Source organism: Nelumbo nucifera, chromosome 3 (assembly GCF_055504915.1).
Source record: "Nelumbo nucifera cultivar China Antique chromosome 3, China Antique-T2T, whole genome shotgun sequence".
In the NCBI taxonomy this organism is placed as follows: domain Eukaryota; kingdom Viridiplantae; phylum Streptophyta; class Magnoliopsida; order Proteales; family Nelumbonaceae; genus Nelumbo; species Nelumbo nucifera.
The window spans coordinates 14354341-14483666 of record NC_142651.1 but is presented as its reverse complement, the minus strand read 5'-3'; the positions used below and the strand labels follow the sequence as shown (position 1 = coordinate 14483666).

At 39.3% G+C, this 129326-nt stretch overlaps 5 protein-coding genes across 13 annotated transcripts; 4 read left to right on the top strand and 1 right to left on the bottom strand.

Moving 5' to 3' along the window:
- The first annotated feature begins 5093 nt into the window (after positions 1-5093).
- On the top strand, positions 5094-13768 carry LOC104597305 (uncharacterized). Of its 2 annotated transcripts, none has more exons than XM_010258774.3 (10): positions 5094-5816; positions 5989-6152; positions 6289-6353; positions 7303-7343; positions 7556-7644; positions 7728-7841; positions 9553-9630; positions 10628-10693; positions 12237-12317; positions 13361-13768. In XM_010258774.3, exons 1-10 carry the CDS (start codon positions 5678-5680, stop codon positions 13457-13459), a joined length of 936 nt encoding a protein of 311 aa, XP_010257076.1. In that variant the 5' UTR covers positions 5094-5677; the 3' UTR covers positions 13460-13768. The 2 variants fall into 2 exon arrangements, with proteins under 2 accessions (XP_010257076.1, XP_088758184.1); XM_088902058.1 differs by having other exon boundaries at positions 5682-5822.
- A 7105-nt stretch (positions 13769-20873) lies between these two features.
- Positions 20874-27986, top strand: LOC104597283 (transcription factor bHLH47-like). 3 transcript variants are annotated; one of them, XM_010258755.3, is made up of 6 exons: positions 20875-21096; positions 21246-21290; positions 21957-22083; positions 23685-23803; positions 24025-24152; positions 27450-27986. In XM_010258755.3, the coding sequence occupies exons 3-6, from the start codon at positions 22010-22012 to the stop codon at positions 27897-27899; spliced, it is 771 nt and encodes a 256-aa protein (XP_010257057.1). In that variant the 5' UTR covers positions 20875-21096; positions 21246-21290; positions 21957-22009; the 3' UTR covers positions 27900-27986. The 3 variants fall into 3 exon arrangements, with proteins under 3 accessions (XP_010257065.1, XP_010257057.1, XP_088755763.1); XM_010258763.3 differs by lacking the exon at positions 21246-21290 and having other exon boundaries at positions 20874-21096; XM_088899637.1 differs by lacking the exon at positions 20875-21096 and having other exon boundaries at positions 21103-21290.
- Positions 27987-28294: 308 nt separating this feature from the next.
- Positions 28295-30800, bottom strand: LOC104602909 (putative pentatricopeptide repeat-containing protein At5g52630). Its single transcript, XM_088899636.1, has one exon. The coding sequence runs from the start codon at positions 30588-30590 to the stop codon at positions 29706-29708; it is 885 nt and encodes a 294-aa protein (XP_088755762.1). The 5' UTR covers positions 30591-30800; the 3' UTR covers positions 28295-29705.
- A 2879-nt stretch (positions 30801-33679) lies between these two features.
- LOC104597272 (HVA22-like protein a) lies at positions 33680-37025 on the top strand. The gene is made up of 5 exons (XM_010258736.3): positions 33680-33925; positions 34135-34161; positions 34260-34382; positions 35054-35276; positions 36761-37025. The coding sequence occupies exons 1-5, from the start codon at positions 33870-33872 to the stop codon at positions 36821-36823; spliced, it is 492 nt and encodes a 163-aa protein (XP_010257038.1). The 5' UTR covers positions 33680-33869; the 3' UTR covers positions 36824-37025.
- Positions 37026-46813: 9788 nt separating this feature from the next.
- On the top strand, positions 46814-127887 carry LOC104602902 (PH, RCC1 and FYVE domains-containing protein 1-like). 6 transcript variants are annotated; one of them, XR_016084365.1, is made up of 10 exons: positions 46822-47928; positions 93638-93724; positions 100431-100520; positions 120316-120396; positions 120562-120720; positions 120845-122959; positions 123393-123539; positions 125403-125695; positions 127230-127539; positions 127679-127887. XR_016084365.1 is itself a non-coding variant. In XM_088901820.1 (10 exons), the coding sequence occupies exons 2-10, from the start codon at positions 47881-47883 to the stop codon at positions 127333-127335; spliced, it is 3126 nt and encodes a 1041-aa protein (XP_088757946.1). In that variant the 5' UTR covers positions 46822-47262; positions 47358-47880; the 3' UTR covers positions 127336-127555. The 6 variants fall into 6 exon arrangements, 5 of the variants coding, with proteins under 5 accessions (XP_088757949.1, XP_088757947.1, XP_088757948.1 ...); XM_088901820.1 differs by lacking the exon at positions 127679-127887 and having other exon boundaries at positions 46822-47262; positions 47358-47928; positions 127230-127555; XM_088901819.1 differs by lacking the exon at positions 127679-127887 and having other exon boundaries at positions 127230-127555.
- Positions 127888-129326: the final 1439 nt, after the last annotated feature.

Below are 129326 nucleotides of genomic sequence, written 5' to 3'. Positions count from 1 at the left end.
TTATTATAATTATTAATTTTACTTTGTTGTTTTAAATTTTTTATTCAATCAAATCATGTTTCCTAGTTTAACAAACTAGTTTTGGGTTATTTAATCAAATTGATACAATTAAAGTTGATCGGTTTTCATTAATGATTGATCAGTTTTAAGTAGTCAATTTCTCAACACAGATCGATTTGATTGGACAAATAACATGAAATCGAACTGAACCAACCTGTAAACACCCCTAGATCAAATTATGTTTACAACGAGGTTTGGGGATGGGCTGCCTGTTGTATAAATTGAACCAATTGATTCGATTAACTAGATCTTTGTTCGGTTTTTTTATTATTTATGAGCACCCCTGTCAATATTGATTTAACTAGTCCTAAAATCAATTAAATGAATGGGCCATAAAACAAGTTATTTTTCTAAGTTTCATTTGGTTTAATCTGGTAACATTGCACATTGTTCGTGGACCTGTGGATTTGCGTCTAAAATTGGTGGGCTTTATAGGACTTTTCTAGTGGGCCTCTTGCTTGGATCTGATCGTGTAAAAAGTTGAGGTATGGGCCTAAGAGTTGGTTCGGGAAATTGGATGCATATGATGGTCTGGGGGCCCAAGCAACATGCACATGCCGTGCATGTATTTCGATTTCAGAGGAACTGAACCTAGTTCTGTTCAGCGGGGCCAATGCCTAATAATTATTCTTTTGCTAATTCATCGCATCAAATCATCTATAAAAAAAGTACAGAGTTGAGAAAATCAGGAATTAAAGATCATGTGATTGTTGTTTAAACATCACAGAAAATTTAGCAAATATTGTGAGTTGCCATGTTGCCTGCACAAGAACCTTAACACCGATCTCACAGACATCCTATCGTATATTACAATTACATGTAAATCCAGGAAATGCTCCCGATATACGATTAGAACATGCTGTGAAACTGCTGTGAGGAGTGCTCTGCGAGAGCAGATCCAGACTCTACGCACAAAGGATGTGGGGAGATTAAGGCTTGCTGAAAAGCGAAAACCATGCAAAGGGTCTTGCAATCTGAGATGATAGAGTTTTAAATCACCATACCTCATATAGAGATCGAAAAACCTATGATGTGGAAAGATATGGCACCGGAAAGGTTTTGACCAATCAAAACCCTTATAAAATTTGATGAAAATTTACATGACTGGTTAACACTTTTATGATACGAATTGATTGGTTATAATTTTTTTTTTTATCATGTCTTTCCATCATAGATTCATAATAGTAGAACTCAAAACAGAATCCAGAGAAGGTTAATTAAGGGCTGGAAATGTTTTGACCAATCAAAGCCCTTGTAAAATTTGATGAAAATAGGTTAATTGATTGGTTATAATTTTTTTTATCATGTCTTTCCATCATCAAAGTAGAATTCAAAAGAGAATCCAGAGAAGGTTAATTGGGGGCTGTTTGATAACTCTTTCTAGGTAGATCTTTTAACAATCCAATAGATAAGAAAATGGATTGAGATTTTGGACTCTTATCTTTAAAGACCAAGACTGTTTGGTTAGATGGTGAATTCAGTTCTCACAAAATTGTGTTTACACCGTTCGCGTAGCCTTTTTCACCATGCACTGAGAACATCTCCATATTTATATTTTTTATTGGAGATATTCCTAATACATGGTTGAAAAGGGCTGTGAGAATGGTATAAGCACAATTTTGTAAGTACCAAATCTGCTTTCATTTGATTCACATCATGGTCTAATTGGCTGTTAAAAACAGATGAAAAGGCTATTTTCACCACGGAAAGACCAAAACCTTCATTTGAAGCTTCCCGTTTTTTGATATTTTCAGTTTCTCCAGCACTCATCTTCGGGTCTTTTGGCCTACATGATACCAAGCGGAAAAAAACCATTTTTTGGTCTTTTAAACTTTCTGTAGACCAAAAGACGCACTGAAAAGACACGCCAAATATCACCTTAACTTTGATCCATCTTTTTCAACATATCTTGTTAGCGCTATAATTGGATTGGATTTAGCTACACCTGAATCTATTCCGATTATTGAAAGTTCAAATTGGTCCCATTCTACTTTACATCCATTAAAATAAATAAAAATAAAAATTACTTATTCTTCAACTTATACATATATAGAAAAAGGTATATAAATATAAAATGTTATATATAAAATATATATTAATGCATTATTATATATATTACATATCATGGGACCCATTTATTTTGGATCGGATGAGGTCAAATCCGCATATGATCTGATTATTAAATTGATGTGATTTTAACATTAATCCTGAGATAATCGGATCCAAATCAGCCTTATTCATGTTCTAATTCCTTTAAACTAGGGGTGATCATTTCAGCCCGACCTGTACAAGTTAGGCCTGAAAATTATAGATTTGGGCATGGGTTTTGTGTTCAGGCTTGAGCTGAACACACACACACACATATATATATATATATATAAGGTTCAAAATATCGACACGTATCATTTCGGGAGCTCCTCGATACGCCCCTAAAGAGGGTGTCGAGTTTTTGACCAGTTTAGGGGGTGGAGGAGCCTTAAACTAGCCCCCGTTGAACCGGTTTTGAAAAAATAAAAAAGTAAAAAAAAAGTATTGATATAGCCTGATACGCCCCTACCGACATATATATATATAGAGAGAGAGAGTGAGAGAAAGAGAGAGAGTACACATGTTATATTATATTACATTATATATATTTTATATATTAATATTATAATATGATACGCATAATTTATATTATGGTTAATATTTTATATTAGATAATGTATAAAATAAATTTATATGCATGCTATTTGTCTTTTATATGTATAATGTTTTATATATGAAATACATAATTCGAGAGTCATGACCACTCCGGCCCAGGCCTGTATAGACCTGGGCTCGGGCTTATATTTCAAACTCATAACCCCAGTACAGGTCGGGCGTGCAAAGCTTGGCCCGCCCCATGATCACCGCTACTTTAAACTATAAAGCAAAGCCCATACAACAATGCAAAGGAAAACGCGAACGAAAGAAGCTACACTAATACACCACTCTCGTCTCAAACAAGTAACAAATTGCAACTTCTCCATTTAAAGTCGTCCCCCAGAAGCCCATATCTTTAAACCAGGTGGCGTTTGGTGGTGTGTAAATATCGTGGATGGGACCATTTTGATCCTGTCCATGGTAAGATATGGTGTTCTGCTATGTGTGGGCGGTCCCCGTCTACAAAATAGTGTGGACAGGGATGGGGCTACACCCCAATTTATTGTTCACGTATTTTCTTGTGGATGGTCCATACTATGGTGTGGACAGTTTGTGGGAAGGTTTCAGTGTAACACACCTGTGTTACATTACATTGGTCCAATTACTCCGATGATTATCCTTTTCCACTATTTTTTTCATTATTTAAATATTATTTTTTAATATTTAAAATAATACTTTTTAATTATTTAAAAATTGCAATTTGATGTAGCGCGACCTGACTGCTTCCTGCTGGAGGATGATCTGGATTCCAGTCGGTTGGCGAGATAGGTGGATCTGCAAGATAAGACCAGAGAACCCGGGGTGGCTAGCCCGGCGAGGTTGATTCGATGCTTAAATTAGTAAGTTTGTTGCGAGCTGAAGTAGCTTTTTGGAAATATAGAGAGCTAGAGAGCAGAGAAATCACGCGTACCTTATGCCCTCGGGGTTGGAGCCTTTATATAGCTGAGTCCTCGCAGGTTTTGCGGATCGGTTTCGAGATCTTCGTCACGATGGGATCCGTTTCCACTTTAAATAGAGGATAATGCTACCAACTGATAAGGCTTATCAATTCCTCCCGAACCGGACGGGGAGGAGATAAGGCTTGCCGTTATGCGGCATGATCCCGCGAGGTTCGGGGTCTGTTAGAGAGATTTCCTAGGTTGCCACATAGTGGTCTGGATCGGTATCCCTGAGCTGATACTTTTTAGTTCCAAACTGACTAAATGTCAAGGTGCCTTAGGACCGAGGTGACTTAATGCCGAACTGGTTGGGGGTCCGAGCTCAACTGTGTTGCCACGTAGTGGTCTGGATCGGTATCCCCAAGCTGATACTTTTTAGTTTCGAACTGACTAAATGCCGAAGTGCCTTGGGACCGAGGTGGCCTTGTCCCGAGGTGACTTAATGCCAAACTGGTTGGGGGTCCGTGCTCAATTGTTGCGAACTAGGCATGTCGGGCTGAGTTGTCATCTCTTGGTCAGGTCGTGTCCACGTGTCCCCTTTATACTAAGTCGGGCCAAATCACCCTTAATCACAATACTTGCCAAAATATTATTTTATTGATGCCTTTTTTTTCAATTTATTTACTATATAAAATGTAAACATTAAATAACATGATTGAATATATAGATCTCCTATAAAATATATAGGAGATATGTAGAATCAAAAAGTGTGATATGAACTGATCCACACCATACCATTTTAATGCCACTATAAATATGAACTCATCCCGTCCACACAATCTATTCACAATTAGACCTGTTCATGGGCTGGGTAGCCCAATGGCCCGGCCTGCACCCCGGTTGGGCTTGGTCATGTAATTAGGCCCACGGGCCTGACCTCAGGCCTAACATAGTAAGCCCGACTGTGTTACAGGCCGGGCTCGGGATTTGTCAAAAAAGCCCGGCTCGACTCAACATTATATATTTTATAAAATACATAATATGTATTTTATATATTATATAAATATATAAATAATATAATATTTATTGAAATATATATATATATATAATTTAATATATACATTTTTTAATTTTTTCTTTATAATTTCTCTCTCTATTCAGCCACTTCAGTAATAGTAACAACATGGACTAAATTTCGGGCTCGGGCCCAGGCCCGGACTTCGGGCTTTTTATGAGGGCCGGGCTTGGGCCCAAATTGTAGGCCCGATGGTCGGGCCGGGCTCGGGCTTGGACCTTAGAAAAATCTATTAATAGAGTGAAAGCCCAGCCTGAGTCTGGCCCGACCCGGCCCATGAAAACTGTGGATTGTAGTGTGTACCTGTCACATGGTGTAGGTGTGATGCGGACAAGTACACCCCCCTCAATCTATGTTTAAGATCAAACTGTCTAGAATGTATCATTGAGTGAGAGCAGCCACATGGATTTTCTTTCCGGCCTCTCTCCGGAGGTTCCGTTGTTTACCATCTGCGTGAATTTCCTACCGTCGATTAAGGATTATCATTTCGTGTTATTTCTAATTCCACGCAATGCACATCGGATGATCGGAATCATTGGCCGGAAATGATCAAGCCCTAATATACCTCCCCTCCAATTTGCAAAATTGCAGGAGAATTCATCCTTTTCTTTGCCACGTGTCCCTAACAGTCTGTATCATTTGTAATTTTGGAAAACAGAAATTCTTTGGATGATGTATCAACCGAATCCAGAATTCCAGATCTGAGTTCTCAAAAAATTAATGTGAATAATAAATGCAGCTTGTTCAAGTGTTACTGTTATGGATAGATTTCAACAAGCCTATGATGTGCGGAGTTTGATACTAACAGATCCGCTCCCATATCAACCTCCAATCCTATCGGCCAAGAGGATGAGATTCAAAATGAGCGGTTCTGATCTGCTGCGCGGTCATGAATGGCCTACAATGGGTCCGGCGCGTAACCCAACCACTGTTTAAGTTTTAGAACAGAAGACTTCCGAGCCCCCCTTGACGCATAAAAATGGCGAGGACGATTAGAATTTGTAAGAGTCATGTTAGAAGAGCAGCTCTGGTTTGGTTTCTCTCTGCTCTTCTGTTCTTTCTGCTGTTTCGAATGGCCGTCCAATCCTCATCCCAAAATGATCGATTTACTGATTCAGGTACTTGTAAGTTTCCCTTTTCAGATTTTCTGATTGGTCTGTGAAGTTTAGAGCTTTGCACTTGAAATAGTATTTTAATAGGAACTAGTCTATGTGCTGTAAATGATAGCTCCATCCTAACAGCTTCTCTTAAGGTTGTTGCTTAACAAGTTTCACGTTTTAAACTCATCAGAATCCCCCAGTTTGAATTCCGAAAGGTCGAAACTGTACGATAAAATGGCACGAGATTTGGATGAACATGGAGCGGTTTTCCTTCGAGGCGGAGAAACTTCTCAGTCGTTATCCATTTCTGATATTTTTTCTCTCAAGGATGGGGCTGTCACTCCTATACTTAAGGTTGTAAACTTGAAATAAGAGGAAAAAGAAAAGGGAATTAGTTAACCTCATTAGATTGCGTAAGTAACCTTAATTATTTCACCAATATCGTAATTATACTATTTCTTTATCTTCTGTTTTTTCTAAACTTGTTTAGGCTGCAAATCCTCCTGTTCGAGCTAATGTTCTATACATGAGTCCAGAATTCTCGGTTCCTATCTCGTAAGTTTATCTTATTCTTCCCCTTATTGGATTAGTCAATTACCGTGTTCATATGCCAAAATTTAAACTTGTGCTTGCATTGCTTGACATTCATCAATATGTCAATCAGTAGCAGCCCAACTTTTACATTTCACATGTCTCACTCACCAAAATCAACCATTCGCTAAACTAGCAAAGACATGAATAGGGAATGCATTGTCTGATTACCCATAACACAAACATGTTCATGTATGTAGGTATGTGGCAAGAACACAAGGATGAATACCTCAATCTTTTAATGGATCCAACTTAAGATGTCAACAGGAACAGAAATTAATAAACTTGATGATGCAACAATTTAATTCTACACTAGTTCTTAGGTTGGAGGGAGAAGCTCTGTTGAAAGGTTCTAGAAAATCTTTAGTTGGATTGTCATAGTATTTATGTTCTCTTTTTTATCTTGGAAATCTCCCAGCTAGGGCCCACTGTGTGGCAGGTTTTCACCTTGCAAGTAAATACCTGGGCTAGATCGTATGATTTTAGATGCTAGATTTGTGATATCAGACAAGAAGTGGTGACAATTATGCAATAATAGATGACTAGGAGAAGCCATGACCATGGCGGTGAATTCAGATTAAATAGTAATTAAAAGGACCAAAGATGCTTGAAAAATGATTATTCAGATAAAAAACAAAAAGATAATGATGAGGAGATTGATACCATGGCTCTATCCCAATCCTACAGGATTTTGTCCTTCCATCTTGATATCCTTAGGTTGATTGGCAGTATGTCTAAAAATGTACCAGCAAAAAATCCGGTGTAATGTTTTGCTGATTTTCATTTCTTGGATTTATAATAATAGAACTGATTTAATGTGCTTTTTAGTTTCTTCTGTTTTCTTCCTTTTGTTCTTTAATCTACTGATATTGAATGTTGCATGGGTCATACTTGCATCCTTGGCTTGCTGCAGGCAGGCTGTAAGGGATGTATTTCTTCCCTACTTTGATAAAGGTGATGTGTCTTTCCATTTGGACGATCTTTTCACTTGAGTGTTGTAGTTTGAGACTGAAGGTATATAAGATTCAATTGTTACTGCTTAAATAAAAGATTGGTTTAGGTTCAGTCACAAGTGAGTATTCTATTACCCGCTCCTGAACTTTTGCCATTCTTTCTTTTATCTTTCTCTTTTCATTCATTGACATTCTTCCTCTTTTCTTGGCCAGCAATCTGGTTCCAGAACTCTAGTTTATATCACTTCAGTATGTTTCATGCCTCACATCATATAGAACCTGTTCCTGCTACAAATGATGAGGTATTTGGGTATTCTGAGGCAACATTTGCTTAGTCATGAATAATCATCTTCACTACATTGAAATCTCTGCCATATTTTGCAAGATTGAGGCTGAAGCAAATGCAGTTAAAGCTGTTGCAGAGACCCTTTGCCCGCTGAAAATTATCCTAGATAGAGTGGTTTTAACTTCAACTGGTGTGCTTGTGGGGTGCTGGCAGGTACCTCCTAGTAACATGAATTCCCTTTCTTTTCTGTAAGCTGTACCAACTTTCTTCCATGTTTTGTTATGGCGAATGATACTGAGTTTTGAGGCTGTATATAACAAAGGTTTCATTTCTGAAAACTTTGAGCCACCAAACCCTGAGGGGACACCACTAATCATCAAAAGCTTTAGATATACATTGCCTTAGCAATTTTTATTTAAGTTCCTGTCTATTGTTTAACTTCTGATCAAAATTCAAATGAAATTAAGAAAACAGAGTATGCTTTTCATTCACTGAGAAGGAGAATAAAAGGGGCAGAGCCCTGAGCCCATGCTTTTTTCACAGAGGAGAATAAGAATAAAGGATGGAGCCAAGAAGAAGAAAGAAAGAAAGAATAGGGTGATTCCCCAACACCCCCTTGTTCTGTTCTCACGAAGAAGTGAAGTTTTTCAACATAAAGGGAGAAAACCTAAAGAAAGGCAACCTTGTTGAAAGTTTATTAAGACGAAGAGTGAAGAGTGGCCACCACTCTCTGCAAAATCTTCTCTTTGGATGCCACCTTGTTTTCAAAAATCCTGAGGTTCATTTCCTTATGATCCTCAATATTATTAGTGGTGTGGTACTCCAAAGGATCTTCCTTTGTCTGTTTACCAGTTAGTAGCTCCCCAATGGTTCTTGGATGGACCACTTGTAAATGTTTCCTTTTTGGCTATTACAGGTCTACTATAAGGTGTTTTCCTCTTAGTTGTTGGGAAAAAAAGTGAAATATATGATTCTTTGTATTTTGAACATCAAAACCTTGCCTCAACTTTTTTTTTTTTTCTTTTTGGGCTACAAAAAACCTGCCATACCTTGAGATATATGTTGAAAAGCCTTGCCTTATCACCTTTCAAAACAATGAGGCCAACCTAATTAGTGGGTTTGTTGTCCTTCTTCCTGAAGTGACAACTTGGTTCCTTCTGTAATGAGACCTCCTATCTGAACTTATGGGCCATTTTTTTTTGATGAATGAAAATAATTTATTAAATCAGAATATAAGGCAATACAGGAAACCCATGAAGAGGCACGAGCTGTTACCTCTTCTAACAAAGTATTACATCAATTAAGAACCGGATAAGCAGAAATAAACAGAAATAAAATTACATAGCAGCCCAAAACAAATGATCCCTTGAAACCCCTTGCTTAGCTAGTCCATCCGCTAAGGAATTTGCTGATCTTTCTACCCAAAGAGAGGTAACTGTCATATTTCTTGTGAGCCAATTGACTTTCCTCAATTGATAACAGCTAAAGATGCTGAACTGAAAAGCTTATTGCTTTGTTTAGTGAATAAGTTTTAAGGAGGTTGTGAACTCCTTAATGGCCGAAACTGAAGTTGGGTAGATAACTATACCCTTGAAAATTTTATTATTTAATTACTTTTAAAATTAAAAGACATTATCAAACAGCCCCTTTGATCTGTTACACTGATGTTTCCTCTTGGCCCTGATTATCAGATATGTTAATCTGCTTCAGTGTCCCTAGATCACATGGTTGCAGGCATCTATCAGATTGCTTCTTAGATTCAAGATACTTTGACTTATCGATGTGACATTTATCATCTATAGTTAACACCTAGAATTGGGCTAAGATCCACTTGAATAATCTTGGCCAATCAAATTCAAAAAAATAATAGATATATTTCTGGTCCTTGGTTTATCATGATAATTATACTTGTTTGCTTCTGTAGGTGATCTCTGGGACAGATCCCATGGTTATACGTTTAAAACTGAGAGATAGTCTTCCACGTGCACCTCAAAAGCAACTTGTAAGAGTTTGAACTATCTAATTTCATTGTATGGTTGCATTGTTTCAATAGCAGTTCTATGTGGTCAACAGATGGACCACAAGCAGCATTACAAGGATCTAGAAGTAGAGATAGTGCTTTTGTGGGCACTGGTTCCACTGTTTGGTGGATCTCACCTAACAAATATGTACCAAAAACTAATCCAAAATTCCAAAGATAAGTATATGACTATAGATGCTATTTTTTGACCATTTATTGAGAATTATTGTTGTTTTTTTTTACCGTCCAAGATTGCTAGTGCACTAAGCTTTGAATCATCCTAATGGGTTAATTTTTGGCACACCTCTGTAATTGGAGCCTTCCAATGGGAAGTTCTCTGCTAATTACTAATTGTATTCATGTGACCTGGACTGGATGAGTGCTATTCTGATTTACCCAATTGGTACTTTAGGCTTTTCTCATTATCCTTTCTGGCTATTTGTATATGAAGTCTCTTTCCCGCTGCTAACATCTCTCCCCCTCACTTCTCCCCCCCACCCCCCCACCACACACACACACACACATGTATGCGCACATAGGGGACAGGTCTGCTAGTTAGGATGTTTGGTGAGAATGTATAAATCCTATTCTTGTCACCCTCTTTTCATAGGGAAGTAATGAGCTTAAACTCTTCCATGTGGCCCAAACAAGTCCTTGGGTGGTGTTTTTCTCTTAATTAAAATTGAAAATTTGAATGGCTTGTCTTACTCAAGGAAACATCCAAGACAAAGTGGGGGTAGATCTTTTATGTGGCCAATCTAGATTTCTCCTTATCCAAGGGATGGCTTGAATTAACCACAAGATTTGCCCATGTCGCAGAAATAGGTAGGTTGTTAGGATGTTTCCCTGATTGACCTGATTAAGAAACTATTATTCCATTTACATATACGTATAAATAAAAATGTGTATTGCTTTCCATGCCTACAAAAGAAAGTTGCTGTGATCACTAAGCATTACTAATGTTCTTTTTGTGCTGTAGTATGACCCTGCTTTACTTCATACCTCATTTGCTCGTCTTCTGGGTCACCCTAAATTTTCTCCTGAGGTAACTATGGGAAAACTATTGGAAATTCTGCTTGATATGAATATAGAAACACAAATATCTACTGAAACAGGCATCTTTGTGCTTTATCATTAGTAAAACTCAGATTTGGCTATGAAGAGCATGAAGGAGTGTGTTTTATTATAGCTTGTACTAACATCTATGTATTAAGCTTTATTCCAAGTGCATGAGGTCAGAAACATGAATCCTGTTTCACCACTCCATTCCATCCAGGGGCATTCCACTTTATTAAGGGTTCTATATGATATATAGATATGCTTAAGGATGACAAGTGTTAGTCAACAAAATCATGCAGGCAGGAATTATAAAGGTAGTACAAATATGTTTTATTTCATGGCGGACTCTCTCTCTCTCTCTCTGAAATATAGAGAGATATGCAGAAAGTGCGACATCTGTGTGAAGTCTTGGTTTTTAACCCCTTTTAACTTAAGTACATACTTTAATTATTTGTTATAGAAACATGATATTATATAAAAATCTACATATCAAGCCTCTTGATATACATGTCTAAAATTTGTCCAAGATACAAATGGGTATCCATCTCCTAGCCAAGGTTTAAAGTATTAGTGTCAGTGGAAAATACTGTTCTTCCAAATATAGGGAAAATGTTGGAAATGTTGAAAGTATTGTATGGAAATATTGTGAAAATTATAGACATAGTGGAACACTGTGAAATATGCAAAAATATAGAATGATGTTTTTTGAAATGATAAAATAAACATAGGTACACCCTTTTAAATTATTATCTTGTTCCAAAGCATAAAAAAAAGCCAAGAAACCAAACTTAATAGACAACTGAATTATTTTATCTTACCTATGAAAAAAAAAATAATACACTATGAAGTTGTCCTGTAAACTTTAAGACTGTGTTTGGTTTGAAGGAAAAGGTAGGGAAACCCATACAAAACTGTGTAGGTTTCCGTACCTTTCCCTTCCTTTTCCTTCAAACCAAACACAACCTAAGAGTCAAAACGACATGATAGAGTTCAAGCAAATTTTAAACCTATAAAAGTGCAGATATTTTTAATAGATCAACCAAATAATCTATTATATGGAAAAACTAAGATTTAACTTCATGTCTGAATAGCTGATGAAAAAAACTTCATGTCTGAATAGAATTTTGAGTTGGCTCAAAGTGGTAATCATGTCAATTACATGGCCAATAATACTGCTACTCCACATATCTACAATATTTTTGCCAACTTACATTAGAATACCAACTCTTGTGGATTTGTACTCATATAGCACCAATTGTTTTCACTGGGGAATATGCCAATTTTGGTAATCTTTTGTGTTTTGTACCCATGGAAATGGAAATGCCATAGAAAAAATAGGAAATAAATGGATATTTTATACCATGCATTGAACATAACAGAATGGCGAAACAGGATTCATGCAACCCATATATTTGGAACAAGGCTTAGATGATGATGATGGACATTTTAAACCATGCCCAATTTGCATTTTGTCTATAAAAATTATCTTGTTATTTTTCTTGTTTATCATGTGCTCTTTTGGTATGTAGGAGCTACAAAAGCATCCTGATGAACTCCAATTCTTCCATGAACTGGTTACCTGCTTAAATAATAAAGTTCGTGGATTCGAGGTAATATTTAGTTTTACAGTTATAAAATATACTTGGAACTGTTGTATGTAGAGGAGTACTTGAATCAAGATAGGAGGGTGGAAGAGGCTGTGCTCTTTGGTGCTGTAATGAGGAGGGTGCATAGAGGTGGTTTGGGAGCTTACAACTTGGAGAAGATAAGGGAGTTTTGAGTAGTCATTACCTTTGGTTCTAATAAAGGAGCTCCTGAGGTGAAGAATATGATGGAATTAAGTAGGGTGTTTGAGAAGGAAGTTCAAGTTGGTTTCAATCTGGGACAGTTCTTTCTGGGTGGAGAAGAATTTTCTAGAATAGCTTGGAACTAAAAACTAGAGAGAGCACTGAAAAGTCTGTTTCTTCAGGGTAGGATGGCTACAGCTATCTTTCTTTTGGTCAGTCATACTTGTAGTGTGTTGGGTCTGCCAGTTGTGAGTGGATAGGTAGTTGGATCTGTCTGATTTTTGGGGTTGATAAATCTTTGTGTTTTTATGTTTGTGTTTGAGGAGGCCCTTGTTACAGTCCATTTTGTTTTGTGGGTGCATATGTATTAGAGTTAGTTGGGTGGTGAGTTCTCTGGTATTTGCAATTGGTTGAATGGTTATTCTGCATGATGTGTTTTATCCTATATGTTAGAGGTGTCTATGTGGGGTGCTTGGACTGCAAAGCCTGAATACTCCTTTAAATACTCTTCCTTTTCTTTCATTAATTAATTGTCTTTTATATTATCAAAAAATTATAATAATTTGACTGAATCAGCTAATGGGCCTTCCTATCCATTGCATCTTTTCTAGTGATTAGAAAACTATCCTGAATGCGTTTTTTTTTTCCAAAAAAGGTTCAGCTTTAGACATGTTATTGGTTCAAAGGAAATGGTCCTTGCAGATGTCTGCATTTATGACATTTCTATGAATTAATTGTAGTTGAGGCCTCTTCCCAATTTGATGCAAAGGCTGATTAGTTTTGGATGTTTATGCTTATACAAACATTGCTTTCTTGGGTTTACATTTGGCTTACAAGCTGGCAGCACTTTTGTGTGAATCATGCAGGCCATTGTTTCCGAGCTCTGGTATGTGGAGGAATTTGATGTGCTAGCACTTGCCTTAAATGGTAGAATTATGGCACGCCGTTTCCATATGGGCTGCTAAAAAATTTGACAATTTGAGAAATACAAGATGAGGCCTCCCCGTAAAATACAAATACTTGCGCAATATACAAGGTTGGATTGAGACTTGGTAGGATGTATCAACCATCAATGTAGCCACAGTTTTTCCCCCCTCCAAGATTGTATTGCCTCTGCCTATGTGATGGCTGATAAAGTGAGAATAGTTGGGGGTTGTTAATATCTTTGTTTTTATTAAAAGAGACTATTGTAAGAGCACGGGTGCTACTCACGTGTGCATTTAAAGTATTAATCATATATATGATATATGGCATTTGGATTTAACTTTTTTGATTTATAGCATTGGCTTTATATAGTAGATAGATGAATTGGAAGCCATTAAAATTTGGTGATGGTATTGAAGATGCCACTGGTAGAGTTGATATCTAAATTAGCAAATGACCCATGCTCAACATTGAGAAATTATTTTGATTAATATCTAACAATTTTAGAAAAATAATTTCCATTGTATATTATGTATATTTAAAATATCATCGGCCTTTGTTTGGTAACTTATAATTTGATTTGAGTTCTTTATATTTATAATAAACCATTTGGGCGTTGTTTAAACTTTAAACAGTTCCTAATGTTGCAGAATTATTTTATTTAGTTTCTATTTTGTTTGGTAACTTCTTGATGTTTTGATCATTTACGCAACAAAAATGATATCTTATTTTCCATTTTTTTTATTTTAGTATTTAATCAAAATAAGGAAGCCTTATTTGGGGCTAAAAGAATTTTGAATCTCCCTTTTTCTATTTATTTTAGGATAAATTACAGACAACCACCCTATTCAAGGGGTGCTAACACTTAGCCGGTTAGCCCTTGAACATTGTTTTGTAACACCAAACTTCTATATTCCAGCATCTTGCTTCTAATCCACTAATGGGGCTGATGCCTTGATGGTTGTACGCACACCATTTTTACACTTAAATCCAGTCCTCCACCAATCAACTTTGGTGTTTTAGCTATTTCACCTTTTAAGGGCATTTTAATCATTATTTTTTTTTCAAGCTTTATGGCTTCGGGCTTCCCCACCTCTTTGAGGAAAACCCAGTCATTTCAGACCCCTGAACTGGATCCCAGTTCAGTGACCTGACCCAGAAAAAACCTCCCTATTGGATGAAAAAAGCCCATCCATCCCTTTGAAAGGGAAGTCAAGTCGGAAAAACCCTAAGTTGGTGTTTGGCATCGATGCCATTTTCTGAGAAAATGGTGGGTGTCACATCAGAAAAAGTGGTATTTCAAACAGCGTCCTCTTGTTTGGTATCATTTTTCTAGAAAAAAAAACATTGCTCCAAATCACGCCTTGAAAATCGGAAAAGTGGTCCGGAGCAAATGCCAAATTCAGTATATGTTTGACATCAATGCTAGAAAGCTAAACTAAAGCAAATTCCAACCACTTCAAAACTAAGGGGGTGTTTGGTACGGTGGTGTCTTGTTGCCATTGCGTTTTTGGTTAATCAATACAAATTTGTGAGAAAAATGTATTGCCACATTGTATATGAATGCCATTTCAATTAGAAAAATGCATGTAAGAAACATCAAATTTGATATTTTAGGTAAAAATAGCAATTTGTATTGATCAACTTAAAACACTTTCAAAACACTTGAGGTAGAAAAATCTTTCTCATACAAATTTGTATTGGTCAACCCAAAACACAATGACAACACAACACCATTGTTCCAAACACCCCTTAAAGGCAATGAATAGGTAACACATAGGCAAAGATTCTAACTTCTATAATAACTTTGAATACCCATTATTAATCTTTCTATCTAAGACTAATGTAAAGAAACCAGGAAGCAAATTTAAAAACTCAAAAATCCAAAAGGACCAAAACATCCAAAGTTTATGAAGTTGCCATTGAATGAGGTTAGGAGAAAAGAGGAAAGAGAAGATCAACTATTATCCACGAGTAATTCAATATGAACCTATTGAGATCTACTGGTTTATTTTGTAAGTTTTTTTATGTTGCTATTTTCAGGGGCATTTATGTCCTTTCCATCACTATTGTGTTACACTCGACAATCACAAAAACACAGGTTTGAGTTTAAAAGTAACCATTTTATGAACCAAAGGTTAGGTCTGTATCCAGTCCATCCCTCCCAAAACCCCCAGATAGTTGGAACTAACATTAGTTAATGGCCATCACTTGATAGTTGTTATTCGTATAAATGGAAAAAGGAGTTCCCTCAAGGCCTCAACTAGGAAGCTAACTCAAAACAAATTCTAACTACTTAAAACCAAGGCAACCCAATGGGTAACACATAGGGACACTCAAATTAAGGACTCTAACTCCTATTAATAAATTCAAAGTTATTAAATACTAATTTTGATTTTACTAATAGAAATACATTTCTATAAGATTTAAAAACCTTATTCATAAGACGCCCAAATGAGAAAATAAATTTAAAAACTCAAAAAATCCAAAACATCCGAAAATTATGAAATTGCGATTGGACGAGGAATTGCCAAAAATAAAAACTGTTTGCTTTCTCCATGGATTGTTTCCTTGCTTCCATGCCTCCATCATGAATATTTTAGATAAGTTGCCCACTGCCACCAAGTTTAGGCCAACTGGTTTCTTGCTCATGGGCATCTAGTAACATGCCACCATGTTTTTACTTTATATATACCAACATCATGCAGAAGGAGCTGGGAGTGATTGTGGCTTCAAACTGCAATTCTGTAGTAAGGTACACGATTCCATATTTGATGCACTTCATTAAGATTCATAAGACTCAAAGTAAGAGAACTTCCTTTGCCTAATGAAGTTGGATAATATACATATATTAGAGTTTTAGTGGGTGGATATTATTTTTCCATTCAATACGCCACATACACTATATATATAAAAGCTTACTTTACCTATATATATATATATATATTGAAAGGTAAAGTAAGATTTTATTAAATCAGATAGTACAAGTTACAACAGAAAAGCTAGCGACATAAGGACCAAACAGAGCATTAAGCCAAGTTACAAACTCCAAATGGACTTGGATCTAAACAAATCGGGTACATTCAGGTTCTTAAAGTGAGGAGTAACAGACATACAAGAAATCAGCTTGCTGACTGCCTGCTGCACTACCTCATCAGTGCGCTTAGTCTTGTTACAAAAAACTCTCATGTTTCTCTCTAACCAAATTACCCAAAGAATAGCCATAGGAATTGTCTTCCATATTAATTTTCCTCTTTTCTTCAGGCCTGTAATTTCTTGGCATCTTTCCCCCTTGGTATTGACCCCAATTGTACAATTGTATTATGAATTATGAGGTGAAGTGAACGATAAAAACCCCTAAAAACTTTTAAGGAAGAATCAACTGTAAATTTTCAAAATTTTGTATAGATTCGCTATGACCAATTTGGGTTGGCACGCATTATATTTTCATGTATCTGGGTCCGGGCTAACTGGTATTGGAACCGGGTTGGATTGGGAAAACGAGAAGAGAGATGGAGGGAAAGTGTGTCTGGCACGCGACTAGCCGACCACCAATCTCCAATCCATTTTTGGTGAGGTGACATGTCATCTCTTTCCTGCATTCTTGTGGTCATGGTTTTCAAAACCGGACCGGAAAAACCGGGAACCGGTTAAGTGATTAATTTTGTTTTACCTCAAAACCGTTATTTTGCTCAAAATCATTGATTTGATAAACAAACTGTTGATTCAAGTGGTCAAACCGTTTGAACCGTCCAACGGTTTTGATCGTTTTATTTTTAAATTTTTGTATTTTTTTTGTCAAAATGGGTCGTCCGTTCGGTTTAAACGGTTGGACCGTTCGACCTAGGAACTAGACCCCTGATTGGTTCGTTGTTCGGTTCGGTTTTAAAAACCTTGCCTATGGTAGAGTTCGAATCTGTGCCCCATTGGATGGGGCCAAAAAACGTCCCACACAATTAGAAGCGGCCACGTGTCCTTCCACACACATGCTATTTTCTGAGAAAACAACACCACATAGGCGCACCACATCAGAGAAAGTAGTGCTTCAAACAATGCCTTTTTGTTTGGTGCCGTTTTTTCCATAAAAAAAAATGTTGCTCCAGGCCATGTCTTAGAAATCGGGAAAGTGTGATTTGGAGCAATACCAAATTCAATGTTTTCTAAGAAAATGGTGCATTACTGCCAATGGTGCAATGATGTGACATCATCTTGGAAATTGGATAATATAGGTCAATGTTGAAAACGTTGCTGCCAGCACTAATATCAAACAAAACCAGTGCAATTGTTTCAGAAAATACCTATGTGGCAACACCGATTCCAAACAAAAAACCACATGTCCAACACCATTTTTATGAGAAAACGGTGTGATGTTCCCAGCACTGATGCTAAACACTTACATGGTTGTTAGTTTGTCTCATTAGCTCCAATTTCACCCAAAACTTGATTACCCTAACTAGTGGTTTGGTTTGTCAGTTTTTCGATTTTTTGTTTTTATAATATATTATAATAATATATATATAATATAATTAAAACTAAATATATATAATACTATATTTTAAGTAATAAATAATATATTATATATTATAAATATCTATATATATTTATATATGCATTATATAATGCATGTTTATGAATTTATAATATATAAAAATATAATATACATAAATACATATAAAATATATAAAAATATATGTACATCTGTCAGTTCAATTAACCGCCAGTTTTCTATATTGGTTAACCAAAACTGAATTGGTACCTTCGATTTTTTAAAATATCAAATCAAAACTGAACCAAATTTTCAGTTCGATTTCGATTGTGTTTTTTTTTTTGGTTTTTCTTGCTCACCCCCGTTTGAAATTCACACCCCTTCATCTCCTCCCCCATCCGATGAGGAAGTTGAAGACACGATCGTTCCAACAAATGCATTGGAGGTACTCCCCGTCTGGCAACATAGAACAGGGGGGAGTACAAATAGAAAAAATCAATTCAAAACAGAGAAGGGAAGTTTCACCCACCACCGGCCATCTCCGGCGACCAGCAGCAGCAACAGTAAACAGAGAAGGGGAGGGTGAAACCTCAAGATTGAGGTTCCTAACTGGTTCTTGCGGCAAGCTCGTGGTTGCCTGGTTTGGGCCTCGACGTCTTCTACTTCTAACAAATATCTCAAAGAACCATTCAACCTAAAAGCTTAAGCTATTAGGTGAGGTCCTATTGAATATGTTGATATTCTCTAACAAGCCTCCTCACACACAAGCATAGGCCCACCCATACCTTGTGCTGAAATTTAATTAGTTATAATGGGGTAACGAGGATAAAAAACTAGACCACTTGATCAAAGTGGCTCTGATACCATTTCAAAGAACCATTCAACCTAAAAACTTAACCTATTAGGTGAGGTCTTTTAATAGATTGATATTTTCTAAGAAAATTGATATTAATGACAACTCAGGCGACAATGGGGTTGATCCTTTGGGATTCGCAGAGGACTCCAACAACCTGAAATAGTTCATCCAGGTGGAGCTTCAGAATGGGAGGTGGGCCATGTTGGGTGTCGCAGGGATGATGTTGCCCGAAATCCTCACCAAGATCGGCATTTATCAATGTACCAGCATTGTGGTACGATACTAGGAAAGGTGAATACTTTGTGTCGTCTTCTACCCTCTTTGTGATTGAGTTCATCTTGCCCTGTAACCATGGGTTGGTGGTATTTAAGTGAAACAATCTTTACCATAGAAAAATGAAACCTTCAATGCACAGGGGAGTTAAGAAGACGTTATTGCTGTAGTTGAATCTACATTTGCCTCTATTCTATTATTACTCACAAAATTGGCTTCGCAAACAGAAGAGAAAGGAAGAAATTTCCCATATTTTTTTTACTGCTAAAATAACATTTCCAAAGAAAAAACATCCAGAAAATATGAAAATGTTAACCTGAATTTCTATTACTACTATATGAGTTTTAATTTACATTGGTCGCCAGTGATCCATTTTTCTGTGTTTTGTATTGAAAAAAGAAAATAAATAAAGGATGTGTGAGAGAGAGAAATGAGATGAGAGGGACAGTTCGTATCTCCAATGTATTTGCCTTAACGGTTGTCGGTGCCGGAAATGATTGGATCGGAGGAGTGCAGGGTTGCATAGGGTCCAGATTTAGAGTGGATAAAGTGGGAAGAGGGCGCTTTATAAGGCCGGGAGGGGGGGGGCGATTTTGGTTTTGAGCACAGATTTGAAGCTAACGGTCGTCCCATTAGCTACACGCACGCTGAGGGAAGAGTGTATAGGACAATTGACAGCAAGATGCATTGTGATAGATAACAAGAATTCATATCTGCCCCTTATAAAGCGCCCAAAAAATGTCTTACAACATATCCCAACCGTGGATTAAGAATATCTTCCAGATATTTTCAATGCACAGTAAGACGTGCGCGTTTTTGGGGCACGTTCTGTGAAATCAGATAACAATAACTTTCCATCCATGAAACTAATGTGTCTCAACTCTCGTCAAATCCGCAACTCAAGTGTGTCTTCTCATGGACATGTAACTAATGGAATCAGTCATTTGAGCTTCTAGAAAAAATGTTTTTCTCGGACACGTGCCTTACTCTCTCTTGTTCTTTTTTATTTCTCTTTTCTTTAGTTAGTAACAATTATAAATATTTGAATCTGTATTTGCACTGTATTGATACTTTAACGCTCAGTTTTAAAGGAATTATTCAAAAAAAAATGCTCAGTTTTAAAGGAGTATAAATACAATTAGTCGAGTGCAAAACCTTGTATATGTATTTGTATAGTATATATGTGTATTTGTATTCTTTCCAAACTGAAGTAATTGGAATCCCTCCACCAACTTTCAATAAAAAGATAAACTGCTGAAACCTCCTCTGAAGTTTCTGGTTATTGCTGAAGTCTCAATTGGAGTTCAGTGGTTGCAATCACTTCCCCTTAACTTTCTGACATAGTTGCAATTAAATCTCCTTTGTTATAATCCTCAAGAAAAAGGTATGAAAATGTTCAAAATATTCATACAATTATTTTTGATTAAAATGTTTATTTTTCAAAATTTTTCTTCATACCAATTATTTCCCTGAACCTTTCTTATTTATTTCCTAAAATTAATTTATTTCTCAAATTTGTGCTTCATATCAATTGCTTGAAAGTAAACCTGCAAGTTTAAATTCCTATTGTTGTTGTTTGTTATTCATAAATTTAATATTTTTTTTATAATAATTGTAACAAAGGGGTTTACTTGCAACTGTATTACAAAGTTCAAGAGAGATGATTTTAATTATCAAACTTCAGGCTCAGTTTGGAAAGAGTACAAATACAAACATGCACTCTACAAATTTGTATTTATACTCTAGAGATTTCAGCAATTTACAAGAAAAAAAAAAAAAACATCGGCCACGTCGACCTCCACCTTACACGGTTACACCGAGAGGGAGAGATAGGGTGGCTGTCTGACCGTGGAGCACAAGACAAGAGGTGGGCGATCTAAATATACGAACAATTTTTATCGAAAGGTGGAATCCACGTTATATGCTCGTGCCCCTTGATTCAATGCGTGTAAAGGGAGGGTGCTCACCACACGCATCGCGTGGAATAGCTCACAGTCACAGCCATAGTTTCCTGTTTCCTGTTTCCCTCCAACCCCGGTGCCCGCCCAAAACACTCCCACTAAGTATAGATTTTTTCTTTTCTTAATTTGTTTGCTATCGTTCATATTTTATTGTTCTTCTCCTCCTTCCTCCTTTTTGTTTTCTTCAATTTTCTCCCTTTGTTTACTCAATAATTTATCTCCTTTTACGTTTATTCTTGTTATTGGATTAGCTCTAGTTCTCTGTTCTGGTCCAGATCGATTCGAAAGCGTTGGAGGTATGTCTGCCCTAGGTCCCCTTGTTTCTTCTCTCTTCAGCTAACTAGATTACTTTTTTTTTTTCTTTTTATTTCTTTCCAATTTCATAAGTTGATTTTTTTTATGCTCAGAATCATGATTTCCTGATCATAATGATCGATAAATTGAGAGATAGGTCTTGGCAGTCTCATTTAATTGTGGTTCTTGTTTGGTTGGTAGTATTGCTGCTGCCAGGAATCCATCTATTGATTCTACGAATTTTAGATTTTTTTTTTTCTACATTTACCTTCTTTTTCGACTATTTCTAGTTATCTTTTTCTCGGTTTTTAATCAATTTTAGGATTTTCCTCTTCTATTTTCTGTTAATCTTGACTAAACTAGAGCTTCTTGGTTTTGAAAGAGAGCTATATAGGAAAAGATCTATGCCTAGAGTCAATACGTTGCTTGGAATTTATGACAAGTGTACAACGGAATGGCATCTAGGTTATGTATGCCGAGTAAATAGAGAATCAATTTTGCTGCTATGGTTATCAGTAAGGGGTGCTAGATAGTGACATAGTCGAATAGCATTGGTTGAATGGGATTATTCTTTTCTACCTTTTGTTTGCAGGGTGGATGATCATTTCTGATTCGATCTGTTTATTGAGCATTCCAAAGCCTTGATTTCATTAAGTTGTTTTTTACAGGCGTTCGAATATTCCTTTCGACATCTATTTTGAAGCTGGTGACCTGACATAAAATGGTTTCAGAGGCTCCTGCTTCAACGGCTAAGGCTAAGGAGGTCAGTCAGGTGTCAGAGAAACCAGCTTGCAGGTCAGTGATTGAAGTTCTGAAAGTTTTGGACTATGAAACGTCATTTAATTGTTTGTCATATTTACTTGTTTTTTGATGGATTCCCAGGATGGTATTGTGATAAAGAAGATAAATAAAATGGAAAATGCTTGTTTTCTTGGTTCTTTATGTGTATATTTGGTTTTGTGTATGACCTTCCTTTCCCTCCATAAGTAGTCTCGGAAGACAGGAAAAGCACAAAATATTAGAGGTAGGCGTTTTACTGTTAGTGGTAGTGACTGGTAGTCCTTATACCTGTAACAGGAAGCAGCTGAGGTGGCAGAATGCTAAAAGTACCCATCTAACTGGATTGAAACAACCTACTAACTTTTTTTATAGGAAAAAAAGGATAATTAAAAGAAGAAGCATGCAATCAATGGTGATGAGATTCACCAAAACAGAGTAGCTCCAAAGCAAATACATTGTCAATTTATCTTCATTAACAATCCAATTCATGATTCAAAAGTAGCCCAAAAATTGACCCCAAATTCTTCTTTACTTAATTAATCACAAATTTAGTTTTATTCTTGATTGAAAATTCTCATCGAAGATACACCTATTCCTTCCTCTCCAAATACCCAACATGCAGTAATGGGATAATACTATAGCTATTGCGGTAGTGCCACCTTCTCCCCTTCACCCCCCAATATTGTCCATGTTGAAAAAGTCTCCACTGGCCTTGTGGGCAATTTTTTCTGAAATTAAAAATAGCAAAGAAAATTTCTAAATTAATTCTGCCCAGCAGCATTGGATAAAAAAATCACATATTCTTACCTCCTCCTCATCAACTAAACTTTGTCCCAACTATATGGATTCGGCTACATTAATCCCATTTCACTATTCTATTCAGTTTAGTGCCATATTCATGATTCTGTTTCTTCTTGTTTCCTACATAGGACAAAGCATATTTGGCGACTAAAAATTTCTCTAATTCAGATAATCAACTGTTAGTCCAGTGCAAGCAGCCAAACAAAATCTTCAACTGTGGAGGAACAGGACGTCATCACAGTCTTCCAATAGAAGACCTTTCAATATAATTCTTGGATAAAGCTTCATAAAAAGACGTAACTGAAAACTTCCCATTGGTGCACTCCTGGCTTCCACTATCTTGCACTTGCATAGTTAAGAGTCCATCCTCATCACCTCTAGCTTCGAAAATAGTGAAATGCATTCTTCTACTTCCCTATCAAGCAGAAGACATCTAAATTTTGCACACCATGCAACTTGATCTCCCCTCTTTTTAAAGTACTAGCTTACTGTAATGTCTCAGGTGCTTAACTTATATAAAGCCTTGGGCATAAATCACTAATGGATGCTTAATTTATAACCCCTAATGGATGCTCAATTTCCATAGATTAAAACAAGTTACAAAAACAAAAAAGCCCTCGCTAGGAAAACCAAAACAAATAACTCATCTTTGGATAAGCCGCAAAATAGACCATACAGTGGGATTATTAAATAAATGGAGAAAATATCCGGTTGGCATCTGGATTTTTTAGTTTGTAGTAAATCCACAAATGGCTAAATAACAACAATGGCGACAATGGGAATTTGTCTAAATATCCTTTGTTGCTCTTATGCAGCTCTTTGCCTAACAAAAGGAACCATGGGAAAATTCCAAAGAAAATTCACAAAGCTGAGAGAGAGAAACAGAAGCGTGATCATTTGAATGAGCTCTTTCATGAGCTAGGAATTTCTCTTGGTATATTTTCCTCCCTTTTGTTATTGTTTCTTTTGTTTCTCTGGATGACCTCTTTCTTTAAAGGCTACTTGAAGCTTAGTCTCAACATATTTATTTATCTTAAAGGATCATTGTAGTCTATTTAGCTCTCGTTCTCTTTCTTATGATTGCCCAGCTTGATTAGCTCTATTTTGAAGTCGCGAGATTTATATATTTGTTGAAGAGTGTCACCTATTTTACAGAACCAGCTCGACAGAACAATGGAAAGGCCTCTATATTGGGAGATTCCACCCGATTACTGCGGGATCTGCTAGCTCAGGTTGAATCTCTCAAAAGAGAGCATGCAGCTCTGTTATCTGAATCCCATTATGTAAGCATTTGAAACCTATGTTGCTTTCTTTTCAAATTATGTTGTTCTCTAATACCAAACTCTTTTCCACCTAATTCCTTTTCCTCAGCTCTCTTGTCAGGCTCACCTTAATGGTTTTCTAACACATGTACTGATCCTATTGGAGATTCTTTTTGGTTGTTCCTTTAGATTATTGGTGTTTGGGATTTTTGACAGTGCCTTGTCTAGGTTAATCCTACATTAATGTTCACAGCCATTTCAAGAACCAAGCTATATTTTACAATTTTGCACTGGTTTCAATTCAAATCATGTTACCAATCCTTAAATCATAAGATTAAAACGGATTTAAAAAATCATAAGAATATTAATAAAAAGGATATGAAGAACGGTAGGTATGGCTAATTTAACATTAATGAGTTGAAGTAAGAAATTGGTTTCATAAGTGCATTTAGAAATCATCATCGTCATCATCCAAGCCTTATCCCAACTATATAGGATCAGCAACATGTGCGATTCAGTTCCTGTTTAATGCCATATCCATTGTTAAATTATGGGCACTTAAATCATTTCTAACTTCTTTGTTCCATGTCCTTTTTGGTCTAACCCTAGCCCGTCTAGCCCCTTCAACTTGCAACTGACCAGTTCTTCTCATGGGTGCTGTTATTGGTCTTCTATGCATGTGACGAAACCATCTTAGTTTACTTTCTTTCATTTTATCACCTGTCAGAGCTACTCCTATATTCTTTGAATGACTTCTTTTCTGCCCCTATCCTTTCTAGTTTTTCCACTCATCCATTTCCGCATATACCTTTTTCCTACACATTTTTTGAACATGTTTCTTGACTACCCAACATTCTGTTCCATGCAACATAACTGGCCTAACAACTGTTCTATAAAATTTTCCTTTCAATCTAAGTAGTATATGTTTATCACTAAAGACTCTGGATGCACTCCTCCATTTTGCCCATCCCATTCTAATTCTATTGGTTGCAATTCTTTCTTTACCTGATCCTGCAACTTGTCAGTTTATGTGCACGTGTATCTTGTGTCCAATTCCAACTAGATTAAAGTTTAAATCCAGTTTGGTCGTGATTGTGCATTTTCCGACATTTATTTTCAGAAAAGAATTCAGTTAAAGCATTTGGTTTCTCCTGGTTTGGATTGGTTAATGTTTGATTGTGATCCCAAATTTTTCAACTGGTTGACTGACTATTTAGTTTAAGGCCCCACTGATTCCATTACTAAAATAGTTGGTTGATATCCATGATATGGTTGCCTGGGATGACTAGATTGACTAATGATTTAATATGGTTATCCTAATCAACCACAATTTGATTTTTTATTTTTCTTTGTTTGTATCAGTGTTTTAAAAGGCGTGGGAGCCTGGGAGGCGTATGCGTGGAGGCATGCCTCCAGGCAAGGTGCCCCCCAAAACGCCCCGAGGTGTATGCCAGAGGCACCTCTGGCATACGCCTCAGGTGCAAGAGGCGTACACCTCATACTCCTTTTTCATGAAGTGTGCTAGAGGCATACACCTCATGCGTCTCACACGCACACCTCGTATAAAAAGACAAAAAAAAGAAAGGGAGGCTTACACCTCTTACGATCTGAATTACGCCTCACACCTCTAGGTAGTGGAACGTCTCGCGTCACGCCTCCACGTTTTAAAATATTGGCTTGTATTGATCTCAGATCATTTAGAACAATATCATATATATTATTTGTTCCTTTATTTTGCAAAAATCAAGGTAGTTGCTTTAAACATTTACAAGTGACATGTGGTCAGATAATGGTATATAAAATAAAAATAAGGCATAAAGAAAAGTGGAGTACTTTCAGATATTCTCCAATCAGTGGAATGCTGGTTTGGAGTTTCACAAACACAGAGACAACATCATAAGTGGCTGACCATCATTACCAAGGGTTCCTCCAGAATCTTACCTACTACAATTCCCTCTCTTGTACTGGTTACCTCTGACGAAGTGTAGCATTTCCTAATTTCTCTTTTATTTATTACCAAAAAAATATTTCTTAGGCTCACCCAGATCCCAGCCCTTTTCCTCATGCCAAACTTGAGCATGACACTCTATAAGCTCTTTGATTACTCATTAAATCTCCAAAACCATTTTCCAAGCAAGGCCAAGTTTACCACTCTCAAGTTTCTTTCTCCTAGTGAGTCCTAACCCTCCAGACTCTTTCAGGCTGCAGACCTTGTTCCATTTTATGGATTGTTTGCTCTTCTTTCCATCCTTTCAGCAAGAAATCTCTAATCTTTATTTCTAGATGATTTGTCACTGTTGTTGGCAAGGGGAAGAGATAAAGTATGCATGGGCAATTATGGAAGGACACTTTTAAATAATCTGGATGATTATTTATGGGGTTGTAAACTTGTAATACAGTCACTTGTGGGCTAAATTGAAAGTTATGATATGGGACCAGGAGTGCAACCAAAATAGCTGGTTCCCTTTTTCCTTTTGGCCCCGTTCGCTTTTCGGTAAGTTACTTACCCGGGTAAATGCACTTACCTAGGTAAGTGTTTCCCAGGTAAGACTTATCCAGGTAAATGCATTTAGCCATGCTCTTTTATTTCCCATGTAAAATAAGGCAATGACCATTTTAGTCATAAAAATCCATTATTATGAGGGGCATTTTTGACCCATTCAAGTGTTGGCAACTTTCCCCCAAGGTGGGAAAGTTATTTACCCACCCAAGAGATGGGTACCGGGAAAATAAACTTTCCCGTGTCCTCACATAAATCTGAAAAAAGAACATGGGATTCTTGGTCAATGGGAACCAAAATCCCATCGACCAACTTTCCCTCCTCTCAAAATCCAGAAAAAGAGCGCCCCCTTTGTGTTTTCCTTTTTCTTTTCCACTCATTTTCTCTTCTATCATCTTCATCTGTAATAGAAATTGTCATGTCTCAACTTTTGAGGAATCTGCAATTCTTCCTCTATGGCTCTGACAGCCATGAAGCTGCAAAGAGATGACATGGACAAAAAAGAGTTGGCAAGAGCTTATTTCTAAATTCTTTTTTTTTTCCAAACAGATAGGGGGTTCATTGCTTTTTACTGGTCACCTTTTCTAAATGGTGTTAACTTTGGTAGGCGAATGAGGATTTCATCCTCACCTAGCCACCAAAAAACACATGATGCTATAAGCATCCATCTTTCTGAAAAACATCTCTTCTAAACTGAAAATTGTATCCTCTCACAGATGCAAATGATCATGGAAATCAATCTGTTTATGTCTTCATCCTAGATTTTTTTTTCCTACCTTGATTTTAACCATCTATCCTTTTGAATGGTTGATTGGCAGGTAACCATTGAGAAGAATGAGCTGAAAGAAGAGAATTCTGTCCTAGAAGCTGAAATTGAGAAGTTACAGACTGAACTACAGGAAAGGGTTCAATGTAAACCTACATGGGATGCAGCTACTGCCCAAATGCAGCATAAGAACTCGGGATCACATTTACCTGAAGATCATCTTAGGTTGCCTGTTGTAGATGCCAAATTGCAGTCGGCCCCTGTTGGTTCAGTGTTTGTTATTCCCTTCCATCATGAGCTTAAAGCTTATCCAGAGCCCATGAGTACACATGCTCCATCAAATCCTCCCTCGCAGGTGAGCAGACCTCATGCTCGATATCCTACTCCATCAGACTCTTGGCCAGCACAACTTCTTTCTGACCAGTTAAATACAACAAAAGATATACTTAGTAAAAACACCACAGGCATCAGCAGGGGCGGACAAGTCGCTGGCAGTGTATAAACTTGTCAAGATCTAGTTTGGTCAGATGGTTTAAACGTATTCACCATGCACCTAAAATTATTTAAATGTTTGTCCTCAATTACCCCCTATCTTTCTTGGATATATTTGGGTTAGTTACTTGGTTATAGGTTTCAGTATAGGCATGTGTTTAGTGCCACATACAATGACTATGCCACTGGCGATGACAACGGTTGGATCCGGGTAATGGTGCTTTGGGGGATTAATAATTTAAAAAAATTTTAGCGTTCCATGGATGTAAAGGGTCAGTTTGGAAGGAGTACAAATACAAATTTGTAAAGTGCAAAACCTTACATTTTGTATGTATTTGTACTGTACATATTTGTATTTATATTCCTAGCCAAATGAGCATTTGTCACCAATAAATGGTTTTTCTTAGCGTATTCTGAAAATCAGGATGTACGTTTGTGAATTGTGAATTACAATTTTGGTTCGAATTCGATTGCTATGCATGGACCAATGTTAGCTGTTAAATGATATTATTGTCGTGATCAGTTTTTGTCCTCATTCAGAAGGATTAAGGGCAAGGTGCCAACCAGCTGGTAAGGGCTCCTCCTGCTTGCTGGTCGTAGCAGCAGAGACGTGGGATCGAACCCGCCTGCATCTAGGTTGGGGGATAGGCTACCCCGTTGTGGCCCTTCGCAATATATTAAAAAAAAAAGAAAATTTTATGATAGGTACCTTGTACTTTAAGATGAGTGTCAATTTAGTGTTTGAATTTTAAAATGTGACAATCTATTATCAAAATTTTTAAATTGCGACAATTTAGTACCTACCTTTAATGGGCTGTCAGTTATGTATATTACATGACCTCATGTGCCATTTAATGTTTTTAAAATGTCAAAATTATCCTTAAAATAAAATACATTGTTCATTATCTTCTTTTTCACGAAAATAAAACAGATCTCAAGCTCTCAACAGTCTAGACGAAAACCGAAGAGTTTGCTTGTGCTTGTTGCTCACTGTCTTCCGCCCAAACTGTAAACCGCTAGTACGGAATGAAGAAACGATGGCCATTAGAGATAGACGTTAAGGTTTTGAATTGGAAGCATGTTGAGGAATTGGTCGACAGAGATCTCGATGTGAGAGAAGGTGGTGTCTTTTTGCACAGATGATGAAGGCTTGAAGAACAAAAGGTGACCTTTGGTGCGGTGGCCATTGTCTATCAAACTCCCACCTTTGTATCGCAACACAACAAATTCTTTCCTTCCCTGTTATAGATTTTGGATGAATATCTTATTTGTTGGCATCGACTCCATTATCAACACAATAAATGTTGACTTCTGAGTCAGTAGAGGGAAATAGTTCTAGTGGGTCATCTGGATTTTGCTTGGGGTTGAATGAGCTAAAACATAGATTGTATGATGATACGATACGTCATCAGTATGATTTCTGGGCTGTGATTGACTTTACAGATTGATAAGTATACTTGCAGCAAAATAATGTGAACATACCGGGAGTAAGTGGTTGCACATGATGTCAAGAGTAACCATGATTGATTGACTCAATAAAGTTGTAACATGTCCCCTTTCTCATTTCACTCGTTTCCTTGTATTCTCTAATTTTCATGAACATCTTTGTATCACCAATTTCAGAATAGAAGCTTGATGCCTGCAATAGCATCGTAGGATTGTCTGGGTTGAGTTCCAGCAAAGCTATTGCAGCTCTTCTTCCTACCTTCTCATTTTGATGTACTATACAACTATGCAACAGGGAGCTCCACATTACTGAATCACCCTTAATTGGTGAGCATTTTAGCAACACTTCTGCTTCTTCTAACAAGCATGCTCACCCCAGAAGATCAACCATGCATGAATAGTGCCTCTTGTCTAGGTAGACGGCATGGATGGTTTCCGTTGATTCAAATATTAATTGCTCTTCTCTCACCAAACATGAGTGTCTGCAACCCATTAACATAGACAAGAATGTTACAACATCTGGCTTCAGATCCTCCTGGATCATGGTCTCAAGCATCTTGAGGCCCTCTCTACCCATTCTATGTCGAGCACAGACATATATCAAATAGCAGAAAGTAACACCATTTGGATCAACCCCAACATCTGATTTCATCTTCAAGTAGAATCCTAGCATCTCATATGATCGACCCAATTGATAGAACCCACGAAGAACCAAATTCCACGTTGCTAAACTTCTACCAGGCAATTCATCGAACAATTGCATAGCAGGGTTAAGATATGAAGCTTGCGGGTACAGATCAATCAGTGTGGACCCAACAAACAAGTTTGCGTTGAACCCAAGCAAAACCACTCTGCAATGAACTTGAAGGCCTTCTTGGTAGAACCCAACATCACTGCAAATACCCAAAACTAAAGAACATGTGGATGGGCTTTCTCTAAGGCTTCGAAAAACCATTTCTTTGAAGAGATCAAGGGCCAGCTCTTGAAACCCATGGCGAGCATGACCAGCTATTACCAAGTTACAGGAGACGACGTCACGGATAGGCATTGCTTCAAACATCTCAACGGCTGAATCAAGACGGCCACATTTGATCAAGTTATCGATCTTTCGGTTGCTGGAGAACACATCCACGTGATAACTTCCATCCAGCTTCAATAAAGCAAAAGAGAAAGAAGCTCGGGTTGTTGTTTTTGGTATAACAACAACGACAATCGATCGTGCAAAGCTTAATAAACTTCTTGTTTGCAATCGCATTGCTTGCAATTGCAAGCGCCTTTGGTTTTGATTTTAGCATATAGGTTGATAAAGAAAATTAGATTATATTTTAAGGGTATTTTTGTCTTTTCATGTGCCATTTAACGATTGGCGGATACTAGATTGTCGCATTTTGAAAGTTCAAGTACTAGATTGTCATTCAGGTATTAAATTAGTACTTGGCCTAAAAGTACAGGATACCTATCAGAAATTTTCCCAAAAAGAAAGTCCGGCAATGCTTGAGAGGGTTGTGGGTCGTTAACACGTTATTTAGTTGTGGCGATAACCTGTGCAATTGGCTACCAGGTTCACTAAATACCATTATAGTGGAAAACATAGTAATGTAAAAATAAAAGAAAAAGATGAACGTATTCCGGATTTACTTTTTACTTTCATGTACGTCTGTCAAAAAAGTGTTTAGAGTAGGCACAATCATATATAAAGGTCACCAAAAGAATTAAACGGTTCGAGCCCCCTCTAATATGTTATAAGTAATGCAAAAGAAGAAGAAAGGAGGTACCCTTGTGCATTTTTAAGACTTATTTCTTTATTTAGGGTCCTTTTAGTTTGTAGTTGAAATCGGAATTAGAATGATTTATTTCCCTAGTCTGTTTGGTTCAGACAGAAATGAGAATGAGAATTGGAATCAGTAAAAATGAAATTTTATTCTTGAAGGAGAAGTAAAGAATGGCTATTCCCTCAAATGGGGAAATGTTATTTCAATAGAAATGAAAATGAGATTCTGATTCCTTCCAACCAAACAATTAAAATTGGAGTAGCCCATTCCAATTCCAATTCTGGACTCCTATTCTTACGAGCCAAATGGAGCCTTACTTTTGAAAAATAGGACTAATGGAGGGGCTTAACATCCTTCTTCCAATGGTCTTTTACAAGCTGTTGCTTTACAGGCATTTTGATGGCATGGGCAATTCTAGCTTTGTAAGGATGTGACATGGGCCAGGTTTGCCCAAAAGTCAGGTAGGATTATGGTTGATACCTTGAGCAACTCAACCTACTTGAACTCCACATGTTTATTTATATATATTTACATATAAATATGCATGCATATATATATGCATATATATCAACTGGCTTAAAAATGTATATGCATCAACAATTTTAAGTTTAAAATCAAAGATTTTGTAATGATGCCAAAGCTAATTAATCATAATATACTGTTCAAAGCTAGTTTTTTTTCAGAAATCAATATATCATATCTTTCTGCATCATAAATATTGACTTCTTAGAAAAAAAAAAGCAAACAAACAAAACAAAATAAAACTTAAAATGAACAAATCAGGCCTATCCAAAATCAATTAGTGTTGAAGGTTCAATAACTTGGGTTAGCTTGACCTGACTTACACCCCATTTGGTTCTAATTGATGTAACAGAATATTTTATGCTTTTTTTCTGCATCTGAACTCATATAAGGGGCAGCTTGAAAATATTTATATAAAAAATATAATATATAATATATTATAAGGAAAAAGTACTGTTTACGCCAACTTTTCAACTACAAAATGTGATGTGCTTCTCAAATTTTAGGTTAAACCCAATAAATGTACTAACGGATTGTACAAAAAGCACATAATATAAAAATATTAGATAACACAAAATATTTAACATAAATGCAACAAGGAAAAAGTTTTATGCATAGTTTGGTTTGAAGAATAAAAAATGGTAAATAATTCAGTTACACAGACGTGTATTGAAAATAGAATGAAAATGGTGTATTTTATATTATATATGCATAGAATATATTAAAATACGCATTTCAATAATTTAAATAAATATTTAATACTATAAAAAAACACATCTTAAAATAAAGCATCCATATGACATTGTATTTTTTAATCATTTTTTAAATCCTTATACCATCTCGTCTCTCTTATATAAAGTTGAGTGCCCTAAAATGAAATTAGGGGTAAAAGTTTGGTTCAAATGGCATTTTTCCCTACACTATATATCATATAATATAATATGCATTTTATAAAAAAGGTTTTATTTTTTTTCCAATCATCTTTCCTAGTTATATGCAGCATTCTGTGATTCCGTCGATTACTTTGGAACTCGGTTGCGCACGCCTGATGATTTAAGATTAGTCCTATTTTATTTTATTAAAAAAGTGTCATCTATTAAAAACCCTTATAATTTCATAGATTTACTAAAACCTACCCTTAAATTTGTGTTTTATTAAATCACCTTTTATGATTTGCAACCAATTGATTTAATAAAATCAGTCTTTCGTTAAATGGTTTGTATTGCTGTCTGGAATTGGTCCACTTAAACTGAGTGGAAAATATTTGAAGTCATAGCCCATAGTCATTTATTTCAAAGTATCCTTTAGCATTTTAAATCAAGCTTTTAGAAAGAAACAATGTGTGATTACTTGGTACGAGCAATGTTTGGAAGTGGTTGCCCATATTTTACTATTAGGGGGCATTAGTTTTTTGGATTTTGAGAGGGGAAAATTTGTTATGGGATTCACAATCCCATTGACTAAGAAACTCATGTTATTTTTTTTCATATTTATGTGAGGATTAGGAAAAATTTTCTGGGTAAGTGATGACCGTCTCTCAAGTGGATAAATAACTTTCTTACTTGGGGGAAAGTTGACAACACTTGAATATAACAAAAATATCCTTTTAATAATAGATTTTTATGACTAAAATGGTCATTGACTTATTTATTTAAGAAATAAAATAACATAAGTAAATGCATTTACCTAAATAAATAACTTGTCAAAGAGTGAAGGAAGCCCTAAAGGCAACAACACCATTTCCATTCTTATTTTATGTAGATTAATTTTGCTCCAATGGATGTTAAGGTCCGAACCATTATTTTCATTAAGGGTGTGTTTGATTTAAAGGAAAAGGTGGTAAGAAAACAGTGAAAACTTATTGTTCTCCCTTTTCTTACCTTTTCCTCCAAACCAAATACATAAATCAGTTGCAAACTATAGGAATGTTTTAATGAAATACAAAATATATGATAAGTTTTAGCAAATTCATGAAACTTGGGGGTGATTTTAGCAAATGACAAAAAAATCAGGCCTTTAAGCAGTGGTTGGTAACTGGTTCGGTTGCCTCACGAACAAGTCTTTTGTAACGTTTAAAGATTTAACGCTCCCTTTCTCTCACTCTTGCTTTTGCTTTGGTTTTTACGGTCTCTTGGACCAAAACCTCTCAGCAAAGGAGGAACTCCTGCTCTTTCCTTGTTGTAAACTAGTCAGTAGTCACACCAGAAAACAGATAAAAGGAAAACCAAGAAATTAAGGAGATGGGATCTGGGAGCTTTCTCAAAGTGGTGGCGAAGAACTTCGACGTTCTTGCTGGGTATGTTTTCAGAATTTCAGAGGAAAGGAGAAAACAAAGATTTTCATGTTAAATGACGCTTTTTAACAAGTCTGTTTATTTTGCTTTACTAATTTTTCTTTGCCGAGATCATAATAGTATTTTCTCCCCAATTATAGTGGTACATTGGTTGTTTTGTAGTTATTTTCCCTCTTTTTTTTTGTAATTCGGTTGTTGTGTTTGTTTTGCAGGCCTTTGGTTACTCTGGTTTATCCTCTGTAAGTGCAATTTCTTTTAGTTAGATTCTCTGAAAATTGAAGTGGCTAATTTTGACATTGAGATCAAGCCTTTTTTTTTTTCTTCTTGGGGGTGACAGATACGCCTCCATTAGGGCAATAGAGTCCAAGTCCCATGAAGATGATAAGCAGTGGCTCACTTACTGGGTTCTATATTCTATGCTTACCCTCTTCGAGCTTACCTTCGCAAAAGTTATTGAGTGGTAACTTTACCCGCACTTAACTATTTCCTGTAATATGCTCTTAATTATGTTTTCCATCAATCTAATATTATTGTTTTGCTTTAGTATCCTTAGAAATTAAATGATGAAAAACTCAAACATAGGTGGAGGTTTAGCAATAGGATGGGAGTGCATTTTTTGGTACTTTTTTCATGGATTATTTCCTTAAAGTGTCCCTTTTTGTTGGCAATTATGTTACCTTTTTCTTGGGGTTGCTTGTAATTTTAACTTTCAACAACCCCCTTCTTCTGAAAATAATAAGGGCACTGCATTGCAGGATATATTAGCTGATAAGGGGACGGAAAATAATGCCAACTCTGAAAAATTTCAGTTGTAGTTCTCTTATATTTGAAAACCTTTTTTATCTGCCTGTTTTATATTGAACTAAACACATTAGAAAAGATGCTGGTAGCTGCTAGCTGTCCCTTCTTTCTTTACTCTGCTCCTCTCTTTTGCCATAAGACATGTTAGAAAGAGGCATCTTCATCATCAACAGGGATGTTAATGCATATGGACCCCTGGCACGATCACAATTCTGTTCACTAGTGTTTTATCTATCATTTTATTTCATCATCTATTCTTTAGAAAAGGTATGCTGTTTTGGTTGATAACTTTCATAAACTACAGTCCTAACTTGAAAATTTTTATGGCAGGCTCCCCTTTTGGCCGTATGCAAAACTGATTGCCACCTGCTGGTTGGTATTGCCATACTTCAGTGGGGCTGCATATGTTTATGAGCATTTTGTTAGACCTTTCTTTGTAAACCAGCAGACAGTTAACGTCTGGTATATCCCAAGGAAGGAGGACATTTTCAGTAAGCCAGAGGACATTCTTACAGCTGCAGAGAAATACATTGCAGAGAATGGAATTCACAGGGTATGCCTGATAACTTTAAGGATTATTTTGGAAATTTTTTATGTTTCTATCTATGTCTTATTAGAGGCAAAATGGTTTTCAAGAACAGGGAATCGACTTTTGTTTTGGTGGTAATTACAGTGAGCCAAATGACCAATTGTTACCTTTTGTAAATTGAAAAGATTACTGGGAATCTATTTTTGTTGAAAATAAAGTCATGAACATGTAAGATAAATTTTGGATCCATGGTTTGGAGTTCTGTAAAGTCTGATAAGATCTTCTCTGTTATTAACTTCTGAAATGGGAATCTTTTTCTTTTGGTGAAGAATGGAATTCTTCTACTACTAAATCAAGCTATGCTGATATATTCATTCTTGGAATACCTTTTAAGCATGGAGGAAATGTATGTGGGTAGTGTGCATTCATGAAATAATAGTCTTTTCTTGTCCACATATATATTCATCACCTTTGGTTATCCAATTCGAGAAGCCTTAGGTTGGCATGGGAACATATTACATGGAGGAAATGTTAGTAGGTAGTGTGCCTCATGAAATAATAGTGGAGAAGCCTTAGATTTTCACGAGAACATATTATGGTCTGACAGGAACATCCAGGTCTGCCATCTGCCCAAATTTTGTATCCTTTTAGGCAGTCAATCTATATGCATAAGCTGATGCATAAGAGTGTTCAATCAATGTTAAGGGCTATGACTATCAAAGCAATTGTCTATAGATAGTTAACTCTAGTTGTACCGATTGGTGTATGAGAGTGTAAACTGACTAGTGTGTTGAGAACTGAGACCCCATTTTCCATACTGGATGCTGCAGCAAAAAAATAGTGCTTGAATCACTGAATTTGAAGCTTGACCTGATTAAAAGGGCATTGCAAGGGTATGTAAATCTGGAATTAGCAGTTGTATACTTATAAGCATGTGCATAGTTGAGGTTTACTATCCATTCTGGATCGCTATGCCATGTTTCCTTTTCTTTTAGCTTGAAGGACACTAGCCAGCTTTCCTTTTGACTTGTGTCGTAGATGTCATTTGGTAAATTTAATTCACCTTTCTTTGCAAGAGTCTTCAGCCTTTACTACTGAGTTTGGCTACACGATTCTTTCTTCCCCCCTCTTTATGTATTTACTAGAATACTTAAAAACTCATTTTCATTTATCCTTGAATATGTAAGAAACTTTTGCTTGTTATTATAATAATCCCTAAAACTCTCTCTGGTCAAATGCAAAGTTACTGTTGGTATCCAAGCATTGGTGCAGGGGTCCATGCTGGTACCACTGCACCATTGATCATTGTTTTGTTTTCTTCTTCTTTTGTGTTTTTGTTTGGGGTGGGGATGGAGACAAAGGTTGTTTGTATTGATTTTCTGACGTCCATAAAAGGTAAACTGTACATGGAATATCATGGTTTCATAGATGTTACTATCTTTATTAATTTTGATTTATTCAAGCGCACATGTATTGACAAGCCAACTTCATATGTGTTTGCTATGCAGGTTGACACAGAAACAACATCAAGAAAAAATGACAAATACATGATCTTTGATCATGACTATTAGGCATTAGAAGTTTTTATTTTCTCTTTGGCAAAGTAACTAATGGTAAGGCAAATGCATCTGCATTCTAGTAGAACTGCCTCCATATATAGTTGTTGGTTTTCACGTGTCTTTTTGTTAGATATTGCCTATGTTGTTCAAAGATACTCGTTTGTTTTATACACATGTAATTAATTAATTATGTGGTTTGCTCTTTTGCCTTGTAGATGCAGATTTTTTTTTTTTTGCCTTTCACTTTGATGGGCATACTGTTTAGTTGTCATTTGCTAAAAGCTAAAGAAAGCAAAACTCCAGAGGTTAAGTAGGTAGAGAGGTTGATCTCTCACTTGTCCCCTATATCTCCCTTGTTTCTCATCAGCCACCTGTGAGTTCTCATTGGTCAGAATTCAGAAATCAACCTGATAGATTGACGGTCTGTATGCAGTATATTCTCAACCTATTAATTATACTGTTACACCAATCTACGGAAGGTCATTACTCTTACTCGTTATATATATATATACCACTGGACTACAATGCCCATCACAGATATACTTATACTGCCTACCTGTCTAGCTCCAGACAGAGAGTCTAACGCCTCACAACCATACATATTTGATCCATTTCCATGCCTCTTAAACTAGTCAATTGGTCATAACTCATAAGGTCGCCAATTTGCTAGTTATGTCTGAATTCCGAAGTCTGAAGTAGATTTCTGATTTAGTACTTACGACTGCTCGTTGAGTGCTTGGGTGGTGTTTGGCGGCGGAAGATTTTTGCGATTTTTGAAGGAACTCAGCTTCAGTCCTCACAAGACTGTTCATACTGTTCTCGTAGCCACATGTAGCTGTGTGAATAAGGTGTGAGCACCTTCTTGCGAGGATCGAATCCGATCTCTTTTTTAAGATGCCATGGTGATAAAAAAAAAAAAAAACGGTTTGTTATATCTCAACTCAAAAATCATAACCACGACTGCCTAAAAAAGATCATAAAATAGAAATCAATATGTCGAAGTTAAAATCAGGTCTTGGCAAAGGCATTTTTGCAAGTCATCTTATAAATGCTACTATATCATAAACGCCCTTTTTTTGAGTTGAAAAATTAAAACATCTGATTAGAATCGATGGTGCCACAAGCTTAAAAATCATGCTAAATGCTACCTTGATTGGATATGATGTTTGTCTGATTTGGCGTTTGTGAGAGAATAAACCACCTATTGCAGCTTATTCCAACGGTGACATAATTTGCGTGCGTTATCCTTGGAATCATTCTACTTTCTACCGACCAAAGTTGCTGTCTGCACATGTCCTCGGGATTGAAAGTTGGATGTTTTATTCTCATCACTTTATAGCTGGTTCCTCGAAGGCTTAGATGGTGGTGGATGCTTTGTTCTCCATTACACCTGCGCCTCAAAGATCCATCATTCACATGGAATCCGACAATATTCGGGACCTATGATGTGCATTTGGTATGGATGCAAATTCATCTGATCGGATTGGAATCATAGTATATTGAATTTTGATCCGACATTGTTCACGTTAAATCCAATATATTCTATTTGAATTCAAATCCTATCGGTAAATCGGATTTTTGAATCTGATCTAATCCAACTTATTTTCTTTAAAAATTAATGAATTATTAAAAGAAAAATAAAATATACTAATTTAAATAAAGTAAAAACAAAAATACATGTATTTTTTTAATTATTTTTATCATATATACATATTTTTTATAAAAAATATAATATAAAAGATATTTATAAATAAAGAATATATGTATTATATTTATATACATATTTATAAATATATAATATACATCGGATTGGATAGGGGTTGATCCAAATCCCATCTGATTTCTGATTGAATCCTATTATCTTATTTGATCTGAAGATCCAGACAGGGGGTCATCCGAATTTGACCAAATAGAATCGGATCGAATCATGATCAAATCCATTTGCACCCCTAGCATTTGGATTCAAGAGTTCTTCCATGGGTTGGGTGGTATTGTATCTTGTATGAATCATAGGGTTATCACAAGATATAGCTGACATGGGGTGCCCTACAACATGAATGCTTTCGTTTGTTTTTAAAATTGTCACTTCACAATATTTTTTGACAATAATAAAAAAGTTTGGCCATGTTTTAATATACTTTTGTACCATTAAGTATGAACGTGAAGAATACGCATTGTGTTTTCACTCTATTTTTTTAATTGTGAAATGTGTTTTGCAAAATAGGTTATTAAAAGCATGCTTTTTAAATAAAAGTAAATCATAATGTTTAAATTTATATCTATATCTACATTACTCTTAAAAGTTTGAATAAGAGTGAAACTTTTGTTTGATTAAAATATCCTAATTTTTGAATTTGGTTGCTCTCTAATTGTAAGGACAAAATGTAATTTGAACAATCTTTTTTTTCCTCATTCAAATCTCTTTCATTAAGTCTTTCTCTTATATTTAAGGTATTAATTCTCATTTTTTATTGAACCCTATACCAATTAACCATATTAAAGAAAAATAAGTGTGATAAAGAATAATTATTTTTATTAATGATAGAAATAAAATACAAATTTAAAACCAATACAAAATTTAAGTTGTTTTCCCATTTGGTAGTGAGTCAACAATTCAGTCTTTTTGGGCCAAATGTGTAAAACCTTGATGTAATAATAATAATAATAATAATAAAGATGAAAACACACAAAAATATACAAATTATAAAAAAAGTTTGAAACATATTATTTATTACTGTCATCATCATCATCATCAAGAATTACCATGTGCAAAGCACATGTACAATTACTAGTACACCAAGATTCTTCGCACAAGTAAATGCTATATGTGACATCCACATATGTTGCCAAACTGTGTGCCCTAAGGCTATGTTTGGTTTGAAGGAAAAGGTAGAGAAAGGAAGGGAAGCATATTCAAGGTTTGTAAAGGTTTACCTACCTTTGAGTGGTATACATATGCCATTGAATGCATCTAAGTATCACGTGCCATCTGTATAAGTTTCCAAATGAAACACACACGCTTTTGATGCCTCATGGCATCCATATATATTGACACATAACACACACTTATTATTAAATACATTCAAATGTCACATTTTGTCCATATATACTGGCATGTGGCACATATGTTATCGAATATATTGATATACCCCTAAACCATATATAATGCCATATTTCAAAAGTATAAAGCATTTTAGCAATTCAAAATCACAAAGTATAAACAAATGCTTAATAGTGGCACCACCACTAATAGGAATTGTAGCGACAGTAGAGGAAGCAGAGAAAGTTAGGGAGAGAGAGAGAGAGTGGGAAAGAAATAGAGAGAGAAAGAGGGGGGATGAGATTATGAGACTGGGAGAATGAAAGGGAGAGGATAAGTGGAAGTCATCGCTGCTGATTCGGTGGTGACAGAGGGAGACAGATCTGAGGGAGATGAAGAGGAGAAAAGGAGGGGAATAAGAGAGAAAAAAGGGGCAAATTTGTCATTTAATAAATATTTAAGTCACACATGATACACATAATTGACAACTATTAACGATAGGTAGTAAATTGGTATGTTTTGAAAGTTTAGGCATTGGATTGATAGGTTTTGAAGTTTAGGAACCAAAGTGAGACTAGGCCCAAAGTATAGGATATTATTATGCAATTTTTCCTTAAAGAAAAGTAGAAAATGTCCGAACATATTGTTATGGTCTTATACAGGCTTAGCCTTATCTATGCTTTGTGGACTTGCATTAAGTGGCATTATCATAAATATTTCCAATATGATTTTTTGAAGAAGTGATATTTTCTACTGGTAGACCTTCAAAAGCTTAACGAACTCTTTGAAGAGGGGTGGTTGACCTCCTTGGGTGTTTGACATTTGCACTCCATAAACCAATATCCCTTGCGGAGTGGTCCTAGTTAATGGCTAGCATGACTACCAATGTTTCTCATGGAGACAATGCATGGACCCGCACTGCGCAACGCACATGAAAGGGAGGCTTTTCATGTGGGTCTGGCCCAAGCATGTCCCTACACCTTGCCAGCCCATGCCTAAGCTAATCGAACTACCTTGTTGCCTATAATGCACGAGTGTGTTCATGGCTTAGCAGTTGCCTTACATCACCGGCACACGGTTGTCTCACATCATGGCATTCCCCCTTTGGCACGTAAGAGGCACCTCTCATTGATTGACAAGATCCATAGAGAACCCCGGCCATGCACTGTGAGGTCATGATCTAGTGCCATTGACCTTGGTGGAGCCATCATCGGACCGACACACGGCCCTTACAAACACATTAGGCTTGTCTTGGCTGCACATGGCTTGGACACTGCACAAGTTTCTTCCGTTGCAAACCTATGACAATATGGCATGGAGGAAATTTTATTTTATCATTTTCTATTACCATATATAAAAGGGGTTTTTTACTATTCAGTCCACCCCCACAAATCTTAGCTCCACCATACAGTTGGGGTAGGTGCCAGCTTGGAATTGATGCCAATACATGGGTGGGTATTGGTGTTTAGGTGGAGTTTACAACTTTGAATTGTTGTAGGTCTGTAGTGGAATTCAGAAATCTAAGGTGGAGTGCAGTTTACTTATCTCCCTGTATAAAAATGAGAATGGTAAATGGGTAGTCATCAAAAGACCCTTATTTTCTATTTCCATTATTTCCCCTCTTTAGTCATTATTATTCCAATTGCATATCTATTTCCATTATTATCCCCCTTTAGTCATTGTTATTCCAATTGTATTTTATAATCTATATATATATATAGTATTTTATATTTCCATTATTGCCTCGCCTTAGCCATTGTACCTAATTCCTCTATACCTATCAAATATTTATTTTCTATAATAAAAATGAGGATGGTAAAAATGTTCACCAAAAAGCGTGATTTCACTTTCCCTTTTTTATAGGGATGCAAATGGATCAAATCGGATTCAAAATAGGGTTATCCGAATTCAATCTGATAAACTATAGGTATAATCCGATTCAAAGATCCGATCGAATCTCACAAATATTGATTTAGAGTTGAATTTGATAAGGATGTTGGATATCTGAATATGATCCGATCATATTTAATTTTTTTAAATAATAAATTATTAAAAAATATAATAATTTATATAAAAATTTAGGGTATATCTGAATCCGACCTAATAACCTACAGGTACGATCTGATTCAAAGATCCAACCAGATCTCACAAATATTGATTTAGATTCGAATTCGATAAGGATGTTGGATATCCAAATTTGATCCGAACATACTTAATTTTTAAAAAATAAATTATTAAAGAAAAAGAAATATAACAATTTAAGTAAAGACAAACAAAAAAATGAAAGTATTTTTTTTACTATTTTCATCATATATACATGTTTCTTTTTTGAAAAAGTAAATATTACAAAAAATTACAAAAATATGCAATATATATATTTATATATCCAATCCAATCCAATCCGAAAATCTAAATGAGGATATCCGAATCCAATAAAATAGGATAAGACTTCGGATCGGGTCGAATCATGATCCAATCCTTTTGCACCCCTACCTTTTTACCCTCTATGTTTTTTGTTATTCCAATACTTATTTAACCCATCATTAAATGGGATGTATACTATGAAACAAAGTTTTTTCCAATAAAAATGAATACTAACCGTTAGCATACTAAATACCAACCAAAGTTGCACCCTTTCATTTTTACCTTCGTCATTTTTTGATATTCCAATGTTTGATACATCATAAATGTGGAACTATAAAGTGGACTCGGGTTGTGTTGGGCTTGTGTTTTGAGGCTCGTGCATTGGCACAACATAGCACAAAAAAGTGGACCATGTTTGTATAGGCCCGCAACTTGACATGGAACAATCTATATATATATATTCAATTTTATTATACTAGTTTATTCCAATTGTATTGCAATTTTTTAATTTCATTTATAAATAATTGTATACATAAAAATTCATATATAATAAAATTTTAATATTTTTTCAATTTTTTTGTCTATTTTGTTAATTTATTTTAACTTTTTTATTTTTTTTTCATTTTTTTAGTTAAAAAAATCATGCTTTTCACACCCCAACCTATGGCCAAGCCTGCTTAGGCTTGTGCTATAGGCCTAACCTTTGAAGAGTTTCGGGCTAAGCAGGGCATGGCCCACCCAAGACCACATGTCGGCATGGCACAACCCGCTAAAGCACAGACAACCCACAAAATCGTGTCATACCGACACAACATATCCCACTTTACAACTCTATATAAATGGCCATAACCAATGACTTTACCATTATTTATGTTCTTGCTTAAATCCTATATCTTTTTTTTTGGTACTTAACACAACACACACACACAACTAACTTTACCCACTTTCCACCTCTATATAAATGGCCATAACCAATGACTTTACCATTATTTATGTTCTTGCTTAAACCCTATACTTTTTTTTTTGGTACTTAACACAACATACACTAACTTTTCAACGTAGGTAGTGATAGTGGGATTTGAAACCAGGACTATCCGGCTAACATGCCAACCGAGCCACCACTCAATTGGTCACTTAAATCTTATATCAACTACTCTATAAATTCACTCTAATATTTAGAATAAAAAATATAAACTTGTGAACCTCACCTAGGATTAATGCAATGCTACGCTATGCCAATCAATGTGTTAAATCATCTCCAATTCCTTGATATAAAAGTCATGCATGTGGAATCATCTAAACACCAAAAACTTGAAAATAATACAAAATACATCTCTTATTGAATTAATATTGATTTTAATATTAATTTAGGGCTTGGTTGGATAAGTCTTTTTTTTTTTGAGCCATGGGTGAAACATAGTAGTAAAGGCTCAATAAGAAGGTTTCAATTATTTATTATAGTCATGTTATGGTTGTCTAGAAAGGGGATCCACATTCAATGAAACATAAAAAATACATCTTCTTCAAAGAAGAAATTATAAAATTTATGATTGTTTACTCTTTGACCATTTGATATATTGATTTCATTTGGGCTGATTTAAATGACAATTCAATGGGACTCATAAAATTATATGGCTGTGTTATCTTAATCACCTCAATTTGGTCAAATCAAAGAACCATTCCCTTGACAACCTCTACATGACTACATCAACTATAAATATGATTCATACAAAGTTATTCTTACTTGATAGCCAAATTAAGAGCATATAAAAATTATGAATACGACCAAATTACAAACCTAACATTATGAAGAAGGTAGATATGCAAATTGTAAACTAGGGCACCTATAAGAATTATAAATTGGACTAAGCATGTAAGTATACCATATGAAGATCGGTGCATATGTGCATGTTAACTTTAAGCTTGTGGATTACAAAATACTGAACTATGTTTTGTGATGAAGTAGTGAAAAGTGCAAATTATAGACAATACAAAAAAGGGCATGAAAGATAGTTGAGAACACACATACAAATATATGAGAAAGTAATAACAAAGAAATAATCATAAATTGTCAAACATTGATCAAACCACATTATAATGGCCTAAATCCAAGTAGTTCCCAACTTCTGGTCAAGTAAATGTAGTCTATAGTTTTAACTATTATTTTTTCATTAATTTTCACCTATACATCACACGGACTTCTCCACTAGTTTTAAGAAAATGCTTAATAATTATTATTTGGAAAAATTCCCGATAGGTACCCTGTACTTTAGGTCGAGTGCCAATTTAGTATCTGAACTTTAAAATGCGACAATCTAATACCCAAACTTTCATTTTGCGACAATGTAGTACCTGGGATTAATTCACCATTACGTGTCATGGGAAAAGACACAAATGCCCTTAAAGTTTCATCTTATTTTTTATTGTTCACCGCCACTGTTCATTGTCTCACACTGCCATTGTCTCACACTGCCATTGTTCCCCACCATTATCTGAAGACAAAAAATAAAAAACATAGCTAATAGAATCGTCTCTTGCCACATCGTCTGAGTTCAGGTTAGGACATAACCCAAATGTTTCATAAAAAACCAGAACAAAAAACAGACCAATACACCAGAGACACAGAAGAGAAAACTAGAGAAAAACCGAGCTAAGAAACAGAACTAAACACCAGAACTAACCATGGAGCTGGCTACCATGGTTCGGACTTGTGCCCTAACAATTGGCATTATAGATAAACAACAATCATTTGCCATGTTTACGGTGTTAGACGAATGGCATAGGAGACCAAACTCCATCCTTCCCTACGTCTCAGATAGAGATAGAGGAGCTACAAAAATTGCTAATCTCCAGTAGATTTTTTGTTAGCTTGCCACCGTGAAACTCCTCCTATATAAGAATGAGATTGTGAGTTGAGAGAGAGAGAGAGAGAGAGAGAGAGAGAGAGAGAGAGAGAGAGAGAGAGAGAGGAGGACACATTACAGGACATCTGAAATTAAAACCAGAGTTGCTCATCGGCGGGAATTTTTGCATTCGATGCATATGCAGTTTCCCTTTTCCCTTGAAACGTGGCGCTCCCGATACTTACGTGTGTCGACTTTTCTCCCTTAATAATTTCCCCCACCTCTCCTGTCTTCTTCTTCTCTTATTGCTCTTGTTCCTATTCTGTTGAGCTGTTTTCTTTCATTCCTCTATGTTCTCCTTCTGCTTCTTTGGAGGTAGCGATCAGATCCAATTCAAATATGAGATATATTCATCCTATTGGTCTCTGAGATTCATCCAATTTTGGATCTCCATCCTTTTTCTTTCAAAGAAATAAAACAAAGTTTGTGATTCAAATTCTCTAAGTTTCATGATTCTCGAGCTTAGCCTTTTCTCGTTTTCAGGCGAGTTCTTGTTTGTTCTCCCATTTGCCTTTGCGGTAATGCACTGGACTTTTGCTATGAAATTCTGAAATTTTGTTTGGATTCACTTCACAAACCATTGGGAATGGGAAATTAGGAATGCCATTTTTTGTGAGCTTCTGCCTTCTCGGGTGAATGCACCTGTCGAAGATCTTGTTTTCTATCGAGAAATAGATTTATACTTTGTGGTAAATAAGCTCGAATTATATTAAGGTGTAAAGAAAAGAAAGGTTCCTGAGTGGCTTTCAAGCTTTTTCTTTCTCTAGCCGAATCAAGCAAGAGAGGTTTACGTTAGCAAATCTCATGATAGATTAGAGAAGATCATTTCCTTACTGAGATTGCTCTATTTTCGCTGATTATTCAGTTGAAAGGGGTGCTCACCGGAAGCCTTCCACCAATTCGTCGCATGAAACCGAGGAGAAAACAACAAAGCCCACCGCCCGACACCAAGTACAGGGTTGTCGTCCTCATAGACAATGAGCCAACATTCATCACAAAGCTCGTCTCTTCAACCAACATTAGTAGCAGTGATGAATAGGTTTAATAGTTACTTTTGCTCCATCACTGGGAATCCGTGAGGCAAAAGAAAGAGATCTAGAGCTTTTAATTAATTCGAGGACATTTTAATAACCCAAAGAAAAACAACCTAGTTTGTTTGTCCTGACTCTTGAACCAAGCACTGTACAATCCCAATCCTAAATCTCCTCCTCTATAAGAATGAGACATCGTGAAACTCATTTGCCTATACCTTTGCAAAGCTACACACATACACAGAGAGAGAAGAAAAATACAGAGAGAGATGGAGATGGGACTTGCAAGTGCAACTCCGCCTGCATTGGCTGCCACCGGAATGTAAGAGTGTTGAAGTAAACAGGTGAGTAATAGACAAAGAGCAACAAAGCAATAGAGATGAGGAAGCAAGAGAAATCGACGATGAAGATCATGAGAACAGCACACACGTGCTGTCCATTAGACAAACAGTCTTAAATTCTTTATCCTCCCGTTGGCCATGGTGGTGGCCAGCGGCAAGCCCTTTGGATTCTGTTTCATTTTATTGAAAAAGAAGATGATGAACATTGTATTTTATTTTTAAAGATAATTTTGATATTTTTAAAAGTCTTAAATCGCACATATGTCACATGATATATATAGCTGACAGTCCATTAAACAGTAGGTATTAAATTGTCTCAAAATAAAAGTTTGAGTACTAAATTATGTACCTATCCGAAATTTTCCCTTATTATTTTTTCATTTCCTTCTTTGCCGTTTCCGTCTGCATGCACATGTTCGTCATTTCGTTCCAAGAGAAAATTTAAAAGCAAACAGATTCAGTTGCTGACGTGGCACAAACCGGGAGAAATGGAATTGAAAATAAAAAACAGTTAAAATATGGGGGAACGCGAGGGAGAGAGGTGCACGTTAACTCGTTAAGGCGCGAGTTAGTCCTCATGAGCCTTTGATTCTCTTCATTTTTCGAACTGGAGACTCTCTTGTTCCTCGCATAAATCCAAATACCCTGCAGAGTTGCAACATTGTGAAGCGAAGCTGTTAGTCATTTAATCTGTCTGATTGGAGTTAAATGACCTCAGATTCGTCAAAAATGGCCGACTATGGCGGATGTTTTAATGGTTTTTGCAATGAAGGTATATATCTTCCTCATTGCGATGATTTTAAGTTTGCCTAGGTTTCAGATGGTCTTTTGAGGTTTAAACTTAGACAATTGAAGGGAATCGAGCAGTTCTTTTGACAGGAGGCATGAAGCATTAGGGTTTTGTTGAAGGGATTCAAGCTGTTTCAGAGCTAAGAAGTTGTACATTTATACATGGTTTATGAAATATGAGGCACGGTTGACAGGGTATGTTGGAATAGTCCTCTTTCCATTCCATTTCGCAATGTGAAATAATGCTTGGGGTTAGAATGCCAGCATTTGTGTTTTGAATCATGTCATAAGTTTTACTTATCTTTTGGCCCTCGTTCAAATTTATTGCTGTTGATGTGAGAGCGGAGTTCCAGTGATTAGCGTTGTCCTATTGTATTCCTCTATCATTGAGGTTCGCAGCAAAATTAATGAGCGGGAGTTTGGTTTAGACTTCGCATTCATGGAATAAATGAAGATCTCGGTTTTGTATCTTCTGGCATAGAAGTTTCCCCAAGGCTTTTTTTATGGGGCAGATTTGCACATTGTTTTTCTGTTACCTTACACATTGTTCTTCAAATGGGCTTTATTCTGCACGGGGACAGTTCCTGAGCTCGCAACGTGAATGGCGGATTTACAGAGGGGTACCATTGTCGATAGGGATGTGGAGCAGGTAATGGGTTTTCTTAACTTTTCATTCATCTATTCTTCAAACCATGGAATTTAGGATTTTATGAAATTAATTTTTTTATCAAGCTTAACGGTGGTAATCATTATATTTTTAAAGAAAACAATAGTACAATTGATTGCCCAATCGATCAAGACTGGAGAAAATGTTAATGAGTTCTCATACCAGTTAATGGACTGCATTACTTCACTCGTGGATTTTAAGTTAAAAAGTTATTTTATATCGGTTGGATTCTTGCCTTTTATTATGTAATTGAAAAGCACAAATAAAAGCACTAGAGCTTTGTGTTGGACTAGTAGCTTGAACTTATGATCACGTTGGTTCTTTTGGATTGGATATTTGTGGTCCAGTGACATGAAAAGTTCATCCTAGGTATATGTTATCAGAAAATTTAAGAGGAGGAAAGGAGCCATGCCTGTGTCCAAAACTTCAATTTTAAGTAGAGAATCTGACACTGAGTTGCGTGCCTTGCTACCCTTTTGTACCTTGAACATCTGATGCTGGAAAGAATCATACTTAGATTATGTACTATTCAAGACTTGGACCACTTGGCTATATCTGTTTCAGAAGTTCCAAATCAGTACATTAAATTTAAGGAGGATTCTTCTATATCTTCCTCTTTACCACTGAAAGGAAATTCAAACAAAGGAACTCTGGCACTTATCCCACATTCAGTATAACTTGTACTCAGGCTTAAGCATGCACGTCGATTTTTTTTTTTTAAGTTTTTTGCTTCTTATCCATAGGGTAGAGAGCGGAGTCCTCTAGAAATTCTGATTTAGGATGATTAAAAAAGAAAGTGTGATTCTTGCAATATAAAGGTCATAAAAAAGTTTAAGCAGAAACTGCAGAAAATTGATTCCGGGTAGGAATTTCTATTTTCTAATAGGTATACTTCAGGTGTCTCACAATAAAACTGTAGTGTACTGTTAATAGATGGATGAAGTTTGACTAATGTCCAAGACACCATAAAACATGGGGAAGAGATTCACCCCATCCAAAAAAACTATAATTGCCACTTACAAATGACTAATCAACTTTCTTCAATTATCAAAAAAAAAAAAAAGAAAAAGACTAATCAACTAAAACTAGTCAATATAGGCAAAGAGGGGGTGGTAACAAGAGAGAAAAACTCTTGCAAACCTTTTGAAACTCCTTAAAGGGATGTTTATTTCTTGGTGCTCAGAATACCCAGAAAACTGTACAGACAAATGATGATTGATGACCAAAAAATGCACCAAAAATATCTCAATTAGAAAAGCCTCAAGTCAACTTATGAATATTGATTTTTTTTGAAAAGCCTCAAGTAGAGTTGTGGATCAATTTTTCCTTTTAAATTTCTTAAGAGAAAATTAAAAAGAGCCCTCCCTTTTTATTTGATTGTTAAAAAGAGCCCTCATTACATTGAAGCTTAATAACCTTGTTCTATCAAGTGGTATAGTCTACTCCATCACTTGCAAAACTCAACTGAAAAGGTGTGATTTCATCAGAGCAGTCTAATCATTAGATAAAAGAACACCCTTGATATGCTTTCTTTATGCCAAGTTGTACTGCTTTTTTGAGCTTAAAAGCAAGATCTCCTGTGTTGACTCCCCTAACTCCCAACACTTCTTTATTATTAAAGTAATAGTAGCTCTGCAATAACCTTTTGGGGGTACATACAGAAAAAGTGTATGGAACATGAAATTGGTTATTTGAGTACTCCCACATGCGTCAACCCAAAATTTATAAGAGTGATTTTTTGCTTGGTACAAACTCACCACATCCTCCCCACCAAGGTTTTTAAAACCGGACTGGACAGGGAGCCATTATGGGGACTGGTTACCGGGTTGAATGGTCTGACTGTCTGGTTCGAATGGAACCCGTTTTGACTTAAAAAAAAAAAAAAAGGCCAAAAGCCATTGTTCGGGTTGACAGTTCGACGGTTTGACCACATGCATCAACCCAAAACTTATAAGAGTGATTTTTTGCTCGGTACAAACTCACCACATCCTCCCCACCAATGTTTTTACAGCCGAACCAGACAAGGAACCATTCTGGGGACTGGTTCCCGGGTCGAACGGTCCGACTGTTTGTTTTGAATGAACAGCCCGTTCTGACTTAAAAAATAAAAAAAATAAAAAAGGCCAAAAACCGTTGTTTGGGTGGATGGTTTGACAGTTTGACAGCCTGGGTCAGTGGGTCACTAACCAAATCAATGGTTTTTGGCCAAAAAGCAGTTTTAGGGTGAAATGGAACTGGTTACCTGACCGGTTCCCGGTTTTTCTGGTCCAACCATCCGGTCCGATCCGGATTTGAAAACCATGCTCCCCACAGTTTCTTTAATTTATAGCAGGTACATATGATACTCAACAAGGACAAGTTTGGACAAGGTATTGGACATAAAATTTAAGCTAGCAATTTTTTTCTTTTTTTGAGAAGAGGTAAAGTCTGGTTTTCATTAAGAGAAATAAAATACCCTACACAAATAGAAGCTGTAACAGGGAGAATCATATAAAAAACTAAGCCACTATCCCATCAGTAATTACAAAAAGATTTTCATAATCCAAAAGGGAACTAAAATCTGAACTGTTTAAGTTAAATTGTGCTGATGACCAAGAAAACAGCTTGCCCACAATTTTTTGCCACACATCCTCCACTTGGCTACTACCTTTGTTCTGAAAGATTCTAGAGTTTCTCTCCTGCCATATAGACCACCACACTACTCCAGGTAATTTGCCAAATAACATTTCCTCTTTTGTTCAGACCTTATATATGCCACCCTTTCAAGAAGCTCTCCACTGATGCAGGCAACAACCCTTGAAGGCAAATAAACTATGCACTTTCACCCAGATGCTATAAGAGAATTTACAATGTACTAACAGGTGATCAACAGTCTCATCCGCCCTGTTACAGAGAATACATTCTCAAGAATCGATTCCCACAACTCTATTCAAGAGACTATCCTTAGTCAAGATCTTATTAAAATAGGTAGACCAGATGAAAAAAGCAACTTTCGAGGGAATGTGATTGCACCAGATTAGGCTCATAGGAAACTCTTGATCTTCTTCCCTGGTCAGCTTGTTATAAAAGGAACTTACAGAAAACTTCTTATCCTTCCCACCCAACCACACTCTTCTGTTATCTCTGTTAGGGTCAATATAAATACTATCAAGGTTTTGCAACAAACGAGCAAAAGTTCAATCTCCTAGTCATTTAAAGCTCTTCTGAAAAGGGAATTTCAAACACAATTTCCACTATAGAACTGCAAATAATCTGTTATTTTTGCTTCCTTGTCCATTGCTACTGCAAATAACTCGGGGAAATTGTCTTTCAAAAGACTACCTCCACACCAGCAATCCTTCCAGAACCTGACCTTGGTTCCTTTTTGTAAAGAGACTGGGCTGAATGGGCCCTAGTATCATTGTAATATCTTTTCTTTTGTTGTTGGCTAATGGGCCTGTTATTTCTTTTTGTTTAATCTCTTTATGTTACTGCCTAGCTGGCCGCCCACTTAAGGGCATACTTGTCATTACTCTAATTTTAATTCTTAATAGAAAAAGGGTTAGAGGAGAAAGGAGAGAAGATTCAATTTCTTCTTCTTCTTCCTTCTCTTTTCGCCATCTTCTTCTCTTGTATTGCTGCTTTTACTTCTCTTCTTCTTTTCTTCTAATCTTCAAATTTACACCTAATATTTGAGGACTGATTTGCATCTTGGTATCAGAGCAGGTCTATTTCTTCCTTTTTCCTTTTCTTCTTTTCCCATACACCCTTAGGTTAAGAGAGTGTATGGAGAGATAGGTTCTCTATAGTACAGAGGATCTTTGGCCTAGTTGGTAGAGGGTTTGGAGAGTTTAAATCTAACTGGATATTGCCAAGAAGCAGTGCTGTTCTGTTGCTGCCCGAAACCCTAGCCGATTAGAGATTTTCGAAGGTACAGGTAAAGGTGAAGCTTGGGTGTGGCGCTCTGTGCTTGGGAGGTGTCTTGTGACTCCTAAAGGAGGGCGGTTCAGGTTTGGAAGAGATTGGGAAGGTCTAGTAGGAGCGGCTGCATCTTCTCTCTTTCTCCCCAACAGTTGGACGGAGTAAAACCCTAGTTTTCAAGCATCTGGGTTCTGGTTTGACTTCAAGTAAGTTTATACAGACAAAAATTCTGGTTCTTTGATTTTCGTTTGATTAATGGAGCCATATGGAAGTGAGTTCAAGCAAGTGCCGGTTTCAGGCCTTTGCTCGGTAGATTCTGTTTTGACTGGTGTAACCACAATCAAGCTAGATGGGACAAATTATCTTGCTTGGGCACAGTCTATAAGAATTTATGTCTGTAGTAGAGGAAAACTCGTGTATCTCACGGGTAGTAAAGTGAAACCCGAAGAGACAGACCCTGAATTTGAAAAATGGATGCAAGAGAACTATACTGTCATAGGATGGTTGGTCAATTCTATGCAACCTCATATAAGTTAGCACTATCTCTGGATGTCTTCGATTAAGGAGATATGGGACAGTGTTACTGAGACCTATTCACAGAAATTGAATGTAGCCAGAGTATATAAGTTGAAAAGTGATGTGAAAAACCTAAGACAGGGGGAGAAGAGTGTAGCAATCTATTACACTATACTAAAATCCCTATGGCAAGAAATTGATGTTATGGAAACGGTTGTATGGGAGAGTAAGAATGATGCTAAAATGTATAGGAAGTTGGTGGAGAGAAATAGGGTGTTTGAATTTCTCACTGGACTCAACTTTGAGTTTGACATCATTAGGCAAAATATCCTGGCCAAAGATGTTACTCTTTCACAGGCATATGCTATGATAAGTAGTGAGGAGAGTAGGCGACAGGTTCAGTTGCAGGGTCCACCTATAGAACACTTTGCACATGCTGGAATAAAGCCAAAGGGTCCTACTGAGAAAAAAGAGCAAATATGTGAATATTGCAAGAAACCAAGGCATACAAAGGACACTTGCTGGAAGCTTCATCCTGAGCTTCTCCCTGATAGGTTTAAGAATAACAACAACTCTAAGAAGGGCAGTCAGGTAGGAAAGCCTAGGACAACTAATGTTGCTACAGTACCTGAAGGAGGAAATAAGGAGAGTGAAGAGAAATCAACCATTGAGCAGTTGGCAGCAATGAAGGTGGATTTTGAAAAGTATGGGAGGCTCCTAAATCACTTGGAAGCTACGGTTTCTTCATATCACCCTTCCAACAACACATCATTTTCATTAGCATTTGCTCACTCAGGTATTCGTGCTTCTACAAATCATGCTTCAGTTTCAGGTAATCATAAAATCCCTTGGATTATTGATTCCGGTACATCAGACCATATGACCAGCCTGTCTAATCTCTTCTGCTCATACCACCTTCTCTCTGGCAAAGAGAAAATATCCCTTGCTGATGGATCTCTTGCTCCCATCTCTGGTAAAGGAGATATAAAGACCTCTAACACCCTTTATTTATCCTCTGTCCTTCATGTCCCTAAACTTAACACAAACCTTTTATCTTTTAGTAGCTTAACTAAATCCATGAATTGCAGCATAACCTTCTTTCCCACTCATTGTGTTTTTCGAGACCTGCAATCTTAGAGGATGATTGGGAGTGGCCATGAGGCGAACGGATTATACTTGCTGGACACACTGGATCGAGCTTTGGGACCACCTCATGGGTTAGTTTTGTCAAAGTCTGTTAACAAAATTTTGTTATGTCACTTTTGATTTGGTCATTTGTCATTTTTTGCCTTGAGTATTTGTTTCTAGATATGTTTAAGGGAGTGTCTTTATCGAGTTTTCATTGTGAGTCGTGTGAACTGGCAAAGCATTGTAGACATTCCTATTCAGTAAGCAATAAAAGATCTCTTTCTCCTTTCCATATTGTTCACTCTGACGTGTGGGGGCCATATCATTTGCCAACTATGGGGGGTTACAGGTACTTTATCCTTTTTATTGATGACTATTCGCGTTACACTTGGATTTATTTCATGAAATCCAGGGATGAAGTACCAGCTATTGTGCAAAAATTTCATGAACTCATCCTCACCCAGTTTAACACTCGTATCAAAATATTCTGTTCTGATAATGCTAAGGAGTATTTTGAGAGAACCCTCTCCACCTATCTTGAAACTTTTGGGGTTATTCATCAAAGTTCTTGTTCCTACACTCCACAACAAAACGGGGTGGCAGAAAGGAAGAACAAACATGTGGTTGAAGTTGCCAGATCCCTCTTGTTTGCATCCCATGTTCCTATAAAATTTTGGGGAGATGCTGTTCTTACTGCTACTTTTTTGATCAACCGTAGGCCCTCCCGGGTCCTTGACTTTAAAACCCCCTTTAGCCTTCTCTTCCCGGATGAGGATATCTTTTCTCTTCCTCTCCGTGTTTTTGGGCGCACTTGCTATGTGCATATTCACAGTCATCAAAGGCACAAGTTTGAACCTAAGGCTCATAAATGTGTTTTTCTGGGATATGCTTCCACACAGAAGGGATATTGCTGCTTTGATCCAGTTCGTGGCACCCGTTTTGCATCTCGGGATGTCACCTTTGCTGAGTTGACTCATTTCTTTAGTATTCCTCCTGAGGGGGAGAAATCTGAAGAGCCCTTTGCTATGTCTCCAGCTGTTCCTCTTCCCATTCCTCTTGAGTCCTATCATGAGGTGTCCACTTCTACCACCGGACCTACCTCCGATATTCCTATTCCTCTTCCTCCACCTCATTCTCCTATAATTCCTCCTCCTCCTGTTCTCCAAAGGTGGTACCAAAGGCAGAGATTCATACATGGGTAGGTTGTTTCCACTCCTTCAGAAGAGTCTCTTGCTCCTCCCATCATTCCTGAGGTAACAGGTCAACCTTCTTCTGACCCATCTACAGCTTTCCCAGACCTTGACCTTCCTATTGCTCTCCGCAAGGGCAAGCGGAAGTGTACAGCCCATTGTATCTCCAAACACCTGTCTTACAACCTTTTCTCTCATTCCTATTACTCTTTTCTTGCATATGTTTCTTCCCATGTGATACCCAGGTCCGTACCGGAAGCCTTATCTCAACCTGAATGGAGGGATGTTATGATGGCTGAACTGGATGCTTTGCATAAGAACCATACCTGGGATATTGTTGACTTGCCTGAAGGGAAGGAACAAGTGGGTTGTAAATGGGTGTTTACCATTAAATATCACTCTGATGGCTCTATTGAGAGGTTTATGGCTAGGCTGGTTGCTAGGGGCTACACTCAAAGGTATGGCATTGACTATCTTGAGACATTTGCTCCGGTCGCTAAGATGACCTCAGTCAGGGTTTTGTTATCTCTAGCCGCTACTTTTGACTAGCCTCTACACCAGTTTGATGTTAAAAATGCCTTCTTGAATGGCGACCTGCATGAAGAGGTCTATATGTCTTTGCCTCCAGGGGTTTATGGGAAGGAAATGCAAGGCAAGGTGTGTAAACTGCAGAAATCTATTTATGGTCTCAAACAGTCTCATCGGACTTGGTTTGAGAGGTTTAGGGCTGCTCTTGTATCCTTTGGCTACACACAAACTCAATCTGATCATACCCTGTTTTTGAAGAGAAATGGCTCTTTGGTGACCTTCTTGATAGTTTATGTTGATGATATTGTGGTCATGGGTAATGACACTCAAGAGGTTTCTCAACTCTAAATTTGAGATCAAGGATTTGGGAGATCTTCGGTATTTTTTGGGCATTGAAGTTGCTAGAACTAAGGATGGTATCTTCATTTCTCAGCGTAAATATGTCCTTGACCTCCTTGCTGAGACTGGTAAACTTGGAGCTAAAATAGTCTCCATTCCTATTGATCCTAATCATAAGCTTTCTGCTACAGATGGTGAGTTTTTATCTGATAAGGGGGTGTTTCAGAGACTGCTTGGGAAGTTGTTATATATTTGCATGACTCGGCCAGATATTTCCTATGTAGTAAGTGTTATTAGTCAATTTATGCACTCTCCCAGAGATACTCATTTAGCTGCTGCAAAAAGGGTTCTGTGTTATTTGAAAGGTACTCCAGGGAAAGGTATTCTGTTTGCTAAACATGGACACATGAAGCTGGAAGCTTTCTCTGATGCTGATTGGGTAGGATGTATTGATGATAGGAGATCCACCTCAGGTTATTGTGCTCTGGTCGCTGGGAACATTGTGTCATGGAGGAGTAAGAAACAGTCTGTAGTTGCTAGATCCTCAACTGAAGCAGAATACAGGGCAATGGCACATGGTGTGTCAGAGTTGTGGCTACAATCCCTTCTAGAAGAATTGGGGGTTGACTACGAGAAGCCAATGATGCTCTACTGTGACAACCAAGTAGCTATCAACATTGCACATGATTCTGTTCAACATGATAGAACTAAACACATTGAGGTTGATAGACATTTTATAAGGGAAAGAGTTTCCTCAAGAGAAGTTTGTTTGCCATTCATCACATCAGACAAGCAATTGGCTGATATTTTGACCAAGGGAGTTCCAAGAGGGAAAATGACACACTATATAAGCAAGTTGGGCATGATTGATATCTATGCTCAGCTTGAGGGGGAGTGTAAAGAGACTGGGCTGAATGGGCCCTAGTATCTTCTCTTGTAATATCTTTTCTTTTATTGTTGACTAATGGGCCTGCTATTTCTTTTTGTTTAATCTCTTTATGTTACTGCCTAGCTGGCCGCCCACTTAAGGGCATACTTGTCATTACTCTAACTTTAATTCTTAATAAAAAAAGGGTTAGAGGAGAAAGGAGAGAAGATTCGATTTCTTCTTCTTCTTCATTCTCTTTTTGCCATCTTCTTCTCTCGTATTGCTGCTCTTACTTCTCTTCTTCTTTTCTTCTAATCTTCAAATTTACACCTAATATTTGAGGACTGATTTGCATCTCTTTTTCCACTTCAAAACTGATTTCCTTGCTGAAATGACTATATCTTTTCTCTATCCCTTTTCATACCAAGCAACCATTATGGCTGACTTGCTTCACCTGGCTCCCAACCCCCACTTCTTAGACTACATTTTGCTTTAATCACTCTCTTCCACAGGCTATTCTCTTGCTGACCAAATCTCCAAAACCATTTGCTGAGAAGGGCAATATTCATATCTTTCAATTTTCTGATTCCCGAACCTCCATTTTTCTTGTTCTTGCAGACCCTTCCCCAGCTTACTAGATGAATCTTCTTATTTTCCTTCCAGCCTTTCCATAAGAACTCCTGTGAAGAAACTCCCTGATGTACCATTTTATTGTAGTCCTTATTGTATTGTTTCTTTTATTTATTATTATTTTCACTTCAGCCCTGTAGGGGCCTCTCTATAAATTCTCTAAATTTTGTTGCCCTACAAGGGCCTCGATGTAATATCTTTAATTTCATTTTCTATATAAAGGACCCTTGGGGTAGGGTCGAATCATTCATTCTTCATCCCTAGAATTCTGTATTCTGCTTTGGGTCTGTTGACATGGTATCAAAGCAGGCTACTTTATAATCTCTGCTCTTTCCTTGCTCATTCATAGGGCATATTAGGGGTTCTTGCTCTCAGGGTGTTTTGACTGGTGTTAGGGCTGTTCTCTTCAATCCTAACCCTAGTTCCTCTTGGAAGCTTCTGTCTGGGAGGATTTCTGACTGGTTGTGTCACCCAGATCCTTCTTTTTCACTAAGAAAATCAATGGGAACTGACAAGTCTTGGAGGAGTTCTGGTCTTTTCTCCTGGGCGGCAGCAGATTTTTTTTCTTCCTCCTTCTGTGTATTGATTTCTCCAGGGCAGCAGCAGCTTTGCTCCTTATGGTTCAGTTCTGAACTGCCACAGATTAGGGAATCTCAATAGTCAGGCTTCTTCCTCCCTCAACAACAGCAGTTTTGAACTTATTTTCTTTGGTTTTCTCATGCTTCAGACTGGCGAATTTCAACAGACATCAGGTCCTCTCTTCTAGCTGATCTGGAAAACTTCTCATTTCAGGTTGGTGCATCTCACTATTGTCATAGTCGATTGTTATCAGTCCTTGGAACCCTAGTTTTGTGTTGCCCTAATTCTGTGATGCTTATTAGAGGGTTTTGATTCTCCTATAAAGTTCCTTGCTGAAGTTGCCTTGGATTTGTCTGCATTTCATGCTTCAACCGTGATTTTATTTTATTTTTTGAAGAATACTGTGTTCGACTGAAATAAGTTGCTACATTGTTCATTGCTGATTTGAGTGCATTTCCAACATCAGTGCTGCTATTCTGGGTTGTTTTTTACTATGATGGCTGGAAAGATTAACTTTCTTCTTGTAAAATTTGATGGAACTAACTACAGTATGTGGAAGTTCTATTTCGATTTCTATGTTGAGGGAAAGGGCCTTGAAGGTTACTTGAATGGGACTGTATGTAAACCTGATGAGGCTGAGGCTGAGGCTGAGGCTGAAGCTAATAGTAAAGCCTATACACAATGGAAGCTAGACAACAGAAAGTTAGTCTCCTGGATTTTGAGCTCTACTATGCCTCACATGTTCCCATGAGAAGACTGAGGACTACCTATGAGATGTATGCCTATTTGAAAAAGGTTTATCATCAGTCCGACATGTCACGGCAATACCGGATTGAATTTGAAATCTTTGCCTATTGCCAGGGGGACAAAAAGATACAAGAATACTATTCAGGCTTTATTGATCTCTGGGATAAATATGAACTAGTTCATACTGAACCTTCTGATCCTGTGGAATGTGTCAAGTATTTGTAGAAACATTTTGAAAATTGGAAAGTTAACCAGTTTCTCATGAGACTGAGACCTGAGTATGAAATAATTAGGTCAAATATTTTGAGTAGAGGAACTCTTCCAGACTTAGACTCTGTGATGGAATAGTTGTTGAGGGAAGAAACCAAACTCCTAACTACTACAAACATAGAAGGGAAACATTCCGATTCAGGGATTGATATTGTTTCTTTTTTTTTTGCACGAGGGAATAAGAAATCTGGTGGAAAAGACCCTTCTAAAACTCAATGCTATGAATGTAAAGGATATGGATATATAGCCTCTCATTGAAAAAGAAGAATGTCTGCACATATTGCAAACAACATGGACATATCATACCAGATTGCCCAATTCGTCTACCTAAGGGACCCGTGAAAAAGAATCAGCCACAAACTTATTAGGCGTTTGAGGAACGAGTGTCCGATACCCCTATTGCCAAGGGAGAATCCTTTGCTTCCATGAATAAGGAAGAGATTCAACAACTGGTATCCTCTGCCATTTCATATGCCTTTTCTGCTATCGGCCTATCTGGTGAGTTTTCCGGTTATTGCTCTTCTCCTGTTTGGATAATTGATTCCGGTGCTACAAATCATATGGCTGGGGCCTATCTTGAACCCTCAAACAAACTGTCTGAGACCAACCATAGACATATTGTCACTACTAGTGGTGAGAAACTTGACATCATTGGGAGTAATGACTTATGTATCAAACTTTCCCCCTCAAATTCCTTGTCCCTTGCTAAAACTTTCCTTGTTCCTAAGCTTACTGCCAATCTTATTTTAGTTGGTCAACTAGTTGATGAAGGTCACATTGTAACCTTTTCCTTTGATGGTTGTTTGATTTAGGATTGGTGCACTGGGAAGGTGAAAGGGAAGGGGCGTAGGATGGGCCGCTTGTTTGCATTGGAGTTTGAGAAATCTTAATCAACATCATCCTTTGCTTATTTGAGCTCTTCTACATTGAGTCCTGTTTTGAGTCAGAGAAACTATGTCTAGGATTTGTGGCATAAACGCTTGGGCCACCCAAATTCTGAAAAACTTACATACTTATTCGAGTCTGGTTTTATTAAAACTAAAACTCCTTCTATGAAATCTGTTAGTGTACGGGTATTTCTATCTTTATACTTATGTTGAGGTTGCTGATCTGTAATATTATATTAGAACTAGTGTCCCTCAAATAAGGGCACATGTGTCTTTTCCATTATACTAATAATATAAAAACATGTCTGGCCAAATGGGAGAGACACTTTTCCCTAATTCGAACCAGACTTTTCTTCTCTCCTTTTCTCCTACTTTCTCTCTCCCTTTCTTCCTTCTTTCTTCCTCTTTCTTCTTGGCTGTTATCAGACTAACAAAACTCAAAGGCAGGCCGAATTATAACATGGTATCAGAGCACGACTAAGCAACTCGGATCTGCCCAGATTTCTATTCTCTGCGCACTCAATCTAGGGTTTTCCCTTGATTTCTCTGCCATCGATTGGAGATAAGGGAAAGGGCTGAAAATGAGTGGTCGCCCTCTTCCCTTGGAGGTTTCTATGCCTCCAGTTGTGTCTTTTGTGGTCGGTTGCTGTGGTTTCTAAGAAGCCCTCCCCTAATCGATGAAGAGAAGAGGGCTGATTCGTGTGGTGCAGTGGGTGTCTTGTGTGGACTGATTTTCTTCTCATGTGGTTTGTCTTTCAAGTGATGAGGTAAGAGATTTCTATGCATATTTTCTGTTATGAATCAAATAGGAAGTATGTTTCAGATCGTATGATGGGATTTCAGACTGTAGTGTGCTAGGGTTTATGCTGTTTTTTTGTGTGATTCGAAGGAGGAGTGGTGCTCATATAGTGGTGAGATTTCAGGTAGTCGTAGGGTAGGGTTTGTGGTGTAAAGAGTGCAACCTTCAGCAATATTAAGTGCTGAAACCAGTGTGATCAAGCAGTGTGCAGTGTGCCGAATTCAGTGATAACAGAATTCAACAATGGGAGATAACAGTGATAGCAAATCTAATGTGATGATACCTACTGACTACCTGAATGTTCAAATGACCTCCATTAAACTGAATGGAGAAAATTATGTACATTGGGCGAAATCTGTAGAAGTTTTTCTAAAGGCAAAGAAGAAGGTGAAACACATAAGGGAGGAGAAACCCTCCACTGATTCTCATGAGTATGAAGACTGGGAACAAGAGGATGCACAGATTATCACGTGGTTATGGAATAGTATGGAACCCAAGATTAGTGTAAATTTCATGTTTCTTGACACTGCCAAAGATGTGTGGGACCATGCTAAGAAGTTGTATTCTGGTCAAGACACTACAACCAGAGTATATCAGTTGTATCAGGAATACTTTAATCTGCAACAGGGCAATCAGAGTCTTGAGGAGTACTATGCTAGTATGAGAAACATCCGTAATGAGTTGAATGTTTATCACCCCCTCACTTCTGATGTCAAAATTCAGCAACAACAGAGAGAACAACTTGACGTGACTCGATTTTTGGTGGGGCTGAAATCTGAGTATGAACCAGTACGGGCTCAGATACTAGGAGGGTCAGCTCTCCATTCTTTAGAAGAGGTGTTTGCTCGACTTCGAGGAGCTCAGTCTGGCCGTGGTGGTAGTAGTGGTCCGGTATAGGGTTGGAGTGGTGGTGGTGGACCTACATATAATCGTGGTGGTGGTCGTACTGGAGGTAGAGATTCAGGGGGAGCCCGTGGTAGAGGACGTGGCTCGGGTCCAAGGAGGTGTACTCATTATGGTATGGATGGACATACCATTAATTATTGCTATGACTTGCATGGTCCACCCTCAACCTGGGCCAATCATGCCATGACTAGTGACACCAGTTCCAGTTTTAGACAGGAGAATCGTTCAGCTGATCAGATGCCTCCTACATCCACAGATGGTCTCGGGAAGGAGATGGTGAGTGTTCCCCATGATGAGTATGAGAGGTTTGTTCAATCCACATCTCAGCAGAACACGGCTACTTTCGCACACTCAGGTATGGCTTGTTTGGCATTCACACCCAATCCCTGGATTATTGACTTTGGAGCCTCCGATCACATGACTGGAATTCCAGGTGTGTTTTCTTCCCTCTCTCATTGCTCAACATCACAATCTGTTACCCTTGCTAATGGTTCAACATCCTCCATTTGTGAGGTTGGTAATGTTAACCTGGACCCTGTATTCCTCAGTTTTGTATGTCCCTAAATTTCCGTTTAACCTTATGTCTGTTAGTAAGCTGACCAAGTCACTTAATTGTTCCATTACCTTTTACCCTTCTATGTGTGTTTTTCAGGATCTCAAGACGAGGATGAAGATTGGTGGAGGGCATGAAGCTGGTGGATTGTATTATCTTGACGGTGGTAGAAGAACATCAACAACTCTCCAGTCATCTCTCTCTCCTCTCCAGTGGCACTATCGATTTGGTCATCCTTTGCTGAAAGTTTTGAAATATTTGGTTCCTTCGTTGAGTCAACTTTTTGTTTTAGATTGTGAGTCGTGTCAGTTTGGGAAACACCATCGTGTTCCCTTTAGTTCTAGGGTTGATAACCGTGTGTCGAGTCCTTTTTCTTTGATTCACTCGGATGTTTGGGGTCCTTATAAAGTGATGTCATACAATGGATATAGATATTGTCATTTTTGTTGATGATTTTTCAAGGATGACGTGGCTCTATTTAATGAAAGAAAGAAGTGAATTGTTTACCATCTTCCAGAAATTTTATGCTGAGATTCGCAATCAATTTGGTGTTCACTTTAAAATTTTTTCGTTCTGATAATGGCCGTGAATATTTATCTTCATCATTTCAAGAATACTTGGACCAACATGGCATTATACATCAGACCTCATGTACCTACACCCCACAACAAAATGGAGTGGCTGAGAGAAAGAATCGTCATCTCTTGGAAACAGCACGATCCCTCATGCATCACATGAATGTTTCCAAACTCTTTTGGAGTGATGTGGTGCTTCTTGCTTCTTGATTAATCGGATGCCCACGTCTATACCTTGTTTCCCACCTTGTCTCTGTTTCCTCTTTCTCCTCGGGTATTTGGGTGTGTCTGCTTCGTCCATAATCTGGGCCCCGGGAACGACATGTTAGATGCACGATCCCTTAAGTGCATCTTCCTTGGCTATTCTCGGACCCAGAAAGGGTATAAGTGTTACCATCCTAGTTCTCGACGTTCCTTTGTGTGTGCTGATGTTACTTTCTTTGAGTCTACCCCGTTTTTCTTGGGGTCCGGTGATGTTTCTTCCTCTTCATCACCTCCCCCTCTTCCACTTCCAGTTGCCGATTTTTTTCCCCTTGTTCCAGCCGTGACCAAGTCCTTGCCTCCAGTGCCACCACCTGTTGAATGCCCACCTATCCGTCAAGTGTATACACATCGCCCACGTGTACCGGTTGCTACTCCTCCGACTCCATCACCATCGACAGATCCGGCAGTTGTCTCCACACCAGCCCCGAACCTAGTATCTGATCTTGATCTTCCCATTGCCTTGCGGAAAGGTAAATGCACTTGCACCCTTCATCCTATTTCTAATCATGTTTCACTCACTCACCTTTCCGCCTCCCATCGCCAGTTTATCTCTTTGTTATCCTCAGTTGTTGTCCCTAAGGATGTCCAGGAAGCCCTTGCCTCTCCTGGGTGGTGCCGTGCAATGGAAGAAGAGCTCTCAACTCTACTTCATAATCATATTTGGGACCTCACCGCTCTTCCTCCTGGGAGGCAGGCTATCGGTTGTAAGTAGGTTTATACTGTTAAGTATTTGCCTGATGGTAGTGCTAAGCGTCTGAAAGCTAGATTGGTTGCAAAAGGGTACTCCCAAACCTATGGTATTGACTACACAGAGACCTTCTCCCCAATTGCTAAGATAGGGTCGGTTTGTGTTGTGATCTCTCTTGCAGCTATGCTTGATTGGCCCCTATATCAGCTTGATATCAAGAATGCCTTTTTGCATGGTGATTTGCTCGAGGAGGTCTACATGGAGCAACCACCAGGGTTTGTTGCTCAGGGGGAGGATGGTAAGGTATGCAGACTAAAGAAGGCTATATATGGGCTTAAACAGTCTCCTCGAGCATGGTTTGGTAGGTTCAGTGAGGTGGTAAAGAAGTTTGGTATGAAACAGTGCCAAGTTGATCATTCCGTCTTCAATCATGACTCTCCGACAGGAAAAATACTATTGGTGGTGTATGTAGATGATATTGTTATTACCGGGAATGATAAAATGGGCATTGACAGGTTGAAGACTTTTCTACAGGAACTTTTTCAAACAAAGGACCTTAGTAAATTGAAGTATTTCTTGGGGATAGAAGTAGCAAGATCTAAGTATGGTATTAATTTGTGTGAGAGGAAGTATGTGCTTGATTTGCTGGAAGAAACAAGTTTGTTAGGTGCTAAACCAACTGAAACACCTATGGAAACAAATATTAGGCTAAGCAGTGATATGGGTGAAGTGTTTGAAGACCCTAGTAGATACTGACGACTTGTAGGTAAACTGAACTACCTAACCATTACTCGGCCAGATATTTCATTTGCGGTTAGTGTGGTAAGTCAGTTCATGCAGAAACCTCTGGTTCCTCATTGGAATGCGGTTCTAGGAATTGTGAGGTATTTAAAAGGGGCCCCTGGTCGTGGTTTGATATACAAAAGTGGTGGAAAACTTTAAATAGAAGGGTATACTGATGTTGATTGGGCTGGTTCTATGTCTGATAGGCGGTCTACCACAGGTTATTGCACTTTTCTGGGGGGTAATCTGGTGACATGGAAAAGTAAGAAGTAGATAGTCGTGGCAAGGAGCAGTGCAGAGGCAGAATATAGAGCTATGGCACATACTGCTTGTGAATAAGTGTGGCTAAGGAACCTTCTACAGGAGATATGATACAACATTAATACTCCAATGAAGCTCTATTGTGACAATCAGGCTGCAGTTCATATTTCTTCTAATCCAATGTTTCATGAAATAACCAAGCACATAGAGGTTGACTGTCACTTTGTGAGAGAGAATGTGCTGAACGGAGTGATAGACACTGCATACGTTAATACAGGAAACCAGTGGGTAGACTTATTTGCAAAAGGGTTGAGTCGGGGAAGAGTGGAATACATATGTAACAAGCTGGGATTATATGATATATACTCACCAGCTTGAGGGGGAGTGTTAGTGTAGGGGTATTTCTGTCTTTATACTTATGTTGAGGTTGCTGATTTGTAATATTATATTAGAACTAGTGTCCCTCACTTAAATAAGGGCACATGTGTCTTTTCCATTATATTAATAATAAAAAAACATGTCTGGCCGAATGGGAGAGACTTTTCCCTAATTCGAACCAGACTTTTCTTCTCTCCTTTTCTCCTACATTCTCTCTCCCTTTCTTCTTTCTTCCTCTTTCTTCTTGGCTTTTATCAGACTAACAGAACTCAAGGGCAGGCCGAATTATAACAAAATCCTTTGATACATCTTGTGTTTCTTGTTGTTTGAGTAAGAGTCATATTTTACCGTTCACTCACCGAGCTGAACATGCTACTTCGCCTTTTGAAATTATTCATAGTGATGTTTGGACTTCATCTATTGTTTATAAGATGGGATACAAGTATTTTGTGCTATTCATTGATGACTGTACTGTGTACACTTGGATCTATTTTCTCAAACACAAATAAGAAGTTTTTCCAACCTTTCGGTTGTTTCATTACATGGTTCAAGTTTGATTCCAAGCGAATGTGCAAATTTTACGCTCAGACTCAAGGGGAGAATACAGTGATAGATAATTTTTGGCTTACCTGAAACATCATGGCATACAATTTCAATGATGCTGCCCAGACACTCCTCAGCAAAATGGTGTGGCCGAAAGAAAGAATGGTCACATTCTCAGTGTTGTAAGGACTCTTCTACAAGAATCACATGCGCCCCCCACATTCTGGGTTGAGGCGCTAGCACTGCAATATATCTGATCAATTGTATCCCATCTTTTGTGCTTTCTAACATATCTCTTCGTCAAAAGATGTTTGGATCCCCCCGGATCTTTCCCATCTTCATGTCTTTGGGTGTCTATGCTTTGTTCATCTTCCTCCTCGTGAACGTTCAAAGTTTTCAGCTCAATTTGTCATGTGCGCTTTTGTAGGATATAACCCTAACCACAAGGGATTCCTTTGTTACGATCCCTCATCACGTTGTATTCATATTTCTCGAAATGTGATTTCTCTTGAACATATCTCATTTTTTTCAGGAATTGCCAAGTTATCCGCACCCTCAGTTTCAGTTTTGCATGATTTTGAACCACATGATACTCCATTGTCCACTACTGAGAAGGATCTTCTTGTCTTCTCTCGCAAGCGGGTTCATGGTCTAGCTCCTACGCCTACGACTGCAAGTGATGCCCCGGTCTCAGATTCCTTAATTATTCCTCTTGTACCTTTACGTCATTCTACTCATATCTCTAGACCACCTGATTGGTATGGTTTTTCTTCAAACCATAGCTCCTTCTCTGCTGTTTTGACCTCTACAGATATTCCCCGTTCTTACCAATAGGCTAGTAGCAATCCTCAATGACAAGAAGCCATGGATACAGAAATTCAAGCTTTGCATGAGAGTGACCTGGGACCTTGTCCTAGCACCTTCAGATGGCTCTATTATTGGGAGCAAATGGGTCTATTTCATCAAGTTGAAATCTTATGGGTCTCTGGACCGTTACAAAGCTAGGCTTGTGGCACAGGGATACACACAGGAGTATGGCATTGACTATGAAGAGACTTTTGCTCTAGTAGCCAAGATTACTATAGTCTGTGTACTTTTAGCCCTCTTTGTTGCTCACTCTTGGAGTATCTTTCAATTGGTTGTGAAAAATGCCTTTTTACATGGGCATCTAAAGGAAACAGTATATATGAAACCTCCTCTGGGGTACTGTAGTGAACCCTCCCTCATCTGTCGGCTAAATAAGTCCCTCTATGGGCTCAAGCAAGCCCCTCGAGCTTGGTTTGAAAAATTTAGAGATGTTGTCGTGCAAGTCGGATATAGCCAAAGTGCATCAGACTACTCTCTCTTTGTCCGAAAAAGACCCCAGGGCCTTACCATCCTCTTACTATATGTGAATGGCATATTGTTGACTGGAGATGATATAGAAGGAATTTAGGACCTCAAGTCTCTTCTCCACAGTTCCTTTCACATGAAAGATCTCAGCCCTCTTAACTATTTCTTAGGACTTGAAGTTGAACGAAACTCCCAGGGTTATTTTGTTTGCCAACACAAGTATGCCTTTGATCTTGTTAAGTTGGCCAACCTCACTGATGATAAATGAGTTGATACTCCCTTGGAGCTGAATACCAAATTATCCAAATCAGAAGGCGCTCTGCTTCCTAATGCTTCCCTCTATCGGCAACTTGTAGGGTCTCTCATCTATCTGACCATGACTCGTCTTGACATCTCACATGCTGTTCAAGTTGTTAGTTAGTTTGTCTCTGCACCTTGTCAACCTCATTTGACTGCAGTGCATTGAATCATCCACTATATTTGAGGCTCCTTATCACAGGATCTTTTCTTCTCTTCATCTTCTTCTCTCCAGTTGAAGGCCTATGTTGATGCAGATTGGGCTGGATACCTCAACACACGTCGCTCCACTACCGGGTGGTGTGTCTTCATGGGTGACTCTCTAATATCATGGAAATGCAAGAAACAACAGATTGTTTCCAAGTCCTCTACGGAAGCAGAGTACATGGCAATGTCATCTATTTGTAGTGAAGTTGTTTGGTTTCAATCTTTATTTCAGGAGTTGGGCCATTCCTCTCCTACGCCCATTCCTCTGTATGCGGACAACACTAGTGCTATTAAGATTGCCTCTAATCCTGTCTTTCATGAAAGGACTAAGCATATTGAGGTGGACTGCCACTTTATCCATGACCTGTTTCTTGCAAACTCTATTTCTCTCCCTCATGTTGCCTCTGATATGCAAGTTGCTGACATCTTCACAAAGGCCATGACAAGATCCAGACACTTATTTCTAGTAAGAAACTGATGCTCATACCTCTTTATTAGTTTGAGGGGGAGTGTGAAGAAACTCCCTGATTTACCATTTTATTGTAGTCCTTATTGTATTGTTTTCTTTTATTTATTATTATTTTAAGTTCATCCCTGCAAGGGCCTCTCTGTAAATTCTCTAAATTCTGTTGCCCTACAAGGGCCTCTCTGTAATATCTTTAATTTCATTTTCTATATAAAGGACCCTTGGGGTAGGGTCGAATCATCCATTCTTCATCCCCAGAATTCTGTATTCTGCTCTGGGTCTGTTGACAACTCCCTCATTTTCTTTTCAATTAGGTCTCTGATACAATGCAGCACCAATGTACAGGTACAGGTAGGTACCTGGTTATCACAGGTGGAAGCAATCCAAACTTTGGTTAAGTCAGTGCTTTTCTCCTACTCCTTAGTATGTTTTAACTGTAAGCTTCAAAGATGACCTATGAACAGCCATTTCCTTTTTTCTTTGAATGCTAAAGAGACCATTATCCAATGTTGGTCCCAGTTATATGGGGCCTTGGGAAGGGCAGACTGGATATGGACCTAACCTTTGGCTTTTTCTTTTCTTTCTTTTTTTTTGGTACACAAAGTGGCTGCTCTCAGACTTGAACACATGTTCTCAGGCTTGTCGGCCCAAGATTTTTACCATTTCACCAAGCATTGGCCCCTTTATGTATGCTAAAGTGTTAGTAGGAAGTATTGATGCAATGATTATGATGTGGAGAGCTATGCTATCTATTTCTTTCATGTTGTGCTGCATTATCATTGGTTAGGCATCTATTTGGGATGATACAATTCCCAACCCAAATTGAAAATTAACAATAGCAGCTGAGTAATGTTAAATTAATGGAGTCAAGCCACACAAGAGGATACTTCTTGATGTGGGGAAGATGACTAAATGATGGTAACTTTTGGTATCATACATTAGCTGCCTGCTATGTTAAAGAAAGCATTTTTGGTTTTGCAATCCCTTAGATTTCTCATAGATCTCTAAGAAGGTGCATGGTTCCCAAACAACATGAATAAACTAAAGGTTCTTGGTATTGCAAGTTAACCTTCATAGTAACTTAGAATAGGATTTATATGTGGTTTCTTAATTGCCTTAAATACAACCTTGGGCAAGAGTAAGATACAATTTTGGTAGACATTAGTGACCTATAACCAACTTCTCTCCCCCTTCCCTGTAGTGGTTGTCTAAGCCTTTATAAATGTTGCTAGATATGGTTGTATCAGCCTACCTAGTTAGTTATCACTTGGAACCTTAGTGTGAAAGTGTAAGAGTTTTTTCCTCTTCTTTTTTTCTTGATAAGTAAATTATGAACGTGTCAATATATTGAAGTTACAGAATGGGGCTAAAAATTCCCATAAAAGAGCTTCTGATGCAACTCTTATCTCATCTATTTATGGATGCTTTCTCTACCTCCGAACAGATTAAAAATGGTTATTGGGCCCAATTGGTTCTTTTTCATGAAATCCTTTTTTAAAACCATCTAATTTCATGCTCCTGAGCACTTTCTTGCATAAGGGACGGAATCCCTTTGCTTTCCTTAGGATCAAGACCTATAGGTGAGAATAGAAAAATGGGGAAGTAAATACTTGTGAGTTGCAATATGCTTTGAAGCCCAAAGCCCTGGCCTGAGCCTGAAGCCCATCTAGAAAATTGAGAAAAATAATTTTTTTCTTTTTTTCCTCAATAAAAAACTAATTTATTTATATTAAAAAACTTCAAAACCCAGCAATAATGAAAAATCTCACTACAGCTTGAAAAAAGAGAAGAGAAACAAAGAAAATATATATATATATATATATATATATTGTAGAGTAACAGAAAAAAATAGGGAAGAAAGAGAGAGAGAGAGAGAGAGAGAGAGAGAGGGAAGAGAAGAGAAAAGAGGAAGAAGTAGAAGTGAAGACTGCTTCGAACTAGAGAGAAAAATCAATTCTCTAGTTGGTCTGATATAATTTATAGGTTTCTAATTAAAACAGAAAGACAGTTATGCCCCTAATTAAGTGTGGGACACAACACTTACATTACACCACACTCTTAACATAAAGTAAAATGACCAAGCCCAAGCCCAAGGGCCATGGGCCTAAACTCATGTTCAAGCTCGACTTTGAACACATCGGGCCAGGCTAGCCGGTTGGGCTACCCGACCCATGAACAGGTCTACTTACAACATAGGGTGAAACTGAACTTTGGTGGTATCTCTGTAGGTAACCCTGGTCCCTTTGGTGTTATGGGTGTTTCTAGAGATGACTCACTAAGAGCAGAAGTGATGACTCTACTTCAAGGTCTGAGATTGGCTAAGTAGTTGGGATTTCAACATTTAAAAGTGGGGGGGGGGACTCAAAATTGGTAATAGGTTGGATGCAAATGAATAGCTTGGTAACTTGGTTCTTTAGACAACCTGTTAGGGAAAGTATGAATTTAACAAGGGAGATTGATGTTCAGTTTAGATGGACTAGAAGATCCTTAAATGGTATGGCTGGCACTTAAGCAAAGCAAGGAGTTAATAGGGGGACTTTGTTTAGGAATGTTTGTAAGACTGATATGATTTGAGGGTTCACCTCCTCTTTTGATCTTTTTAAGACTGGGCATCTCACTGGAAAGGTTAAAGAACCAAAGGAAAGTACTGCAGAGCATGATTGGTGGGATCAAAAGAACAACATGGTTATGTCTTGGCTTCTAACCTCTATGCAACCTCAAGTGACAAGAAATTCTATTTAGGCTGAAATGACAGGAAATATGGGAGCAAGCCAAGACCACTTATGCTGAACAGTGGCATTGTGCTCATTTGTATCAGTTATTAGAAAAGTCCATGAGAGTAAATAGGGTGACAATCCTCTCACTATGTACTATTCTTCCCTTACCTCAACCTGGAAGGAGTTAGACCATTATCAAACCATTGACTGGAAGGATGACAGTGATGCTAAGGCTTATAAAAAATTTGTCTTAGAGCAGAGAGTGCTTGCGTTCTTTTTGTTGGGGTTAAATCTGGTGTATGAACCTATAAGAGTTCAAATTCTTGGGAGTAAGGGGCTTCCTTCAGTCCAGGAGGTCTATGCACTAGTGCAATACTGCAATCTGAAGAAAGTAAGAGAAATGAATGAATCCTACAGAGAGGGAGCACGTGGATCTAATAGCTAAAGGTGGTAGTAGTGAGGTGAAGATGCCTGATGTGAATAAGAGGCCAGAAGGGGATGTGATAGAACCGAAACGGAACAGAGAGAACTGGAGCTGTTTCGAGGGAGCTCACCCTCCTTAACTGAGAAGATAGGAGAAGAGAGGGAGAAGGAGAGGAGAGAGAGATTAAGAGAAGACGTTTATTCTATTCTGTTCTGTTGTTCTCAAGAGCTCATACAGACATTTATCATGGAGCACGTCCTCTGAATAACTAACAACCCACTCATTCCACCTGACGTGGACGACGTGAATACACAAACCGTAGTGGAGGCGTGGTGCGCGTGAACTCTGGAGAGGCCTGAGTTGGGCTTCGAGCGTAATGGGCCTGGATCCTTCCTTCTGGGTCTGCTGCTACTCGGGTCTTAACATACCCTTCCCCATTGAGAACGACCTTGTCCTCAAGGTCGATGGTGGGAAACCGCTTCTGGAGCTGAATGTAATCCTCCCAAGTTGCATCCGCCTCTGGCAGGCCCTCCCAAGCAACTAGGGCCTGTTTGTGGGTTCTTCTGCCAATTTTCACCCAACGAACATCCCTAATTCTTTGTGGTTTAAACATTACCTCACCAACTTCAGAGAACGGAGGGAGTGTGGGGCTGGTGATGTCAGAAGGGGATAGGCAGGGCTTAAGGAAACTAACATGAAAAACAGGGTGTAACTAGCTCTCTGTGGGAAGGTCGAGACGATAGGCTACACTCCCAATTCTCTCAACCACCTGAAATGGGCCAAATAATGGGGAGACAGCTTCTGAGACGCTCTTTGGGGCCAGAGACGCCTGTCTATATGGCTGAAGTTTCAAATGGACCCAATCTCCCATTGAGAATTCCAGCTCTCGGTGCTTCTTGTCGTAAGCAAGTTTCATATGTTGTTGGGCCCGCTGTAAGTGATACTTGAGGGTCTTAAGTATGTCGTCTCTCTCAGTGAATTGAGCTTCAACTTCGGCTACTGAGGAGGTTCCCTTTTCGTATGGCTTAATAGAAGGGGGGTCACACCCGTAAAGTACCTTGAAGGGGGTTGTCCCTGCTGAAACCTGAAATGTGGTATTATACCAGAATTTGGCCCATGGAAGCCATCTAGCCCACTGCTTGGGATTATCTCCTACAAAACATCGCAAGTAGGTTTCCAAGCACTGGTTAACTACTTCTGATTGTCCATCTGTCTGTAGGTGGTAACTAGTTGTATGCAGCATTTGGACACCTTGGGCTGTGAAGTAGGCTTGCCAAAAGGTGCTCATGAAGCGAGGGTCCCGGTCTGTCAAAATGGAGAGCGGGGTCCTGTGGAGCTTGGCCACCTCTCGTATGTAAGCCTGAGCTACGGTGGAGGCTGAATAGGGTCTGGAAAGAGCAATAAAATGGGCATACTTGCTTAGTCGATCCACCACCACTAGCACCACTGACTTTCCTTGGGAGATGGGAAGTCCGGTTATGAAGTCCATGGTAACCTCTTCCCAGACTTTCTCAGGTATGGGTAGGGATTGTAAGAGCCAGCCGGGGATTGAGTGCTGTACTTCTGTTGTTGACACGTAGCACACCTTGCCACAAAATCCTGTACCGTTCGTTTCATGCCCCTCCAATGAAAATGAGTGGCTAGTCGTTTGTAAGTACGGAGAGCTCCGGAGTGCCCCCTTGGGCTGAGTTGTGGAACAGATGTAACAGTTCTTGGTGATACCTGGACTGATCCGAAACCACCATTCTTCCTTTGTAGAAAAGAACTCCTCCCTTCACACTGTATCCTGGAGTGGTAGCAAAACCATCCAGAATTTGGGCCCGCAACTGGGCCAGCTGCTGGTCATGTTGAGCTTCTTGCTTTAACTGGCTCAGCAATGAGTAGGTAGGCTGTGATACTCCCATTACATGAAGATCCCCCATCCTGGAGAGGGCATCAGCTACAGCATTTGAGGGACCCGGTTTGTATTCAATGCTGAAATCGAACCCCAACAGTTTGGAGGCCCACTTCTGCTGATCAGGGCCCAATACCCTTTGTTCTAGTAAATGTTTGATGCTGCGATGGTCAGTCCTAACCACGAACTTGTGGCCCAGGAGGTACGCCCTCCATTTCTGGATGGCGAGAGCCACGGCCATCAGTTCCTTCTTGTATGTAGACTTTCCTTGGGCTTGTGGGGTAAGAGCCTTGCTATAGTAGGCCAGTGGCTTACCTTACTGCATCAAGACCGCTCCAATTCCTTTCCCAGAGGCATCAGTCTCCACTACAAATTCTTGGCTGAAATCTGGGAGGCCCAATGTAGGAGGTGTGGTGACCGCCTTCTTCAATAAATGGAAAGCTTCTTCAGCATGTGGATCCCATTCAAAGGAGTGTTTCTTCAGCAATCTGGTGAGGGGTGCGGCCAACACACCGTAGTTTTTGATAAACCTGCAATAGTAGCCAGTAAGCCCAAGAAACCCCCTTAGAGCTCGAGGTGTGGTGGGCCTGGCCCAAGCAACCATACAGGCTATCTTCTCTGGGTCAGTGGACACCTGCCCCCTTGAGATGATATGTCCCAAATAGTTGATTTGCGTTTGACCGAACGAACATTTGGTGGGCTTAGCATACAGCTGATGTTGGCGGAGCAGGCCCAATGTACACTGCAAATGGTCCAAGTGAGCGGCCCAATTTGGGCTGTAAACTAGTATATCATCAAAAAATAACAGAATAAATACCCACAAATAAGGTCTGAAAATCTCATTCATGAGTCTCTGGAAGGTGGACGGGGCGTTGGTCAAACCAAAAGGCATAAAAGAATTTGAAATGCCCATCCGAGGTTCGGAAAGCAGTCTTGTGAATATCTTCCGGGTGTACACGGATATGATGATAACCCGACCGCAGATCCAGTTTAGAGCATTACTTGGCCTTATCCAATTCGCCAAAGAGTTCTTCAATAAAGGGTATAGAATACCGATCCTTTACCGTGATGTTGTTCAAAGCCCTGTAATCCACACAAAACCTCCAGCTGTCATCTTTCTTTTTTACCAAAATAACTGGGGACGAATATGGGCTGCTACTGGGCCGGATAAAGGCAACTCCTTCACCATCCGTTTCATTTCTGTCCTCTGATAATGTGGGTAACGGTAGGGCCTGACATTGGCCGGTGGAGCTCCGGGTTGGATGGGAATTTTGCGGTCATGGGCCCTAGGAGCCGGAAGGGTGTGGGGCTCCTCAAACACATCAGGGTAAGCCCGCAGCAATCTCTGAAGCTGCTGTAACTCACTTGGGCTGAGGTTAGTGGTTACATTGGAGGGGATAGTTGTGGGCTCAAGAGAGCCCATGCTCATTAGTAATGGGGTAGCTGTGTACTGGCAATGTTTAAGAATGGCCTCCAGGTTCTCTTCAGTCATGGGCTGGTTTTTAATTCCCCTTAAGATGTAAGATTGCCTGTCTTGGTTAAATTGCATGGTTAACTCGGCCCAGTTGCAAACTACAGGACCCAACATTTGGAGCCACTGTACTCCCAGAACTACATCTGCCCCTGTGAACTCCAAGAGGTGTAGGTCCACTTGGAATGTATACCCCTGAACCTTGAGCCCCACTGATTTGCACTTCCCTTCACAAGTAATGCGTTGGCCATTGGCTACATTCACTGCAAAGCTCGGAATGGGTTCAGCCATGAGACCCAACTGTCGGGTTAACTCGGGAGTTATGAAGTTCAGTGAACTCCCACTGTCTATCAGAACAGCTACTTGTCTCCCCAATATTTGGCTCTGATACCAGTTGATAGAACCGAAACAGAACAGAGAGAACTGGAGCTGTTTCGAGGGATCTCACCCTCCTGAACTGAGAAGATGGGAGAAGAGAGGGAGGAGGAGAGGAGAGAGATTAAGGGAAGACGTTTATTCTATTCTGTTCTGTTGCTCTCAAGAGCTCATACAGACATTTATCATGGAGCACTTCCTCTGAATAACTAACAACCCACTCATTCCACCTGATGTGGACAATGTGAATACACAAACCGTAATGGAGACGTGGTGCTTGTGAACTCTGGAGAGGCCTGAGTTGGGCTTCGAGCATAATGGGCCTGGATCCTTCCTTCTGGATCTGCTGCTACTCGGGTCTTAACAGTATGAGAAGTCCAAACTATGGTGCACTCATTGCCAAAGGGAAGACGGAGGAAACTCTGGGTGGTTCTGGAAGTTGAAGTGTCTTTGTGGTCTAGGGGGAGAAAGATTGAGGACTATGGTGATAGATTTTGGTGGGATCCACGTGGCACAAAGGGATTGGAAGCATCAGCAACACCCAAGGGACCACTGGACGCCCATAGCACAGGTCCCCACTTCTCCACAGTCACTCCTCTCACACCTACTGCTCCAGGATTTCGAAACGAGCTTCCATCAAACTTGAGATTTAACTCCTTGTCAGGAATGGGAACAAAGGGTCTCAAAAGGGTGAGGGTGGGGAAGGGAAGATTGAAGGATTTCCACAAGACATTTGTCCAGGTCACAAGACAGGGAGACCTGTAAGCTCACCCAAGGCTTAGCCCAGGTGTTGCAAAGGCTGATGATGTGGTCTTCTATTTCCCCCTGAGATTGTGATCTGTTATCAAAGATCCTGTTATTACGTTCTTCCCAGATTCATAGCAGCATGTGTGATGATCTTCCAGTAAACTTTTCCTTTGATCGCCAACACTTGACTATGCCGCTGGTTGAGGAAATCCAAAATATTACTTGGAAACACCCAATTCTGGCTAGTTAGAGAAACAAATTCCAGATTCTGCTAACCATTGGACAATGGAGGAGAAGGTGTGTGGCTGTTTCATCACTTGCCAAGCACGTGATGCCAACCTGAAGAGACAAGCAAACCTTGCCTTTTTTTTTCTTTTGACAGGCATCTCCGGTATTTATTTTGCCTAAGCAAGCCTCCCATACAAAGAAAGAGACCCTTGTGGGAACATAAGTGTTCCAAACTTTCTTCACTGGGAAGCTAGGGGTGTTCTCCTCTGTGGTTAAAGCTCTGAAGGAGTTGGAGGAAAATTGCACAGAAGGGTTTAGGGTCTAGGATCTATGATCTGGGTTGTTAGGAGAGGTGTTATTTGTGGACAGAGAAGGCAGGCAGTCTGCAATACTAGCATTTCAGCTTTCAGAAATCCTGTACAGTCTAGGGAATCTCACAACAAAAGAGATATCCCCACACCAAATATTTGTCCAAAACTTGATGTGACAACCATTACCAATGGTGTATCTTGTAAAAGTAAAATGAATTAGGATGGATAGTGACAATGCCTAATCAAGGGCAACAAGAATTGATTCTCTTCAGGCAAAAATTTCTGTTCCACCCATCTGACAATATTTACTTTTTATTGATTCTGTTCACCGCAGTCCAAAGGGCTTCAGGTTCAAGGGGGTATCTCCAGAGGCACTTGCCAAGAAGGGAAGCGTTCTGATCTTTGATTCTACCAATGCCAAGGCCACCTGCGTTCTTTGACTTGCTCACTATCTCCCAATTAACCCAATGCTATCCACTAATATTTCCACTTTCCCATAAAAAAAACCCTTTGTAATTTCTCAATCCAGTTTCTCACTTTCGCTGGATTCCTGAAAACCGACAAGAAGAAAGTGGGGATATTCGCCAGTGCAGCCTTTAACAAATCTACCCCCCTGTTTTGAAAGATAATTTGATTTCCATGTTGCTAATCTTATTTCACATTTCTTTACCATAGCATCCCAGAAAGTAGTGCTCTTTGTGTTTCCCCCCAATGGTATTCCTAGATAGGACAAGGGCCAATTCTCCAACTTGCACCCCAATATATCTGCTAGACCTTGTAACCTTTCCTTGTTGGCAATATAAATGCCTGCCAATGAGTAGCATGTAGGAAGATGGAGGGTGAGAGGGGATTCAGAGTCGTAGGAAGATGGAGGTCTGAGGTGTTGATCGAAGCTAAGACTTTCAAGTTTGAAGAGGAACGGATCAAAGGTAAGGATGCGCTGAAAATCAGAGAGAATAACAGGGCAACAGTACTGGTAACTGTTAGAATGCTCGAGTCAGGGGTATTTTGGTCATTCTGGACTATCTGCTTGAGAGTGAAAGGTCTATTGTATCTGAGTTTAAGTTATGTGTCCAATCTTCTTTTTTTTTTCTCTCTTGATCTCTTGGACGTGGAAGACAGAGAAACCTAATCGGACTGGTCAGGTCACTTGCGACTGCTTTCTTTGGGTTCTTCCTTGGTCATAACACCAAGGAAACCCTAGTAGAAGAGGGGCGATGCTGTAAAGACTCTCTTCTCTTTGTTCAATGTTGTGAAATTTGATTTCTGGGTTTGCACCTTCGTACAGGTGCTGGACAGGGTACGTGTTCCTTGTTTTTTTTTCTGTGGTCAATGGTGTGAAGGCCTTGTTTTTTGGGTTTACACCTTTGTACAGACGCTGGACTGTTAGTAAGCATGCACTTAGTCAAACTGCTAGTAGACTGTTTTAACGACTAGTTGCTAGACTGATTACTGGGCTGTTCTGATAGCCAAACTAGCACTGGGCTGATTTCAGCAGTTTTTTTTTTCTCTTTCCAGAAGTAAAATTCTTGGGGGTTTAGCACTCTGATTGTGGCTGTGGTGTAGTTGTGTGGGATCTGGTCTGGTACACTTGTGATTCTGGTTCTTGTAGTGTAGGCTCTCTTCCTCAATGGCAAACTATGATTCAACTTCATCTGGAGTTACACCAACCTGTAGCACAGCTGGTATGGGAGGTGAAAAATGATGTTTCCCATGCCCATTACCCCTTTAAATGGTCTAAACTACCTGGAGTGGGCTAAAAGTGTAAAACTTTATGTAACGGCAAGGGGAAAAGCTGGTTACATAAATGGGGGGGGGGTGAAAGAACCCAAGAGTGAGACAACTGAACATGATAGGTGGGACCAAGAAAACAGTATGGTGATGTCTTGGCTCCTTGCAGCCATGGAACCTGATGTGAAGAAGAACTTTATGTGGGCAGACACCGCTAGTGAGATTTGGGAACATGCCAAAACTACCTATTCTGAGCAAAGGCATTATGCCAAGGTTTACCAGTTGCAAGCTGAATCCTCAACCTGTAAACAGGGAAATCGTAGTTTGTCTTCCTATTATTCAGCCCTTACCTCCATATGGAAAGAATTGGATCATTATCAGGCTATAGAGTGGAAACATGATGACAATGCTAAGGCCTACAGGAAGCTGGTTTCTCAGCAGCGTGTGTTTGCCTTCTTGTTGGGACAGAACCCTGCCTATGAACCCTTGAGAGTTCAGATCTTAGGAAGCAAAGAGTTGCCGTCGGTTCACGAGGTATATGCTCTTGTTCAATCGGAAGAAAGTAGGTGGAGTGTGATGGTTACAACCGAGGGGGAGCAACAGGTTGCTTTGGTTGCAATGAGTAATAACAACATGGGGAAGAAAAGTGACACCAAGAAGGCTGATGATAAAGACAAGTTGTTTTGTACCCACTGTCGGCGCTCACGACATACACGTGACACATGTTGGGACATTCACGGGAAACCCAAGTGGGCAGTGAAGAACCAAGAACAGGGTAAAGGGCAAGGTCAGAAGAAGATGAACACAACACATAATGCAACACATGTGGCAACCCAAGATACTCAGGTTGTCGGTACTACCCGGGACTACCTTACTAATTCTGATCCCAAGGAAGATATAATGAATTCCTTCAGAGACCAGTTGGAGCCATATGGTAGGGCTTTGCGACAGATGGATAGTTCAGTTACTGGTACTCCTACTTCATTTGCATCAACGTCAGGTAATGCGGCTTCTGCATTCCATGTCACTCCCATTGGTTCCCCTTGGATCATTGACTCAGGGGCCTCCAACCACATGACCGGTAAGCCGAACTTGTTTTAGACTTATAGCCTTTTGTCAGGAAGGGATAAAGTGAGGCTTGCAGATGGATCATTCTCCTCCATTGTAGGCCAAGGATCAATATCTCTTCCCCATGGCTTTAACCTGAATTGTGTATTGCATGTCCCTCAACTTCCTATAAATTTGCTTTCAATTAATAGTATCGCAAGCTCTTTGAATTGTAGTGTAACCTTTTTTCTTGGTTCATGTGTTTGTCAGGATCTAACTTCTGGGAGGACGATTGGTAGAGGGAGCCTAGTGGATGGTCTCTACATTCTCGACAACAAAGCTGGTCTCTCGGTGTCATCCTCAGAGTCACATAGTCAGTCAAATAAGAGTCAAATTTTTTTGTGGCATAATCGATTAGGTCATGTTTCTTTTGAAATAGTAAAGTCTTTGTTCCCGGTTTTATTTAAGTCATTTTCAATGTCAGAGTTCCAGTGTCAAACGTTTCAGTTGAGCAAACAATGTAGAACAACTTTTCACTCAAATAATAAAAGATCAAGTGTTCCTTTTCATGTTGTGTATTCTGATGTATGATGGCCTACTACTATAATCTCTAAGGGCGGATATAAGTACTTTATCACATTGATCGATGACTACTCTCGCTATACATGGGTATTATCTATGCGTAGTATAGACGAAGTTCTAAAGATTGTGAAAGACTTCCAGAAGATGGTATTTACGCAATTCCATGTTGAAATACAGATCTTTCAATCCGACAATGCAAAAGAATATTTCCATGGTGAGCTCAACGAGTTCTTTGCCTCCCACGGATCAATTCATAGGAGCTCATGCGCAAGAACACCACAACAAAATGGTGTTGCAGAAAGAAAAAGCAGGCACCTCCTTGAGGTAGCTCGCGGGATGATGTTACACATGAATGTTCCAAAAAGGTTTTGGATGGATGCTATACTTGCAGCTGCTTATGTCATCAATCGCATGCCCTCCAGAGTGCTGAACTACATGGCCCCTCATCAGTTGTTGTTCCCTCAGTCCCCTTTATTTTCCATTTCCATGAGAGTTTTTGGTTGTCATGCCTTTGTCAATGATCTGTCTTCGTCTCGAGGTAAGTTAGACCCTCGGTCCATTCCTTGTATCTTCTTGGGGTATCCCTCCTCTCAAAAAGGGTATCGGTGCTTTGATCCCGTTAGTCATAAGTTTTTTGTGTCTATGGATGTGTCCTTTGAGTTTGAGCCATTCTTCCCTGCTTCTCCTCAGGGGGAGAGTAGTAGTGTGGAAGAGAAGCAAGTTCAGGTCTGCCAAGTATCTCTTCCTTCTATTCCGGATCTTGCTCCCTTTCGTGTCTTCCAACGTACACGCTGTAGAGATCAGCATCGTGATATGTGGAGCAGCCAAACATTGAGCAACCGACATTGTTAGACTCCCAGGAGGTAAGTCCAATCCCTGTTGCACCTACTGATACCCCTACTCCTACTGTGGATGACCTTGACATTTCTATTGCTCAAAGAAAGGGAGTCAGGTCATGCACTACCAAACACCCCATTACCCAGCATGTCTCCTATGATCACATTTCCCCCTCATACCGAGCCTTTATATCCGCAGTTGATTGCATCCCTGTTCCCAGAAATGTTGCAGAAGCCTTAAAGTGCCCCGAATGGACAGATGCCATGAAGGAGGAGATTAATGCTCTTCATAAAAATCAAACTTGGGAATTGGTGGATCTTCCGAAGGGGAAAAACCCCATGGGGTGTAAGTGGGTGTTACAGTTAAACTCAATGTAGACGGGACAATTGAAAGGTACAAAGCAAGATTAGTAGCCAAAGGGTACACTCAAGTGTACGGGGTCGACTATGATGAGACTTTTGCTCCAATAGCTAAGATGAACTCAATTAGGGTTCTCCTGTCATTAGTTGCTAACCTTGACTGGGAATTGCATCAACTAGACATAAAGAATGCCTTTTTAAATGGTGACCTAGAGGAGGAAGTATACATGGTTTAACCCCCTGGATTCTGTGCCAAGGGAAGTGAAAATAAGGTGTGCAAGTTGAGAAAGTCTCTGTATGGTTTAAAACAATCTCCCAGAGCTTGGTTCAGTAAGTTTCACATGGCAGTTCAGTAGGTAGGCTTCAAACAATGTCAGTCTGATCATACACTCTTTGTGAAGAGATGTCAGGAACAGGTTGCTATATTGATAGTGTATGTGGATGATATCATCATTACAGGAAATTGGAGTTCAGAAATACAAAAATTGACACAATTCCTTGCATCTAAATTTGAAGTGAAAGATTTAGGTCCCCTGAAGTATTTCCTTGGAATTGAAGTCGCCCACTCAGAAAGGGGTATCTTCATTTCTCAAAGGAAATACACCCTTGATCTATTACAAGACACAGGCAAATTAGGTGCAAGGTCAGCAGATACTCCCATGGATGTTGACCACAAGTTGGGTGATTGTGATGGTGAACCTCTGAAAGATGTGAAACAGTTCCAAAGGTTAGTGGGAAAGCTGATCTATTTGTCCATGACCCGTCCAGACATTGCCTATTCAGTTGGGGTTCTAAGCCAATTCATGCACTCTCCTAAGAAACCACACATGGAGGCAACAAAGAGAGTTCTTAGATACTTGAAAAAGTATCCCGGAACAGGTCTACTATTCAGTAAACATAATCACCTAAAGGTGGAAGTCTTTACAGATGCTGATTGGGCAGGTGCTGTGGATGATAGAAAGTCCACGAGTGGGTATTGCACATTTGTGGGAGGAAACCTAGTGGCCTGGAAAAGCAAGAAACAAAGTGTGGTAGCAAGGTCAAGTGCTGAAGCTGAATATAGAGCTATGGCACATGGGGTGGCTGAAGTCCTTTGGCTAAAAAATCTTCTAGGGGAGCTTGGAGTTGTTGTTCATAATCCTATGTCTCTTTACTGTGACAACAAGGCAGCCATAAACATCGCCAGCAACCCTGTCCTACATGAGAGGACCAAGCACATTGAGGTGGACAAACACTTGATAAGGGAAAAATTGGAAAAAAGGGAAATTTGCATCCCTTATGTTAACTCCAAGGAACAACTCGCTGATGTCCTCACAAAAGGGCTTCCATACTCGCGACACAATGAGTTATGTGACAAGCTGGGCATGATAGACATATTCAACCCAACTTGAGGGGGAGTGTTGTGAGGATTATTTAATTGTTATTGAAAAAGAACTACCTTTCTTTCGGTGGGAGAATTACACTAATTAAGGCCACGCTTGCTAACTTAACCATCTTTTTCCTATCGGTGTTTAAAATCCCAGTGAAGGTTGCTAACAAATTAGAGAAGCTTATGAGAGATTTCCTGTGGGAGCCAGGAGAGGAGAAGAGGGATCACAGAGTTAGCTGGGAGATAGTATGTAGGAGTAAGTCTTGTGGTGGCGTGGGGCTTGGGAGTATCAGGAGAAGGAATATAACTCTGTTGGGGAAGTGGTTGTGGAGGTTCCCTATGGAGAAGGAGAGGCTATGGGCTAGAACAGTGGCAAGTATACATGGGCTGGAACACAATGGATGGGACGCTAGAATCAGAGCTAGGACCACAAGCAATTCTCCTTGGAAAGCCATTCATGACCTGCTACCAATTTTCTCCCCTAATATCAGGTATGACTTGAATTCCGGTAACTCCATAAAATTTTGGGAACAAACCTGGGTGGGGAGCGCCCCTTTAAAGGATCAATTTCCTTCTTTGTATGATCTTTCTGATTTGAAAAATGAGCTGATCTCGTCTTTCATCATCCCGTCCTCTTCCACTTCTGGGATTGGGTGGAACTTGGGTCTAAGAAGGGATTTGAGGGACTCAGACCTCGACAGTATTTCGAGCCTTGTTGCACTTCTTGATAATGTTGTCTTAGACCCCACTAGGGCGAATTCTAGAATTTGGACACCTACCCCCAATGGCATCTTCTCTTGTGCTTCGTTCTTCAAAGTCTTGAGTCAGTCCACCAGTCCTACCTTCCCCCCTTTCCCTGTTGGTGAGGTTTGGTGCAGAGCAATACCTCCTAGGGTTGGTAGTTTTTGTTGGGAAGCCTATCTGGAAAGAATCAACACTGGTGATCTACTCCAAAAGAAGAGACCCAATACTTGCTTGTCACCTCAGTGGTGTATTCTATGTAAAGCGGATGGGGAGACTGGTTTTCACCTACTGGTGTCTTGCCACTTTGCGAGGTCAATTTGGGATTGGGCTTCCTCCTTATTTGGATGCAGATGGAATCCCCCATCAGACTTGCAGGGCCTTTTCTCCCCTACCTTTTTCAGGTGGCGGATAAAAAGGGGAAGGATAATGTGGAGAGGACTAAGGGCTACAGTATGTTGGACATTGTGGGAAGAAAGAAACTCCAGGATATTCTCAAAAACCCAAAGAGGAGCAGTAGATCTGAGGGCTCTCATACATATTAGGGCGGTACAGTGGCTGAAATATTTGGAACTATTCACAGATTACACTGTGGATGACATGTTGAGGAAGTGGGGTGAAATTGCAAATTGCACACAGACCAAGTCAATAATGAATGTGGCTTGGACTCCCCCACCTAGTGGATTCTTGAAATTAAACTTTGATGGATGCAGTAGGGGAAATCCGGGGCAATCAGGGATTGGAGTTGTTTTTAGGGACGAAAATGGGGTCATCTCTGCCATGTTCTCAGGCCCAATTGGAGTGGGTGACTCCCTTAGAGCTGAGATCTTTGCAGTTATGGAAGGAGTCCGGAAAGCTAAGGAGTTGAACATCAAGAAACTCATAATTGAAGGGGATTCAGAGGTGGTGATAGGGTGGCTGACTAAAGATCAAAATGGTTTATGGAAGTACAACAATGAGAGGAGGAAATTCATGTGGCTGGTGCGGGAGATGGAAGTTAAGACATGTTGGGTTAAAAGATCGGCTAATTCCCTAGCTGACGGTTTAGCTAAACAAGGGGCAGAAAGGAATTCACTGTTTCGGGCTAAGTTGTAACTTTAGTGTCTTCTTTTCTCTTTTTCTTCTTTTTTTCCTTTTATGAGGCTCTCTGTGTCTTGGAAGATAAGTGTGTTTGTCTTCCTCCTGTAAATTTTCTATTGATGATTTAATGAAAGTGTTATTGATAAAAAAAAAATTATTTAATTGTTATTTTATAGTTGCTGTTAGTGTTAAGATGTTGTTAGTCTGTTATTTTCTTTCTTTCTTATTAGTTTGTTTCTAAGGAGTGGCTCCAGGGGCATACTTGTAATCTCCCATTCCTTTTATATTAAGTTATTATAAATAACTAAACTGGCAGCAGCCAGTAGTTGTAGGTTTTTTGTCTCTCAATCATATCTTCCTCTTCTTCTCTCTCTCTCTCTCTCGTCTCTCTCTCTCTCTCTCTCCATGAATGATTACAGAGAGGAATTTGTTAATCCGGGTGTGAATTCCACTTTTATAGCTTTGATTCCAAAAAAGAAAAATGCAGGACTTTAGGCCAATCAGTTTGGTAAATAGCCTGTATAATATAATTGCAAAGGTGTTGTCTTTGAGATTGAAGGAGGTACTACCAGACATCATTGCACAAAATCAAGGAGCTTTTGTGAGTGGAAGATAGATTACTGATCAAATCATCATTGCTAATGAGAGTGTGGAGAACTTCAAGAATTATAAAAAGAAGGGAGTGGTTTGTAAGTTGGATCTGGAAAAGGCTTATGACTTGGTGGACTGGGAATTTTTGAGGAAAGTTATGACCAAATTTGGGTTTGGGGCTAGGTGGTGCAAATGGATCATGGGTTGTGTTTGGAATTGTCATTATTCAATACTAGTGAATGGGACAATGGTAGATTTCTTTCCAGCCATTAGGGGTATAAGACAAGGAGACCTCTTATCTCCTTTCTTGTTCATACTAATTGCTGATGTTCTGGGGAAATTGATTCATAGAGCAGACTCTAGGGGTCTCATTAGAGGTTGGAGAGTTGGAAGGGAGGAATCCCCTCTCACTCACTTATAGTTTGCTATTGATACGATTATGTTATGTGGCTGATTTGGTGAGAAATTGGAAGGAGATAGCTTCTTCTGCCCTCTGTAAGAGGACCTGTAGTCCTTCGTGGTCCCCTCCTCCCTCTGGATTCATAAAATTGAATTTTGATGGTAGCTGTTTAAGGAACCCAGGGCCTTATGGGATTGGGGGAGTGTTCAGGAATGAGGAGGGGGCTATTATTGCTATGTTCTCAGACCCAATTGGGGAAGGAGACTCTCTTAGGGCTGAGATTCTTGCAGCCCTGGAAGGTATTCAAAGAGCAAGGGAGTTGAACATCAGATGTTTGGTCCTTGTAGGTGACTCGGAGGTGGTGATTAGGTGGCTAAAGGAGGGAGACAACGATTTATGGAGTTATAACAATGAGAAGAATAAATTCAAATGGCTGAGTAGGGATATTTTGGTTCATTACACCTGGGTGAAGATGACTGCTAATTCTTTTGCTGATGGGTTAGCAAAGCAAGGGGTGAATAGGGATTCGATTTTTTGGGCTAATTTTTTACTTTTTCCCTTTGTATTCTTTTGGTGGGGAGTTAAGTCTTTTTACCTCCCCTTTGTACCTAAGCTTCACATGGTTTCATGTCATTAATAAAGTTTCTTGTTATTGATAAAAAAAAGATACGATTCTGTTCTGTGAAGGAGGTAATGTGAGTTTCATCAGGAACATGAAACTGGTGATACAACTCTTTGAGCAAATGTCAAACTTGAAGGTGAACTTTTGGAAAAAGTTGTATAGTGGGTGTGAATATGGAGGAGGGAGAGATTAGGGAGAGTGCAGAAGTTCTAGGGTGTGAAGTTTTAGGATGGCCATTGAATTATCTAGGGTTGCCGTTAGGTGATAACCCTAAGAGAGAGAGCTTCTGGAACCCGGTGGTGGAAAGATTTGAAAAGAGACTTTCTCTAGAAAAAGAATTGTTGGTTCGGCTGATTTAGTGTTTATGTTAGCCATATTTGTGTCTTAAGTCCTTAGTTATTGGGCCTAAACTTGTTTAATGTTTTATTTGTCTAGGTGTCCCATCACTAATCAGGGGCATTCTAGTCCATTCATGTAACATTATTTTGTAAACATCTATATAAGATTGTAGGGCCGGCTGAAGTAGATGAGCCGCCATTCTCTTCTTCTTCTCTTCTTTTTCTTCTTCTTCTTCTTCTTCTTCTTCTTCTTCTTCTTCTTCTTCTTCAGCTGCTGTGTTCCAGCAAACATGGTATCAGAGCACTAATCTGTCTGTCTGGTTACAGCCGCCACTTTTCTGCTCTTCTCTATTCCCTTTTCCTCTCTCTCTCCTATCTTGGCTGCTGTGAAGAAACCCTAGGGTTGACCGTAGAACACAACAAGGTCTGTATCTAGAGTTTCCCTTGGTTGTAGGGCCCAAGGGGAGTTTGTTCCAGATGTCGATGCCCTACTAGACACCTTGCAGCAGGTAGTAGCCATTCGACTGCTAAGAGAGATTTGTGTGGAACAGATCTAGGTGGAAGGACTGACTTTGACAGTCCTAGTACAGATCGTAAGGGTGATCACAGTCTACGAAAGCAGAAGTCAAAGCCCAGCCTAGTCCAGAAGTGTTCAGCACAGTACAGAGCTGGATTGTTCTTGGTTTCAGACCTGTTACGAGGGGTTCTCAGGCTTGTAACAGCTTCGGTAAGTCTGAAATAGTGTTCTTTGTACTGAGTTTTCAATTGTGATCACTGTAAGAGGAAGGAGATGTCTTCAATATCGGGAGAAGTGTCTTCTAGGGATAATAGAACTGGTGGGAGGTCTCCTAATCTGGAAAATCCAAATCTGCACAGCTTGCAGATCACCAGTGTATTGTTGGATGAATACAACTTCAGAGAATGGTCTGTTTCAGCCATGCTCTTCATTACTTCCCAGGAACTCATGGGTTATTTAGATGGACAGAAGAAGGAACCTGAAGTGGGTAGTGTGGAGTACGCAGTATGGCGTAAGGAAAATGCTACTGTTATTTTTTTTTATCAATAAAAATGCTATTGTTATGTCCTGGCTGCTTGCTTCGATGACTCCAAGAGTGGCTAGGACTGTTCAGCACTTTCCCACTGCTGCTAAGATTTGGGAGAAAGTTTCTAAAACTTATGGACAGAGAAAGAACAATGCCAGAATTTATAGGGTAAACCAAGTCATTGTTGCATTGAGACAAGGAGATATGGCAGTTGCAACGTATTTTGTAACCCTAGAAGGACTATGGGAAGAACTTGATCATCATCTTATTCTTGATTGGGAGAATGCAAAAGACAAGGAGAGGCATGATAAACAAATTGAAGAGGGTAGAGCCTTTAAGTTCTTGGCTGGTTTAGACCCAATGTATGAGAGCATAAGGTCTCAAATTTTGGGAAGGGATGAAATGCCAGATTTACATCATGTCTATTATCTAGTAAGGAATGAAGATGTTAGGAGGAAAGAGATGCAAGTTGACACTCAAATACAGCCAGTTGAACAACCTGTTGAACATTCAGCCCTGATTTCTTCAAACCAAAAGGGGAACAAGCATTCAGATAAGAGGCATCTTAAGTGCACTCATTGCGGAGGTGAAAGGCATGTAAAAGAGACTTGTTGGGTTCTTTATCCTCATATGAAACCAGCTGCGTTAAGGAAAGACAAGAAGCACCAGAAGAATCAAACAGCAAGTGGGAACCTTGTTACTAGTCACAGTGGTGATAGCTCGAAGAACACATCTACAGTTGCATCTTCTCCCATGGGACAAACTGCTAATTCCTCCGCATCCGTGTCCTTGGGTTTCACTGTTGATGAGGTAGAAGTCCTTAGACGGGCCTTAACCCGTCTAAGGCCTAATTCGCTTGCTTCCACCTCCCTTGCCAGATCAGGTATTGTCTCTGCTTATAGTGCAACTAGTTCTATTGACTCTATTTCTTGGATTATTGATTCCGGTGCAACTGACGACATGACACACATGTCCTCTTTATTTTCTTTTTATCAATTGATGTCTGGCCAAGATAAGATGAGAGTTGCTGACGGTTCTCTCTCCACCATCTCTGGGAAGGGGGGGGGGGGTTTGACCTAAGCAAGGACCTCTCTCTTAAATCTGTTCTACATGTTCTCAATCTTACTTCCAATCTCTTATCTGTTTCAAAGCTTACCAAGAATTTAAACTGTAGCATAAATTTCTTTCCTACTCATTGTGTCTTTCAGGACAGATTGACGAAGAGAACGATTGGGAGCGGTCATGAGTGTGGAGGTTCTACTATTTTGATGCAGACATCAGTTCAGCGTTACAAACATCGGCTGCCAGTAGTTAGAATATTGAGGAGTCAATAGCTAGGTTACACTTGTGGCATGCTAGGCTAGGTCATTTACCTTTTTCATCATTGCAAGGGCTGTTTCCTGAATTATTCAAGGGTGTTTCAAGTCAAAGTTTAATTTGTGAAGTGTGTCAGTTGTCAAAACAATGTAGAACTCTTTATCCAATTTCTAATAATGAAATTCAAGCTCCTTTTGATTTGGTCCATTCTGATGTTTGGGGCCCTTCAGCTCTTGTTTCTGTAGATGACTTTCGTTACTTTATCAGCTTTATTGATCACTACTCACGATGTACATGGATCTACTCTTTAAAAGGACGTGATGAAATGCCACGGATAACTATGGCATTTTGTAAAATGATTGAAACTCAATTTGAAATCCCCTCAACAGAATGGGGTTGCTAAGCGCAAAAATAGACACTTATTGGAGACCGCTCGAGCTTTACTATTTCAGCACAAGGTTCCCAAGCACTACTGGTCTCAAGCAGTCCTTACCACATCATATCTGATAAATCGGATGCCATCCAAGGTGTTGGGTATGAAAACTCCTTTCTCTGTCATTTGTCCTAATCTTCCAGACTTTCCTCTTCCACCTAGAGTCTTTGGTTGTGTATGTTTTATACATGTAAAGGATCCAAAGAAGACCAAGTTGGATCCTAGGGCTACGAAAGGAATCTTTCTAGGGTACTCTCCTACACAGAAGGGTTACAAGTGTTATGATCCTGTCACCAAGAAGAAATACGTCACAAAAGATGTGGTATTTTTTGAGTCTCAATCCTATTTTCATTCTTCCCAGAATCCTCTTCAGGGGGAGACTAGTGGGATGGAAGAGGATTCTTCTTCCCCCTCATTTTTTGTGCCTCTTTCTGCCTTGGGCCTTCCATCTTCTCCTCTTGATCCTCCTAGTTGTAGCATCCCAGGTGAACCTAGTGAGGCTCCCATTGCACCTGTTACCACTCTTGATGCTGCAGATGTTATTGAGGACACCAATAGGCAACAAAAAGATATAAGAATCACCTACAACAGAAGGAAAAAAGACCCTCTAACTCATGGCAGCAACCAATCGGACTCTGATCAATCCGTCTCAGTAACTCCAGGTAATCTTAGCACTCATACTTCTGATTTGGATCTCCCTATTGCTCTTCGTAAGTCTACCCGTTCTTGTACTATCCGACACCCCATTGCTGAATTTGTTTCTTACTCACGTTTATCTCCTCGTTATTATTCCTTTGTGTCTGCTCTCTCCTCCGTGCATGTCCCTACTAGGTACTCAGAGGCAGTGTCTGACCCAAGATGGAGAGAGGCTATGAATGAAAAAATGAAAGCCTTAATGAAAGCAAGGACTTGGGAATTAGTGGATCTACCAGAAGGGAAGAGCACTGTGGGATGCAAGTGGGTGTTCACTATAAAGCATAGGGAGGACGGGTCCATTGAAAGATACAAGGCCAGACTTGTGGCAAAGGGGTTTATTCAAAAGGAAGGGATTGACTACAAAGAGACTTTTGCTCCAATCGCGAAGCTCAACACAATCCGGGTTTTATTGTCATTAGCTGCAAACTTCTCATGGGAGCTACATCAGTTGGATGTGAAGAACGCTTTCCTAAATGGCGATCTACGTGAAGAGGTATTCATGGATCCTCCACCAGGTTATGGTTTTGATGGGAAAGTGTGTAAACTGAGGAAAGCATTATATGGTCTTAAGCAGTCTCCTCGGGTTTGGTTTGAGAAGCTTTGTGGGGCCATGAAGAGAGTGGGATACACTCAAAGTGGTGCAGATCATACCTTGTTCATAAGGAAACAAAATAGCAAACTTACGACACTCATCGTCTTTGTGGATGATCTGGAAGAGATAAAAAGATTAAAGGAGTTCTTGGCTTCTGAGTTTGAGATCAAAGACTTGGGCCATCTGAGATACTTCCCTGGAATTGAAGTTGCTAGGTCACAAGAGGGCATCTATATATGTCAACGGAAGTATGTCCTTGATCTTCTAGAGGAGACAGGTATGATGGGGTGTAGACCAGCAAATACTCCAATAGAACAGAACCATGGTCTACAGGAATCAGTAGGAGAGAACTACCTTAATAAAGAGAGATACCAAAAACTGGTAGGGAAGTTGATATATCTGTCTCTCACTCGACCAGATATTGCTTATGCTGTACATGTTGTCATCCAGTTCATGCACTCTCCAAAGATTCCTCATATGAGAGCAGTGGAAAGGATTCTTAGGTACTTGAAGACTTGCCTAGGAAAAGGAATTTTGTTCAAAAAACAGAATAAAATTGAAATTGAAGCGTATATTGATGCAGATTGGGTCAATTCTGTTGGAGACAGGAAGTCTACTTCTGGGTATTGCACGTTTGTTGGAGGGAATCTGGTTACATGGCGAAGTAAAAAGTAGAATGTGGTTGCTAGATCAAGTGCAGAGGCTGAATATCGAGCTATGGCTCATGGTGTTGCTGAACTACTATGGCTTAGGACCCTTCTTGGTGAGCTCGGGATAAAGGTCGAGTGTCCTCTCAGGCTATACTGTGACAACAAGGCTGCCATCAACATTGCAAATAACCCAGTGCAACATGATAGGACGAAGCATATTGAGATTGACCGACACTTCGTTAGAGAAAGAATAGTCTCAGGGGAACTTTGCATTCCTTATACTCCTTCCGAGATGCAGATTGTAGATGTGCTAACAAAAGGACTAGCTTTAATGAAATTCTTAGACTTACTTGGCAAGCTAAACATGACTGACATCCATGCTTAGCGGGAGTGTTGGTTCGACTGATTTAGTGTTTATGTTAGTCATATTTGTGTCTTAAGTCCTTAGTTATTGGGCCTAAACTTGTTTAATGTTTTATTTGTCTAGGTGTTCCATCACTAATCAGGGGCATTCTAGTCCATTCATGTAACATTATTTTGTAAACATCTATATAAGATTGTAGGGCCGGCTGAAGTAGATGAGCTGCCATTCTCAAATCTTCTTCTTCTTCTTCTTCTTCTTCTTTGTTCCAGCAAACAAGAATTACCTTTCTCTTGGTGGAAGGACTACACTGATTAAGGCCACACTAGCAAACTTACCCATTTATTTCCTGTCAGTGTTCAAAATCCCAATGAAGGTTTCTAGCAGATTGGAGAGGATAATGAGAGATTTCCTTTGGGAGCTAGGAGAGGAGAAGAGGGATCATAGAGTTAGCTGGGAGGTGGTGACCAAGAGTAAAAACTGTGGTGGTTTGGGACTTGGGAACACTAGAAAAAGGAATATGGCCCTTTTGGGGAAGTGGTTGTGGAGGTTCCCATTGGAGCAGGAGAAGCTATGGGCTAGAATAGTGGCAAAGCTACATGGGCTAGAGCAAAATGGATGGGATGCTGGAATCTGAGCTAGGACCACAAGCACTTCACCTTGGAAATCCATTCATGATCTGCTACCAGTATTCTCCCATCTTTTCAGGTATGATTTGAATTCAGGTAACTCCATAAAATTTTGGAAACAAACTTGGGTGGGGAATGCCCCTCTAAAGGACCAGTTTCCTTCTTTCTATTCTCTATCTGATTTTAAAAATGAGCCAGTTTCTTCTTTCATTCCCCCTTCCTTTTCCAGTTTTGGGCTTGGGTGGAACCTGGGTTTGATAAGGGTTGTGAGGGACTCAGACCTTGACAGTATTTCGAGCCTCCTCGAACTTCTTGATAATGTTTTCTTAGACCCCAGTAAGGTGGACTCTAGAATTTGGACCCCTACCCCCACTGGCTTTTTTTCTTGTGCTTCCTTCTTCAAAGTCTTAAGCTAGTCCACCAATCCTGTAACCCCCCCCTTTCCTTGTTAATGAGGTTTGGTGCAGACCAATTCCTCCTAGGGTTGGTAGTTTTTGTTGGGAAGCCTATCTGGAAAGATTCAACACTGGTGATCTGCTCCAAAATATGAGACCCAATACTTGCTTGTCACCTCATTGGCGTGTTCTTTGCAAAGCGGATGGGGAGACTAGTTTTCACCTACTTCAATAGAAGCAATAATCCTCTACCTGGATCTTAAATAAAAAGAATATACCAACACCAACCGAGTAGAATATAACTTAACGAGATAGAAATCCCGAGACATTCTACTATATCTGAATCTGATTACTGACTATATTCTATTCTAAATCACTAAGAAAAAAGAAAAAAAAAAGATATACCTCCTCTTTGATTTAACCTCTTCTTTAGATTTTATTATATTCATATGTTTATGAATATTCATTTCATATGTTTATTTTGTTTTCATATTTATATTGAAATTGAAACATAAAAAAATCTAAAAAAGAAACTAGAATAGAAAAAAATATTCTATAGAATATAGAATATATATGTATGAACCAATTTGCAAAGTCAATTTGGGAGTGGACTGAGGGCTACAGTATGCTAGTCATTATGGGAAGAAAGAAATTTCAAGATGTTCTCAGAAGTTGAGAGAGGGGCTGAAGAACTGAGGGCTATAATCCATAATAGGGCTGTACAGTGGCTGAAATCCTTGGAGCTATTCACAAATTACACAGTGGATGACATGTTGAGGAAGTGGGGTCAGCAATGAGTGTGTCTTGGACCCCCCCCCCCCCCCCCCCCCCCCCCACTTGCTGGATTCTTAAAATTAAACTTTGATGGGAGTAGTAGGGGGAGTCCTGGACAATTAGAGATTGGGGGTGTTTTTAGGGATGAGAATGGGGTCATTTCTGCCTTGTTCTCAGGCCCAATTGGAGTGGGTGACTCCCTTAGAGCTAAGATCTTTGCAGTTATGGAAGGAGTCCAGAAAGCTAAGGACATGAATATCAAAAAACTCATAATTGAAGGGGACTCAGAGGTGGTGATAGGGTGGCTGAATAAAGACAACAATGGCTTATAGAATTACAACAATGAGAGGAGGAAATTTAAGTGGCTGGTGCGGGAGATGGAAGTTAAGATGAGTTGGGTTAAAAGATCAGCTAATTCGTTAGCTGATGGATTGGCTAAACAAGGGGTAGAAAGGGATTCAATGTTTTGGGCTAAGCTGTAATTTTATTGTTTCTTCCTGTTTTTTTCTTTTCTTTCTTGAGGGCCCAAGTTGTATTTGGAAGATAAGAGTGTTTGTCTTCCTTTTTGTAATTATTCTGATGTTGAATTAGTGAAATTGTTACTGATATATATATATATATATATGTATGTATGTATGTATGTATGTATGTATGTATGTATGTATATATAAATGCCTGCCAAACTACTTTTTGAGAGAGTGGTCTTCAATCCTGTCACACCTTCAAAGCATCTTATCACCTCTTTAATATCAATTAAGTTCTCTTGACTAGCCCTCAAAGAACAAAATTGTCATCTATGTATTGCAAGTGAGAAATGTGAACATCCCTCCCCCCCCTCTCCCCACCTTGAAACTTTCCACAGGTTTAGGCTCTTGGCCTTCTCAACAAAGTTGTTTAAGATATCTGAACTTAGGATGAAAAGTAGAGGGAAAAGCGGGCATCCTTGTCTTAACATTAGGTCAAGGCTAGCAATTCTCTAGTGTCGTTTAGTGCTAAGATTAGGTCAAGGTTTCTTCACTCTTTTGAGGTGTCCTTTGTTTTCTTATTTTGATATATTTCTTTGGAATATTATGCATTTTAACACCATACTACAAGGTAGCAACAATGCTTCTTTTGCAATGCACTTTCTCTTCAAGGGCAAACATATTGTTCTTTTTACCCTCAAATTTGTGAGAATTTGACATATTAAACCTTTTAATTGGTTTCAGGAGTTGACCTTTTTACTAATGATGTTATTGTTCTTATTATTATGATTATTATTATTATAATTATTTGGGTCTTATGATGGTAATTCTACGTGCAGGCTATTACAACCATTAAGAAAGGGGCATATCTGCTGAAGTATGGTCGTAGAGGGAAACCAAAGTTCTGTCCTTTCCGGCTTGCTAATGTAAGTTTCTGAACATATAATTAGCTAGTTATTTCCTATCCCATAATGTTCTCCCTAGTATTTTGTTATTAACCCATATCATGAGAGTAAAGATCCCAATTGTTGCAAAGCTTACTTTGCTATCCATATTGTGTGATACCAAAACCAGATTTGTTTTTATTGGATAATCCACTCTTAATTTCTTAGTTGGTTTCATTAAGGGTATGAACTTTCACTTTTTCATATTTGAAACATTCTTGTCTTGTTATATGCAGTGTATCTGCTAGGGGAAAATTCATTAATCCTGCTCCAATTCTTGAAATATATTCCAAAAATAGGCATTACCTATAGGGATTAAGTGGGCTGCTGAAGGATCAATACTCTTAGGGTGTAGGTTTTCAAGACTGCTATTCAGTCTTGATCACTAAGAGATTTTAGGTTCGATGAGAAGAGAAAGTGAAGAAGATGTAGAAGAAAGAGTGATGGAAGAGCAATAGAACACAGATTTTGAGGAGAAGAACAAAATGTCAATATTCTGCCGCCGCCACTTTAAGTTAATATATATAGGTTATGCTAGTTACATGAAAGGACATATCTGCCCTTGGTGTTTACATCATAACTGCTAACAAATAACAACCAATATAAAACTGAAACTAGAAATAACAGAACAACCAATGTAACTAGATACATTCTACCCTACGGACAGAGTGGTACCACAGCTGTGGGGCCCACATCAATGTTCTCTACACTCCCCCTCAAGTTGGGAGTATATGTTCATCATTCCCAACTTGGATAGATCCGCCTCTAGCTTCTTTCTTGATACGGCTTTAGTAAGAATGTCGGCTAGTTGCATATTGGATGTGATGTAAGGGAGGCATACTTCTTGAGATGAGACCCTCTCTCGCACAAAATGGCGGTAAACTTCAATGTGTTGGTTCTGTCATGCTGTACTCGATTATGTGCTATATTAATGGCGGCTTGATTATCACAGTACAGCATCAGGGGCTTCTCATATTCAATACCCAACTCCTCAAGTAGAGATCTTAGCCATAGGATTTCAGCCACTCCATTGGCCATGGACCTGTATTCTGCTTCAGCACTTGACCGGGAGACCACACTTTGTTTCTTACTTCTCCAGGAGACAAGGTTTCCTCCCACAAGGGCACAATATCCCGAGGTAGACCTTCTGTCATCAACTCTCCCAGCCCAATCTGCATCAGTATAAACCTCCACCTTCATGTGATTGTTGTTCTTGAAAAGTATACCCCTACTTGGGCATCTCTTCAAGTAGGCTAAGATCCTTTCTGCCGCAAGAAGATGTGTGGTTCTAGGAGAATGCATGTACTGGCTGACAACACTAACAGCATAAGTAATATCTGGCCGAGTGAGGCAGAGATATAGGAGCTTTCCTACCAGTTGCTAGAACATAACTTTGTCTTCAAGAAGCTCCCCACTCTCGGCTCTAATCCTGTGATTCTGTTCAATTGGTGTATCTGCAGGCTTGACACCTAACTTTCCAGTTTCTGCCAATAGGTCTAGGACATATTTCCTCTGAGATATAAAGATCCCCTGTTTGGATCTAGCAACCTCAATACCCAAAAAATACCGGAGTACACCAAGGTCCTTCACCTCAAATTCTTGGTGAAGAAGCTGTTTAAGAGACTCAATCTCATGGCTATCATTCCCTGTGACCACAATATCATCAACATATACTGCCAACAGTGTCAAAGAGGACTCCACCCTCTTGATGAATAGGGTATGATCTGACTGGGCTTGTACATATCCAAACTTCACAAGTGCTAGTCTGAATCTATCGAACCAAGCCCTAGGTGACTGTTTCAAACCATACAAAGCCTTGTTGAGCCGGCAGACCTTCTTACCTACTTCTGCATCATAGAAGCCAGGAGGCAAACGCATGTAAACTTCTTCCTGCAGATCTCCATTCAGAAAGGCATTTTTCACGTCCATTTGGTATAAAGGCCAAGTGTGACTTGCTGCAAGGGACAATAGAACTCGAATAGTAGTCATCTTGGCTACCGGTGCAAATGTCTCCAAGTAATCTATGCCATAAGTCTGTGTAAACCCTCTTGCAACTAACCGAGCTTTATACCTCTCAATAGATCCATCTGCATTATGCTTCACCGTAAATACCCATCTGCATCCAACTGGTTTCTTTCCTTTTGGCAAATCAACTACCTCCCAGGTGTTGTTCTTCAACAGAGCATCCATCTCAACTTGCATTGCATCTTTCCATTCAGGGACGGATAGGGCTTCTTGCACTGTTCTTGGAATAGGGACATTGGAAATGGAGCTAAGGTAGGACCTGTAGGTAGGAGATAGGCGATCATAGGATAAAAAATGGGAAATACAGTGGGCTGTGGATGTGGTACAATGTCGTTTCCCTTTACGGACTGCAATTGGAAGGTCAAGATCATCTGTAGGGGAAGTCTCTGTGGGCTCTGGGACTGAAGTATCTGGACCTGGAGCTGCAGATGAGATTGGAGCTGGTCTGGACTGCTGATGATCAGGATCAACCTGCCTACACCGCCTGTGATAAACCCTCAACTCCTGATCCCTCTGACCACCCTCACCATTGCAGTTCTCATCACCCAATGGAATAGGTAAAGGAACTGCCCCACTCTCACTGCTCTCCCCCTAAAGACAAGAACTCAAACCCCCACTCTCACTACTCTCCCCCTAAGGGGCAACCCGAGGATAATAGGGTGTCCCCTCATAGAAAGTGACATCCATGGAGACAAACTTCCTCCCGGAGATAGGATCATAACAGCAATAACCCTTTTGAGTTTGTGCATAACCAAGGAAGATGCATTTGGAGGCTTTGGGTTCGAACTTGGAGGGATGGGGTCCGAGAAGCTGAACAAAGCAAGTGCAACCGAATGTCTTAAGGGGAATAGAAAACAAGTCCTCACGTGGGTGTAGAAGCGAAAAAGGAGATCGCATATCAAGGACCCTGGAAGGGACCCGATTAATAAGGTATACCGCCGTGAGGATAGCGTCCCCCCAGAAGCGAATAGGGACATTGGAAGTAAACATGAGGCTTCTAGCCACTTCCAAAATGTGCCTATTCTTCCTCTCGGCAAGAGCTCTGGTGGATAACCCCATGATGAAGAAGATAAGATGTCAATGATTTAGCAAAGTATTCCTTTGCGTTATTAGATCGGAGAACTTTGATCTTGGCATCAAACTGGGTTAGGATCATTTGGTGAAAATTTTGGGTCAGGGAAGGTACCTCATCTCGTGAATGCATGAGATAAACCCAAGAAAAGCGGGTATGGTCATCAACAAATAACAAAAAATATCTGTACCCACCCATGGAAGGGATATGATAAGGCCCCCAAACGTCAGTATGCACAATATCAAAAGAATTATCACTCCTTTTATTACTCAATAAATAAGGCTTTCTACAATGCTTAGCAAACTCACAACTTTCACACTGTAGCTGAGACAAATCAATAGACTCAAATAAAGTAGGAAACAAACTCTGTAAAGATCGAAAAGACAAATGACCTAATCGGTTATGCCAAAGCATAACCGGACTCACACTCTTAGAAATAAAAGACAACTTCTCTACTGACTCTCCCTGACGGAACCGCTCCCCGAGCAGATAGATCCCATTCGTCTCACGGCCAGTTCCAATCACCTTCTGTGTCTCCAAGTCCTGAAAAACACATCGGTCAGGGAAGAAAGTTACTGAGCAGTTCATATGCTTGGTAATACTACTGACTGAAAGAAGGTTAGTATCAAGCTTAGGCACATGCAAAACAGATGATAGGGAGATAGTATCTGAAAGCTTGATGTCACCCTTCCCAGAAATAGGGACCAGGGAGCCATCAGCAATAGATACCTTATCCCTACCAGAAGACAAATGGTAAGTAGTAAACAGTGAAGGCAAGCTAGTCATGTGATCAGATGCACCTGAGTCTATTACCCAACAAGGTTCAGTAGTACCTGGAGCTGAGGCATGATAGGCTGAAGCTCGAGTACCTGAATGGGCGAAGGCAGATGTGACAGGGGCTGATGGAGGTTGCGGCGACTGAGCTGAATTTCCAACCTCCTTTTCTAGCTGTATTAGGGCAGCCCGAACTGCAGCTAAGGTCTCCAAAGATGTTCCTTTTGTGCCAGATGAGGATGCTAAATCAGTGTTCATGGCTACATAAGCAGTGCCCTTCTTGTTTCTTAACTTCGCAGGAACCAAGTGGGGATGCTGTTTCCAACATGTCTCTTTTGTATGTTTGGGTTTCTTACAATGTTCACATACTACATCCTTCTTGTCTTCCTTCCTCCTGTCCTCTGAATCACCCCCTGATTTGGGTGTAGCCGCTACAAAGGCTGATATGGGTTGCATCATAACCTTCCTTCTGGTTTCTTCACTGTGTACAAATGAGTAAGCCTGAGAGAGAGTCACACTGTCTCTAGTCAAAATCTGCTGCCTCACAATATCATATTCTGAGTTCAGTCCCGCCAGGAACTCAAACACTCTGTTTATCTTGATGTGCTTTCTATGGGTCTGAGCATCTTTGGGACTCTCCCACTCAAGAGTCTCTAAGTGATCAATCTCATGCCACAGGGACTTCAAGGTAAAGAAGTAGACCGATACCGGTTTCTCTCCTTGTTTAAGGGTGTTCACTTCACATTTCAATTCATATGCTCTGGCAACATTAAGGGGTTGGGAGTAAGTTTCTTTCATAACATCCCATATCTCCTTAGTTGTCTTTGCCCACAAATAATTCCGGCTAATATGAGGCTGCATAGAATTACACAGCCATGTCATAACCAAGTAGTTTTCTTGCATCCACTTGGTATATGTCGGGTCTCCCTTGGAAGGTTCTTTCATATCTCCCAGGAGGTACCCTAATTTACCTCTTCCACCAATAGCCATCATGGCTGATTGAGCCCATTCCAAATAGTTTGATCCATCAAACTTTACGGTCGTAATCTGACCACCCATCTCAGAAATACCACCATAACTGATGTTCCCAAGACTACCTTCTGCCTGAATTTTAGACTCCATTTCTGTCAAGTCTCAAAACAGTACTTGAATCACCAATCACAATCAAAACAGTATAAGCCTGATCTGTATTCTCAGTGTATGTGCACAAAACCAAAGTAATTCTGATCTGAAACCAACTAGCCAACACAGCAGTAGCTGTCCGTAGATCTCTAACCCCCTTAGAACTCTGAGAACAGCTTTAAAACAAAACTGATATGCTAGGGAAAGTTAGGGTTTTAATCAGTCCTGAAAGGAAGCAATTCAGTCGCACAGTCCAAACTATATAGATGAGCTTTCAGTAGGGTTTTAATCAGTCCTGAAAGGAAGCAATTCAGTCGCACTGTCCAAACTGTATAGATGAGCTTGCAGTAGGGTTAATAAGAAACCCTAGAATCTGATCGGACCTACCAATCAACTTAAGAGTAGCTCTAGGTAGATCACAGAGTTCAGTCAACCATTAGGACTTGCCGCAGATCACTTTCAAACCCTAGAGTAGAGAGAAACACAGTTCGGTCCAGGGTTTGATGTAAAACCCTAGGAAATCGAAGAGAGAAAGAGCTAGAATGGTTCGGCCTTCCCCTCCAGATAGGTCCAACCTATCTTCTCTGAAAGAACTTCTTTTAAAAAGTAACAATTTACAAGGAAAAAATAGTTTGCTGCCTTCTAGGGTTACCTGAACACTAGTCTTCTCTGATCCTTCCTGACCACCAACACTCTGCAACCCTAGCAAGTTTCCAACAGCTGCTAGTACCTCTGGCGATCTCCAAGAATCAGTCTGCGAACCCCTCCTTTTCAGCTTTCAGTCCTAGGAGATTCTCATGTGGTCAGCTGGTATTAGACTCACATGAAAAACCCTAACTTGGCTCTGATACCATGTAGGTTTTCAAGACTGCTATTCAGTCTTGATCACTAAGAGATTTTAGGTTCGATGAGAAGAGAAAGTGAAGAAGATGTAGAAGAAAGAGTGATGGAAGAGCAATAGAACACAGATTTTGAGGAGAAGAACAGAACGTCAATATTCTGCCGCCGCCACTTTAAGTTAATATATATAGGTTATGCTAGTTACATGAAAGGACATATCTGCCCTTGGTGTTTACATCATAACTGCTAACAAATAACAACCAATATAAAACTGAAACTAGAAATAACAGAACAACAAAATAACCACAGCTGTGACTAGATACATTCTACCCTACGGACAGAGTGGTACCACAGCTGTGGGGCCCACATCAATGTTCTCTACATAGGGAAAGTGAGATTTCATCATTGGATACTTATGACAAGTTTTGTGCATTATTATAGCATATTGGAGTGACCTAACAAGTGGAGTTTTACTCCCCAAAACATTTATTAAGAAAGTTCTGCTTAAAACATGATTTTCCTTGGTTAAGGTGTTAGCAGTTAAATATTGTTATTATGCCATCTCTCATATAGGGTTAAATGGTTGAACAATGGCCAACCAGATGAATCCAACCATCTAGCTAATTTCTGAGTATCACCATTGGCGTAGAATATTTACTGAATCAATAATAACAATGCAATTCATACTGTAAAACCTTTTAGATTTCAAGGAAAATGACAGCTCATAACAGAGATATGAGAACAAAAATCATGTCCTCAACCACTCATTGCAGTCCTATATGTCATCTATTTTGCTGTTAAAGTAATAGGATTTGTTTTAGTCTTTAATCTTCTAAGGTACACATGTTCTTTCAGGATGAGTCTGTATTGATATGGTACTCAGGAAGAGAGGAGAAGCGGCTAAAACTAAGTAATGTTTCAAGGATAATACCTGGGCAGCGTACTGTAAGTTTTCAGTTTTTTTTTTTTTTTTTTCCTTTATAGAACTTTCCATGTAAAAGATTATCTGGAGTAGTAGCAATTGGAATTTGGTGCTGGTAGCATATGTGTTTGTAAAACAGGGATTGCTTTGGTGAACTGTAAATACAAAAATGTAGTAATGCCAGATGCATTGCATTTTGCTGGTTTTAAAACATCTGTCTTTTATCCCTCGGTTCTGAGATCTGAATTTCTGTCAGTTCTAAATTTGTGATTTGATAAATCTAGAATGAAATTATTAATTATAGACCTATTTCCTTGGAATTCTTGTTTCTTTTCCTGTGCTTATCAGTCTGTTGTGTTGACTTGTCAAAAAATTGATGCATCATTTACTATTTTCAATGTGTTGAGTTGGGCCTAGTTGTTTTTATTCTTATTTTAAGTTATTTAGTTAGGAAGTTGTTGGGCTTTAGGCCCATTAGTTTATGTTTTTAAGTTGTGACTGTTCAGCTACATTAGTAGCCGCCCTATTAAGGGCATCTTTGTAATATCTCATCCTTTAAGTTAAGTATAAATTATAATGAGGGTTTGGCGGCTAGGGTTTATCTAAGAATCTTGGTTGACTTCCTACTCTTTTCTCCTCCTCTTTTCTTCTCTATTGCTGAAATCTTCATCTTCCTCCTCTTTCCCTTCACAAGAAATTCAACTAAATCTGCAATTAGTGATTTCTACTTGGTATCAGAGCAGGCTGAAGGTTCCTTGAGTTGTTTTCTCATGCAGCCCTAGATCGGCCGACTGCATGGTGATTTAAGAGGCTGATCGAAGATCTCAAGTAAGTCTAGTTTTTTGATTTTTTGGTGGATTTGTTTGCCCTGTAGTTGGTCTAGGGTTTCTCATTAAAATTAAGAAAAACTAGAGAAAGGGGAAGAGTCATGTTTCTGTTGGACTCTTCAATTTTGACCTAGGAAGTGGCGCCCTAATTTTTTAGGGTTCCTTGAGTTTTCTGTAAGGAGCGGTTCAAGTCTTGCCTGATTTGGAGGCTTCTAGAGAGAGCGGCTGCCTCTTCTCTTTCTTCTCCCGTCCCGCAGAAAAGGAATCTTTTGTGGAAAGACAGTCTAGGACACCAGAAAGGTGTTGTTGGTTCTAGAAGTGTTTCGTTTGATCTTCTTGCATATTTCAGTTATTTTCTTTACACTTTTTGAGAAGCATGGAGGGTCATGGAGTTGAAAATAAGCCTGGGAGTGAAATGGGACCAGTGAGAGGAGGTGCTGAAGACCTTTTTGGGACTGGGACCATAACTACAGTTAGGTTGGATGATGCAAATTACTTAGAATGGTCACAATCTGCAAAGATGGCCATTGGTGCTCGTGGGAAATTAGGGTATATCACTGGTGAAGAAGTGAAACCCGAAGCTAGCAACTCCCGGTGGGTACAGGAGAATTATATGGTGACGACTTGGTTGTGTAATTCCATGTTGCCCCATATAAGTAAACATTTTTTATGGGCAAATACAACTAAGGAAATATGGGATGGGGTTGCAGAAACCTATTCACAGAGGAAGAATGTTGCAAGGGCTTATCAATTGAGAAATCAAATTATTTCTACAAGGCAGGGAGATGGACCTATTGCAGACTATTTTTCAGCCCTTAAAACCCTGTGGCAGGAGATTGACCATTTAGAGACATTTTCTTGGGAAACCACTAAGGATGCAACTACCTATCAGAAACATCCAGAGAAGTATAGGGTGTTTGAATTTCTTGCTGGCCTTAATCTTGAGTATGATATTGCAAGACAGCATCTTATTTCCAGGGATAGTATTACCCTCTCCCAGGCATATGCCTTTGTGTCAGGGGAGGAGAGTAGGAGAGATGTGATGATGAAAAATCTTGTTTCTGATCAGTTTGCCATGGTGAGTACTGTGAAACCTAAACAAAGTGGAGATCGGGGTGGTAGTGAAATCAAGAAGAAAGATAAAAGAGATTTGATCTATGACTACTATAAGAAGCCTAAACACACAAGAGATACTTGCTGGAAGCTTCACCCACATCTTGTGCCGACTAGACTAAAAAATAAGAAGGGAAATGCTCACATGGCAGTTATTGGTGACATTCCGGCCCCTCCTACTACAGCTGCTCTGGAGTTTGTTGCAGCTACTGCAGTAAGGGCCGAACTTGAGAGGTATGGGCAACTTTTGAACCAGTGGGATACAACCAGTTCCGGTTCAGCAGCAAGCGGACAGCAAGGTACAGGTGGTACTGGTGGAGTCCACTCTACTTCCTTTGCTCACATAGGTAGTTCACACGTCACTGCAAATTATGTTTCTACTTCAGGTAAGGAGGGACCTCCTTGGATTATAGATTCTGGAGCCTTAGAGCACATGACCCATAGCTCTACTATTTTTTCTTCTTACCAGCTCTGTTCTGGCAGAGATAGGGTCTCCACAGTTGATGGATCCCATGTTCTCATTGCTAGGAAGGGATCTGTCAAGATTAACGATTCTATTTCTCTACCCTCTGTCCTTCATGTTCCCAGATTGAGCATTAATTTGTTATCTATTAGTAGTTTGATTAAGAACCTGAACTGCTTAGTAATTTTTTCTCCTGGTCATTGTATTTTGCAGGATATGGATGCAAAGAGGACGATTGGGAGTGGTCGTGAAGTGAATGGGATCTACCTCCTGGATGTGCTTCCTCCTCATCAAAGTCATCATGTCAGCAGGGATAGTGAGTTAGGGTTTGTGGGTCAAATTATGCTTTGGCATAATCGTTTGGGCCATTTACCTTTTTCTTCTTTGAGTCTTTTGTTTCCAAAACTTTTTGAGTCCTTTAGTTTGTCAAGTCTGGAGTGTAAAGGTTGTCAACTTGGAAAGCATTGTAGACATTTATTTAAACCTAGTAATAAAAGGTGTTCTTCTTCTTTTTATGTTATTCATTCTGATCTGTGGGGACCTTACCATGTTCCTTCTATGGGAGGCTATCGATATTTTCTCTTATTTGTGGATGATTTCTCATGATACTCTAGGATTTTCCTGATGAGATCCTGCGATGAAGTACCATCCTTGGTGAGGCAATTTCATCAGATGGTGCTAATACAGTTTGGAACAAGAACAAAGGTGTTCAGATCAGACAATGCCAGGGAATATTTTGAAAAACACCTTGCCTCATGTCTGTTAGAATATGGTGTTGTCCATCAGAGCAGTTGTCCCTACAGTCCACAGCAGAATAGTGTTGTAGAAAGGAAGAACAAACACATTGTTGAGATTGCAAGAAGCATGATGATCACATCTATAGTTCCAGTTCGGTTTTGGGGTGATGCAGTTCTCACAGCAGTATATCTGATTAACAGGGTGCCCTCTCGTATATTTGGATTTAGCACCCCATTCAGTCTCCTTTTTCCTTAGGGGGAGATGTTTCATATTCCTCTCAGGGTGTTTGGGTGTGTCTGCTTTGCACATATCCTTGGTCCTCACCGCTCGAAGCTTGATCCCAAGGCAAAGAAGTGTGTCTTCCTTGGATATGTAGAAAATCAGAAAGGGTACTGCTGCTATGATCCAGTCTCTAGGAGCCGGTATGTTATCATAGATGTCACCTTTTTTGAATCCACATACTTCTTTTCAAAGAATCCTTCTCAGGGGGAGTGTTTTAGGGAAGTGAGTCAGCAGTCTATACCTTTCCCAGTTCCAGTCCCTGTGTCTACTCCTGTGCTTGACCCTCCAGTGTCACCTACCTTATCACCTCCTTTGCGTCATGCTTCTCAGCATTACTTACGACAGAGACTTCACAAGGAGGTTGATTCCACTATAGCAGAACTCACATCACTTCCTGTTGGTTCCTTGGAGACTCCAGATTCAGCTGACATGGATTCAGGTATTCCTCTTGGTCCCGCTACTGTTTCCGTTCCCATTGATTCTATTAACCCTGTTACAGATAACCTCGATCTTCCTATTGCTCTCAGAAAAGGGAAGAGAAAGTGTATTGCTCATTGTATTTCACAGTACTTATCCTACAGTGGACTTTCTCCTTCCTACCGTGCTTTTCTTTCCTCTCTTGATTCTGTGTCTATACCCAAGGGTGTTAGTGAGGCTCTCTCCAAACCTGAGTGGAAGACAACTATCCAGGAAGAGATGGCAGCTTTGATTAAGAATCAGACATGGGACATTGTGGATCTACCAGAGGACAAGGAGACAGTTGGATGCAGATGGGTTTACACAGTAAAATATAAGGTAGATGGAAGTATAGAAAGGTACAAGGCAAGACTTGTTGCAAAAGGGTACATACAGACCTATGGCATTGATTACTTAGAGACCTTTGCACCAGTTGCAAAGATGACCTCTGTTCGGATACTTCTTTCTCTTGCTGCCTTATACTCTTGGCCCTTGTTTCAACTTGATGTGAAGAATGCTTTCCTAAATGGGGATCTGCAAGAGGAAGTGTATATGGATCTTCCTGCTTGATTCTACAGTGATGCTGAAAAGGGAAAGGTATGCAGGCTTAAGAAGTCACTTTATGGCTTGAAACAATCTCCCTGAGCATGGTTTGATAGATTCAGAAAGGCCTTGATTGCTTTTGGCTACACTCAGACTCAATCCGATCATACCTTGTTTGTGAAGTGAAGGGGATCTTTGGTGTCAGTCCTAATTGTTTATGTGGATGATATTGTTGTCACGGGGAATGACCTAAGTGAGATTGATTGTCTGAAAAGGAATCTACATAAAGAATTTGAAATTAAGGATCTTGGAGGACTGAGATGCTTCTTAGGCATTGAAGTTGCAAGATCAAAACATGGAATTGTTTATCTTTCAAAGGAAGTATGTCTTGGATCTTCTTCAAGAGACAGGGAAGCTTGGAACGAAGGCAATCGGTACCTTTATTGATCTGAACCATAGAATCAATGCATCAGAAGGTGAGCCAGTAAAGGACAATGGGAGATATCAGAGACTTGTGGGTCAGCTGCTATACTTGTGTATGACTAGACCAGACATTTCCTATACAGTAAGTGTGGTAAGTCAATACATGCATGCTCCACGAGTCCAGCATTAGGAGGCAGTTGACAGGATTCTTGCTTATCTGAAGGACACCTGGGCAGAAGCATATTGTTTACTGATCATGGACAGTTGAAACTAGAGGCTTATACAGATGCAGATTGGGCAGGATGCCTTGACGACAGGAGATCAACTTCAGGAGTGTGCACCCTTGTTGGGGGTAACCTTGTCTCGTGGAAGAGTAAGAAACAAACAGTAGTGGCAAGATTAAGTGTTGAAGCTGAATACAGGGCCATGGCACATGGAGTTTCAGAACTTCTCTGGATCCATTCCCTATTAGAAGAAATTGGTGTATAGGCAGAAGAACCTATGATGTTGTACTGTGATAACCAAGCAGCAATTAACATTGCTCATAACCCAGTCCAACATGACCGAACTAAGCACATTGAAGTGGCTAAACATTTTATCAGAGAAAGAGTGACTTTTGGAGAAGTTTGTCTTCCATACATTGCTTCTGATCTGCAGCTCGCTGATGTTCTCACAAAAGTTGTTGCAAAGAACAAGCTGGAGCATGATCTACGCAAGTTGGGAATGTGTGACATTTACTCCCAACTTGAGGGGGAGTGTTGAGTTGGGCCTAATTGTTTTTATTCTTATTTTAAGTTATTTAGTTAGGAAGTTGTTGGGCTTTAGGCCCATTAGTTTATGTTTTCAAGTTGTGACTGTTCAGCTACATTAGTAGCCGCCCTACTGAGGGCATCCTTGTAATATCTCATCCTTTAAGTTATGTATAAATTATAATGAGGGGTTGGCAGCTAGGGTTTATCTAAGAATCCTGGTTGACTTCCTACTCTTTTCTCCTCTTTTCTTCTCTACTGCTGAAATCTTCATCTTCCTCCTCTTTCCCTTCACAAGAAATTCAACTAAATCTGCAATCAGTGATTTCTACTCAATGAAATGTTATAAAAGAAAAAAGGAAAGGAATAGAACAAGAACTTTCTGCATAAAAGGTCATTCTTTCAGTTTAAAGATGTGAACTGCTTGCAATTTGACATGGGACTCACCATCCTTGGTAATAGTCCAGTATTATTTCTTACACTTTCTCTGTTCAGGCTAATTCATTGGACCTTCAGGGAGTTCTCACATGTTGGGGAACAAGAGAAAACGAATGAAGTTAAAGAAGGGAAACTGTATTTAAGGATGGCATGGAAAGTAGAAATGATTAACTTTTCTCAAAAAAAATCTAAACATATCCTTTTTTAACAAGGGGACTAGCATTTCATTAACTGCCTAAAAAGGTTTACATGAATCTCAGCAGCAGTAAACTGAAAATCCAAGTTCCTTCTATCCTTACAGGCCCTATAAGCTAGAACATGGGCCTATACATTTTCTTTTCTACTTACATATATATAAAACTATCCATGATCCTTTTCCCGCTAAGTAGAATGATATGGGTCATTATGTATTGAATGGAGTTTGATGAGAAACTCTAGCTACTCAACGTTCCGTAAGATGGGAAGTTTCACTCAGGTGGGGAAGTGGTGAATGGAGCTGGCTATAGAGTCAAAGAAATTCCTATTCGAGCAGGGACGGACAAAGGGCAAGTCGTACTTGAAGATCAGGGAAGGAAATAGGGCAACGATTATTCTACCAGAGGAAGCTTGCAGTTGGCTGAAAGGTTTTGTTGATGGAGTAGTCAATACTATCAAGGAAGAAGGTTGGAAAAACTCACTGAGTTGCAGTGGTAGAAGATATGATGCAGTACTTAGGAAAAACGAGAGGGGCTGGTTCTTCACAGTAACAGAGTATTTTGGCATCAACAAGAAGCAGATGATTTGTGTGCCGAAGGGGCCAAGGGAGCAAGGTTGGAGCTCCTTTGCTAGGAACCTTCAAGCTTTCCTAGTGAAGGTTGAGAGGAAGGGCGAAGAGCCTAATGGAAGCCAATTGGTTTGTAACTCCACCTCCCTCTGTTTACTAGCGTCGAGTAAGAAGCACGCCCCGCTCTGTCAAGAGGTCTTAGTAAACTCTGCAACTGTTCTTCGAAAGATAACTCTCGATGAAGAAGGAAGCAACTGGGAGCACAGAATGGTGTTAAAGGCAGATAAGGTGGTAAGGGATTGGACAAAAGTCCTTAACGCAGTGGCAGAGAGATTGGGTGTTGATGGCGATGCTGTTCTTTTGCCGTTTTCTGAGAAGAAAACAATCCTTGACGTGGGTGGTGAGAATTGAGTTTCAGCACAGTAAGAACTGAGGATGGGCTGATACAAATTCAAAACTGGGTCCCAATCTGCAATGAAGTCGATCCAGAAGAAGGCGGTTTCTCCATTAAACTATTAGGGCTTCCCTTCAACCTTTGGAAAGAATCGATTCTGGGAAACAATTAATAATTCAGCTACAATTAATAATTTAGCTACTACTTCAGCTACAATCTTTCAGCAAACAATTAATAATTCTAATTCTAAGTACTATTACTTGGATGCCCTTAATGGGGCGGCCATCACTAAAGAAATAATTAAAGAAAATAAAAGAAGGCCCATAACTAAGAAGCATAACTTTTAAATACTAGTTAAAAGAATTAAATGTAGAGAACACTAATGTGGACCCCACTAAGGTGGTCCCCACTGTTCGTATGTCAGCAATAAGTTATGATTAGGATTAGTTCTTTATGATAAGATTAGGACTAGTCTTTTATATGATTAGGATTAGTCTTTTTTCAGCTTTATCTTATCTTATCTTGCCATGTAAGTAATTCAGCCCTTACAAGTATGATACTATGTATATAAATTTAAGAGGGGGACGGCTGTTTCAAACAACAACCTAACTCTCTTTTATCAAAATCTCTCTCGAGCTCTCTATCTTTCTCTCTCTTTTATCCCTCTTCTTTTCTTATTTTTTCTCTTCTCCTTTTAAGTGTTTGTTCAATCTTGAGCGACTACTTGGTATCAGAGCATTCGATCTAGGGTTTCTCATGTGGAATTAATTCAGCCGACCACATGAGAATTATTTAGGGCTGTTTTTTTTTCATTCGGCTGATTCTTGGAGACTACAAGAAGTCTTCAGCAACTGTCCAAGGATTGGAAATTGCTCCTTGTAATTAGGAAGAATCAGAGAAGAATTAAGTGATCAAGGTTAGGTCTTTGATCAAGATTGGAGGTGCCAATCAGATTTTTTGGTTCTCTCATCAAGACTGAAGGTGGCAATCAAGAAGAATTTTTCTCCGAGATCAGTTCTGTTTCAGAAGTTTCTTGGGTTGATCAGAATCAAGATCAGTTTTGAGCAAACTGAAGTTGGCGATCAGAATTTCAGGAAGATTTTTTAATCAAGATCAGGTTTTTTCAGAAATTCCTGGGTAAGGTCTTACTCCTTCTTGAGGGCAGCAGCAAGGATAGCTTAATTTGTGAGGTACGGCTATATAGAATTTTTTTCTTTTTCTCTTCTTGGGTTTTAAGAGAAAACCCTGAAATCCAAGACTGTTACTGTGTCCGGATAAGAGATTAGACTTGTTTTTAAGTTTGGCTGCTATCAGATTTCTGTTCTCTGATCTCTGTTTTTGGAGTTCTGTACCTAGGCCAATTGCTATTAGTTCTCAGATTTAGTAGACTGATTGATACAGTGAATTGGAAATTTTTTCTTTCTTTGAATCTGATTTCTGCTTCTAGACCTACTGTCATTAGTTTTCAAACCCAATAGGCTGATTGTTACAGTAAATAGAAGGTGTTTTTTGCTTAACCCCCAACCAAGAATGGAGTTCAAGCACCAAGGGGAGGGTGTTTTTGGGATTGGTTCAGGTGGCATCACTGAAAACACCTTCCAGATTACAACTGTAAAGTTTGATGGTTCAAACTACTTAGAGTGGGCCCAATCAGCCATGATGGCCATTGGGGGAAGAGGAAAGCTGAACTATTTGTTGGGAGATGTGAAGGAACCAAATAAGGAGGATCCCATTTGTTTTCTCTATTGCTACAGTAGTCCGAACCAGTAGAAGAGGAGAAGAAGAAAAAGAAGATGAAAGAACAGTCGAACCTAATAGGTTAAACCCTATTAGCCGACCCTTAATATTGATTAGGCTCTAATTAGTAGTATAAAGACTAAACTGCCCCCACTTAAGTATGGGACAGGAAGTCTCTATAAAGACTGCCACATAAGCACATAACTTAACAAAAGTCAATTGACTAATCTACCCTTATTCGGCTAGCTCTAACACTCCCCCTCAAGCTAGGAATATATGTCATATAATCCCAGCTTGTTACATATATAGTTCACTCTCCCTAAGCTTAAGCCTTTTGTAAACAAATCTTCCCATTGTGCTTATCTCTCCAATAAGGACCTTCTCCCTCACAAAGTGGCAATCAATATCTATGTGCTTTGTTCTCTCATGAAAAACAGGGTTGGATGAGATGTGGAGTGCAGCTTGATTGTCACAGTACAATTTCATAGATTTATCCATGGAGAACCCGATTTCTTGTAGGAGATTACTTAGCCATACTAATTCACATGTAGTGTGTGCCATGGCTCTGTACTCGGCTTCAACACTGCTTCTAGCCACAACCGTCTGCTTCTTACTCTTCCATGTCACAAGATTTTGTCCAAGAAATGTGCAATAACCTATAGTAGATCTTCTATCAGACACAGAGCCTGCCTAATCTGCATCTGTATACCCAATTACTTCAAGTTTTCCTCCTGGTTTGTACAATAACCCACAGCCCGGAGCTCCCTTCAGGTACCTTACAATTCTAAGAACTGCATCCCAGTGAGGTATACGAGGTTTCTGCATAAATTGGCTCACCACACTGACTGCAAAGGAGATGTCTGGTCTCGTGATAGTCAAATAGTTCAGCTTCCCCACTAGTCGTCTATACATTCCAGGATCATCAAATATTTTCCCTGTATCACTGCTCAACTTAACATTTGGTTCCATAGGAGTTTCAACCGGTTTTGCACCTAACAGTCCTGTTTCATCCAGTAGATCAAGAACATATTTTCTTTGGCACAGGTTTACACCTTGTCTTGATCTAGCAACTTCTATACCCAAGAAATACTTCAATGTCCCAAGGTCTTTTGTTTGAAAAAGATTTTGCAGAAAGACCTTTAGTTTATCAATCCCCAATTTGTCACTACCAGTTATGACGATATCATCCACATAGACGGCCACTAATAAAACATTTTCGGCTTCTGAATCATAGTTGAACACCAAGTGGTCAACCTGGCATTGTTTCATTCCAAAATTCTTCACCACTTCACTAAACTTCCCAAACCAAGCACGAGGCGATTGTTTTAACCCATAAATTGCCTTTTTCAGTCTGCACACTTTACCATCCTCCCCCTGAGCAACAAACCCAGGTGGTTGCTCCATATATACTTCCTCCATAAGGTCACCATGAAGGAAGGCATTTTTAATGTCAAGTTGAAACAAGGGCCAATCATGCATAACTGTCAAGGAAATTAGCACACGGACAGAGCCAATCTTAGCCACTGGAGAGAAGGTCTCCATATAGTCTACTCCATACAACTGTGAACAACCTTTAGCAACAAGTCTGGCCTTCACACGCTCCACACTACCATTTGGCAAGTATTTAACAGTATATACCCATTTACAACCCACAACATGCTTACCAGGTGGAAGAGTAGTGAGCTCCCACGTGTGAGTATGCTGAAGGGCAGAGAGTTCTTTCTCCATTGCCTGCCGCCACCCAAGTGAGCTAAGAGCCCCTTGGACATTCTTAGGTATAGAAATAGATGACAATAGTGAAACAAACTGGCGATGCGAAGCGGAAAGGCGAGATACTAAAACAAAATTGGAAATGGGATGGAGGGTACAACTACGTTTACCTTTTCGTAAAGCAATGGGTAGATCAAGTCATGAGGGTTCAGGGACAGGAGCAACAATAGGATTCGCAGACAAGGTAGAAGCTGGAGGAGGAGCCGGTGTCTGTCGATGAGTATACATGTGTCGGATGGGTGGTCGTTTAGTAGGGATCTGCACGGGAGGAGGTGAAGGGTAAATCCCAACAGGAACACCCGGAATGGGATCACGGACTGGAAGAGGAAGAGGAAGCAAAGGTGGAGACACAGATACTTCAGGTCCTGAGAAGAAGGGGACAAACTCAAAAAAGGTGACATCAGGACAGGCATAGCACTTCCGAGTAATGGGATTGTAACACTTGTACCCTTTTTGAGTCTGAGAGTAGCCAAGAAAGACACACTTAATGGAGTGTGCATCCAGCTTGTCTATTCCAGGACTTAGATTGTGAACAAAGCACACACAACCAAAGATACAAGGTGTTAATGGAAAGGGAGACAAGGTGGGGAACAAGATAGAGAAGGGAGACCGACCATGAAGAATGAAGGAGGGCATCCGATTAATGAGGAAACATGCAGTAAGTACAGCATCACTCCAAAACCGTTTAGGAACACTCATATGATGAAGAATAGACCGAACAGTTTCAAGGAGATGACGGTTCTTTTGTTCAGCCACCCCATTTTGTTGAGGAGTGGATGCACATGAAGTTTGATGAATGATGCCATGCTGTTCTAAATACTGTTGAAAGGAAGTAAGAAAGTATTCACGACCATTATTTGAACGAAGAACTTTGATTGGAACACTAAATTGTGTACGTATTTCAGCATGAAATTTTTGAAAAATGGAAAATAATTCACTCCTTTTTTTCATTCAGTAAATCCATGTCATCCTTGAACAATCATGAATAAAAGTGACAAAATACTTGTAACCATTATAAGACTATTTTGATCGGGCCCCAAACATCTGAATGAACCAAAGCAAAAGGACTCAATATACGACTTTCAACTCTAGGACTGAAGGGAACACGACGATGTTTCCCATACTGACACGACTCACACTATAATGACGACAAATGACTCAAAGACGGAACCAGTATCTTGAGTGCCTTGAGAGATGGATGTCCCAGTTGACAATGCCACTGTAGAGGAGTGAGAGAAGTCTGAAGTGCAACTGACGATCGCCACCGTCAAGGTAATACAATCCACCAGCCTCATGCCCCCCACCAATCTTCTTCCTCGTCTTGAGATCCTGAAAAACACAAAAGGAAGGGAAAAATGTAATAGAGCAATTAAGAGTCTTGGTTAATTTACTAACAGACATAAGATTGAATGGAAATTTGGGGACATATAGAACAAATGATAAAGAAAGAGAAGCCGTGTCAACATTACCAACACCACAAATGGGAGAAGAGGAACCGTTGGCAAGGGTAACAGTTTGAGATGTGGAAGTTTCAGAGAGGGAAGAGAACACACCTAGAGTCCCGGTCATGTGATCAGAGGCTCCAGAGTCAATAATCCAGGGAGAGGGTTTGGATGATAGACAAGCTATACCTGAGTGGGCAAGGGTGGCAGTAGTATGTTGTGAAGTAGTCTGGAGGAACCGCTCATACTCATCACGCGGTACACTCACCATCTCCTTCCTGGAAACAGATGCAGATGTGGAAGGAGTTAGATCTGCCTGTTGGTTATCACTGACATCAACCCCACCAGCTACAGCATGATTGGCTCATGTACAAGGAGGGCCACGGAGATCATAACAGAAATTTACCGAATGTCCGTCCCTGCCACAATGGGTACACTTCCTTGTAGAGTTACTTTTTCCTTTGCCACGACCTCCCCCTGAGTCACAACCACCACCACGGCCAAATACGGAACCACCACGACCTCCTCGGGAGGCATGTCCTCCCCCTTTAGTACCAAATCCACCTCCTCTAGCAATCACAAATGCTGATCTATCAGACTGTGTGGGATTCTCTGTAGGTCCCAAAGAAATCCTATAAAGTCGTGCAAACACTTCCTCAAGTGTAGGAAGAGTAGAGCCCCCTAATATTTGGGCCCTAACTGGTTCATATTCTGATTTCAACCCCACTAAGAACCTAGTGACATCTAGTTGTTCCCTCTGTTGTTGCTGAACCTTAGCATCTGGAGTGAGGGGATGATAGACATTGAGTTCATTTCTGAGGTTCTTCATACTGGCATAGTACTCTTCTAGGGTTTTATTCCCTTGCTACAGATCAAAATAATCCTGATAGAGTTGATATACCCTTGGTAGTATTATCCTGCCCAGAATACAGCTTCTTGGCATGTTCCCATATGTCCTTAGTTGTATCTAAGAACATAAAGTTGGCACATATTTTGGGTTCCATACTATTCCATAACCATGTCATAATTTGGGCATCTTCCTATTCCCAATCATCAAACCTTGAAGAGTCAACTGGTGGTTTATCTTCCTTCACATGCTTCACTTTCCTCCATGCCTTGCGAAAAACTTCTACTGACTTGGCCCATGGAACATAGTTCTCACCATTAAGTTTAATTGAAGTCATCTGTACACCCAGATAGTCAGAGGAAAACACCACACTAGGTTTCTGATCACTACAGCCATCTCCAGTTGCTGCCATGATGCTCTTCCAATGCTGCTTCTAATCTGAATTCCCAGTCACCAACTAAGTACTGTTGTCAGGAGTTTGATGTTCCAGGAACTACAGCAGTCCCCAAACACAATGATAGGTACACAAGCTTTTGTTCTTGTTCACACCACTACTGATTTCACAAAACCATGAATCACACTGACATTAATTCAGCATTTACTGACCACATACAAGCCCTCTTACAGCTACTCAACAGAGATTGTGCATCACAAGCACCACAACACAACCATAGCTGTCACACATGGTGTAGACCTGTCTGACCTTTTTCAGAGGGCACTACAAGTCCAAAGAAAACTCAACTATTCCACTGCAGTACCCCTTACACCATTCGGCCACCTGCAGTAACCCTTACACCATTCGGCCACTGTAAACACAGCCTGTTCTTGGACCTTTTTCCAAGAACCAAGGCAACAACAACCTAGTTCTCTAGGTTATGATCAGTCCTCACAGATTTTTGAAGACTTTCAACCCAGAAATATCAACAGCACAAAAAAAGGAGGTAACCAACCTTCTTTTGAGAGCTTCAGTCGACCATTCACTACTAAAGTTGTTCTCTTGAAAAAAAAACAGGTCCTGTGCAGAGAAAGAGGAACTGAGGTGTTCTCAGACCTAGGCCGAACCTGTGTTCTCCATTGTCAGCCCAGAAAGAAGAAAAAGAAGAGGCCACGAGCAGAAAGGAGCAGGTCACGAATCTGTGAGGAGATTAGAGGGCAACATCCTGCTCTGATACCATGTTTTCTTTGTTGCTATAGTAGTTCGAACCAGTAGAAGAGGAGAAGAAGAAGAAGATGAAAGAACAATCGAACCTAATAGGTTAAACCCTATTAGCCGACCCTTAATATTGATTAGGCTCTAATTAGTAGTATAAAGACTAAACTGCCCCCACTTAAGTATGGGACAGGAAGTCTCTATAAAGACTGCCACATAAGCACATAACTTAACATAAGTCAATTGACTAATCTACCCTTATTCGGCTAGCTCTAACACCACTTATGCTAAGTGGATTCAGGAAAATTATTTGGTGATGACATGGTTGTGCAATTCCATGCAGCCACACATCAGCCAAAATTACTTATGGGCAAAAACAGCTAAAGAAATATGGGATATTGTAAAAGAAACCTACTCTCAGCCCCTTAATGTTGCTAGGGCTTATGAGCTGAAATGTGAGGTTAAAAATCTCAAGCAAGGTGAGAAACAAGTTTCTGTTTATTTTTCAATCTTGAAATCCCCATGGCATGAATTTGACCACCTTGAATCAATTGAATGGGAAAGTCAGAAGGATGCACAAATTTACAGAAAGCAGATTGAAAGTAATAGAGTGTTTGAGTTCCTGGCTGGTCTAAATTCAGAATATGATATTGTGAAGCAGCAATTGTTGACAAGAGACAATGTAACTCTGTCCCAGGCCTATTCCTTAGTGCACAGCGAAGAGACTAGGAGAAAAGTTGCTATAGCAATAGCCTTTTGAATCTGGGGGTGATAAGGATAGAGACATGAAGAATGAGCTAAGAAGGACCTAGTATGTGAGCATTGCAAGAAACCTAAACATACTAAAGAGACTTGTTGGAAGTTGCATCCACATCTAGTTCCAGCAAAACTCAGAAACAAAAAGGGGAATACAAATATGGTTGTTAACACTGATAGTACAATCTCATCTAGCACAAGAGCCAATCCTCTAGACACTCTAGTTGCTGACCGAGCTGCTCTAATTCAGCTGGAAAATGAAGTTGGTAATTCAGCTCCACCTCCTCAGACACCATCAGCACCCCTTACCTCAGCTTTTGCTCATTCAGGTAATCGGGCCTCAGCTCACCATGCCTCAGCTACAGATAATACAGAATATTCATGGATAATAGATTTTGGTGCATCTAACTATATGACTGGCTTGCCGTCACTATTTACTGCCTATCACTTATTTTCAAGCAGAGACAAAGTGTCCATTGTTGATGGCTCCCTCGTTCCTATTTCTGGCAAGGGAGACATCAAGTTGTCTAATGCTATTTCCTTATCTTTGGTTTTGCATGTTCTTAAGCTTAGTACTAACTTGCTTTCAGTTAGTAGCATTACAAAAAACCAGAATTGTTCAGTAATCTTTTTTTCCGGATCGATGTGTTTTTCAAGATCTGGAGACAAGGAAGGTGATTGGGACTGGCCGTGAGGCAAATGGAGTCTATCTGCTTAGAGGGAGTCCTCATTGGGAAGATAGTGAGACTAAGAGGTTTTGTGTTTCTCAGTCTGTTGATCAGGCTATGCTTTGGCATAATAGGATGGGTCATTTATCTTTTCTGGCTTTGAAGAGTTTGTTTCCTAGTTTATTTGAATCTATCCAGATGTCTAGTTTGAAATGTGAGAGTTGTGAATTTGCAAAACACTATAGGACAACCTATTCATTAAGTAATAATAAAAGTAATATTCCCTTTGAAATTGTGTATATTGATGTTTGGGGACCATACCATACCACTACCATGGGGGGGTACAGATATTTCCTACTGTTTTTTTATGATTATACTCGTTTTTCGTGGATTTATCTCATGCGTTCTCGAGATGAGGTTCCAGCATTAACCCAGATCTTTCATTAGATGATTTTAACCCAATTTGGGGTCAAAATCAAAATTTTTAGATCTGATAATGCGAAAGAATATTTTGCAAACCCATTAGCCTTTTATTTGCTTGAACATGGGATTATCCATCAGAGTACTTGTCCTCATACACCACAACAAAATAGGGTTGCTGAAAGAAAGAATAGACACATATTGGAGGTAGCTAGAAGCATTATGTTTACCTCCAATGTGCCTATACGTTTCTAGGGGGATGCTATTCTTATAGCAGTGTATCTCATCAATAGGATTCCTTAATGGGTTCTTGACATGAAACCTCCATTTACCCTCTTATATCCTGATAAAGAGTTATTTACCATTCCCCTTAAAACCTTTGGTTGTACATGCTTTGTTCAGATTCTTGGCTCTCATCGTTCCAAGTTTGGTCCTAAGACCTCAAAATGTATTTTCCTTGGTTATGCACAAACTCAAAAGGGATATTGCTGCTATAAACCTATTTCTGGGAAAAAAATTGTCTCAATGGATGTCACTTTCTTTGAAGATGTACCCTATTAATCCAAGGGTTTCTCCTCAGGGGGAGAGTAGTAAGGTTGGGATTAACTCGTTAGAAGTTCCTTTACCTGTCCCATTAAGTGAAGAGGGGTGTAATGGGGAGGGCTGTCAGAGATGTAGAGATGTGAGAGTCTATCACAGATGATGGAGACAGGTTGATTTCGGACATCAATAGTGTAGGCCAGTCCCAGTCTCCTCTGCAGATCCAGATCCCGGTACCACAATAGCCCCAGTTCCTTCTGCAGAGCCAGATCCAGGTACCACAGATACTACAGATGAGAGACATCCCACCATGGAGCCTTCACCTTCATTAGATGATCTTGGTCTTCCCATAGCAGTTCGTAAGGGCAAGCATCGTTGCACCACATCCACAGCTCACATCATTTCTCAGTTCTTGTCCTACGATCATTTGTCTCCCTCCTATAAGTCTTTTCTTGCATCCGTTGCCAATGTTCCCATTCCCAGAACAATACAGGAAGCATTGGAAGTACCAGAATGGAAAGATGCAATAAAAGCATAAATGGATGCCCTCATCAGAAACAATATTTGGGAGATAGTTGATCAGCCTAAAGGTAAGAAACCGGTTGGATGTAGATGGGTTTTCACTGTGAAACATAATGTTGATGGTTCTATTGAAAGGTATAAGGCCCAGTTAGTTGCAAAAGGATTTACTCAAACATATGGTATTGACCGTTGGGAAACTTTTGCACCAGTAGCAAAGATGACCACTATCAGAGTCTTATTATCTCTTGCAGCTAGCTACTCTTAGTCGTTGTATTAGATGGATGTTAAAAATGCCTTCCTCAACGGAGACTTGCAAGAAGAAGTTTACATGCAGCTGCCTCCTGGATTTTATGGTACAGAGACAGGAAAGAAGGTTTGTCGGTTGAACAAAGCCTTGTATGGACTAAAAAGTCCCCTAGAGCTTGGTTTGATAGATTTAGACAAGCCCTTGAAAGGTTCGGATATGTACAGGCCCAGTCAGACCACACCTTGTTTATTAAGAGAGTGGATTCTTCCTTAACCTTGCTTGCTGTGTATGTGGATGATATTGTAGTAACAGGAAATGATAATACTGAGATTGAGTTCCTTAAACAACTCCTTCATTAAGAGTTTGAGGTAAAAGATCTGGGAGAACTACGATACTTCTTGGGCATTGAGGTAGCCAGATCCGAGCATGGGATTTTTGTTTCTCAAAAAAAGTATGTTCTTGACATGTTGGAAGAAACAGGAAAGTTGGGTGTTAAGCCTGCTAACACACCTATTGCAAAATCACAAGATCAATGCAGAGGGTGGATAGCCCCTTGAAGATAAAGCTATGTTCCAGCAGTTAGTTGGAAAACTTCTCTATCTTTGTCTCACTCGACCCGACATCAGTTATGCAGTCAGTGTGGTTAGTCAGTATATGCACTCTCTTAGGACTACTCACTTCCTTGCAGTTGAGAGGATACTAGCATATTTGAAAAGGTGCCCAAGCAGAGGCATTTTATTCAAGAATAATGATCACATGAAGATAGGAGTTTACACAGATGCTGATTGGGCTGGGTGTGTTGATGATCGAAGATCTACCTTTGGATATTGTGCTTTTGTAGGAGGTAACCTTGTCTCTTGGAGGAGTAAGAAACAAAATGTCATTTCTCGTTCCAGTGCTGAAGCTGAATATAGGTCCATGGAAAATGGTGTAGCTGAGATTCTATGGTTGAGATCATTATTTGAGGAGTTAGGTATTGTTTATGAGAAACCCTTGATGTTGTACTGTGATAATCAGGCTGCCATCAATATAGCCCATAATCCGGTACAACACGACAGAACTAAGCATATTGAAGTTAGAGGCAAATCTATGCAAGTTGGGAATGACAAACATCTATTCCCGATTTGAGGGGGAGTGTAGAGAACACTAATGTGGACCCCACTAAGGTGGTCCCCACTGTTCATATGTCAGCAATAAGTTATGATTAGGATTAGTTCTTTATGATAAGATTAGGACTAATCTTTTATAAGATTAGGACTAGTCTTTTATAAGATTAGGATTAGTCTTTTTTCAGCTTTATCTTATCTTATCTTGCCATGTAAGCAATTCAGTCCTTTTACAAGTATGATACTATGTATATAAATTTAAGAGGGGGGCGTCTGTTTCAAACAACAACCCAACTCTCTTTTATCAAAATCTCTCTCTCTCTCTCTCTCTCTTTTCTCCCTCTTCTTTTCTTATTTTTTTTCTTCTCCTTTAAGTGTTTGTTCAATCTTGAGCGACTACTATAAAGAACACTAAGGCCCATTCGGCCCATTCTCACTACAAAAGCAATATTGGATAAGAGTTCATTAAAGTATCTAATAGACTAATACGATAAACTGCCTTTTGTATCTGGGTATAATAGAATTTCACTCAAAAGGACATGGCTAATTACAAATGTTTTTCTTGATGCTTCATATTTATAAACTTTAAAGACATTATAGTCTTATTTTTTAACTCTTGGCCTTCAAGGAATTACCTAAAAAATTTAATTAAAACAGGAAATCTAAAGACTCAAATCCTGGTCACAAGGTGACACCATATCTATAGAATGGCTATACCTCTCCCAAGTCACATCAGATTTGGAAGATCTAAGAAACTAACAAGCACTTAAGATGACACCAAGGTCAAGCTAAATGGACAAGTTTTTTTATTTTTTATTTTTTTTGATAGGTAAACTAAAGGGACAAGTTTTAGACCCTAAAATTTAGAGCATAGAAAAGGTGGACAAGATTTCTCTTGGAGTAAGAAGTCTCTAAGTAAGACTCCAAAAACAATTAAAAATTAACTCTAATCAATAAGAACTATTTTCTAACAATGAAAGAATGGTATGAACTCCACCTGACATAACATAATACAAACAATACTGAGAAGGAAAAGTCTTATGGGCTTCCTAGGATATCTCATGGGCATTCTTTTTCCCCAGATCATTTAGTTCATGATTTTCTTTTTCTTCTTTTTTTTTTTGTAAGAGGCATGGTATTATGCATATCAAATTCATTTAAAAAGAAGTGTTTTGTGTTGTCACAATGAATTCATCTCATCTACATTTAAGATGTTTATTTCAGGCCTTCATAAAGGCATTCATGGGCAAAGAATACTCATAAAAGAGATCTTAGTAGTTGTTGGCTAATGTTCATAGGCTTTAACTAATGCCGCTATAAATTTTTTTCCCATCCCTTCAATCTTTCCTGTTGATCATATCTACTATTTATTTCATGCTGGTATATAAGATATTTGAGAGTATTATTTGTCTCATGCCTTTCAGGCGATATTTCAGCGGTATCCTCGGCCTGAGAAGGAATATCAATCATTTTCTCTTATATACAGTGACAGATCATTGGATTTGGTATGTGCTGCTGCTTTGTTTGTCTTGCCTGCATACGAATTTGGCACCATCAACAACATAAAAAGAAACTAGTGAATAATTAGATAGGCTGATTATCTTTAGCATATGTTAATATTATTTCATCATTTAGCCTTCTTGGTTTAAAACATTATGAACCTTTGCCAGATATGCAAAGATAAGGATGAGGCTGAGGTATGGTTTGTTGCTCTCAAGGCATTGATTTCACATGGTAACTACCGCAAGTGTAGAAATGAACCAAAGAATGATAGAATCTCATCAGATAGTCCCCGTGGCATTACTCAAAGAACCTCTCCCTTTGCTTCAGTATGTGAAGACAATGATGCATTGCATAAGATTCCCTTTTTGATGTTTATGAGACAATATTGATCTACTAAGTACCTTTTTTAATTCAACTCTTGTGTCAAATTTGTTTCCCCGGCTTACACAGGATCCCGGAGACACCCAACGAATTCAGGTTCCTTATGAGAGTCCTCCACAAAATGCTTTGGGAAAGGCATTCTCTGATGTGATATCATACACTGCAGCTGCTAAGAGTTCTAGTCAGTCAGAATCAATTGCTACTACTCTCGGCTCATTTTCATCTTCTACTGCAGATAATTCAAATGGCCGATCGTCTGCAGTTGATAATTTCAGAGTTAGTTTATCTAGTGCAGTAAGCTCATCAAGCCAGGGATCATATCACGAAGATTTTTGTGCATTTGGTGATGTTTTTATCTGGGGAGAAGGCACTGGTGAAGGAGTGTTGGGTGGTGGTATGCATAGAGTTGGAAGTTCATCTGCAGCCAGGATGGATTCACTTCTTCCAAAGGCACTTGAATCAACGGTGGTTCTTAATGTCCACAGTATTGCTTGTGGTGGTAGGCATGCTGTTTTAGTCACCAAGAAAGGGGAGATCTTTAGTTGGGGAGAAGAGTCAGGAGGTAGGCTTGGGCATGGAGTGGAAGCAGATGTTTCTCACCCAAAACTCATCAACACTCTCAGTGGCATGAATATTGAACTAGTAGCATGTGGTGAATATCACACTTGTGCTGTTACACTGTCTGGAGATCTTTATACGTGGGGTGATGGTACTCATAATTCTGGTCTCCTTGGGCATGGAAGTGAGGCCAGTCACTGGATCCCTAAAAAAGTAAGTTGTCAAATGGAAGGAATACATGTGGCATCAATCTCTTGTGGACCTTGGCATACAGCTGCTGTAACTTCATCGGGTCAGTTGTTTACATTTGGTGAAGGAACTTTCGGTGCTCTAGGGCATGGGGACCGTAGCAGCACAAGCATTCCAAGAGAAGTGGAATCTCTTAAAGGACTGCGGACCGTGAGGGTAGCTTGCGGTGTTTGGCATACTGCTGCTGTTGTGGAAGTTATGGTCAAGTCCTCTAGTTCTGGTAGCTCTTCATCTGGAAAGCTATTCACATGGGGAGATGGCGATAAAGGCCGACTTGGGCACAAAGATTCCAGACTATCCCCAGCACGTGTAACTGCTTTGGATGATCTAGACCTTTGTCGAGTGGCCTGTGGGTATGACATTACAATTGCTCTTACAACCTTAGGACGAGTATATACCATGGGAAGTACAGTTTATGGGCAATTGGGTTGTCCTGAATCCAATGGAAAGCATCCCACTTGTGTTGAAGGTAAAATCAGCAATTGCTTTGTTGAGGAGATAGCATGTGGTTCTTATCATGTAGCAATTTTGACTTCAAAAGGGGAGGTCTACACATGGGGAAAGGGAGCGAATGGCCAATTAGGACATGGAGATAATGATGACAGAAATACTCCTGCACTAGTTGAAGCTTTGAAAGATAAACAAGTCAAGAGTGTTGTGTGTGGTTCAAATTTTACTGCTATCATCTGTCTCAACAAATCGGTTTCTGGTACTGATAATTCCGTATGCTCTGGTTGTCATAATCCGTTTGGTTTCAGAAGAAAGCGTCATAATTGCTATAACTGTGGGCTTGTCTTTTGCAAAGCATGCAGCAGTAGGAAATCTCTAAAAGCTTCATTGGCTCCAAATGTTAACAAGCCTTATCGTGTGTGTGATGATTGCTTCAATAAACTTAAGAAGTCAATTGAATCTAGATCAATTTCTCGACTATTTAAGACTCGAAGTGGATGCATACATCATAGTTCCAGTGATATTGCAGAAAAAGAGATGTCAAATCCTAGATTACGTGGACAACTTTCAAGGCTCTCCTCAGTTGAATCAATGAAGCAAGCTGAGAGCAGGCAGTCCAAGGGCAACATAACAGTAGAACACAACATTTCCCTAAACTCTGCTGTTCCCAACAGAGTTTCACTATCCTCATTGAAAACATCAACCTCCTCAGTTGGATATTCAAAGAATATGTTTTCTGCTTCTGCTTCTGCTCCTGCTGTAATAGTGGGTTCCCATGCAACATCTGCATCAATGAAGCCAAATCCACCTCGTTCTGCAACCCCTAAACCACCTCTTCTTGGTCATACATCTCTTAAAGTCATGGTTGATGATCTAAAACATACAAATGACAACCTCACCCAAGAAATTATTAGATTGAAGGCACAGGTAACTATTTCCTAGATGCACAAAGAACAAACTAAAGAAGAAAACTTAACATTTTTCGCTTATTCATCCATAACTTAATTTTCTCTAGTCTTTTTGTTATCATATTGTTCAATTAGTGCTTTTATATTGCTGAATGGAGGATGATGGAGTGATAGAAAGTTTGAAGCTAGTTTTCATTATTTCTTTATTTTAATGTTTTTTTTTCAATTTAAAAATAAGTGTAATCCAAAGATGTATTCATTGCATATCAGGGTTGTATCCAGTACCTGTATCTGTATCTTACTTTATGGATATTGGTACTCTAGCCTCTTACAGGTACGGGTTATTATACCCTGAATAATCACTAGACCCGTAAAAAACTACTTGACTGAATAATAGTTTAGTATAAGTTAATTTCAAGGTTGCTAAGTCAGACGTTACCTGGATTGTATAGGTAGAAGATCTTACCTGCAAATCCCAACTCTTGGAAGCTGAACTAGAAAGGACATCAAGGCAACTGAAGGATGCCACTTCTCTAGCAGAAGATAAAACTGCAAAATGCATGGCTGCAAAAGAAGTGATTAAATCTCTGACCACACAGGTGAGAGTAAGAAAATTATATCAACATTTAAGAGATTTAACCAAATATGTAATACTTATCATTACCCATATTAATACAACCTACCCATAACAAAGTACTGTCACCCACTTCCATGTCAGATCTAAAACTTTACTGAAGGTCCCCTTTTTTGATTCCTTAGAATTTGGGATGATGTAGCACCCACTCTATCACCATTGAATGGATATTTTCTACCAATTTCCTCCTTGTTCTAAATCTGTCTTCAAAAATTAGTCTATTTCCTTTCCACACTTTCCAACATACAGCCAAAGGTATAACACTACAACATTTTTAATCTTTTACCACCTCTAATATTAGGTAAGCCACCTTGAGAAGAAACCTCCAGCTGAAATGATTCTGCCCTTTGTCTCTTGAAAGTAAGAAGAATTCCCAAGTAAACTCTACCAAATTGTACTTACCAAATAAATGAATGACAGTTGCCCCTTTTTTGCAGATTCCAGAAGTCTGGAAAATTTCTGTTTGACTATTCACCAATATGGGGAAAGGGACTGTAGAGATATAAGAGAACATCTAGGCTCTCCATTTTCTCCAAAACCCATGAGCTTTATCACTTCATCCAAAAATTCCCACTCCACATGATCTATGCTTTTCTAAATTGATTTCAGAAATTCGCCCCGGTTCTCTACTTCAATATTTTCATCTATACACTGACAAGCTATTATCTGTCTAAAATCTGTATCCCTTCTACAAAAGTCATTTGAGTAGATCCCACCACATCTAGGATGATTGATTGAAGCCTTCTTGATAATACCTTCACAGTCAATTTATATAGAATATGAATTAAGCAGATTGGATGGAAATCCTTCAGTGCTATAGTCCCATGTTTCATTGGAATAAGAGTAACAAAAGCAGCATTAATCCCTCTATCAATAGTTTCTGGCTTTGAAGTATGTCTCTCATCTTAATCCTGATTCTTTTTTTTTTTTTGCTATTACATTTTAACCCTGTTCCAACACACTTTGTAGAAAGCCAGCCATATTAATCCCATCCGGTTCTGGTGCTTTCTCCATTTATCAATCTCATCACCTCGATATCTTCCATCTCAAAGCCCCCTTTCTAACCAATTAGTTTTTTCCGCCACCAAGTTTATTAAAGAAATATTGCCCGATACAAAAGGCCTCCTTGGTAATGCTATTCTTATATTTGCAGAATTCTTTCTTGGGACATCTCCACAAAATTCTCCCTCCCCCCTCCCTCTCCCTCCCTAAAGGCTTTGCTCGGTTAATGGCCACCATGATTCACCCCATAACTAATAGGTAATTTGTGGTGCTCTAACATGGTAAACTTTAAAGTCTGTCAAATACACCATTACCAGAGTTGACCCTTTTATAGGAAACTTGGTGCCCATATACTATCTATGGAGCCATTACTGCTACCCATCTGGTGTGGTTTCTACTAATATTTGTTGACTGGGATACTGTATCTAAAGCCTGGTAATGCTCTCTAATTCGCATTCACCTATGTCTAGTATTTAACTTCAAATCCCATGGTAATCAATTGCATCAGAATTCCCTATATTGGCAAATCTTGTTAGTATTTGTTTTCTGAGTATGCTAATATTGGCAAATCTTGTAAGTATTTGTTTTCTGAGTATGCTAATATAGGACATCAGAATGCCCTATAAACAAACAACCTGTCTTTGGCAAAAAAAAACAATAGAGAAAAATGGGGTATCCAAATTTGTGTGCCAACATGGAAAAATAATGATAAAAGTAAAAGCTAATTATCCCATCAACCAGTTATCTTCCCATTTGTCCGATAATTTCCACAAGTGTTACTACTACATTCACCACTCAGTATGCTATATGGTCAATGTGCTGGCAGTTGAAGGATATGACTGAAAGGGTACCTGCTGGTTCTACTACAACTAACAGATCAAGTCCAGTTGCTGGATACGCTCCCATTGCTCTGAGGCTTGTTTCTACTGATAGCCATTCAACCAGCCCGGCTTCTTTTGAACCAGATTCCAATGGTTTCCCAGTGAATCTAGTCTTGTGCAGTGAAACCAAGGCACAAAATGAATTGGCAGACCAGGTTGTACAATATGAACCAGGTGTTTACATAACTCTTACCCCCTTGCCAGGTGGTGGCAATGACATCAAGCGTATACGTTTCAGGTATGAGAACAATAACATTTATTTTGTTCCTAGTGGGTGACTTGGAGGAACCTTCCTGATTGCAAGTTTGCAACTTGTTGTTTCTCCATTTCCATAAGATATGGTAAAGGGCATAATGCATGGAAGATCTTGGTTCCAACTGAATGATCTAAACCTACATCCTTTCTATAGAAAACATTGAAATAGGGATTCATGTACAAATGGATCATATCTTGGTCTATGTTATTGAATATGGGTTGGGGTGTAAAATTTGGTTGGTTCTGGATCTGAGGTGTAGAGCTGTTCAAATTCTTGATACTACTAGGCATGTTTATTTCATAGTACACTTTAGGATTTGACCTGTATTCGATTACAAGTCAGATTAGGTATAAATCTCCAGTGAAATATGGAATCTTCACTTTGAGCTCGATGAAATTGGATCCAGAGTACGTTACCTAGATACAAAAAGGATATGGAAGGACACGGTATCAGATATGGAATTTAAACTAAAAATTAAAGTATTCGACATGTTATGGCATCCTTGTACACGTACCTGGTACCATTAGGCTCCAGACAGCACTTGCAGAATAAAGCTAAATCCAGTATAGTGCACTCTTCATGTGTACCTTAAGAGTACCTTTTATAGTTAAATTGGTAAGACTTCTTGGAGGATAATAACACAAATTATTTCCAGCAGAACCATTCTAACCATCTTGCTTTAATGACTTCCATTTAGCCAGCCATATTTTTAACTCTTGATGAGATGTTTTGAACATCAGTCAATCTGCTTCTTGGGCTTTGAATGATACAAAGTAAGACTAGATATGTGCCCCTAATACCATATGCTAACTTTGACTTCTATCAAGCATACCACCATATTGTCCTAATAGAGTTTCAGATCCTGAGGTGTTATTGTAATCCTTCACAGTTTTATTGTTTATCTACCAAAAAAAATATAAATGATGCTTATATCATGCTTATGATTATAGATGCATTGGTTTTTTCATGTGATGCAACCATTATTTTGAGGTACAATATAGGAAGCCTGCTTCTGACTTGACAAGCTCTATACACTGATCATTTTCAGCATCTGTTTGAACTAAAGCCTATAAGACCACTAAAAACAGACTTAATGCTTTGGTACTATATATATAAGTCATTATTCCTTGGTGGTTTTTGCATTGTATATTAATATATTCTGTCAATCCCTAAAAGAGAGTATTCTGATCAATGATTTTATTGTTTCCTTTCACTATATGTGCTTTGGAGACACTTCTTGAGAAGAGTGAAGTTCAGAATCATAGAGCAATAAGAAAAAATCTATTAAGGAAAAGCGATATTCTGTGGTCAGAAATATACTTAATAGTAACAACAGCATTGATATTCGCAAACTGCAACTTCTGTAGCCATTGTAAAGGATGCAAGCACAAATGCTCTTTTCTTTACATGATTGGAAAGGTGTTTAAATCTTCTGTGTAGTCATTGGTAATGCACATTTGTAGTTGTGTACATAGTTTCTAAATTAATTAACTCATCTACTCTTGGTTGTCTGCAGTCGGAAACATTTTAGTGAGAAACAGGCAGAGAAATGGTGGGCTGAAAATAGGATAAAGGTATTCCAGCGGCACAACATCCGGGGTGTGGAGAATATCGAGAGCTAACATTTTGTCTGAACCACAAAGAGAAAAATGGCAACCTGTTTAACTGACTAGTGATAAACATTAACCTCCCCACTCACGGTGATTGTAAATTATTTTTGCACCAACTTGTGGGTTTGCCATGCTTGAAAGGTTTCCTTGCCAGAGATTGCAGGTAGTTTCAGAAGAATTGAAACATGTAAGGCGGAAAGGAAATTATATGTCAAGGTAGCTGCATATTCTACTCCCTGCTTTGATTTTGTGCAGTTTTTTTTTTCTTTTTCTTTCTTTTTTTTTAACGATTCTATTAGGTTCCATGCATTTATGGCTAAAAGCTCTCATAATTTTCTTTCTTTTTTTTTCACAGCCTTCCTTTTTATATCCCCCTTTGGGTCCTTATTTCCCTTTCACTTAGACTGGAATTTCTTCTAAAAGAAAGCAAAGAAAATGCTAACTTGTTTTCAGAGGAAGGTGGTACTTAATGCCACTTACTGAAGAGCTTCTGGAAATATGAAATTGCCGCTCCATATTCTGTGAAGATTTGATATTTCATTACAAGTGTGCCATTAATTTGGTTCATCTGATATGGTATTTGACCAAGTAGTTTTGGAGTCACAGGAATTTGGGCCACCAAACTAATAGCCTCATTTCTAGATGATTGCACCCTTTTAAATTTGATATTACTGGTCCTGGTTTATTGTTGATAAGAAGCAAATTAGAAGAAATACTTTATTAGCCAGTGATCCTAGTGTGAGAAGGGCAGTGGATCACCAAATTCACTATCTCTTCTTCGGCGACATGTCCTTTAGTCGTTATTAGACCTGTTTATTCTTGCCTTAACCACTCATTCCTTAAACTGCATATTATTTGATTTCCATTTTATATTCCCATTAGCCAGTTTGAGCCTTATCACCAAAGCAAATCCCAGCTGATTCCGTGCCTCCAAACCTAACTGAGATCTCAACTCAGGATGAAAAGATGGTTTAGTATGTACTTAACAGTAACACAAAAAGATAATCCATTAGGGAACAGGGTTTTGCTACTAGTGCCTAGGGTACAGCCATCACTCTAGAATACAGATCAAGTGATAAAACGATAGGTTTAGAAGAGAAAATTAATTATAGGAGCTTGTCTTTCTTGTTTTTAACGGTGGTCTCGAGGCTTAATGGTTATTTGCTTTCACGGGTAAAATGGGTAGGACTTAGGCCGCATTCCCACCGTCTCATCTTGTTTTCAGATTTAAAGTTTAACCAAGTACCTTTATGGCTTCACCCATCATCCTCCGGCAACTACGATCCTACATATCCGCAAAACACTGGAGAATGCGAGTCCGGATTTCCTGCCCATGAGAACTCTGCCCACGTTTATCGGAGCCACACATGGAGAACATCTCATCCTCTGCATAATATTATTATGCAGGGGGAGATGTTCCCAATTCACGGGGGGTAGTGTATTGTGGGTAGGTGTGGGCAGAGTTCTCGTGGACAGGTGATCCGGACTCGGAGAATGCCAATGAAGTTATACCATTATGAATGTATTCTTGGTTTTTTTTGGTAGAATATTCTTGGGTTTATAAATTTCATATTTTAGTCAGTTTTCATGTTTATCAGGTTTAAAGACCTTGAGGTTTTAGAAATTGACTACACACCCTGAAGGTTTTTAAATGGATTTTAGGTATCTTGTGTCTCAGATTTGACAGACTCCTTTACCCTTAACTATCCTTCAAATTTTCAAAAAAAGAAAAAAAGAAAGCCAGATGACCCATCTTTATGTTTGGTGTGCCAGTGGAGTCGGAAATACAGTTCAGACAGTACCTTTGTTCTCTTCAGCTCTCCTAAGAAGGTAAAAGGCATGACTTTCTCAACTGGTCCAAAGGGCAACTGATTGCTCACTTGGAATCCAGCACTCTACAATTCCCAATGCTTGTGTCTTCATTGTTATCACGTTATCAGGCAACAGGCGTTATCCTTTTCATGGGTTCAGACTTCAGACAGTACCTTTCGCCCATCGCCTAG

What these genes read in the sequence shown, in the direction of transcription:
- LOC104597305 (XM_010258774.3), top strand. Translation starts at nt 5,678, where the DNA reads ATGGCGAGGACGATTAGAATTTGTAAGAGTCATGTTAGAAGAGCAGCT. An exon ending in TGATCGATTTACTGATTCAG is followed by an intron (nt 5,817 to 5,988) that starts GTACTTGTAAGT and finishes TAAACTCATCAG; the next exon opens with AATCCCCCAGTTTGAATTCC. An exon ending in CTGTCACTCCTATACTTAAG is followed by an intron (nt 6,153 to 6,288) that starts GTTGTAAACTTG and finishes AAACTTGTTTAG; the next exon opens with GCTGCAAATCCTCCTGTTCG.
- LOC104597283 (XM_010258763.3), top strand. Translation starts at nt 22,010, where the DNA reads ATGGTTTCAGAGGCTCCTGCTTCAACGGCTAAGGCTAAGGAGGTCAGT. An exon ending in TGAGCTAGGAATTTCTCTTG is followed by an intron (nt 23,804 to 24,024) that starts GTATATTTTCCT and finishes CCTATTTTACAG; the next exon opens with AACCAGCTCGACAGAACAAT. An exon ending in TGTTATCTGAATCCCATTAT is followed by an intron (nt 24,153 to 27,449) that starts GTAAGCATTTGA and finishes GTTGATTGGCAG; the next exon opens with GTAACCATTGAGAAGAATGA.
- LOC104602909 (XM_088899636.1), bottom strand. Translation starts at nt 30,590, where the DNA reads ATGCGATTGCAAACAAGAAGTTTATTAAGCTTTGCACGATCGATTGTC.
- LOC104597272 (XM_010258736.3), top strand. Translation starts at nt 33,870, where the DNA reads ATGGGATCTGGGAGCTTTCTCAAAGTGGTGGCGAAGAACTTCGACGTT. An exon ending in AACTTCGACGTTCTTGCTGG is followed by an intron (nt 33,926 to 34,134) that starts GTATGTTTTCAG and finishes TTTGTTTTGCAG; the next exon opens with GCCTTTGGTTACTCTGGTTT. An exon ending in TTCGCAAAAGTTATTGAGTG is followed by an intron (nt 34,383 to 35,053) that starts GTAACTTTACCC and finishes TTTTTATGGCAG; the next exon opens with GCTCCCCTTTTGGCCGTATG.
- LOC104602902 (XM_088901820.1), top strand. Translation starts at nt 47,881, where the DNA reads ATGGCGGATTTACAGAGGGGTACCATTGTCGATAGGGATGTGGAGCAG. An exon ending in GAACCTCTCCCTTTGCTTCA is followed by an intron (nt 120,721 to 120,844) that starts GTATGTGAAGAC and finishes CGGCTTACACAG; the next exon opens with GATCCCGGAGACACCCAACG. An exon ending in TTATTAGATTGAAGGCACAG is followed by an intron (nt 122,960 to 123,392) that starts GTAACTATTTCC and finishes TGGATTGTATAG; the next exon opens with GTAGAAGATCTTACCTGCAA.